Raw genomic sequence first — 144,179 nt, 5'->3', positions numbered from 1 at the left:
CATAATAATGCTCTATAATGTGAGGGGAGCTCAGTTGTATTTTTTATTTTTTTTTAAAGTTATCAGCTTATAAATCCTTTTTTATATATTATTATAATTATCATTATTATTATTATTATTATTAGGAATTATATTTTGGGGCTTTGAAAGTAATTAGTTGCTTCACATAAAGTTATGCGCTGAGCCCACTCCATACAATGTAGGTGCCACCTGTGTTACATAGCTGGTACTTGAGAGTAACTGATGATATTTATTTGCAGTTTAACCTTAAAAAATACCTGTCAATCGTGACATTTGAAAGGTTTTAAATGGAGATGAGCGATGTTCGAGGTTCGTCAATTTCATGTTTGAGTGATTTTGGGGGATGTTCGAGTCGTTCGACGAACTCGAACGATTTGCTAAAAGTTCGTCAGTTCGAGTTACGTTCGAGAGCGGTTCGATCACCAAAAGCGTGGCTTTTTACAGCTACGTGTGCAGGGAGCCATCGCTGGCAGCCTGCGGTAAGCTGGTAACCAAGGTAAATATTGAGTATCCAAGCAAAGCGATTTGCTTAGTAACCCAATGTTTACCCTGGCTACGTGTGCAAAAATCCCCGAAAGCCACACAGAAGCACTTCCTTGTGACTTCCGTCGGATGCCGCTGCAGTCTGTGTCCCGCTCCAGCTCCAGCCCCGCGGCTACCCGCTCAGCAGTGTCCGCAGCTGCCCGCAGTGTATGGTGTCTGCAGCTGCCCACACTGCAGTGTCAGCATATGCCTGCATTGCAGTGACAGCAGCCGCGGGGATGACAAGCGCTGCCGTCAGGAGGTTAGTGAAGTTCCTTACCTGCGGTGATGAAGTCCTACCCTCCCGACGTCAGTGCTGTCACTGTCCTCCATGGCCGCCGCTTGTCACATCTCCTCTCGCTGCCGACCCGAGACTGTTACTAGCGGTGACGTCACAGGCTCCCACAATACTTGGTTTTGAAGGCGGCGGTCATTTAACTCGGTGACAGCTCTGCTATCAGGAGTACAGCGATCATCGCAGGTAATGTACCTCGCTATCCTCCTGACAGCAGCACTTGTCATGCCCTGCAGTGACCTGGGTTGACCTATTGATGTTAGCTCAGGTCACTACATTGCTCTCCCAGCCAATATGGAACATTCTGTTCTTCATTGACTGGGACATTGACTATGGTATGCATCGTCATGGGACCTTGGATTACATCAGACTTGGATTTGTTTTTCTTTCTAATAAGTTGATGAAAGAGGGAATGTTTTGGGGAGTGTTTTTTCAAATAAAAATGTGTTTGTCGTCTATTTTTTTTTATTACTGACTGGGTTGGTGATGTCGGGTATCTGATAGACGCCTGACATTACGAACCCCAGGGCTTGATGGCAGGTGACATTACATATCTGGTATTAACCCCATATATTACTTCGTTTGCCACCGCACCAGGGCAACGGGTTGAGCTGGAGCAAAGCACCAGGATTAGCACATCTAATGGATGCGCCACTTCTGGGGCGACTGCGGCCTGCTATTTTTAGGCTGGGGAGAGTCCAAAAACCATGGACCTCCCTAGTCTGAGAATATCAGACCCCAGCTGTTGGCTTTACCTTGGCTGGTGATCCAATTTTGAGGGGACCCCCACGTGTTTTGTTTTTTTTAATCATGTATTTAATTTAAAATAACAGCGTAGGGTGCCCTCAGTTTTGGATTACCAGCCAAGGTGAAGCTGCGAGCTGTGGTCTGCAGGCTGCAGCCGTCTGCTTTACCCTAGCTGGCTATCAAAAATAGGGGGAACCCGACGTAATTTTTTTTTTTAAATGTATTTATTTTTTTGGCTAAATACAAGGCTAAGCACCCCTTAGTGCCACATGAAAGGCACCAAAAGGTGCAAAATTACAAAATGCAGGAGAGTGGGACATAATGTGTCTTTCTGCCATTATAATGACAGATAATTATGATATGAATTATGATAATGATATGAAGTGTACAAGCACAGGAAAATCACCAGAGCGCTCTACGCTGTGAAAAAGAGTAGAAAATGGCACTGGAGTGAACATGTGACCGCCTCATGTAGGTTGAAGCTATGGATCCTGGGTAAATTTATGTATTTTCCCTCCTTCAGTTTTTTTGTAGTACGCAAAGAAATGGAAGGCACACGGATGACAAACGGATGATATACGGACCGTATATGGAACGGAAACGGATGCCACACGGATGCATCCGTGCAAAAAACGGACCGTTTTTTTGTGAACTGCAAAAACTGATCGGTCGTGTGAATGTAGCCTTATTCTGATCTGCCGTTTATAAACAGCAGGCAGAAATAAGTGAATAGCACCCCCAGCGTCAGAAAATCTCCGAGTTTCAGGGGGTAGCTGAGATCCTGGAGATCATGATTCAGGCCGGTTTTTCTGGTCCCCGCTCACGTGATCACCGGTATATACCGTATACCCATGATCCCGTTACAGTAAATGACAGCTCCGGTAAAAAAATATTTATCTCCCATCTGGCATGAACAAACATGTCAGATGGGAGATAAATCTCCTCCCCGGTGTCGCCAAAATGCCCCCCCCGACACACTCCCGGAAATCCAAGATGGCCGCGCACACAGCAGCGCACCGGCCGCATTCACCCTACTCCTCTGATTTCTGTCGCATGTGCCATTACACATGCGACAGAAAACTCCTCCCCAGGCCCTGCCAGGTCACTCCCTATAACCCCACCGGTGTTCCCCGGTGTCCACGGTACCTGTGCAGCGTTGATCCCCCGTGGCCCCCTCCTTCACAATAGACGCTGCATAGTGGCCCTGCTGAACGACTACCAAACATGAGAGTCCGTTATATGCCACAAGAAAACATGTCTAAATAGCGAGCTCTGTTGTTTAATATTCATTCAGCTGGATAACTGTACTTAAAGGAGTATTCCATCTCCAAGATCCTATCCTCAATATATAGTAGGTGGAATAGCAATAATATCAGAAAATACTAATATTTGGAAATGTAGAATAGTTCTCCTGATTAGGCATGCCCTTACCTCATGAGCAGGGCATTGCAGCTTTGGTAGCAACAGTTACGACATGGACTCTGCTGCTGTGGACCCGGGGAGAGTGGGTGCAGATTCATTGTACCCACACTGCTCACATGGAGGGTCTGCACTCCTAGAAAATGGGGGATATGTTCCCTGAGCGTGTCCCCCCCATATTCTAGATGGTCCAGAGTCGTCGTGGGACCCCCTTATTTTTTTTTCCTTACAATAAATTGGTGAAAGAAGGAATGTTTTGGGGAGTGTTTTTTCAAATACATTTTCTTGTTATCTATTTTTTTGTTAGTACTGACAGTTTGTGATGTCGGGTATCTGATAGACGCTATGACATCACAAACTGCTGGGCTTGATGTCAGGTGACCTTACAGCTAGTATCAATCCCATTTATTACCCTGTTTGCCACTGCACCAGGGCACGGGATGAGTTGGGGTGAAGCGCCAGGATTGGCGCATCTAGTGGATGCGCCACTTCTGAGGCGCCTGCGGCCTGCTATTTGTAGGCTGTGAAGGGGCAATAACTATGAACCTTCCCACCCTGAGAATACCAGAACACAGCTGTCCGCTTTACCTTGGCTGGTGATCCAATTTGGGGGGGACCCTACTTTTTTTTTTTGTAATTATTTTTATTTATAAAATAATTATAAAAAAAGAGCCTGGGGTGACCTCCACATTGGATAACCAACCATGGTAAAGCTGCCAGCTGTGGTTTTCAGGCTACAGCAGTCTGCTTTATCCTACCTGGCTATCAAAAATGGGGGGACTCCACGTCATTTTTTTTATTAAACTATTTTTTTTAAATAAAAAAAATTAATGAGCTTCCCTGTATTTTGATTGCCAGCCAAGGTAACGCCAGACAGATGGGGGTGGCAACCCGTAGCTGTCTCATTTATCTGCGCTGAGAATCAAAAATACCGAGGAGCGCTACATCATTTTTTTTAATGATTTATTTTTACAGTACTGTGATGTCAGGCAATCAAGATACAGGGAAGCCCATTTTTTTTTAGTTATTTAAATAAATAATTAAAAAAAAAAATATATGGGCTCCCGCTGCATTTTTTGTATTGCTAGCTAAGGGTAATCCAAGCAGCTACTGGCTGCTAACCCCCACTGCTTGGTGTTACCTTCACTGGCAATGGAAAATCCAGGGAAGCATTTTTTATTTTTTTTGCCAAAAAACTAAAAAAACAAATGACATGAGCTTCACCATATTTTGTGTGCTAGCCAGGTACAGCAGGCAGGTATTGGCTGCCCCCAACCCCCAGCTGCCTATTTGTACCCGGCTGTGAACTAAAACTATAGGGAAGCCCTTTTTTTAATTTCATGAATTTCATGAAATAATTAAAAAAAAAAACCGACGTGTCCTTTGCCCCATTTTTGTGTCCAGCCAGGTACAACTAGGCAGCTGGAGATTGGAATCCGCAGCACAGGTTAGCCCGAGCTTTCTGGACCCTTCTGCTGCGAATTGCAGTCCGCAGCCGCCCCAGAAAATGGCGCTTTCCTAGAAGCGCCATCATCTGGCGCTGTATCCAACTCTTCCAGCAGCCCTGAAGCCGGGTGGCTTGCTGGGTAATAATGAGTTAATACTAGCTTTGTTTTACTAGCTAGTATTAAGCCAGAGATAAGCCAGGCAAGTTTGACCTGGCCATTAAGAATCTCCAATAAAGGGTTAAAAAAAAGACACTACACAAAGAAAAAATACTTTAATAAAATAAATACACAGACACATTAGAGACTCCATGTTTATTACTCCCTTTCATCCCTCCACGATCCATGGTCTTCTGTCTTCTTTCTCCTTCAACCCATGCAGCTCTGCTACATCAGACAGCACTGCATGGGAGGAAGAACGCTGCTGCTCCCATGCAGTCTATTCACTCAGCAAGTGAGCAGAAGCTGCGTGCTGTAAGCGGTGACATCACCGCTGACAGGCAGGTTACCATAGCAACGGTGCTCCGATCACGTGATTCCCGGTGCCGCTATTTACCGGCTGTGACAGCTAGTCCCTGCATGTGGGCTGACTTTGTAAAGAGCGCCCACATGCAGGAACGGGGAGTCGTCCATGTGCCACAGCATCTCACCGGTACACGGACATGCTTGGATGATCACCGCGTACCGGAGAGATGCATTGACAGGACCTAGCAATGACGTCTAGCCATGTGACCAGTCTGTAGCCAATGAGCTAATAGACATGTGACTGGTCACATGCTATTTTGATGTCACGATAGGTTCTATTATCAGTGCTGGTTACCGGGAGGACACAGCGATTATCGGAAGGAAAAGCAGCGAGAGACAGAGTGCAGGACGCGTCGCAGGGACCTGTAAGTGTTATGGCAATGTTTATTAACTGTATGTGTACATGTATAATGTGTTTTTATGTGTTTGGATTTGCCTCCCATTGTTTTCAATGGGGTTCGAGTGGTTCGTCGAACTCGAACGCTAGGGGGGTGGCTCATCTCTAGTTTTAATCCATCAGCCATCAATTCTGACAGTGCTAGACCCCAGAAGCAATTGCAAAATGTTGCTTGATTGCCCTGGCACCTACTGAAGACCCTTGTGCCTACCATGTTAGGACTTCTTTGATTCCTACTCTGTGACTGGACATAGGAGATTGTCATTTTCACAATATAGAGCAATACTATAATACTGCAATGTATTAAATAAGTGAACAAGTGATCACAGGTTCCATTCCTGTTAAGGGACTAATTCAAAGGATCAAAATAATTAAAAAATATTTTCGAAAATACAAAAAAGTAGGAAAGTTCTACATTTTTCACCACTACCAAACACACATACGATAAAACCACTCGAAAGTCCAGGAGAAAATGCACTTTTATTCAATATTATCGTATGAAACAGGTTCGGGGTAAGGGGTGGAAACAACACTCACAGAGACCACAAGAAATATCAACAGTGGGAAGGAAAAGGCAGCCATTTGAAGAAAAGATTGCATATATACTGTGTTCTGGTATTGCTTACACTTATATACCAGCAATATCTCAAGTTACAAAATAGTGCAAAGGATATGACCTGCTCATTTAAAAAGACTGGTCCTTAAAGGGAACCAATCACCAGGATTTTCGTATATAAGCTAAAGCCAGTGCTATACTGGCACTATCAGGCTGATTCTATACATGTTGTATAGACCTGCAGTGGTCAGCTCGGATGTTTAGGTTTTGAAATCCAAAAAAATAAAGTTTATAAAATTAGCTGTTTGTTGAGTGACAGCAGCAAAGGAACAGATAATATATTCATAGGTATCCCCTCCCCCTGGTAGAATTAGTTTGGCGCCCTGGACAAGCCAGGTCGTCACAGGTACTACAACAACACACCCCACACCCCGGTTAGGCACATCAGTCACACACAAATCCTTGTTGCCTCCCTCCAGGGGCTGATGTCCACACAAGGTGGGGTGGAGCCAGGCGGTTGGCCCCACCCACCGAGGAGTACACAGTCCTGGAGGCGGGAAAGGAAGTCAGTTAAGCTCGGGCAGAGCTAGAGAGTAGTTTTGGAGTAGTAAGAGTGAGGAGAAAAGTGGTAGTAGAGGAGCAGCCTGACCGTGTCCGGGTACGTGGCCCAGGCACATACAGCAAGGTTGGCAGACGGTGGTGACCGTCTGCAGGAGGGGCCGATCGACGCGGAACCGTAGGACCGGGGACGGGCGGTGGCCCGCCGGTACCGAACCGGGGAGCGAAGAGACGCCAGCACCATCCGGCAGGGCCTACGGACCCCGACCAGGCTTGGAGTCACCGTAAAACCGGTCAAATCCGTTAGCGACGGGAACCTCCGGGCTTTCCCAGCAGCAAAGACCCGATTGAAGGCAACCGCTCAACCGTGAAGGGAAATACAATCACCGCCAAGGCTACAATTCCCAGGGCCAGAGCCTGCGGGCAAAAGAAGCTCCCTCGGCATCTATCCACGCTGGGGAGCGGGTTACCGGTGGGAAGCCATTGGGGCCGAAACACACTACAGGTGCAGGGAAAGGCAGTCACCGCCAACCTACCGGGAGTGACCACCGCAGCTGGCTGCGGGACCCGTCCATCCAGCCGTTTGTTTTACCAGAGACTCCGTGTACGTTATTGGCTGAGTGAGTACCACCGTGCCGTCTGGAACCGCACTGCCCCCGCGACCCTGCACCTCACCAAACCCTGCCATCCACTCTCCAGTTACCCCTCACCAGGTCCCGGGACCACCCAAAAACCCCCCTACCCACGGAGGGGAGAGAAACATCTCGGCTGCTCCCTGTCATCGCTCCCGGGATCCCCGTCCAGAGCAGCGGTGGTGTCCCAACCTCACCACAAACCGTGGGTGGCAATGCAAGGTGAGATAGGAGCGCACCAATAGTCTAGAACGTACAAAACCAATGAAAAAGAGAGGGTGCTACCTGGTGCGGTAGAATGGAGGAGTACAACAGGGAAGAAGAAAAGCAACCGCACATGTATCAGATGCACACCAAGATGTAGAATAAAAAATTGCCTTTATTGTATACCAATATTAAAAACATTTAAAAGAACCAATTGAACAAGCCACCAGAGGTGGAGGCAAGAATACCCTGGGCAGGGAAAATCACAATAACAGTAATAGTCACATACATAAAAGCGACAATCAAAAAGAAAGTTATTGCTGTGGGGAAAATGTGCCAATATATAATACTGAATGCCTGACAATATTCAAAACAACCAGGGGTATAGGAGTAACCCTTATATGCAGTATTAAGGGGAGCGGAATTGAATATAATAATTCAAGCAACAAGGTCACAGAGGCATAAATTACATAAATGATGAAAAGATGCAATAGTCCAATATATTCATCGTAAATACATCAAAGAGAATATTAGCCTGAATAAGAAGTTCCCATATCAAGTAACCTCGTTCAGCTCCCTAGACCTGTATGTACGGGTACAGTACATGTGACCTATATATGTATTGAGGAATAGTACTGACCACGAACTGCACTAAAGTCCAGTTAGGAAATACAATACCCCAAGTGGTAAGTAGAAAAGGCACAGGATGGCACAAGGGGATGCCCAGGGCAGGCAGGCCGACGCGTGTCGCCGCCAAAGCGGCTTCCTCAGGGCAAGTGCGGCGGTATACAGAGAGTCGGCGTGTTAAATACATATGGTCATTAGTAAGAAATGCACAAACCTGTGCGGTCCGGAGCTCAAGAGCTGTGTGAGCGGGCAGCGCCATGTTGGCGCATGCGCGGTAGGGTACTACGGTGGAGCAGAGGGGACAAATGTGTGTAAACAGCAAACGCTGTTATCGTAGGTCAGTATCCACAATAGCGACAACAAGACATGGTCCCACCGGCAGCGGAGGGAGAGGGAACCAGGCAGCACATCGCGGTGGCACACAGAGATGGATGATGCACAAAGAGAGATAAGATATGTCAAATGACGATCTGAAGCATACGGCCACAAAATAGAGGTAGTTTGAATGTCATATTATAGACACAGAATCCCGTGCCAGAGTGGATATGGGCAAATTTATTGCATAGATCACAATAATAACAAGAAATGCAGAAATAATACATATATATAGACCCAGCGAGCATGCGTGTGCGTGCATGTGTGCACCCATGCACGCAAACGCATATAAAAACTGATCATGAGGAACAGTTATGCTCCCAGCGGCCGGGAATTAAACATATGATAAATAAGGACCGAATGTAATCGTCCTGGCGCAAAAGACCTTGGTATCACATAAGCATGCAGAAAGATATATATATATCGTGCCCAGATGTTCAGCGCTGAACATCGGCACAGATTTGCTCCAAAACGTACCTAGACGTGTACAATCGTGAGGGATCTCAAACTAACACGAAATTTCATACGAGCAAGGCCGAATGTATATAATATGTTCAGCACAATATAGAGGCACAGGATTGTATAAGAACAACGCTGAGGGTATGCATGCTATATGGCGACACAAAAGTGCGCCAGAGCAAAGCTCAATACTTCATAGTGGCATAAGATTATACCAGAGCAAAACCCGGTGCATGCAGCCATTGTGGTGACTTAGCAAAGGGCCGCACCAATATAGAGCCCAACAGGTGCAGTTGGCAAGTAAAATATAATACAGCAGGGTTCTATCGATGCAAAACCTATTGTATACATAATATATGATGGCACCATGTTATGCTGGAGCCGAGCCCAAAAAGTGCATATTGTGCCGTGGCGCAGGATTTTTGCTGGAAAAACAGAGCCAGTGTTCAAGAAACAGTATTAAAGTATTCTAGTGAATCTATGCTGTCGGAGCACATAATTGGAAGAGATCCAGAAGAGGGGAGTCCGTGAAGAAGAGCACAAGGCGAGGGGGTCAAGCGGCCGACGCGGGTCTCCAATTCGAAAAACTTGTCCTCCATAGCCAAAAATGCGAATCGGATGTAGTGATGCCAAACTTGGATATCCAAATCACATGAAGACTGCCAGATGAAGAGATCAAATCGGCCAACATGGTTCCCAAATGTCTCAGATATGTCCTCCAAAACCAGAAATGTGTAACAACTAGGGCGGATGTAATGACGCCATCGTATGATATCCATGTTGCATAGGAGCTACAAAAAGAGAAAATGGATGAATATCAAATTAGCCTAGAAATCCTGTGAATAACAGTTCCTCATTGAGCCCCGTAGGTGTTACCGAATGTAGGTTGTAGATCCAACGGGACTCATTTTGGAGAAGCCATCTGGAGCAAGAGCCACCTCTGGCATTACCAAAGTGTCTCTGTAGACCAACAACCCTGGCCCCACGTGGATTACCATGATGATTGGCCAAAAAATGTGAGGCCACGGAGGTGAGAGGTTTACCTTTTCGTGCATCAGACGCCGCCAAGTTAATGGTGGAAAAGTGCTTCTGAATTCGTTTTCGGAGCTCCTGTGAGGTCTGTCCTACATAAATCTTCTCGCAGGGGCAAACAATACAGTAGATTACATTCCTGGATTTACAATTAATGTAGGTCTTGAGACGGTGGCTCGTAGCATCCTGTGGATTACGGAAAGTATCACGTGTTACGTGCATGAATTAACATATGTTACATTCCCCACAGGGAAAAGAGCCCCTTAAGGTGATGCCCCGCTGCAATCTAGTAGAAGGTCTCGTGAAATGACTACGAGTCAGGACATCCCTCAGATTGGGTGCCCGACGGGCTGTCAGAAGAGGATGTGGGGCCACTACCAACGACGTCTGTGTATCAGAAGTGAGAATGGGCCAATGCTTTTGTAGAATTCCTCTCACCTTATGCCAGCTCGTATTATAGGTCGTAATGAATCTGGTGAATCTCTCCTGCGTCTTGGGCCGGATTAAGGATGACTGAGTCTCCATCTTCGCCCTTTGATGTGCCCGTGCAATGGTCTTCCGTGGGTAGCCGCGGTCCCTGAACCTACAAGTAAGCCCATGTGCCTGCTGGTTAAAATCTTCAATCTCACTACAGTTCCGCCTGACACGTAAAAATTGTCCCATAGGGATACCTGTCTTGATGTGATGTGGATGGAAACTCGAGTAGTGGAGGAGACTGTTGGTTGCTGTCGTCTTCCTGTATAAGTTCGTAGACAAACCTTGATCTTTGACGGATATAATCAGGTCCAAAAAGGTGACTGCTACTGACGAGATAGTGTGGGAAAGAAAGATATTCAAATTATTATTGTTCAGGTCCGAGATGAATGCTAAACATTCTGTTTCCGAACCTTCCCACACAAAAAGAATATCATCTATGTAGCGGTACCAATATGATACCCGCTCTTGGAAGACCTGAGATGGATACACAACAGTGGCCTCCCACCACCCTAAGAACAAATTAGCGAAAGAAGGTGCACACCGCGCCCCCATGGCGACTCCAGAGACCTGCTTATAGAAAGTCCGGTCAAACAAAAAATAATTGTGTTTGAGGACAAAATCCAAGAGGTCGGATAGAAAGGAGTCGTGCATTCGATCAGAGCCACATTGTTGGTCCAGAAAATACAGTACTGCCCTCATGCCCTCACTATGCCGGATATTAGTGTAGAGAGATTCTACGTCACAGGTCACTAGGAGGGCATGGGGTTTCAAAATAACATCCCTACATGCACGCACGCAGTGGGATGTATCCTGTATGAATGAAGGTAAGCTGGATACCAAGGGCTGAAGGAAAAAGTCCACATATGTACCAACCTTCTCACACAAACCACCAATGCTCGCCACAATGGGACGGCCAGGGGGCTTCTCAATCGACTTGTGCACCTTTGGGAGCATATAAAAGGTAGGAATCACTGGATCAGAGACCCACATGAATTCCTTCTCTTTATCAGAAATAATTCCCAGATTCCAAGCCGAGTGCAACAGTTGATGTAGTTTGGACGAGAAAGTGGTAGTTGGATCCGATGGTAACTTGACGTAGAAGGAGGGGTTATGTAGTTGCCTGAGAGCTTCATCCAGGTACATGGATGTGGGCCACAGTACCACATTCCCTCCTTTATCGGCTTCTTTAATAAGAAAGTTGTTGTTATTCTTCAATTTATGAATAGCTCGACCCTCCGCCACAGTTAAATTAGGAGTCTCGGACGTCTTGGATGGAAGTTTGGTGATGTCTGACTTCACCAGTTCAAAAAAGATTTTTACGGCTGGAACCAAGGAGAAGGAAGGTGTAGCAGTCGATTTATTACGATATGGAAATTGCTTCTTACCTTGTGCTTCTACATTTTCATCCAAAAGATCCAACAGATCCTGAAATACTTGGCGGTCCTCTGGTTCAAGTCCATCAATAATCTGTGGTTTGTTATAGATCACCTGGAAAGTGATGTTGCGACAAAAAAGATATAAATCTTTAACCAGGGAGAAATGGTCAAGTTGTGAGGTCGGAGAGAAGGTGAGACCCCTCTCCAAAACGGATATTTCCTGAGGTGAGAGTTCATATTGGGAAAGGTTGATGACCTGTAAAGAGTCACCTACCTGACTGGCAGCAGATGTAGTCAAGATGGCATCATCATTGGTCAAAAGCGGTACTTGGCATCCCTGGACGGAGGTTTGCGGTTCCCGTGCTTTGCCCTTCTGGCCGGATTTATTCTTGTGACCCCCTCGTCTGGTTCTCCGTCTGGGTCGCTGCTGGATAAAAAATCACTGGAACTGTTTCCAGGTGTGATAATGGAGCCAGCTTGGGGAATGTTTGGGGCCCTGTTGGATCTAACCCCTCTCTGATTACCCCTATGGCGCCATTTGAAAGCTGATCGACTATCAAAGTCGGTTTTGTCTCTATGAAATTTGCCGCATTTTTTCTCTATAATATCCTTTTCATACCGGTCCAGCTGTTCTTTTAATTTAGTTTGAAATGTGCCAACCTGCGCCTGATCCTCCAACCTACCAAGTTTGGTCTCCAAGTCCTTGATGTTAGTTTTTGTAGTGGAAAGCAGAGTCCTATCATGCTCCAAAAGCATGTTTATGATAATATTGGAGCACTTAAGGAGACCCTGTTCCCAAGTATCTTTAAAGGCCAAAGAAGGTTCCCAAGCTGGGAAAATATTAACCCTGAGTCCCCGTGGAACAATCCCAGCCCTGAGGTATTCCTCAAGGCTGCGAATGTTCCACCACAGGCGTATGCCCGTCTTGTGGGCCGATGTGAGATCAGAGGACAACAGGGAGAATTCGTCAGAAACCGGCGGGATAACACCATGAGAAAAAATACTGGCTGAGCGTGCCTGCCAAGAGGCCTCTCTAGAATCCCAGTCCATGTGGAGTATACCGGTGGGATCACACACGCCACGAAATACAACAAGGAGGAAGAGCACGGACCAAGATCTGTGCACAAGTAATGTAGATGAAAAAATATATATCAACTCAACATAGTGTATACATATGTTAAAGAAGAAGACCTGTGTCAAATAACACAGTGTGCAGCTCCAAAGAAAGTGCCTGCCACACCAAAAAGGGGGAGGGCACAAAACAAAGAGCAATGCAAGGTGAGATAGGAGCGCACCAATCCACTCTCCAGTTACCCCTCACCAGGTCCCGGGACCACCCAAAAACCCCCCTACCCACGGAGGGGAGAGAAACATCTCGGCAGCTCCCTGTCATCGCTCCCGGGATCCCCGTCCAGAGCAGCGGTGGTGTCCCAACCTCACCACAAACCGTGGGTGGCGTCACGAACCGACTTCCTAAACCCCAAAAACTACCCCCTTTCACTCACGGGCGAGGAGTGCCGCTCGAGTCCCCGGATCCGGCCCACCGCTCGAGCCACCGAGCAGCGAGCAGCAAGCAGCAGGCTGCAGCAGCGCCGGATCCGAGCGCCAGCGGGAGCGCAGCGGCTCCCTCCCCGCCGGCGACATTAGCATAAGTAATATACAATCGAATTCCTTTGTCTCTTGCAGGACCTGTGGTGAGGTCATACCCATGTGACCAGAAGGGGCGGGGCCTCAGCAAACAAAACTGGATACCAGTTCACATGGGTATGACCTCACACAGGTCCTGCAAGAGACAAAGGAATTTGATTGTATAATACTTATGCTAATTCTAACAGGGGGAGGGGATAACTATGAATATATTATCTGTTCCTTTGCTGCTGTCACTCAACAAACAGCTAATTTTATAAACTTTACTTTCTTGGATTTCAAAACATAAATATCTGAGCTGACCCCTACAGGTATGTATAGTATCAGCCTGATAGTGCCAGTATAGCACTGGCTTTAGCTTATATACGAAAATCCTGGTGATTGGTTCTTTTTAAGGACCAGTCCTTTTAAATGAGCAGGTCGTATAACAGATTGCTGACAGCTATAATTCTATGCCCCTCCACACAATTGGGTATTATCTACAACAGGGTCAAGTGCTCATTGTCCCTGCATCAACATGGCAGAAAATTAAGTCAAATTGAAGGTGCTTGCACAGTCTGATGATGCCAATCGTAGATCTTTGCCATACTAATTGATATTACATCCTAATAGGGAATATGGAAAATTGCTAGATGTTCATTCATTCATTTTGTTCCTTCCAGTAGTCTCTTTTCTGTATTACAATCTGGTGTTACAACATTGTACGTTGCATTAAGATAAAATTCATCAACTGCAATGTTCCACTATAGTCCTATCAAACATCAGAAACAGTGGAATTACAGCATTTAGCTATGGCTGTACTGCATGCCTAATATCGACTCTGCAGGACTGCAATATGTTAACTGAATGAGGATCATAACTAAATTAAAAAAGATTTGCAGCTTACTGGCAAGCCTGTGTTTAACATTGTTTACATAGTGCCATCTACTGTTCCTTAGGAAAAATGAAGTAAATGTAAAAAAACTATACAGAATTTTCCAAATGAAATTAAATAAATGCATAAAATGATACCTTAATTAACGTAAAAATAATGATCCTGTTAGGTTGAGTCTAGGTTGAAAGTATATATACCGTTATGCAAATTGTTTTACAGTGGATTCGAAGATGCAAGAATAAAATAGGGGCATAGACAATAACTAATTGAAAAAATACAGTTTACTGATTGAAATTGAAAAAAACATAGCAAAAATATACAAGACATCAGAAGATATACAACAAATCAAAATATATCATCTACAGCTATATGCAAGATAATCGATAGATAGGATATACTGGTGTATCAACAAGATATGGAACAATGAACATGTGTTATACTCAGCCTGCTATATTTTTACTTGGAATAGTATTTATTTTACAACAAACCCCAAATTTCATTCCATGACAGTAGACAGTTAAAGGGGGTGTCCAGAACCTAACTATAGATGACTTATTCACTGAATCGGTTATCAATAGTAGGTAGAGATGGTGCAAATTGATTCGCATGACCTGTTTCATCGACCACATTAGTAACCTGTGACCACCGGATGGGAGCTGCCTCTTACCTGACGACATCCCCACCTGCTGTTTTCATTAGTGAACCTAGTGTGATATCATAGTTACACTGTGACATGCATGTGATGACACACCAGGCCAACTAGTCAAAAGAAGAGCATTGGATGTTATTAGGTAGGAGGTGGTTCACATAGTTCCTGCCAAAAGGCCATATTCATGGTATAGGTTGCTGCGAATTGACTCACACCATCTCTAACATTAGAATATGCAGAAACATGTGTTCCAAGCGGCACACAATCCAAGGTGCATGTGTCCGAGGAAGGCATCCACAATATAACTTGAACAAAGGACCGGCACTCCAAATCTTTTTGAATTTATGAGAATTTATACCATATAAGCATACAGGCATAAATTTACGCCTGTATACTTATATGGAATAAATTCTCATAAATTCCAGAAGATTTGGATTGACGGTCTTTTGTTCAAGTAATATTAGGATATGTCATCAATCAGATCAGTGGGTGTCCAGTGAGAAAAACTCAACACTTTGAGAGACCAGGCAGACACAGGTCAAGAGACAGGCAGATCATGCTGTAGCTTCTAGAAAATGTATCTCACTCCAGTGCAGAACTCACAGTCACACAGCTTAGTAATGTTGTATATTATACTCCTGCTGGGGCTGTTTCTGCCGGTTTTCTGTATTTCTACAGGGAAAGAAGAGCAGAAATACATCTGCAAAGCTTTGGCATTTCAAAGAAAAAACACTGTCATGATGGTGACTCGCAATAGTCAAAAGTGCCATCCTACTCACTGTGGTCACTGCTATGCTCTTCCCAGCCTCGTTTTTTTTCTCTTTGAGCTGCCATCTGTAGACCTGCCACCTTTGCTGCATCCTCCTGCTGCTGGGGAGTTCCACATGGCTATTGGGAGGCACGGCCTGACTCTCCAAGAATGTAACCCCACGGTGTCCGGTAAAATTTAGGTCCCCTAAGCAATCCCCTTGCAGCATGGGCTTGATAAGGCTGGTCCACTTACTGCTCCTCACCTGTTCTAGTTTCTTGCTCAGTTTTCTGACAAGTTTCTAGTGTTGTTTCTCCTGTTACCATTCCAGCTTGTTTACACGTCCTGTCTGAGCTCTTTGCTCCTGATCCCAGCTTGTATTCTGTACTGCCTGCGCCAACCTTAAACCATCTGACTATGTCTCTGTCTAGCCCTCCTGTTCCTCCTATATCTGCATTGACCTGTCGGCCGGCTGTTGCAGTCCCGGGGACTGCCATGCGCCTGGTATCTGGTGTCTACCAGTAGCCCAACCTACCCTCATCACTAGAGTCTCTAGTGAAGACTTGGTAGATACTTAGTTATGCCCCTCCAGGTGTAAGCTTGTCAAGTGGTATACTGAGTCCACAATTACTAGCATTATATACACTTCATTTGATCTAAGACCATAGCCGGAACCAGACTAGTCTAGCTCCACCCTCGCCCTGCAATTCCCAGAATCATTGCAAGCTATTGACAGTTCTCTCCCTTGCGTGTACAGAGGGAGAGACCTGTCATTCACCTCTAGCAATGCTGGGATGAGCTAGCCAGATCTATACTGTATATATTATCTAAAAGGCTGGAGCATTTACCTGGCTACAATTGAGTAGCTAGGCTGTGGTTCATGCTGCCCGCAGTTTTGGGCAGCATGAATGGAATGATAAGTTCCCTTTAACTTTCTGCATAGTTTTTGCAGTTTCATCTACTCATCTGTTTTTTGTCTCGCAAAAACTGATAAACTTCTTATGTCACTATAGAATACTACAGCCCAATGCATCAAGGTGTTTTTTTCTCTCTCTCTCTCTCTCTCTCTCGTCCCGGATCCGGCGCCCCATTCATTTACATGGCCGCGGATTCCGGATCGGATCCGGACTTCGGTGGCAACCCGATCCGGATCCGCCGGACCCGGATTATGACCGATCCGCTCAACTCTACTCACCAACTGTATCAAAATGTACTCCACTTTTAGCGGCGCAAATAATACCAGAAATAGAGGCATGGGTAACTTAATTAATTAGGAACATATTTGTCCATAGGTGCCAATGTAACACCCTGGGGTAGAGGGGGTTTTACCCGACTCGTTGCTGGGCCGGGAGTGCAGATCCTCTGCGTTGTCATGGGCTGGCCTCGCCTGGTTTTGTGACCCCAAGGCGTACAGGAGGGAGGATGAGGATGATGGGGATAGTAGTAAGATGGATGTCATGACACCACCTGTGGTACGTGGCCAGAGAGTAGCCGCCGCTGCAGAATTCCTCACTGGGGCAGGAGTTATGACAGCCGGGATGGTGTCGCTCCCCACAGGCGGAGCGTGCCCCGGGTGGATGACGAGGTCCACGGGAGCGCCGATACGTGGGGCGCTGGCGCCGGCAAAGACAGAGACGACACAGGGGAGGCTGCGGTTCAAAGTTCATTTTACTCACGGTTCTTAAGATGCCTGGGAGGTGCTGCTCTCTGCCGCAATGGGCCTCAGCCAGTAAATCAGAAGCAAACACCGGTGTCTGTGGAGTGTGAGACCTCCTTTCCTTGCGCTTGGTTATGGATCCCCGTTGCTTGAAGCGGCTTGGGGATCCCAGTGTCTCTGCTAAGTGTCCTGTACCGTATGCAGGTGGCATGGATCCTCACCATGGGGCCTGGCTACAATCCCGACGCCGGATCCTATGTGTCACTGTGCTCCGGGAAAATGGGTGGTAGGTGATGGGACTTGAAATCCCCTTCCCCTACAAATTCTGGCAGACAACATAGAGTATAATCTGCCTTAGGGCTTCTGTACCATGTCAGCACTGGCACTGTGGGAACAGTTAGGCTCGACCTCCAGCTACCATGTTCTCTTCTGTGTCTCACTATCTCCACCAGCTGCCTCTTGCCCTTTTCCAGTCTGGCCGGTTCTAGCAGTAGAAGCTCTCAAGCAGCACGCTCTCCTGCGACAATGTTGTTTAGCGTCTCAGACTTTTCTGACTAGAAACTGGTTGTGTGTTTCACTCCCTCACTCAGTGCCCCCACCCTTGGGATGACTCTTAGTGGCTGGTGCTCGGGTAACCTGGAATTCCCCAGACTGTCTAGCTTCTTGTGTAAGTAAGAAAACAAACACCAATAGTTAACTCCTTCATCACCCGAGTCCAAGCATTGCACTTTAAGTCAGATACGATACCCTGTGGCGAATGAGCCTCAGGGGCGCCACACCATCATTTAGATTGGAGTACAAAATGTATAAAACACGTATCCTATGTGAACTGAGTAATGATGATTTTTACTTTGAGCTAGCCGATGGACTGAAAGTGAAATGCCCCTCTAAATAAAAACGGTAGATTCAGATTTTACCTTAGAATAGGTTAGATTAGGTTACGGTTATTAACCCTGAATTAAGATCAATTGTTTTCTTTTTCACTAAACTTGGATGTGCTGCCTCAGGTTTTTCATTGTTGTTTTGTTCTATAGGTCCCTGAACCAGGGATGGGTGGTCGGAGTAGAGGCTTTGCACTCTATTTAATTAATGCTGTAACTATAGCTTACCTTCTTAACCCTAGAATGCGCAACCATAGAAATCTACCATAGAAAACAAGTGACCTAGCAGGCCTGCGAGGCCCCAGGTATGCGTTCTAGGGTTAACATTGTATGTTGAGGACTGAAGTGCTTAGAATGGTTGTCTGTACTGGACAACCTCTCAGTAATAGCTCTCAGGTGCAGCAAAAAATGAACAAAGAACTATATACACTGTGTGCACAACTCCAAGCTGTATAATCTTAAATACTTATTGGATAAATCAAATCAAATTATGTGTATTTGTGTAATGAGGGATTGTGTGACCTAAGGATATCAACACCCTTTATCAAGCTATGCAGAATTATTAGGCCGCTTGTTTTCCAAAGGCAATATGGGTCAAAAAAGAGATTCAACAGACTCTGGTAAGACAAAAATTGTCAAAATTGTTATAGAGGGACGGTACAGTCTTGAAATTACAAAGATACTTTTGGCATGATAATAGAACTATCAAAGGCTTTCTTGTAAATAGTGAACAGGGTCACAAAAAGTGTTGTGAAAAAAAGATGAACAATAACTACCAAACATTTGAGAGCGATCAGGAACCCATCATCCTCCAGTGTTGCAATTTCCCTGGAGTACCCAAAAGTACAAGATGTTCAGTACTCAGACACCGCCAAGGTAAGGAAGGCTGAAATCTGACAACTACTGAACAAGACACAGAAGTTGAAAAATCATGACTGGGCAAAGAAATATCTGAAGACAGATTTATCAAGCTGTTATGGGCTGATGAGTGGGTGTGGTGGAGGGGGAGTAAGATCAGGGCTCAGACAGGAGTTAGTGTCATGCTGGGGGCTCGGACCTGATTACCATCAAATCTATCTCTGAGATAAGGGACAGCACAGTGACTCTAGTCTGTGGGCCAGCCTAGGGTCCATCATTACATACCTTGTGACACCCTGTGAAATTTACACCTACCACATATTGGGATAGTATCTTGGAGATGGGAATACCCCTTTAAGAAAATAGAAATTGATATATAAAAAAAGTTACTGAAAGGGTAAATATCCCACGTAGATTCATGAAACTGATTAAATGAGTCTGTTTTTAGTTAAATTGTTTTCCTTTTAGTTAGAGTATCGTTAGTCTTTAAAATGATTGTTTTAAATGCCCCTGTAACTCACTGTTTTCTAAATACAATTTTATTTATAAAAATTTGCAGATAGTGTCTTTTTCATTCAGATATCCAAACCCATTAAAGGACAGTTTTATCAACAGTAGAAAAAAGATTTATGTTTTACTGTCCATGGCAAGCAACCAGAATCCAGAATGTTATTTTTAGAGATTTCATATGCGGATAATGCTTACCGAAAACCGAGTATTATTACAGTACACAACAGGAAAAATGCTCAGGTTCCATGACATTACTGAAGCACAAGGCAGTATAGGAACTACATGACTACTTTGATTATTATGGACTGTTTTTTAGAAAAGAAGAAAAAGCGCAGCATGCAGAACGTTTTCTTAAATTCTAAAAACTAAAACTTTTCTTTCTTAAAACAGAACCCAGATGGATCCCATAATAATTGGGTATCTCTGCACCTCTGCTTTATTTGCATGAGTGCATGAGTAAGGTAATGATTTGCCCATGAATTCCTAATTTGTATAACTCTAAAGGGGGCTTTACATGCTACAACATCGCTAATGCGATGCCGTTGCGTGTGACACCTATGAGCAATTTTGCATCGTTGCAAAAACGTGCAAAATCGCTCATCGTTGACATGGGGGTCCATTCTCAAAAATCGTTACTGCAGCAGTAACGAAGTTGTTCCTCGTTCCTGCAGCAGCACACATCGCTCCGTGTGACATCGCAGGAACGAGGAACCTCTCCTTACCTGTCTCCCGGCCGCTATGCAGAAGGAAGGAGGTGGGCGGGATGTTACGTCCCGCTCATCTCCGCCCCTCCGCTTCTATTGGGCGGCGGTTCAGTGACGCAGCTGTGACGTCGCTGTGACGCTGAACGAACCGTCCCCCTTAGAAAGGAGGCGGTTCGCCGGTCACAGCGACGTCGCCGGGCAGGTAAGTAGTGTGACGGGTCTGGGCGATGTTGTGCGGCACGGGCAGCGATTTGCCCATGTCGCACAACAGATGGGGGCGGGTACCCACGCTAGCGATATCAGTACCGATATCGCAGCGTGTAAAGCGGCCTTAATTCTAACAAACATATAGAATGCACAAATGACAATGTGAGCGAAACCCTTCAAATCTAAATAAATTCTTTTGCCCCTATTTCCTCCCTAAAGCAAAAGAACACCTACACTGAGGTTAAATGACTTACATGCGACATGCAAATTTCCCCTTTTAGAATTTCCATTTATATTATTTGAAGCTAAGTCAAAAACAACCTTGATAAAATAAGAGACACACAGATTTACATATGTAATTTGCAACTAGAATTGGAAGTCAGCATTAATGTATTTCACATTTGTAATGGTGTACTATGACTAACCACTCTCGTAAAGTATGTGCACCGTCTAATGAACTGACACCTGTCTATAAAGATGAAGCCATAGAGAATTTCAAGTAATGAGATAACGCTGAACAAATCATATTAGTGTTTTGTTTGCCATTAAGTGAGACTGTATATATAATTTGCGGCTTGCTTTTTCCCTTCCCTGCTGCGGTTTACATTGTGATTTGCATAAAATCACATCAACCAGCCCCTGAGCTTTTACAGTCACTCTTTCCTATTCACTGTAACAACCCTGGCACCCGACCAGACAGTCAACTATATGGATTTTGAAACTGAGCAATGCATTCTAATATTTGTAGACACCTATCACATTGGCATTTTTATACTATAATTTTCACATCCAATTTCATTTTTTTTTAAACATCCATCCCTGTTACACAGACTTTATTTTTATGCTGACATTAAAATTCCATACATGCGTGCATCAATCCTAACACTGTTATTACCTACTATATAATTAGGCTTCTACTTAATTTCATTGAGAAAAAGATGGATACACATATTAACACCAAGTAAACACCAAGTAAAACTATCAATTTAAATCAATCTTTGTCTACAGGAGGTTTTATTTACATACTTAGAGGTTGGCCACTACTTAAACGTTGATGACCTATTTTTCGAATGTCACCAATTTCTGATTGGCCTGTGTCCGACACCCCGCACCGCCGCTGATCAGCTGTTCTCATTTCCGCCGGTGGCAGCAGGTAGCCGGAAATGTTCAGTTCTGCAGCTGCTCCATCTTCTGATAGTGGACGGCACATCAGCATCCTATTGGTTTGAATATTAGGCAGATACAAGTGCATCTCAATAAGTTAGAATATCATCAAAAAGCTAATTTATTTCAGTAATTCAATACAGAAAGGGAAATGCATATATTATATAGAGTCATTACAAACAGAGTGATATACTGTATTTCAAGTGTTTATTTCTGTTTAAGTTGATGAATATGCTTACAGCCAATGAAAACCCAAAAGTCATCATCTCAGACAATTAGAATAATTACCACAAAACACCTGCAAAGGCTTCCTAAGTGTTTAAAATGGTCCCTTAGTCTGGTTCTGTTGGCTACACAATCATGGGGAAGACTGCTGACTTGACAGATGTCCAGAAGGCAGTCCACACTGCACAAAGAGGGTAAGCCACAAAAGGTCATTGCTAAAGAAGCTGGCTGTTCACAGATTACTGTATCCAAGCATAATAATGGATAGTTGAGTGGAAGGAAAAAGTGTGGTAGAAAAAGGTGCACAAGCAACTGGGATAATGTCAGGGCCAGGTGTACGGGCAGGCCCAGGAGGTGGATCCACTGGACCGAACTCCTAGATGGTAGCAAAGAGTCCGGCAGCTGGAGCACTAGAAACAGCAGAGCAGTCCTTGCACACAGGTATAGCGGAGAAGTCCCTGGGACTACGGAGTTACGGGTGGTAGTCCGGGTGACGCAGCTCAGGTTCGGAAGCCGAGATGATGTCAGGCGGGGTCCGGAACCTTGGGAGCAAGAAGACGGGTCACCGCAGGGATCCGAGGTGGTGCGGACTGTCAGGATGGCAGATGGACAGCGTTCGGGTTTCAGGATACGGCAGACTGGATGGCGAAGCAGGCACGGCTCTACAAAGAGAGATAGGTGAGTACGAGCACAGTAACACCAGGAGACCTGACTCCTAGCTCAGGGAACACGAAGATCAGGCCCCGCCCCCTTGGACAATAACCCCCTTTATACCCCGTACCTGTCTAACCTCATTTCCTGTTAATGGGCGCTGGCCCTTTAAGAAAGGGTCAGTGACCGCGCGCGCGCCCTAATGCGCGTGCGCGCGGCCCGGGTGCCAGAAGCCAGGGAAGGAGGCTGAGAGGAGGACGCAGGGGAGCCGAGCAGGGCCTGGGAGGCCGTCGGGCGCCGGGATCGGCGGCCAGGAAGCCCAGGAAGGACGGGCACAAGGGACTGGGACGCGGGGAGCGTGGCAGGTGAGCCGGGGAGCGGGGCAGGGGACCCGGGAAGGGGAGCCGAGGACCCGGGGAGCGTGACAGTACCCCCCCCCACGCCCCCCTCCCCGCAACCGAGACATGAAGGCACGGATCAGAGGAGTGCCCACATTCTCCCTGGGTTCCCAGGATCTATCCTCAGGACCATACCCCTCCCAGTCCACCAGGAAGAACTGCCGGCCACGAACAGTCTTCATGGCCACGATATCTCTTACCGCGTAGATGTCGTCCTCAGCAATAGGAGGAGGAGCCGGGCTGGCAGCAGCGGAGAAGGGACCAAGGAACACCGGCTTGAGGAGAGAGACGTGGAAGGAGTTGGGTATTCTCATCGTGGCCGGAAGCTTCAGTTTGTAGGAGACCTCATTGATCTTGCTGAGGACCTTAAACGGCCCGATGTAGCGAGGACCCAGCTTGTAGGAAGGAATCTTCAGTCGGATGTACTGGGAAGCAAGCCAGACCAGGTCACCAGGAGAGAAACACGGAGGGTCTAGACGCCTTTTGTCAGCGTGTTTCTTCATCCGCTGGGAAGCGCGCCCAAGGGACGCCTTGACAGAGTCCCAAATGGTAGCGAAGTCACGGGCTACAGTATCAGCAGCAGGGACATCCGAAGAAGGGGATATAGGCAACGGGACGGAAGGCTGTAGTCCGTAAACGACATGGAAGGGAGATTTGGAGGACGACTCACTGACGTGGTGGTTATGGGAGAACTCAGCCCAAGGCAGAAGCGTGGACCAGTCGTCGTGATGGGCGTTGACATAGTGACGTAAGAAGGATGTCAAGATTTGATTGACCCTCTCCACTTGGCCATTAGACTGAGGATGGTAAGCGGAAGAAAAGTCCAGAGTCACTCCCAGATGTTTGCAGAGAGCCCTCCAGAAGCGGGAGGTGAACTGAGTTCCTCTGTCGGACACGATGTGGGAAGGAAAGCCATGTAAGCGAAAGATGTGTTGTATATAGGCTTCCGCGAGTTCCTGAGCAGAGGGCAGTCCGGGCATAGGGACGAAGTGAGCCATTTTGGAGAACCGATCCACCACGACCCATATGACTGTGTGTCCGGAGGATACTGGCAAGTCCGTAATAAAGTCCATCGCTATGTGTTGCCATGGAACTGAGGGTATCGGCAGAGGCAGAAGACGGCCATAGGGCAGGTGTTTGGGCGTCTTGTTCCTGGCACAAGAGGGGCAGGCAGAGACAAAGGCGGCAATGTCCGTGCGAAGGGATGGCCACCAGTAATGGCGTACAATCGCACCCCATGTTCTCTTCTGGCCTGCATGGCCGGCTGTTTTCGAGGCATGACCCCAGTGTAACACTTTTTCCCTGTCGGTCTCAGAGACATAGGTCTTCCCGGGTGGTATCTGGGCCAGAGTGACAGGAGCCACCGGAACAATCTTGTTAGGAGAGATGATAGGTTGGATAGTCTCTTCCTCCTGCTCCAGGGGCATGAGAGACCTAGACAAGGCATCAGCGCGTATATTCTTGTCCGCGGGTCGGAAATGAAGCTGGAAGTCAAACCTGGCAAAGAATAAGGACCACCTGGCTTGCCGTGGGTTCAGTCGCTGAGCGGACCGCAGGTATTCCAGGTTCTTGTGGTCCGTGTAGATAATCACGGGGTACACTGCTCCTTCCAGGAGGTAGCGCCACTCCTCCAGAGCCAGTTTGACCGCTAATAGCTCTCGGTCACCGATGGTGTAATTACGTTCAGGTGCTGAGAAGCTTTTAGAGAAGAAACCGCAAGTCACCATCTTCCCGGAGGAGGATTTTTGCATGAGCACTGCTCCGGCTCCTGAGGAGGAAGCATCCACCTCTAAGGTGAACTGGCGGTTTAACTCTGGTCGGTGGAGTACAGGAGAGGAGGCGAATGCTCGCTTCAGGGAGCAAAATGCGGCGTCGGCCGCAGGTGACCAGTCCTTTGGATTAGCCTCCTTTTTGGTCAGAGCGGAGAGAGGAGCAGTCAGGGCGGAGAAGTGAGGAATAAACTGGCGGTAGTAGTTGGCAAATCCCAGGAACCGTTGGATTGCCTTCAGTCCAGAAGGGGGAGGCCAGTTGAGAATGGCGGAGACCTTCTTGGGATCCATCTGCAGCCCAGTCCCCGAGATGATGTATCCCAGGAAAGGAAGAGAAGACTGCTCAAAGACGCACTTCTCATATTTGGCGTAGAGACGATTCTCTCTCAGTCTTTGTAGAACCAGCTTTACGTTCTCTCTGTGGGTCTGGAGGTCCGGAGAGAAAACAAGAATGTCATCCAGATAAACTACTACACATACGTAGAGGAGGTCCCGGAAAATGTCGTTCACCAGTTCTTGGAATACGGCAGGAGCGTTACACAGACCGAAGGGCATCACACAGTATTCATAGTGCCCATCGCGAGTATTAAACGCGGTCTTCCATTCGTCCCCAGAGCGGATACGAACTAGGTTGTAGGCACCCCGAAGATCCAGTTTGGTGAACACACGGGCTCCTCTGAGCCGATCGAACAGTTCGGGGATGAGCGGTAGGGGGTACTTGTTTTTTATAGTAATCTGATTCAAGCCCCGGTAGTCAATGCATGGGCGAAGGTCACCCTCTTTCTTCTTAACGAAGAAGAAGCCTGCTCCCGCAGGAGAGGAGGATCTCCGGATGAATCCCTTTGCCAGGCTTTCCATGATGTAGGTGGACATGGCCCTGGTTTCGGCTGGAGACAACGGATATATCCGTCCTCGAGGTGGTGTTGTTCCTGGGAGCAGGTCGATGGCGCAATCGTAGGGACGGTGTGGCGGAAGTACCTCAGACTCCTTCTTGTCAAAAACGTCCGTGAAGGACCAATAGGCCGAGGGCAGACCCGGTAGGTTCTCAGGAACCGGAGGTCGTCAGACTGGTTGTATAGACTTTAGACATCTCTCATGACAGGCAGAGCCCCAACGGGTGATTTCGCCAGTACCCCAGTTGACTGAGGGTTCGTGTGTTCGCAACCAAGGAAGTCCCAGCAGGACTTGGTGGGACATGTGTGGAAGGACGTAGAGAGCGATGTTCTCGGTGTGCAGAGCACCGATACGCAGTTCCACCGGCTTCGTGATCCAGGAGATGGTATCAGAGAGGGGTCTCCCATCCACCGAGGCAATCAGTAGGGGCTTCTCGAGTAGAGTAACAGGCAGCTGGTATTTGTCCACCGTGGCCTGCTGGATAAAATTGCCTGCTGCTCCGGAGTCGAGGTATGCCTCAGCCGTGAAGCGCGTCTCTCCTGTTGATACTTGTACCGTCCACATAACTGGGTCGGAGAGAGTCCCAGCACCTAGGGTGGCCTCTCCTACCAACCCTAGGCTTTGGAGTTTCCCGGCCTTTCCAGACAGGAGCGTAGGAGATGTGTGTCCCCTCCGCAGTAAAAGCAGAGGCCCTTGGCGAGCCGCTCTGCTCGACGTTGGTCAGACTGTCGTACTCGATCAACCTGCATGGGTTCGTGGACAGGAATCCCAGCTGTAGATGACTGTGGCACAGAGGACTTCTGTGGCGGAGAGGAGTGCCGTACCGCACGTCGCTCACGAACCAGCTCTTTGGAGCGCTCCTGAAAACGAATGTCCACTCGCGTGGCTAGGGCAATCAGGGCATCTAGGGTGGAGGGCATGTCACGACCCGCCAACTCATCTTTGATGCGACTTGACAGTCCTTCCCAGAAGGCGGCTGTCAGGGCCTCATTATTCCACCCGAGTTCAGAAGCCAAAGTGCGGAAACGGATGGCGTATTGGCCCACCGTCAGTGTTCCTTGACGTAGGCGGAGAAGTGATGAAGCAGACGCAGAGGCGCGTCCCGGCTCGTCAAAGGTACTGCGAAAGGCCTGCAGGAACTCTTGAAGATCCTTGGTCATGGGGTCCTCCTTCTCCCACAAGGGGTTCATCCACGCCAGTGCCTCGCCCTCCAGGTGAGACATTATAAAGGCGACCTTGGCTTGGTCGGAGGCGAACAGATGGGGCAGCTGCGTGAAGTGAAGGGAGCATTGGTTTATGAAGCCCCTGCAGGTCTTGGGATCTCCAGCATAACGAGGAGGTGACGCCAAACGGAGTCGGGAAGCATCCGACGCGGCTGCCACTGGTGCGGGAGCCGTGGATTGCCTAGTGGGAGACCTGGGTGCTGCAGGCGTCATTGATGCTTGTAATGTGTACAGGCGAGTGTCCACGGAGGTCATAAATTGCAGCATGCGGGTCTGGACTTCACGCTGGCGTTGGAGTTCCTCTTGCAGGGCCAATAGTGCTGCAGCGGGATCCATGGCCTGATCTTACTGTCAGGGCCAGGTGTACGGGCAGGCCCAGGAGGTGGATCCACTGGACCGAACTCCTAGATGGTAGCAAAGAGTCCGGCAGCTGGAGCACTAGAAACAGCAGAGCAGTCCTTGCACACAGGTATAGCGGAGAAGTCCCTGGGACTACGGAGTTACGGGTGGTAGTCCGGGTGACGCAGCTCAGGTTCGGAAGCCGAGATGATGTCAGGCGGGGTCCGGAACCTTGGGAGCAAGAAGACGGGTCACCGCAGGGATCCGAGGTGGTGCGGACTGTCAGGATGGCAGATGGACAGCGTTCGGGTTTCAGGATACGGCAGACTGGATGGCGAAGCAGGCACGGCTCTACAAAGAGAGATAGGTGAGTACGAGCACAGTAACACCAGGAGACCTGACTCCTAGCTCAGGGAACACGAAGATCAGGCCCCGCCCCCTTGGACAATAACCCCCTTTATACCCCGTACCTGTCTAACCTCATTTCCTGTTAATGGGCGCTGGCCCTTTAAGAAAGGGTCAGTGACCGCGCGCGCGCCCTAATGCGCGTGCGCGCGGCCCGGGTGCCAGAAGCCAGGGAAGGAGGCTGAGAGGAGGACGCAGGGGAGCCGAGCAGGGCCTGGGAGGCCGTCGGGCGCCGGGATCGGCGGCCAGGAAGCCCAGGAAGGACGGGCACAAGGGACTGGGACGCGGGGAGCGTGGCAGGTGAGCCGGGGAGCGGGGCAGGGGACCCGGGAAGGGGAGCCGAGGACCCGGGGAGCGTGACAGATAACCGCAGCCTTGATTGGATTGTTAAGAAAAGGCCATTCAAAAATTTGGGGGAGATTCACAAGGAGTGGACTGCTGCTGGAGTCAGTGCTTTAAGACCCACCACACATGGAAGTATCCAGGACATGGGCTACAAATGTCGCCTTCCTTGTGTCAAGCCACTCATGACCAATAGACAACGCCAGAAGTGTCTTACCTGGGACAAGGAAAAAAGAACTGAACTGTTGCTCAGTGGTCCAAGGTGTTGACTTGAGGTCTGGTGTGACGTTTCCACAATCAGTGATGGTTTGGGGAGCCATGTCATCTGCTGGTGTAGGTCCAGTGTGTTTTATCAAGACCAAAGTTAGTACAGCTGTCTACCAGGAAATTTTAGAGCACTTCATGGTTCCCTATGCCGACAAGCTTTTTGGAGATGGAAATTTCATTTTCCAGCAGGACTTGACACCTGTCCACACTACCAAAAGTACCAATAGCTGGTTTAATAACCACAGTATCACTGTGCTTGATTGGCCTGCAAACTTGCCTGTCCTAAAGTCCATGGAGAATGTATGGGGTATTGTCAAGAGGAAGATGAGAGACACCAGACCCAACAATGCAGACGAGCTGAAGTCTGCTATCAAAGCAACCTGGGCTTCCATAACACCTCAGCAGTACCACAGGCTGATCGCCTCCATGCCACGCCACATTGATGCAGTAATTCATGCGAAAGGAGCCCGAGCAAGTATTGAGTGCATTTACTGTACATACTTTTCAGAAGACCAACATTTCTGAGTTTAAATTATTTTTTCAGTTGGTCTTATAAAATATTCTAATTTTCTGAAATAATGACTTTTGGGTTTTCATTGGCTGTAAGCCATAATTATCAACACTAACATAAAGAAACACTTGAAATAGTAATGGCTCTATAAAATATATGCGTTTCCCTTTTTGCATTGAATTACTGAAATAAATTAACTTTTTGATTATGTTCTAATTTATTGAGATGCCCCTGTATGCAGTACCCAGCCACAGCCACTCTCAGATGATGGTGTAGCTCCGGAACTGAGTATTTCTGACTCTCTGCATGACTTATCCTAAAAATAGGACATCAATGTTTATGTAGTGGACAACCACTTTCATTAATGCATACCGTAATTACTGTGTGTTGGCTCCAATTAAAATCCAAACTAAAAATTAAAATTTTCAAGCAGGGGAGGTCACTGAGAACAAAGAGCCTTTCTGCAGAGCATCGGTCTGGGACTCCTCGCTTCATGCACTCCAGCTTATATCGACATATATTAAAGGGGTGGTTCACCCATATTTTTTATTGTCTAGTTCAATATTATATTGAGAAACAATATTTCTCTCAAATACCTTTATTGAATGTTCTCAGTGAGAGGAACAAAATTATAATCTTGTGATACCTTTTAATAGCTAACTAAAATAAAATAAAGTGATGTTAAAAAGCAAGATTTCGAGACATCTCAGGTCCCTTCATCATGCATGGTATGACAAAATATCTGAAGAAACACAAATATATGTGTGGCACCCCAGGGTTCAGTTGCCACAAATATACCTGTACGTGGGCAGGGAAGGATCTCCACATTAGGTAATCCCACATACAACATTTCCACTCCAAGCCTGGAGGGGGAGCTCTACAAGTTGAGTTCAGGTGAGGTCCCCTTTTAATCCAGGTTTGGAGGCGGAGTCAGAGAGACAGTTGACAGTTGGAGAAAAGGAGACTGTGCGAGCAGAGAGTGAGGGAAGACATCAAAATGGAGAGGGCTGTGCTTAGCTCGCACAAGTAACTGTGTGACCGCCTGAGGGATCAAGAGTGAGGCAAAAGAGGAGTGACCGGGGAGGTGGAGCCTGACCGGTTCATCCCCAAGGAACAGCGCTGATTATCGGACACCGGCGTCCGAGATTGTGAGGGATCTAATCTGCCCAGCAATAAAGACCGGGGGCCAGGAAGACTGCAGATCTCCTGGCCGCAGCAGCACCTGAAGGCAAAGCCACTACACAGAGCTTAGGGACCGTAGTGAGTACAGCAGTGCCCCTTAGAGAAGCTCCCGCCGCCTGCCATACAGGTGAAGACAGTGAGAGAGGGACAAGGTATAGCTACAGGCAGCCGAGTACCAAGGAGAAACATAGCGCAGCAGGGAGGCCACACAACTGACCTGGTGCAGAGATCCTGAACTGTTCCCAGATCACCAAAAACTAACATCAGAAACTGAACCCCTTTTTAACACCTGCAAGTAAAATCTGGTCAGAGTTAATGAATTGGTGTGACGCACTTTATTTCTTCATCTGAGGAGCCATAGGCTGCTGCACTAAAGTGACAGTTGAAAAGGCTGTGAGGAAAAACGGCTGCCATATATGTGTACTACTAAAACTGCCCTGGGGACCCCCCTTCACCTACGGGAAGCGTAAACAACTGGCTGCCTAACCATCACCCCAGAGGTCTGACCTGCAGCCCCAGTAACCATACTGGAACCGTAGGTGGCGTCACAAAATAATTTTATTTATTTATTTATTTTTTAAATTTTTTTTAATTTTTATTATTTATTGACTTTCAGCGACCACCAGGGCCACGGAACCGGGCACAGGCCCCCGTGACATAATCCCATTAACCAACACCCGGAACCGAGTACCACCCGGCCCTGGGGCGGGTCAGCTTTTGGCGTCACGAACAGGATCTGGACAAGGCCCAGTAACCCTGGGTAACGTGTGCCTTGAAAACTGTTTAATAATAACTGAACTTTGCCGCCATTTTGAGCATTTGAAAAACTAACTGCGCCACAGCGAGGATGGAGATGCAAGGCGATGCTGATGCCGCTGGAGCAGCTGCAGCACCTGAAGCTGTAGCCCCGATCATGCCGCTTGCTCTGCCGTATGTCCCGGGGGCGGCATGATTACCGCAATATGCTGGGGAGCCCAATACCCTAGCTGAATTTAGAGAAAAGATGTGCAATTTCCTGGATATATACTCTATGACTGACAAGCAAAAAGTGTCTGTTTTGCTGGGGCAACTGACGGGTGCAGCAGAGCGAGAGGTTAAATCCTGGCTGAATACAGATAAAAGGACAATAACCCAGATATTTGCTAATTTAAAAGCTGCTTTTGAAACTCGTACTGTAGCTGAGCTAAGAATGAGGTTTTACAACTGCAAACAAAGACCGCAGGATAGCATATGGGATTATGCATTGAACCTTCAGGAGGCGCTGCAGGCTGTAAAGCAGGTAGACCCTGAAAGTGCACGAGAGGAAGATAAAATGTTAATTGAACAATTTCTTGAGGGGCTACATTCACCAATTCATCAAACACAGCTGCGTCTATGGGTCATGGAGCATCCGAGTCTAGACTTTGTAACTCTGAAGAACCGGGCCATTAGAGCACTGCGAGTCCCTGTGACTACAAACCCCGCACCTCAACTGCGGCAAGCCATCACCTCTCCCTCAGAGGTGGCGTCCCTTTCCTTAACTCCAGCAGAAATCAATGGACAGGCTGTAATACCTGGTGCCTCTGATGACTTGCGTTCCCAGGTACAGCAGCTGACAGAAGATGTGGCCATGCTCCTAAAGGCCATGCAACTCCAGCAGAAACCACAGTCGTCGGAGAGGATCCAGTTGGCTGACAGCCCTGAGGACATCCCGTGGATGCGAGGAAGGAGGAACTCACCGCCCAGAGGAAGACCCAACGACCGCTACGACTCGTCAGGACAACCTATCTGCCGCCGTTGTAACGAGGCGGGCCACTTTGCCAGGTCATGTCCTTTAAACCAGCGACTCCTGGGGCAGCGGACCGGCCACCAGGAATAAAACAACCAGGCCCATCGAACTGGCGCGATAGATATGTGGGAGGACGACCATTCCTATCTATTGTGCTAGATGGCATTCCCACACTTGCTCTATTGGACACTGGCTCACAGGTGACGATGATCCCGCATATCCTTTACAAAAGATTTTGGGCCGATTCTGAGCTCACTCGCCCAGACCCAGACCTTACTATATATGCTGCTAATGGACAGCCGGTATCACAAGTAGGGTACAAGGAGGTGACGATAAAGGTGGGGAGGGAGGAACTAAAGGGCCAAGGACTTATTGTGGTGGATACTGATTGTCGTGAAAGAAATCCAACAATGATATTAGGTACTAATGTTGTTGAAAATTGTCTAGGAGAAGTTATTTTCTTGCTCCAGCAGGTTGCAGAAACTGCCAGCATCGGGCAGCAGAGGGTCCTACAGGAAAAAATCAAAGCCCTTCTGCAAAGACAACAGGTAGAGTTGTCTGGTGGAGAAATCGGCAGTGTACGGGTAAGCGACCCATTCCCCATTGTGTTACCCCCAAGAAGTGAAGTGATGATTTGGTGTCAGGCAGCTATAGGCCTCAGAGGGCAGGATTACCAGGCAATGGTAGAGCCCATGTACTCAGATAGTAGGCCCACAGTCCTGACAGCCAGGGAGATAGTTGATGTACGCAAAGGGAGGGTACCTGTACGAGTTTTAAACTGTGGAGAGGAAGAGGTCAAGCTACCCAGATATGCTACTGTTGCCAAGTTGTTCACTGTCAACAACAACTCAATTCAGGCAGTGGAACCCTTGACCCCGTCCAACCAGGCGGAGGACAACAGCTCCAAGGGACAGCTGGAGGACTGGTGTCAGAAGCTGCATGTCGGCACTGATTCCACCCCTTCTTACCAAAGGCACGGAGTTTATCGGGTGGTGAAGGAATATGAACGGGTCTTTAGTAAGCATCCATTAGACTTTGGGCGCATAAAAGGGGTTTAATTAGCAAAATACCAGGGGGACCCACAGTATCCACAGAGTAAATAGCTGGATCCAAGAAGAGCCAAATGGTCTGACCAAAAATAAGACCTAAAACGTAACTTTTAATGAGTACCAATTAAAAGAGCTAGACGCTCAAGGATATATTAAAAACCGTGAAGCGATGATATAACTCATGCTCTACAAAAGGGCATCAGATATAGCCCAGTACAAACCCTCATAAATAGGTCCTAATCACAATGGTATCATGTAAACCTGGTCCAAGTCCAGGAAGACCCCGGTAGGTACCTAGAGGATGTTTTGACAAAATTGAACCATACTCACCCCCACTACCCCTTACTATATTACTCCAACTTAAAGGAAAGAAGGAGGGGGGGGGAAAAGGTATGTTACAAATGCTGGAAAAAATACTGGCAGTGCAGATCAGATTAACATGGTGTTGTAGTTAGATCCCATATCAGAGGGAACCAAATGCTGATCACACAATACTAGCGGTACAGATCAGATTAACATGGTGCAATTAGATCCCATATCAGAGGGAACCAAATGCTGATCATACACAAGGATCAGAGTGCAAAACGTAATACGTCCAAAAATGGAACAATCTTACCCCGTCCTGTAGAAAAAGGGCGACTAAAGGTGTATCATGGCTCATGGGGAAGCTGTCAGCCAGCTATTTTAGATCCCTTAGAAATGCCATGAAAACATCACCTCCATAATGTTGAGAAACACTCACTCCCAACGCGTTTCATGGGGAACAATCATCAGGGGAGTTCAGGTGAAAGATTACTGGGTACTGTCCATTCACTTATCCTGCAGTATTGTCATGCCCAGTGTCACACAAGTATCCATATGTCCAGGTACAGATTCAAAAGGCACCTTTTGAATCTGTACCTGGACATATGGATACTTGTGTGACACTGGGCATGACAATACTGCAGGATAAGTGAATGGACAGTACCCAGTAATCTTTCACCTGAACTCCCCTGATGATTGTTCCCCATGAAACGCGTTGGGAGTGAGTGTTTCTCAACATTATGGAGGTGATGTTTTCATGGCATTTCTAAGGGATCTAAAATAGCTGGCTGACAGCTTCCCCATGAGCCATGATACACCTTTAGTCGCACTTTTTCTACAGGACGGGGTAAGATTGTTCCATTTTTGGACGTATTACGTTTTGCACTCTGATCCTTGTGTATGATCAGCATTTGGTTCCCTCTGATATGGGATCTAATTGCACCATGTTAATCTGATCTGTACCGCTAGTATTGTGTGATCAGCATTTGGTTCCCTCTGATATGGGATCTAACTACACCATGTTAATCTGATCTGCACTGCCAGTATTTTTTCCAGCATTTGTAACATACCTTTTCCCCCCCCCTCCTTCTTTCCTTTAAGTTGGAGTAATATAGTAAGGGGTAGTGGGGGTGAGTATGGTTCAATTTTGTCAAAACATCCTCTAGGTACCTACCGGGGTCTTCCTGGACTTGGACCAGGTTTACATGATACCATTGTGATTAGGACCTATTTATGAGGGTTTGTACTGGGCTATATCTGATGCCCTTTTGTAGAGCATGAGTTATATCATCGCTTCACGGTTTTTAATATATCCTTGAGCGTCTAGCTCTTTTAATTGGTACTCATTAAAAGTTACGTTTTAGGTCTTATTTTTGGTCAGACCATTTGGCGCATAAAAGGGGTACACCACCGCATACCCACGGGAGACCATCCACCTATAAAAGAGAGATACAGGCCTATACTACCAGCTCACAATCAGTGTGCTAATGATATGTTACGGGAAATGAAGGAAGCTGGGGTTATTAGAGATAGTTGTAGCCCCTGGTCAGCCCCACTTGTCCTGGTAAGAAAGAAAGATGGCACAATGAGGATGTGCGTTGACTATAGGCAGATAAACCGCATAACACACAAGGATGCTTACCCGTTGCCCTGCATTGAGGAATCACTTGCTGCACTGAAAGCTGCTAATTTCTTTTCCACCTTAGATCTTACCAGTGGGTATTGGCAGGTTTCCATGGCAGAAGAAGATCGAGAGAAGACCGCATTCACGGTGCCGATGGGTCTGTGTGAGTTCAACAGCATGCCGTTTGGACTCTGCAATGCACCCGGCACGTTCCAAAAGCTGATGGAGTGTTGCCTGGGGCACCGAAACTTCGAGACTGTACTGATATATCTTGATGACGTCATCGTGTATTCCAAGACGTATGAGGAACATCTAGAGCACCTGGCCGAGGTGTTTGAAGCATTGTCAAAGTTTGGTATGATACTAAAGCCTTCAAAATGCCATTTGCTGAAGCCGAAGGTTCAGTATCTTGGGCATGTGGTCAGTGCAGATGGTGTGGCACCAGACCCTGAAAAGGTCACTGCTATCAGAGACTAACAATAAGGATAACGTTTGGAACACCATTCTAAGTCTGAACTGGGTGCAAGAACCTAAAAAATCATCATCACTATGGGGAGATAAGGTATGCACACCAGTGACTATGTAAGGGGAATACATGGAATAGCAGAAACTGCTGTGTGAATAGTGACTTGAAAAATCCAATAGCTATATGTAAAGTGAAAATGTGAAAAATGGAATCTGCATTACTGCCATGAACATATGAATCAAGAGAAATTTAGCTACTGAATTGATCAATGCAATAGAGCCCCAACACTACGCCAAAGTATTTCTCTACGTTGGGGTCCCTAGCTTGTGTGTGTCCTCTCATGCAGTTAAAAAACTTACCGTGTATGGGAAGCTGAGACCCAGGCTATATATGCGTATGATATGGATTGGCAATAGGTGTGGTTGGGGAGGGTTCCCAAACGAAAAAATACTAACAATAAGGATAACGTTTGGAACACCATTCTAAGTCTGAACTGGGTGCAAGAACCTAAAAAAACATCATCACTATGGGGAGATAAGGTATGCACACCAGTGACTATGTAAGGGGAATACATGGAATAGCAGAAACTGCTGTGTGAATACTGACTTGAAAAATCCAATAGCTATATGTAAAGTGAAAATGTGAAAAATGGAATCTGCATTACTGCCATGAACATATGAATCAAGAGAAATTTAGCTATTGAATTGATCAATGCAATAGAGCCCCAACACTACGCCAAAGTATTTCTCTACGTTGGGGTCCCTAGCTTGTGTGTGTCCTCTCATGCAGTTAAAAAAACTTACCGTGTATGGGAAGCTGAGACCCAGGCTATATATGCGTATGATATGGATTGGCAATAGGTGTGGTTGGGGAGGGTTCCCAAATGAAAAAATACTAACAATAAGGATAACGTTTGGAACACCATTCTAAGTCTGAACTGGGTGCAAGAACCTAAAAAAACATCATCACTATGGGGAGATAAGGTATGCACACCAGTGACTATGTAAGGGGAATACATGGAATAGCAGAAACTGCTGTGTGAATACTGACTTGAAAAATCCAATAGCTATATGTAAAGTGAAAATGTGAAAAATGGAATCTGCATTACTGCCATGAACATATGAATCAAGAGAAATTTAGCTACTGAATTGATCAATGCAATAGAGCCCCAACACTACGCCAAAGTATTTCTCTACGTTGGGGTCCCTAGCTTGTGTGTGTCCTCTCATGCAGTTAAAAAACTTACCGTGTATGGGAAGCTGAGACCCAGGCTATATATGCGTATGATATGGATTGGCAATAGGTGTGGTTGGGGAGGGTTCCCAAACGAAAAAATACTAACAATAAGGATAACGTTTGGAACACCATTCTAAGTCTGAACTGGGTGCAAGAACCTAAAAAAACATCATCACTATGGGGAGATAAGGTATGCACACCAGTGACTATGTAAGGGGAATACATGGAATAGCAGAAACTGCTGTGTGAATACTGACTTGAAAAATCCAATAGCTATATGTAAAGTGAAAATGTGAAAAATGGAATCTGCATTACTGCCATGAACATATGAATCAAGAGAAATTTAGCTACTGAATTGATCAATGCAATAGAGCCCCAACACTACGCCAAAGTATTTCTCTACGTTGGGGTCCCTAGCTTGTGTGTGTCCTCTCATGCAGTTAAAAAACTTACCGTGTATGGGAAGCTGAGACCCAGGCTATATATGCGTATGATATGGATTGGCAATAGGTGTGGTTGGGGAGGGTTCCCAAACGAAAAAATACTAACAATAAGGATAACGTTTGGAACACCATTCTAAGTCTGCCTGGGTCTCAGCTTCCCATACACGGTAAGTTTTTTAACTGCATGAGAGGACACACACAAGCTAGGGACCCCAACGTAGAGAAATACTTTGGCGTAGTGTTGGGGCTCTATTGCATTGATCAATTCAGTAGCTAAATTTCTCTTGATTCATATGTTCATGGCAGTAATGCAGATTCCATTTTTCACATTTTCACTTTACATATAGCTATTGGATTTTTCAAGTCAGTATTCACACAGCAGTTTCTGCTATTCCATGTATTCCCCTTACATAGTCACTGGTGTGCATACCTTATCTCCCCATAGTGATGATGTTTTTTTAGGTTCTTGCACCCAGTTCAGACTTAGAATGGTGTTCCAAACGTTATCCTTATTGTTAGTATTTTTTCGTTTGGGAACCCTCCCCAACCACACCTATTGCCAATCCATATCATACGCATATATAGCCTGGGTCTCAGCTTCCCATACACGGTAAGTTTTTTAACTGCATGAGAGGACACACACAAGCTAGGGACCCCAACGTAGAGAGAAATACTTTGGCGTAGTGTTGGGGCTCTATTGCATTGATCAATTCAGTAGCTAAATTTCTCTTGATTCATATGTTCATGGCAGTAATGCAGATTCCATTTTTCACATTTTCACTTTACATATAGCTATTGGATTTTTCAAGTCAGTATTCACACAGCAGTTTCTGCTATTCCATGTATTCCCCTTACATAGTCACTGGTGTGCATACCTTATCTCCCCATAGTGATGATGTTTTTTTAGGTTCTTGCACCCAGTTCAGACTTAGAATGGTGTTCCAAACGTTATCCTTATTGTTAGTATTTTTTCGTTTGGGAACCCTCCCCAACCACACCTATTGCCAATCCATATCATACGCATATATAGCCTGGGTCTCAGCTTCCCATACACGGTAAGTTTTTTAACTGCATGAGAGGACACACACAAGCTAGGGACCCCAACGTAGAGAAATACTTTGGCGTAGTGTTGGGGCTCTATTGCATTGATCAATTCAGTAGCTAAATTTCTCTTGATTCATATGTTCATGGCAGTAATGCAGATTCCATTTTTCACATTTTCACTTTACATATAGCTATTGGATTTTTCAAGTCAGTATTCACACAGCAGTTTCTGCTATTCCATGTATTCCCCTTACATAGTCACTGGTGTGCATACCTTATCTCCCCATAGTGATGATGTTTTTTTAGGTTCTTGCACCCAGTTCAGACTTAGAATGGTGTTCCAAACGTTATCCTTATTGTTAGTATTTTTTCGTTTGGGAACCCTCCCCAACCACACCTATTGCCAATCCATATCATACGCATATATAGCCTGGGTCTCAGCTTCCCATACACGGTAAGTTTTTTAACTGCATGAGAGGACACACACAAGCTAGGGACCCCAACGTAGAGAAATACTTTGGCGTAGTGTTGGGGCTCTATTGCATTGATCAATTCAGTAGCTAAATTTCTCTTGATTCATATGTTCATGGCAGTAATGCAGATTCCATTTTTCACATTTTCACTTTACATATAGCTATTGGATTTTTCAAGTCAGTATTCACACAGCAGTTTCTGCTATTCCATGTATTCCCCTTACATAGTCACTGGTGTGCATACCTTATCTCCCCATAGTGATGATGTTTTTTTAGGTTCTTGCACCCAGTTCAGACTTAGAATGGTGTTCCAAACGTTATCCTTATTGTTAGTATTTTTTCGTTTGGGAACCCTCCCCAACCACACCTATTGCCAATCCATATCATACGCATATATAGCCTGGGTCTCAGCTTCCCATACACGGTAAGTTTTTTAACTGCATGAGAGGACACACACAAGCTAGGGACCCCAACGTAGAGAAATACTTTGGCGTAGTGTTGGGGCTCTATTGCATTGATCAATTCAGTAGCTAAATTTCTCTTGATTCATATGTTCATGGCAGTAATGCAGATTCCATTTTTCACATTTTCACTTTACATATAGTTATTGGATTTTTCAAGTCAGTATTCACACAGCAGTTTCTGCTATTCCATGTATTCCCCTTACATAGTCACTGGTGTGCATACCTTATCTCCCCATAGTGATGATGTTTTTTTAGGTTCTTGCACCCAGTTCAGACTTAGAATGGTGTTCCAAACGTTATCCTTATTGTTAGTATTTTTTCGTTTGGGAACCCTCCCCAACCACACCTATTGCCAATCCATATCATACGCATATATAGCCTGGGTCTCAGCTTCCCATACACGGTAAGTTTTTTAACTGCATGAGAGGACACACACAAGCTAGGGACCCCAACGTAGAGAAATACTTTGGCGTAGTGTTGGGGCTCTATTGCATTGATCAATTCAGTAGCTAAATTTCTCTTGATTCATATGTTCATGGCAGTAATGCAGATTCCATTTTTCACATTTTCACTTTACATATAGCTATTGGATTTTTCAAGTCAGTATTCACACAGCAGTTTCTGCTATTCCATGTATTCCCCTTACATAGTCACTGGTGTGCATACCTTATCTCCCCATAGTGATGATGTTTTTTTAGGTTCTTGCACCCAGTTCAGACTTAGAATGGTGTTCCAAACGTTATCCTTATTGTTAGTATTTTTTCGTTTGGGAACCCTCCCCAACCACACCTATTGCCAATCCATATCATACGCATATATAGCCTGGGTCTCAGCTTCCCATACACGGTAAGTTTTTTAACTGCATGCGAGGACACACACAAGCTAGGGACCCCAACGTAGAGAAATACTTTGGTGTAGTGTTGGGGCTCTATTGCATTGATCAATTCAGTAGCTAAATTTCTCTTGATTCATATGTTCATGGCAGTAATGCAGATTCCATTTTTCACATTTTCACTTTACATATAGCTATTGGATTTTTCAAGTCAGTATTCACACAGCAGTTTCTGCTATTCCATGTATTCCCCTTACATAGTCACTGGTGTGCATACCTTATCTCCCCATAGTGATGATGTTTTTTTAGGTTCTTGCACCCAGTTCAGACTTAGAATGGTGTTCCAAACGTTATCCTTATTGTTAGTATTTTTTCGTTTGGGAACCCTCCCCAACCACACCTATTGCCAATCCATATCATACGCATATATAGCCTGGGTCTCAGCTTCCCATACACGGTAAGTTTTTTAACTGCATGAGAGGACACACACAAGCTAGGGACCCCAACGTAGAGAAATACTTTGGCGTAGTGTTGGGGCTCTATTGCATTGATCAATTCAGTAGCTAAATTTCTCTTGATTCATATGTTCATGGCAGTAATGCAGATTCCATTTTTCACATTTTCACTTTACATATAGCTATTGGATTTTTCAAGTCAGTATTCACACAGCAGTTTCTGCTATTCCATGTATTCCCCTTACATAGTCACTGGTGTGCATACCTTATCTCCCCATAGTGATGATGTTTTTTTAGGTTCTTGCACCCAGTTCAGACTTAGAATGGTGTTCCAAACGTTATCCTTATTGTTAGTATTTTTTCGTTTGGGAACCCTCCCCAACCACACCTATTGCCAATCCATATCATACGCATATATAGCCTGGGTCTCAGCTTCCCATACACGGTAAGTTTTTTAACTGCATGAGAGGACACACACAAGCTAGGGACCCCAACGTAGAGAAATACTTTGGCGTAGTGTTGGGGCTCTATTGCATTGATCAATTCAGTAGCTAAATTTCTCTTGATTCATATGTTCATGGCAGTAATGCAGATTCCATTTTTCACATTTTCACTTTACATATAGCTATTGGATTTTTCAAGTCAGTATTCACACAGCAGTTTCTGCTATTCCATGTATTCCCCTTACATAGTCACTGGTGTGCATACCTTATCTCCCCATAGTGATGATGTTTTTTTAGGTTCTTGCACCCAGTTCAGACTTAGAATGGTGTTCCAAACGTTATCCTTATTGTTAGTATTTTTTCGTTTGGGAACCCTCCCCAACCACACCTATTGCCAATCCATATCATACGCATATATAGCCTGGGTCTCAGCTTCCCATACACGGTAAGTTTTTTAACTGCATGCGAGGACACACACAAGCTAGGGACCCCAACGTAGAGAAATACTTTGGTGTAGTGTTGGGGCTCTATTGCATTGATCAATTCAGTAGCTAAATTTCTCTTGATTCATATGTTCATGGCAGTAATGCAGATTCCATTTTTCACATTTTCACTTTACATATAGCTATTGGATTTTTCAAGTCAGTATTCACACAGCAGTTTCTGCTATTCCATGTATTCCCCTTACATAGTCACTGGTGTGCATACCTTATCTCCCCATAGTGATGATGTTTTTTTAGGTTCTTGCACCCAGTTCAGACTTAGAATGGTGTTCCAAACGTTATCCTTATTGTTAGTATTTTTTCGTTTGGGAACCCTCCCCAACCACACCTATTGCCAATCCATATCATACGCATATATAGCCTGGGTCTCAGCTTCCCATACACGGTAAGTTTTTTAACTGCATGAGAGGACACACACAAGCTAGGGACCCCAACGTAGAGAAATACTTTGGCGTAGTGTTGGGGCTCTATTGCATTGATCAATTCAGTAGCTAAATTTCTCTTGATTCATATGTTCATGGCAGTAATGCAGATTCCATTTTTCACATTTTCACTTTACATATAGCTATTGGATTTTTCAAGTCAGTATTCACACAGCAGTTTCTGCTATTCCATGTATTCCCCTTACATAGTCACTGGTGTGCATACCTTATCTCCCCATAGTGATGATGTTTTTTTAGGTTCTTGCACCCAGTTCAGACTTAGAATGGTGTTCCAAACGTTATCCTTATTGTTAGTATTTTTTCGTTTGGGAACCCTCCCCAACCACACCTATTGCCAATCCATATCATACGCATATATAGCCTGGGTCTCAGCTTCCCATACACGGTAAGTTTTTTAACTGCATGAGAGGACACACACAAGCTAGGGACCCCAACGTAGAGAAATACTTTGGCGTAGTGTTGGGGCTCTATTGCATTGATCAATTCAGTAGCTAAATTTCTCTTGATTCATATGTTCATGGCAGTAATGCAGATTCCATTTTTCACATTTTCACTTTACATATAGTTATTGGATTTTTCAAGTCAGTATTCACACAGCAGTTTCTGCTATTCCATGTATTCCCCTTACATAGTCACTGGTGTGCATACCTTATCTCCCCATAGTGATGATGTTTTTTTAGGTTCTTGCACCCAGTTCAGACTTAGAATGGTGTTCCAAACGTTATCCTTATTGTTAGTATTTTTTCGTTTGGGAACCCTCCCCAACCACACCTATTGCCAATCCATATCATACGCATATATAGCCTGGGTCTCAGCTTCCCATACACGGTAAGTTTTTTAACTGCATGCGAGGACACACACAAGCTAGGGACCCCAACGTAGAGAAATACTTTGGTGTAGTGTTGGGGCTCTATTGCATTGATCAATTCAGTAGCTAAATTTCTCTTGATTCATATGTTCATGGCAGTAATGCAGATTCCATTTTTCACATTTTCACTTTACATATAGCTATTGGATTTTTCAAGTCAGTATTCACACAGCAGTTTCTGCTATTCCATGTATTCCCCTTACATAGTCACTGGTGTGCATACCTTATCTCCCCATAGTGATGATGTTTTTTTAGGTTCTTGCACCCAGTTCAGACTTAGAATGGTGTTCCAAACGTTATCCTTATTGTTAGTATTTTTTCGTTTGGGAACCCTCCCCAACCACACCTATTGCCAATCCATATCATACGCATATATAGCCTGGGTCTCAGCTTCCCATACACGGTAAGTTTTTTAACTGCATGAGAGGACACACACAAGCTAGGGACCCCAACGTAGAGAAATACTTTGGTGTAGTGTTGGGGCTCTATTGCATTGATCAATTCAGTAGCTAAATTTCTCTTGATTCATATGTTCATGGCAGTAATGCAGATTCCATTTTTCACATTTTCACTTTACATATAGCTATTGGATTTTTCAAGTCAGTATTCACACAGCAGTTTCTGCTATTCCATGTATTCCCCTTACATAGTCACTGGTGTGCATACCTTATCTCCCCATAGTGATGATGTTTTTTTAGGTTCTTGCACCCAGTTCAGACTTAGAATGGTGTTCCAAACGTTATCCTTATTGTTAGTATTTTTTCGTTTGGGAACCCTCCCCAACCACACCTATTGCCAATCCATATCATACGCATATATAGCCTGGGTCTCAGCTTCCCATACACGGTAAGTTTTTTAACTGCATGCGAGGACACACACAAGCTAGGGACCCCAACGTAGAGAAATACTTTGGTGTAGTGTTGGGGCTCTATTGCATTGATCAATTCAGTAGCTAAATTTCTCTTGATTCATATGTTCATGGCAGTAATGCAGATTCCATTTTTCACATTTTCACTTTACATATAGCTATTGGATTTTTCAAGTCAGTATTCACACAGCAGTTTCTGCTATTCCATGTATTCCCCTTACATAGTCACTGGTGTGCATACCTTATCTCCCCATAGTGATGATGTTTTTTTAGGTTCTTGCACCCAGTTCAGACTTAGAATGGTGTTCCAAACGTTATCCTTATTGTTAGTATTTTTTCGTTTGGGAACCCTCCCCAACCACACCTATTGCCAATCCATATCATACGCATATATAGCCTGGGTCTCAGCTTCCCATACACGGTAAGTTTTTTAACTGCATGAGAGGACACACACAAGCTAGGGACCCCAACGTAGAGAAATACTTTGGCGTAGTGTTGGGGCTCTATTGCATTGATCAATTCAGTAGCTAAATTTCTCTTGATTCATATGTTCATGGCAGTAATGCAGATTCCATTTTTCACATTTTCACTTTACATATAGCTATTGGATTTTTCAAGTCAGTATTCACACAGCAGTTTCTGCTATTCCATGTATTCCCCTTACATAGTCACTGGTGTGCATACCTTATCTCCCCATAGTGATGATGTTTTTTTAGGTTCTTGCACCCAGTTCAGACTTAGAATGGTGTTCCAAACGTTATCCTTATTGTTAGTATTTTTTCGTTTGGGAACCCTCCCCAACCACACCTATTGCCAATCCATATCATACGCATATATAGCCTGGGTCTCAGCTTCCCATACACGGTAAGTTTTTTAACTGCATGAGAGGACACACACAAGCTAGGGACCCCAACGTAGAGAAATACTTTGGCGTAGTGTTGGGGCTCTATTGCATTGATCAATTCAGTAGCTAAATTTCTCTTGATTCATATGTTCATGGCAGTAATGCAGATTCCATTTTTCACATTTTCACTTTACATATAGCTATTGGATTTTTCAAGTCAGTATTCACACAGCAGTTTCTGCTATTCCATGTATTCCCCTTACATAGTCACTGGTGTGCATACCTTATCTCCCCATAGTGATGATGTTTTTTTAGGTTCTTGCACCCAGTTCAGACTTAGAATGGTGTTCCAAACGTTATCCTTATTGTTAGTATTTTTTCGTTTGGGAACCCTCCCCAACCACACCTATTGCCAATCCATATCATACGCATATATAGCCTGGGTCTCAGCTTCCCATACACGGTAAGTTTTTTAACTGCATGAGAGGACACACACAAGCTAGGGACCCCAACGTAGAGAAATACTTTGGCGTAGTGTTGGGGCTCTATTGCATTGATCAATTCAGTAGCTAAATTTCTCTTGATTCATATGTTCATGGCAGTAATGCAGATTCCATTTTTCACATTTTCACTTTACATATAGCTATTGGATTTTTCAAGTCAGTATTCACACAGCAGTTTCTGCTATTCCATGTATTCCCCTTACATAGTCACTGGTGTGCATACCTTATCTCCCCATAGTGATGATGTTTTTTTAGGTTCTTGCACCCAGTTCAGACTTAGAATGGTGTTCCAAACGTTATCCTTATTGTTAGTATTTTTTCGTTTGGGAACCCTCCCCAACCACACCTATTGCCAATCCATATCATACGCATATATAGCCTGGGTCTCAGCTTCCCATACACGGTAAGTTTTTTAACTGCATGCGAGGACACACACAAGCTAGGGACCCCAACGTAGAGAAATACTTTGGTGTAGTGTTGGGGCTCTATTGCATTGATCAATTCAGTAGCTAAATTTCTCTTGATTCATATGTTCATGGCAGTAATGCAGATTCCATTTTTCACATTTTCACTTTACATATAGCTATTGGATTTTTCAAGTCAGTATTCACACAGCAGTTTCTGCTATTCCATGTATTCCCCTTACATAGTCACTGGTGTGCATACCTTATCTCCCCATAGTGATGATGTTTTTTTAGGTTCTTGCACCCAGTTCAGACTTAGAATGGTGTTCCAAACGTTATCCTTATTGTTAGTATTTTTTCGTTTGGGAACCCTCCCCAACCACACCTATTGCCAATCCATATCATACGCATATATAGCCTGGGTCTCAGCTTCCCATACACGGTAAGTTTTTTAACTGCATGAGAGGACACACACAAGCTAGGGACCCCAACGTAGAGAAATACTTTGGTGTAGTGTTGGGGCTCTATTGCATTGATCAATTCAGTAGCTAAATTTCTCTTGATTCATATGTTCATGGCAGTAATGCAGATTCCATTTTTCACATTTTCACTTTACATATAGCTATTGGATTTTTCAAGTCAGTATTCACACAGCAGTTTCTGCTATTCCATGTATTCCCCTTACATAGTCACTGGTGTGCATACCTTATCTCCCCATAGTGATGATGTTTTTTTAGGTTCTTGCACCCAGTTCAGACTTAGAATGGTGTTCCAAACGTTATCCTTATTGTTAGTATTTTTTCGTTTGGGAACCCTCCCCAACCACACCTATTGCCAATCCATATCATACGCATATATAGCCTGGGTCTCAGCTTCCCATACACGGTAAGTTTTTTAACTGCATGAGAGGACACACACAAGCTAGGGACCCCAACGTAGAGAAATACTTTGGCGTAGTGTTGGGGCTCTATTGCATTGATCAATTCAGTAGCTAAATTTCTCTTGATTCATATGTTCATGGCAGTAATGCAGATTCCATTTTTCACATTTTCACTTTACATATAGCTATTGGATTTTTCAAGTCAGTATTCACACAGCAGTTTCTGCTATTCCATGTATTCCCCTTACATAGTCACTGGTGTGCATACCTTATCTCCCCATAGTGCTATCAGAGACTGGCCAAAGCCAACAACCGTCAAAGAGGTGCGTCAGTTCTTGGGGCTGGTAGGATACTACAGGAGGTTCATAAAGGACTTCACAAAAATAGCGGCGCCTTTGCAAGATCTCCTGGTAGGCCAGACCAAAAAGGGCAAGACTTCTAGCCCTCCGTTTGAATGGGGTGAGAAAGAAGAAGACTCCTTCAAGCACATGAAGTGGGCCCTGACCGGTGAGGAAATCCTGGCCTACCCTGATTATAATCTGCCATTCGTGCTGTACACTAGAGATGAGCGAACCGGTCGCGGTTCGGCTCGAGGTGGTTCGCCGAACAGAGGTGTCGTTCGAGTTCAGTTCGTCGAACGTTCGACGAACCGAACTCGAACCAATAGGCTATAATGGGAGGCAATCACAAACACATAAAAATGCATGATAAATGTACACAAACAGTTAATAAACATTGCCATAACACTTACCGGTCCCCGCGATCCCTCCTGCACTCTGTCTCCTGCCGCTATTCCATCCGATGATCGCTGAATCCGGTGACCAGCACTGCCAGCAGCGATGCAGGACCTATCGTGACGTCAAAATAGCCATGTGACCAGTCACGTGGCTATTATCTCATTGGCTACAGACTGGTCACATGACTATGACGCGTCATGTAGGACCTGCGAGTGCATCTCTCCGGTACACGGTCCACATTTGTGTATCGCCGTCTACCGGCGATATGCTCTAGCACACGGTCGACTCCCCGTTCCGTTAGGGACCGGCTGACACAGCCGGTCATTAACGGAGATCACCGTTGCCATAGCAACGCAGTTAGCGGTGACGTCACCGCTAACCGCGGCTCCGGGAGCACCGTTGCTATGGTAACGCGTCTGTCAGCGTTACCGCTGTTACCGCTAGCAGCACTGATCACTCACGGAGTGAAGGCTGCACGCTGCTTCCCGATTGTAGTGAGGATTGTAGTGAGGATGAGGTGCCCCAGCTCATCAAGTGATGGGCTGGGGCACCTCATCCTCACTACAATCGTCGCTACTACTACACTAGAGAGGATTGTAGTGAGGATGAGGTGCCCCAGCTCATCAAGTGATGGGCTGGGGCACCTCATCCTCACTACAATCGTCACTACTACTACACTAGTGAGGATTATAGTGAGGATGAGGTGCCCCAGCTCATCAAGTGATGGGCTGGGGCACCTCATCCTCACTACAATCCTCACTACAATCCTGAAGTGCAGTTTCTTCAAATTCATTTAAAGGCACTTGGAACGCTGAAATTGCTGCTTATAATTTAAGCCTCTATTAAAAACCTCTTATCAGCGCTGGTTTATTGGGGATTTATTGGGCTGACAGGGGGTAATAAAGATGGAGTCTCTAAAGTGTCTGTGTATTTATTTCTATTAAAGTATTTTTTCTCTGTGTGGTGTCTTTTTTTTAACCCTTTATTGGAGATTCTTAATGGCCCGGTCAAACATGCCTGACATTAAGAATCTCTGGCTTAATACTGGCTAGTAAAACAAAGCCAGTATTAACTCATGATTACCCAACAAGCCACCCGGCTCCAGGGCTGTTGGAAGAGTTGGATACAGCGCCAGATGATGGCGCTTCTATGAGAGTGCCATTTTCTGGGGCGGCTGCGGACTGAAATTCGCAGCAGAGGCGCCCAGAAACCTCGGGCTAACCTGTGCCGCGGATTCCAATCCCCAGCTGCCCAGTTGTACCTGGCTGGACACAAAAATGGGGCGAAGCCCACGTCATTTGTTTTTTAATTATTTCATGAAATAAGTGAAATAATTAAAAAAAACGGGCTTCCCTATATTTTTGGTTCCCAGCCGGGTACAAATAGGCAACTGGGGGTTGGAGGCAGCCCGTGGCTGCATGCTGTACCTGGCTAGCATACAAAAATATGGCGAAGCCCACGTCATTTTTTTGGTGGGCAAAAAACTTCTGCATACAGTCCTGGATGGAGTATGCTGAGCCTTGTAGTTCTGCAGCTGCTGTCTGCTCTTCTCTATACAGACAGATAGCAGCTGCAGAACTACAAGGCTCAGCATACTCCATCCAGGACTGTATGCAGGAGTTTTTTGCCCCCTGAAAAAATTATGTGGGCTTCGCCATATTTTTGTGTGCTAGCCAGGTACAGCAGGCAGGTACGGCTGCCCCCAACCCCCAGTTGCCTATTTGTACCCGGCTGGGAACCAAAAATAAAGGGAAGCCCTTTTTTTATTATTTCATGAATTTCATGAAATAATTAGAAAACAAATGACGTAGGCTTCGTCCCATTTTTGTGTCCAGCCAGGTACAACTAGGCAGCTGGGGATTGGAATCCGCAGCACAGGTTGGCCTGAGCTTTCTGGGCCCCACTGCTGCAAATTGCAGTCTGCAGCCGCCTCAGAAAATGGCACTTCCATAGAAGCACCATCTTCTGGCGCTGTATCCAACTCTTCCAGCACCTGCCTGCTATACCTGGCTAGCATACAAAAATATGGCGAAGCTCACGTCCTTTTTTTGTAGTTTTTTGGCAAAAAAAAAATAAAAAATGCTTCCCTGGATTTTCCATTGCCAGTGAAGGTAACACCAAGCAGTGGGGGTTAGCAGCCAGTAGCTGCTTGGATTACCCTTAGCTAGCAATACAAAAAATGCAGCGGGAGCCCATATATATTTTTTTTAATTATTTATTTAAATAACTAAAAACAAAATGGGCTTCCCTGTATTTTGATTGCTGGACATCACAGTGCTGTAAAAATAAATCTTTAAAAAAAAGAGGAAGCGCCCCGCGGTATTTTTGATTCTCAGCGCAGATAAAACAGACAGCTATGGGTTGCCACCCCCATCTGCCTGCCGTTACCTTGGTTGGCAATCAAAATACAGGGAAGCCCATTAATTTTTTCTATTTAAAAAATAGTTAAAAAAAAAAATGACGTTGGGTCCCCCCATTTTTGATAGCAGCTAGGGTAAAGCAGATGGCTGTAGCCTGAAAACCACAGCTGGCAGCTTTACCGTGGTTGGGGATCCAATGTGGAGGTCCCCTCAGGCTCTTTTTTATAATTATTTTATAAATATTAATAATTACACAATAAAAGTAGGGTCCCCCCCAAATTGGATCACCAGCCAAGGTAAAGCGGACAGCTGTGGTCTGGTATTTTCAGGGTGGGAAGGTCCTTAGTTATTGAGCCTTCACAGCCTAAAAATAGCAGGCCGCAGGCACCCCAGACGTGGCGCATCCACTAGATGCGCCAATCCTGGCGCTTCACCCCAGCTCATCCCGTGCCCTGGTGCAGTGGCAAACGGGGTAATAAATCGGGTTGATACTAGCTGTAAAGTCACCTGAGATCAAGCCCAGCAGTTTGTGATGTCATGGCATCTATTAGATACCCAACATCATAAACTGTCAGTACTAACAAAAAAAAAAAAAAATCGACAAAAGAAATTTATTTGAAAAAACAGTCCCCAAAACATTTCCTCTTTCACCAATTTATTGTAAGAAAAAAAATAAAGGGGTCCCACGACGACTCTGGACCGTCTAGAATATGGGGGGGAGACACTCAGGGAACGTATCCCCCATTTTCTAGGAGTGCGGACCCTTCATGTGAGGAGTGTGGGTGCAATGAATCTGCACTCACTCTCCCCGGGTCCACAGCAGCAGAGTCCATGTCGTAATGGTTGCTACCAAAGCTGCAATGCCCTTCTCATGAGGTAAGGGCATGCCTAATCAGGAGAACTACTGTAGAGGAAGCTCTGCTCACTGGTATATAGGTGCTCAGAGGTAATAATAGATAAAATTAGTGAGTAACCTCGGCACTCTAAATCTCCCAGACTAAGTCAGTAAGTCACAACGGATAGTAATGCAAAATCACTCTTTATTGGTCCGTATTAAGAAAAAAAAATTTTTCATAAGCATATATGTTTTTGTCCAAAACAAGTTACAAATGACGTTTTGGCCTGAGCCTTCGTCAGATTGGACTTATCTGCATGTAATCATGAAAATGGCAATAATCAGTATCACATAAGAGTGAGAGAACAATAACATAAACTCGAACAATGTAGAGGTACAATTGGGATGCAGCAAAAAAATTGCAACACAGCAAGAAATGAAACACATGATACAAATGTCATAATACAGTACAAGGACAATATAGTAATGACAAATATGGGGTCAGAGTAGGCTTAGACAGCTCTGGTACGAAAGAGATGTCAATCATAAAGTAACATGTGCAGTAGGTGTAGAGCTACACTATGCATGGCAGAGCTAATGGGTAGACCGACCATAGAAAAAGAACAGAGAAAAAGTGGAGAAAAAGTGGAGAAAAAAGTGGAGAAAAAATGTAGAAAAAGTGGAGAAAAAATGTAGAAAAAGTGGAGAAAAAGTGGAGAAAAAATGGAGAAAAAATGGAGAAAAAGTGAAGAAAAAGTGGAGAAAAAATGTAGAAAAACTGGAGAAAAAATGGAGAAAAAGTGGAGAAAAAGTGGAGAAAAAGTGGAGAAAAAGTGGAGAAGAAGTGGAGAAGTGGAGAAGAAGTGGAGAAGAAGTGGAGAAAAAATGGAGAAAAAGTGGAGAAAAAGTGGAGAAAAAGTGGAGAAGAAGTGGAGAAGAAGTGGAGAAGAAGTGGAGAAGAAGTGGAGAAGAAGTGGAGAAAAAATGGAGAAAAAGTGGAGAAAAAGTGGAGAAAAAGTGGAGAAGAAGTGGAGAAGAAGTGGAGAAGAAGTGGAGAAGAAGTGGAGAAGAAGTGGAGAAGAAGTGGAGAAAAATGGAGAAAAAGTGGAGAAAAAGTGGAGAAAAAAATGGAGACAAAATGGAGAAAAAGTGGAGAAAAAGTGGAGAAAAAGTGGAGAAAAAATGGAGAAAAAGTGGAGAAAAGGTGGAGAAAAAGTGGAGAAAAAGTGGAGAAAAAATGGAGAAAAAGTGGAGAAAAGGTGGAGAAAAAGTGGAGAAAAAATGGAGAAAAAGTGGAGAAAAAGTGGAGAAAAAGTGGAGAAGAAGTGGAGAAGTGGAGAAGAAGTGGAGAAGAAGTGGAGAAGAAGTGGAGAAGAAGTGGAGAAAAAATGGAGAAAAAGTGGAGAAAAATATGGAGAAAAAGTGGAGAAAAAGTGGAGAAAAAAATGGAGACAAAATGGAGAAAAAGTGGAGAAAAAGTGGAGAAAAAGTGGAGAAAAAATGTAGAAAAAGTGGAGAAAAGGTGGAGAAAAGGTGCAGAAAAAGTGGAGAAGTGGAGAAGAAGTGGAGAAGAATTGGAGAAGAAGTGTTTGTTCATGCCAGATGGGAGATAAATAATTTTTTACCGGCGCTGTCATTTACTGTAACGTGATCATCGGTGTACAGTGTATACCTGTGATCACGTGAGCGGGGACCGGAAAAACCGTCCTGAATCATGATCTCCAGGGTCTCAGCTAGCCCTGAAACTCCGGAGATTTTCTGACGCTGGGGGGCGCTATTCACTTATTTCTGCCTGCTGTTTATAAACGGCAGATCAGATTAAGGCTACATTAACACGACCGATCCATTTTTGCGGTCTGCAAAAAACAGTCCGTTTTTTTCACGGGTGCATCCGTGTGGCATCCGTTTCCGTTCCGTAGACGGTCCGTATGTCATCTGTTTGTCATCCGTGTGCCTTCCGTTTCTTTTGTGTACTGCAAAAAAACTGAAGGAGGGTAAATGCATAAATTTACCCAGGATCCATACCTTCATCCTACATGAGGCGGTCACATGTTCACTCCAGTGCCATTTTCTACTGCTTTTCACAGCGTAGAGCGCTCTTGTGATTTTCTTGTGCTTGTACACTTCATATCAGTCTTTTCTGTCATTATAATGGCAGAAAGACACATAATGTCCCACTCTCCTGCATTTTGTAATTTTGCACCCTTTTGTGCCTTTCATGTGGCACTAAGGGGTGCTTAGCTTTGTATTTAGCCAAAAAAATGAAAAAAAAAAATGACGTTCCCCCTAGTTTTGTAGCCAGCTAGGGTAAAGCAGACGGCTGCAGCCTGCAGACCACAGCTGGCAACCTCACCTTGGCTGGTAATCCAAAACTTTGGGCACCCCACGCTGTTATTTTAAATTAAATAAATAATTTAAAAAAAAAAAAACACGTAGGGGTCCCCCCAAAATTGGATCACCAGCCAAGGTAAAGCAGACAGCTGGGGTCTGATATTCTCAGACTAGGGAGGTCCATGGTTATTGGACTCTCCCCAGCCTAAAAATAGCAGGCCGCAGCCGCCCCAGAAGTGGCGCACCCATTAGATGCGCCAATCCTGGTGCTTCGCCCCAGCTCATCCCGCGCCCTGGTGCGGTGGCAAACGGGGTAATATATGGGGTTAATACCAGATGTGTAATGTCACCTGGCATCAAGCCCTGGGGTTGGTGAGGTCAGGCGTCTATCAGATACCCAACATCACCAACCCAGTCAGTAATAAAAAAAAATAGACGACAAACACATTTTTATTTGAAAAAAACACTCCCCAAAACATTCCCTCTTTAACCAATTTATTAGAAAGAAAAACAAATCCAGGTCTGGTGTAATCCAAGGGGTTGCCATGACGATCCACACTGTCCCAGTCAATGAAGAGCAGGATGTTCCCCATTGGCTGGGAGAGCAATGCAGTGACCTGAGCTAACATCAATGGGTCAGCCCAGGTCACTGCAGGGCATGACAAGTGCTGCTGTCAGCGAGGTACATTACCTGCGCTGATCTCCAGCACACTGACAGCACCTGTCACTGAGTTCAATGACCGCCGCCTTCACAGCCAAGTATCGCGAGAGGCCCGTGACGTCACCGCTAGTCAGTCTCGGGTCGGAAGCGAGAGAAGGTTATGTGACAAGCGGCGGCCATGGAGGACAGTGACAGCGCTGAGGTCGGGATGGCGGGACTTCATCACCGCAGGTAAGCCGAGCGGGGCCATGTGTGCAGTGTGTGTGTGTGTGTGTGTACGTGTGTACATGCCGCGGGCAGGAGGGGGCGGAGCGAGCTGAGCGGGGAAGTGTGGGTTTCCTGCACGTAACTAGGATAAACATCGGGTTACTAACCAAAGCGCTTTGCTTGGATACCCGATGTTTATCTTAGTTACCAGCTTCTGTCAGGCTGCCAGCGATGGCTCCTGCACACTGTAGCTGTAAAAAGCCCTGCTTTTTGCTGCTAGAACCGTTCTCGAACGTAGCTAGAACTATCGAGCTTTTGCAAAAAGCTCGAGTTCTAGTTCGATCTAGAACAGCCCCCAAAATCACTCGAACCTCGAACTGGAGAACCTCGAACCGCGAACCACGCTCAACTCTACTGTACACAGATGCCAGTAATGTGGGATTGGGAGCTGTGCTGTCGCAGGTGCAGAATGGCAAAGAACGTGTAATTGCCTTTGAAAGCAGGAAGCTCCGTCCTACTGAGAGAAACCCAGAAAACTACAGTTCGTTCAAGCTGGAATTCCTGGCCTTAGTCTGGGCCGTCACTGAACGGTTCAAGCACTACCTGGCGGCTGTGAAGTTTTTCCGTATTTACGGATAACAACTCGTTACTCACTTGGACTCCGCAAAACTAGGTGCACTAGAGCAGCGATGGATGGCCCGGTTGTCAAAGTATGACTTCACCATCAAATATCGGGCAGGCCGCAAAAACGCTAACGCTGATGCATTGTCGAGAATGCCCCATTTACCAGATGCAGGAGAAGACTCGGATGAGCTAGAAGAGATAGAGCTGCCAGGTTTTCACCGCAACAGTGCATCCCAGTGTAACCAAGGTGTTAAAGGCAAACGCCAAGAGGCCACGCTGAACCCGTTACCTTACCACGGGTGGGAGGAAACGCAAGACAGCGATCCGGCTGTATGCCTAGTTAAAGAGCTAATAATCCAACCAGAGTCAAGTCTTAGACCAGATGCCCCACCGGAAGCGCAGCACCTGTGGAAGGAAAAGAGCAGATTGTTCATCTACAGGGGTAGGCTATGCAGACATTACATCAACCCCCGAACCTATGAGAGGGTGTGGCAAATAGTGGTACCGAAGAGAGATGTTCAGATGGTGCTGGAGGCGTACAATGACGGAGCAGGACACTTCGGGTGGAAGAAGCTTGAGGTACTGTTACGCAATAGATTCTATTGGGTTGGCATGAGAACTACCATTGAGAACTGGTGAAGAAACTGTGGCCCATGTAACCTGAGAAGAAAGGATCGTGACAGTCAAAGAGCTCCATTACAACCAATTGTCACCAAGCAGCCGCTGGAACTTGTAGCTTTGGACCATGTGAAATTAACACCCAGTAGATCCGGTTATACATATGCCCTCACTATGGTGGACCACTATTCCCGGTTCCTGGTGGTAGTACCTGTAAAGGACTTGACAGCAAGAACTGCAGCGAGAACCTTTCAAGCCTACTTCTGCAGACCACATGGCTACCCGGAACAGGTGTTGACGGATCAAGGTTCTGCGTTCGAAGCTGAAGTGTTCCAGGAGTTTTGCAACCTGTATGGATGTAAGAAAATCCGAACCACACCGAATCACCCACAGACAAACGGCATGTGTGAGAAAATGAACCAGGTGGTTATAGACCTGTTGAAAACCTTGCCCTTGGAAGAAAGAAGCATGTGGCCAGAGAAGTTGCCTGATTTAGTGGACATGTACAACAACATCCCTGTGAGTTCCACCAATTGCACGCCAGCATACTTGATGAGCGAAAGACCCGGGAAGTTACCAGTTGACTTAGAAATGGGAATTGTTGTTCCTGAAACCAGTTCACCTTAAGCTGATTGGGACACTAAGCGCCAAGAGCAGTACAAAAAGGTACAGGAGTGCGTAGAAAGAAGCCTAGACCAAATTAGAGAAAGGCAAGAGAAAGATTATAACAAGAATGCACCAGCTGCTCCTTTAATACCTGGAGAGATGGTTCTAAAAAGAAAAAGAAAGACTCATAAGCTTGATGACCAGTGGGAAGCAGAACCATACACAGTATTGCCCTCTAAATTTGACAACAAGAAAATCTGCTTAATCAGCAAGGATAAGGGAAAAACGTCAGCGGCAGTTTCTAGAGACCACCTTAAAAAATGTCCTGAACAGTTGAAGCAAAAAGAAGTAATCCCCTGTATACCTCAACCTAAAGAGGAAAAGAAAGAGAAGATGATAAGAACAGTACTTGGTGATTTTCCTGAAAGTTGGCCTCAGTACAATGGAGCCATAATTATACCATTATTGACTGGCGCTCAACCAGTAAAAGTCCCAGAAAGACTGGAGGAACCGGTCAACGTTTCAGAAGAATTACCTGTCGCAGTAGAACCAGAGAACCCTGCTATTGGGGATCCTGCCAGTCCTATGGTAAGACTAAAGGCCCTGTCACACACAGAGATAAATCTTTGGCAGATCTGTGGTTGCAGTGAAATTGTGGACAATCAGTGCCAGGTTTGTGGCTGTGTACAAATGGAACAATATGTCCATGATTTCACTGCAACCACAGATCTGCCAAAGATTTATCTCTGTGTGTGACGGGGCCTTAAGACAACATTCACGCATACCAATATTGCGTAGATCCTCATGCAGACTAGTAGATAGTGCACGCATAGCACCAGCACTAGGTACCAGTACACTGCACCGACCAGTTGAGACACAGGCATTACGTAGGTCTAGCCGTAGCAACTTTGGTCACCCCCCCATCCCGTTATATAGAAGAATATTAAATAGAAAGTGTAGTAGTTAGTAAAATGTAAAAATATTTTATTTATTTGTTTATTACAACTAAGTAAATTTGTAACCGTCAAGCGTGTTGAGCCTGCAGGACTTTTTGCATGAACTTTTGCATCTTCTTGAACTAGTCGAGTTCAGGTGAGGTCCCCTTTTAATCCAGGTTTGGAGGCGGAGTCAGAGAGACAGTTGACAGTTGGAGAAAAGGAGACTGTGCGAGCAGAGAGTGAGGGAAGACATCAAAATGGAGAGGGCAGTGCTTAGCTCGCACAAGTAACTGTGTGACCGCCTGAGGGATCAAGAGTGAGGCAAAAGAGGAGTGACCGGGGAGGTGGAGCCTGACCGGTTCATCCCCAAGGAACAGCGCTGATTATCGGACACCGGCGTCCGAGATTGTGAGGGATCTAATCTGCCCAGCAATAAAGACCGGGGGCCAGAGAGACTGCAGATCTCCTGGCCGCAGCAGCACCTGAAGGCAAAGCCGCTACACAGAGCTTAGGGACCGCAGTGAGTACAGCAGTGCCCCTTAGAGAAGCTCCCGCCGCCTGCCATACAGGTGAAGACAGTGAGAGAGGGACAAGGTATAGCTACAGGCAGCCTAGTACCAAGGAGAAACATAGCGCAGCAGGGAGGCCACACAACTGACCTGGTGCAGAGATCCTGAACTGTTCCCAGATCACCAAAAACTGTAACATCAGAAACTGAACCCCTTTTTAACACCTGCAAGTAAAATCTGGTCAGAGTTAATGAATTGGTGTGACACACTTTATTTCTTCATCTGAGGAGCCATAGGCTGCTGCACTAAAGTGACAGTTGAAAAGGCTGTGAGGAAAAATGGCCGCCATATATGTGTACTACTAAAACTGCCCTGGGGACCCCGCTTCACCTACGGGAAGCGTAAACAACTGGATGCCTAACCATCACCCCAGAGGTCTGACCTGCACCCCCAGTAACCATACTGGAACCGTAGGTGGCGTCACAAAATAATTTTATTTATTTATTTATTTTTTTATTTTTTTAATTTATTTTTAATTTTTATTATTTATTGACTTTCAGCGACCACCAGGGCCACGGAACCGGGCACAGGCCCCCGTGACATAATCCCATTAACCAACACCCGGAACCGAGTACCCCATGGCCCTGGGGCGGGTCATATGCACACACAGAGCAGAGGGATGGCATAATAAAAGACATTTAACCCTTTCACGACCGGCCGATTTTTCGCTTTCCGTTTTTTTTTTTCGCCATTCTTTTTCTGAGAGACGTAACTTTTTTATTTTTCAGTCAATATGGTCATGTGAGGGCTCATTTTTTGCGGAACGAGCTGTACTTTTAAATGAAACCATCAGTTTTACCATATTGTGTACTAGAAAATGGCAAAAAAATTCCAAATGCTGAAAAATTGCAAAAAAAGTGCGATAGCACTATGGTTTTTGAGATATTTTATTCACTGTGTTCACTATATGGTAAAACTGATGTGTGGGTGTGATGCCTCAGGTCAGTGCGAGTTCGTAGACACCAAACATGTATAGGTTTACTTTTATATAAGGGGTTAAAAAAAAATCGGAAGTTTGTCCGAAAAAAGTGGCGCACGTTTTACGCCATATTCCGTGACCCGTAGCGTTCTCATTTTTCGGGATCTTAGGCTCAATGACGGCTTATTTTTTGCGTATCGAGCTGACGTTTTTAACGGTACAATTTTTGCGCAGATGCTACGTTTTGATCGCCTCTTATTGCATTTTGCGCAAAAGTTGTGGCGACAAAAAAACGTCGTTTTGGCGTTTGGAATTTTTTTGCCGCTACGCCGTTTACTGATCAGATTAATTGATTTTATATTTTGATAGATCGGGCGTTTCTGAACGCGGCGATACCAAATGTGTGTATATTTTTTATTTTTTTAACCCTTTAATTTTTAATGGGGCGAATGGGGGGTGATTTGAACTTTTAGGTTTTTTTGTTTTTTTTTAATTTTTTAAAACTTATTTTTTTACTTTTTTTTTTTATTTTACTAGTCCCCCTTGGGGGCTATTGCGATCAGCATTCCGATCGCTCTGCAGTATCTGCTGATCACAGCTGGAAGGCTGTAAACAGCAGATACGCTGTCTTTCTCTTTTGCTGTGCCCCGGGCACAGCGAAAGTGAAACCAATTCATGTGTAGTACAGGAGTCATCACATGACCCTGTACTACCATGACAACTATCGGGAGTCACGTGATCGCGTCACGTGACTTCCGGTTTCGGCGGTAAGTAAAACTTTACCGCGATTGCGCTTATAATGGCGCTGTCATGTATTGACAGCGCCATTATAAGGGGTTAATCGGCACGAGCAGATAACGATTCTGCTCGTGCCTAGCAGGCACACATCTCAGCTGTGAAAATCAGCTGAGATGTGTGCCGATCGCGGCATGCTGCCGCCGGAGGACCGCGGGCAGTAAGATTATGTCATTTAGGACGTAATTTTACGGCCCGCGGTCGTTAAGGGGTTAAATAAACAAACACTGAGCTTAGAAAGTGAATCCTTATTTAGCTTTGATTAGTGGAGTGAGAGTTTTATTGTCTCAATATCCATGTAGGATCAGAGGTCTAGTGAGTCTCTGGAATAAACTCCTCAGATTTTGTAATGGGCCATAAATCTTCCTGACAGGATGAGTCCTGTGTCCACAGAGTTTACAGGTAACCACAGAGTTTACAGGTAAAATATATCTTTGTACCATGTTAGCGAGTAGAGATAAAAAAAAGTTTGTTTAAAAAAACTGAGAGTCCTCAGTAGTTGATACCTTTTAATGGCGAACTGAAAAGATGGTAATAACTAGAACTAGACAATAAAAAATATGGGTGAACCACCCTTTTAAATTACTTGGCACACACATTGACCCTATTAAACCAAATCAGTTATAGTTCTCATTTATTATAGTCATGCATTGCTGGTGTGTTTTTCTAAATATCAAGGATTTCACAGAAGAAAAAATAGCAGCTAAATGAAGTAAATGTACTGTACAGACCAAAAGTTTGGACACACCTTCTCATTCAAAGAGTTTTCTTTATTTTCATGACTTTGAAAATTGTAGATTCACATTGAATGCATCAAAACTATGAATTAAAACATGTGGAATGAAATACTTAAAAAAGTGTGAAACAACTGAAAATATGTCTTATATTCAAGGTTCTTCAAAGTAGCCACCTTTTGCTTTCATTACTACTTTGTACACTCTTGGCATTCTCTTGATGAGCTTCAAGAGGTAGTAACCGGAAATAGTTTTCCAACAGTCTTGAAGGAGTTCCCAGACATGTTTAGAGCTTGTTGGCCCTTTTGCCTACACTCTGCGGTCCAGCTCAACCCAAACCATCTCGATTGGGTTCCGGTCTGGTGACTGTGGAGACCAGGTCATCTGGCGTAGCACCCCATCACTCTCCTTGTTAGTCAAATAGCCCTTACACAGCCTGAAGGTGGGTTTGGGGTCATTGTCCTGTTGAAAAATAAATGATGATCCAACTAAACGCAAACAGGATGGAATAGCATGCCGCGGCAAGATGCTGTAGCAGGCATGCTGGTTCTGTAGGCTTTTAATTTTGAATAAATCCCCAACAGTGTCACCAGCAAAGCACCCCCACACCATCACACCTCATCCTCCATGCTTCACGGTGGTAACCAGGTAAGTAGAGTCCATCCGTTCACCTTTTCATCAAAGACATGGTGGTTGGATCCAAAGATCTCAAATTTGGACTCATCAGACCAAAGCACAGATTTCCACTGGTCTAATGTCCATTCCTTGTGTTCTTTAGCCCAAACAAGTCTCTTCTGCTTGTTGCCTGTCCTTAGCAGTGGTTTCCTAGCAGGTATTTTACCATGAAGGCCTACTGCACAAAGTCTCCTCTTAACAGTTGATATAGAGATGAAAAGGTGTGTCCAAACCTTTGGTCTGTACTATACATAATTGCAGAGATAGTGAATATAGTCCTCAGATAAATAGTATACAATGCATACATTTATCCCATATTTGTGTTCTTCCTGTAAGATTTTTTTTTTGTATTTGCAATTAAAGAAGTTGGGCAGTTACCAAAATTGATTTTTTTTTTCTCATAAATCTTGCTACTATGGGCCTCTCCACACATCTATTAAGTTATTTCAGCAATATTACCTTTTATCATGCTCTAGCTGCACATCCTCATTGCTGGCTACTTCCACTGAACCTTCACGTTTGCCGTGTCTTCACATGTTGTGCTGTGTCACTGTCTGGGCGCACTAACCAGAGACTTTGCTCTTTCCCTGTGATGCGGTGAGTCGTAACCAATGTCTCGGAGATCGTGCATTTAGGCATTCTGGGGCTGGACCGGACAGCCCCAGTTTAGGGGTTCGCCCCCGGTTACTCCTCCAGGGGAGTTCGATGCATGGTCCGGTGGAGCCTCCCCCGATCACTCTCGCACTCCTTTCCTGTTTAAGGATTATCAATAAAACTTGAGTATTGCTCACCATCTACGCTCTTCCGTGTCCTACTTGTGGTCAACTACCGCAGATCCGCTGCGGTCTAGTGGGTTCACATGTCCACGCTCACCGCACTGCGGCGAGCATAATAGGTACACAGCTCACCTCCCTGGTATACAGCTCTCCCCCAAGGGTATACAACTCCCCTCCCCCCAATGGTATACAGCTGTTCTTCACCTCAAAGGGTATGCAGCTCCCCCCAAGGGTATATTTAGCATCCCATGGGACCTGGGGGAATACTCGTCACTTGGCCGGTGAATGGTCAGGGGATGTCAGGTTTTTGACCCCGAGGTGTCCATGGAAGGGGGAATGGATGGGATGATGGTGGTAGTAGTGGATGAGAATGATTGTCTCGTGACGCCACCTGCATTACATGGAGACGGATTAGCTGCCTAAGCTGTCGCTGTCCTCCGGGGTGGATGGTTGTAGAAGCAAGGATGGTTCTGCTCCCCACAGGTGGAGCGGGCCCCGGGGAGGATGATGAGGGGACTAGTGGTGACCGTTGGTGCTGAAGAGTGGGGCGATGGCGACAACAATCAAAAGGCTGAGTCAGCTACTGAGGTTCCAAGTCTTTTACTCACTGTCTTTAGATTGCCCGGAAGGTACTGGTCACCGCCGTGGTGGGCTCTAGCCAAGCCCGGTTAAGTTAGAGGTAGCCACCGGTATTTGATAGTGTCCTTTCCAAGAGATGCCCCTCCAGGAGTGAGGAACCCAGGCTAAGCTTCCCGCTTCAAGCCTCAGGTCCCATGAAAGAAGAGAAGAAAGTGGTGTTGTGTCGCCAGAACTGTAGTCCCAACTTGACTGTCGATTGTGTGTGGTTGCTCCTACTTCTACTCCAAGTGGTGCCCGCCCTCCAGGTGGTTGTCTTAGTGACCGGGAAAGTCCCATGCCTCGTGATGGCCACCCCCAGCCTGCCCTAGTCTAGCTTCCCAGTGAGAAGTCACCTAAGCTGTATGTAAGGTGCAATGTGGAAAAACCGGTGATTAACCCCCTCTGTTATTATTCGGTAACCGTGGAAGATTACAAAATACTCCCATTGGTGAAAAAACACCAAGAAAACAGGAGTAGTTGGAACCTCTGCTGACCACAATCCCGTAACTATCAGACCACACTAGAAGTAGTCGTGGAGCGTTCCTATAAACCTAGACGCCTCGTCACAGCCTAAGAAACTAGCTATGCCTCACAGAGAGAAATCAGGAAATCTATCTTGCCTCAGTGAAGTCCCCAAAGAAGTAGATAGCTCCCCACATATAAAGATTATGTTGATGTAGGAAAACAAAATACACAGATAGGAAAAATAGATTTAGCAAAGGCGAGGCACAGCTAACTTGATACAAAGAAAAGGAAAGGAAATTGATTTTGGTCAGTGCAAAATCCCTATAGAAAAATACCAAACTCCTGATAGTAAAAATTGCCCTTTAGGTCGAACGACCTCACCCCCACTATATCAGGTACTCCTGTAAATAATGGGAGAACAAAATACAAAAAACCACACAAAAATTCAGAAGAGCAAATAATCAAGTTAAACAGGGAGAAAATCCCTTTTCCTGCAGGAGAGCTAGCAAAGGGGGAAACCCCATGCTCACAACACAAAAGAAACCAAACTTCACCTGCAAGAAAACAGATACAAAGCAAAACAAGGGAAACAACCACCCTAAGGTGTAAATGAGGAAACAAGGAAAAAACTGAGAACTTATCTGCAGAAGTCTTGCTCAGGGAAACAGGGACAAACAGAACTCCAAGCCAGGAACAGAGACTGAGGAATATACAATTATAACCGGTGCCAGAAAGGCAAAAAGTGCTCTCCTATATAGACCAGACTTGTCTGCAATAGGACTTCCCTAATTCCCAATTAAAGCCAACACCTATCTGAGTCACAGGCTCAGATTCAGCTCCACTACCATTCCTGGCCACCAGAGGGAACTTCAAAACAGCTCCCACACAGATGACATTCACAACAGTACCCCTCCCTTGAGGAGGGGTCACCGAACCCTCACCAGAGCCACCGGGTCTGTCAGGATGGGCATGGTGGAAGGCACAAACCAATTTGTCAGCATGAATGTCAGAAGCAAAGACCCAAGAATTGTCCTCCTGACCATAACCTTTCCACTTAACAAGATACTGGAATTTTCGCCTATCAAGACAAACTACTGGCTCAACATGTTTCTTCAACAAAGATTTATGAAAAACATTGGGAATACTGAACGACTCAGGAAGAGCCAAACGAAAAAATGCTTGGAGGTACTTGGATCTCTTTGAGACAAAAATTGCACCTGCTCCAATCTCTGAAGCATCTATCTCCACTTGAAATGGAAGAGAAACAGGTTGCTGCAGGCCCAAATTAGTGAGCCCAAAAGGCATCACTGGGTACTCAAAATGCCCCTCAGGTGTATTAAAGGCCGTCTTCCATTCATCTCCCTCCTTAATGTGAATGAGATTGTTCGCTCCCCTAAGATCAAGTTTCGTAAACCACTTAGCTCCCGTTACTCTAGAAAACAGGTCTAACATCAAGGGCAATGGATACTGATATTTAATAGTGATTTTGTTAAGGCGACGATAATCAATACAAGGTCTCAACGACCCATTCTTTTTGGACACAAAGAAAAAAACGACACCCATGGGTGACGAGGATGGTCGAATATGACCTTTCTCCAATGACTCCTTAATATACTGTAGGTTCTCAAAGAATCATGTTCGGGAACAGACAGATTGAAGATCCATCCCTTAGGAAACGTGCAACCTGGCACCACGTCAATAGCACAATCACACTCCCTGGGGGGGGAGGGGGCAAAGAACCAGAACCAGTCTCATTAAAAACATCAAGAAAATCTGACAAATATTCAGGTACATCATGCGGCGGGGGGTAAATAGACATCACAGAAAGATCATTATGCACACATTGACAACCTCAACTAACCACAGACAAGGATCTCCAATCAAGAACTCGATTATGGGTTTGCAACCAAGGGAATCCCAGCATCAAAACATCATGCAGGCCGTGCAATACTAAAAATTTACAATCCTGCTGATGAGCTGGGGAAACCTTCATAGTTACCTGGGTCCAAAACTGGGGTCTATTTTTAGCTAGGGGAGTAACATCAATGCCCCTCAAAGGAATGGGAGTCTGTAAAGGTATCATAAAAAAACACAATTCTTAGCAAAACCAAAATCCATCAGGTTCAGAGCGGCCCCTGAATCAAGAAAGCTCATAGCTGAAAATGAGGATAAGGAGCAAATCAAAGAGACAAACAAAAGAAATTTAGGTTGCACAGTACCCACAGTAAATGAATGAGCAAATTTTTTTTCTCGTTTAGGGCAGACAGAAATAGTGTAAGCCGCGTCACTACAATAGAAACACAACTTATTTTTGCATCTAAACCCCTGCCGCTGAGCACTAGAAAAAACCCTATCACACTGCATAGGCTCTGAAAACTGTTCCGCAAGTAATACATCAGCACGCATCGTTTTGCGCTCGCGTAACCGCCTATCAATCTGAATGGCTAAAGTCATAGAGGCATCGAGACCAGAAGGAGTAGGAAATCCCACCATAACATCCTTCACTGCATCTGCGATACCCTTACGAAAAAGTGCCGCAAGAGCATCATCATTCCACTTGGTAAGGACCGCCCACTTTCTGAATTTCTGACAAAAATCTTCAGCGGAATCCTGACCCTGGATCAAAGCCAACAAGGCTTTCTCTGCTTGATCAATAACATTGGGTTCATCATACAACAATCCCAGGGCCTGAAAAAAAGAATCCACAGTAGCAAGAATCGGATCATCAGGAGCCAATGAAAAACCCAAGTCCTGATGGTCACCGCGCAACAAGGAGATGACAATGCTAACCTGCTGCACGGGACTCCCTGAGGACTTAGGCTTTAAGGTAAAAAACTATTTTCAATTATTTTTAAAGTTCAAAAATTTAGACCTATCCCCCGAAAACAATTCAGGAACAGGAATTTTAGGTTCTAAAACAGGATTCTGTCTAAGATACGCTGAAATTGCCTGGACCTCAGAGAGATGCTCAACACACTCATCCAATTGTTCTGCATCCATGTCAACAAAAAAATCTTCCACGGTACCCAAAGAAAAAGAGGAAAAATATAAAGATTACGGTGCTGTAACAAAACACAATACACAGATAGGAAAAATAGATTTAGCAAAGGCGAGGCACAACTAACTTGATACAAAGAAAAGGAAAGGAAACTGATTGTGGTCAGTGAAAAATCACTATAGAAAAATACCAAACTCCTGATAGTAAAAATGGCCCTGGAGGTCGAACGACCTCACCCCCACTATATCAGGTACTCCTGTAAATAATGGGAGAACAAAATACCAAAAAAAGATACAAAAATACAGAAGAGCAAATAATCAAGTTAAACAGGGAGAAAATCCCTTTTCCTGCTGGAGAGCTAGCAAAAGGGGAACCCCCATGCTCACAACAAAAAAGAAACCAAACTTCACCTGCAAGTAAACAGATACAAAGCAAAACAAGGAAAACAACCACCCTAATGTGTAAACCAGGAAGTAAGGAAAAAACTGAGAACTTATCTGCAGAAGTCTTGCTCAGGGAAACAGGGACAAACAGAACTCCAAGCCAGGAACAGAGACTGAGGAATATACAATTATAACCGGTGTCAGCAAGGCAAAAAGTGCTCTCCTATATAAACCAGACTTGTCTGCAATAGGACTTCCCTAATTCCCAATTAAAGCCAACACCTGTCTGAGTCACAGGCTCAGATTCAGCTCCACTACCATTCCTGGCCACCAGAGGGAACTTCAAAACAGCACCCACACAGATGACATTCACAACACCCCTCCTTACCCGAGATGAATACTGCACCTTAAGGCTTTGTGCGCACTAGAACTGTGAAGTTTCTCAAGAAAATTTCTTGAGAAACTTCTGGGAGTGGAAGATTTCCGGACCTCCGGAAAAAATCCGCACCAAACCCGCGGTAAATCTGCATGCGGATTTGCTGCAGATTAGCTGCGAATTTGCCGCGATTTTCCTGCAGGTTGTTCCCTGCGGATTTTGCAGGCAATACTGCCGAAATCCGCAGGGTACCTGCGGAAAATAATTGACATGCTCCTTTTCTCAAGAAATTTTCTCAAGAAATTCTTCTCAAGGAAATTTCTTGAGAAAAATCCGCAGCGTGAGCACAGCTATTTTTTTTTCACATAGGATTTGCTGGGAAATTTCTGCACAAAGATTGCAGACATTTCTCTAGAAATTTCCGCGGCAAATCCGCGGGTAAATCCGCGGGTAAAACACACTAGTGCGCACATAGCCTTAATGAGGTGCAGAACCCTGTGGCGACTGAAGCCTCAGCAGCGCCACATATACAGCGCCCCGATCTGTATACAGCAGGGGGTGTAAGGGTTAATCACTGTGGTACTACACTGCAGAGTTGAATATTGGCGGGTTTCCCAGCGGGTTGGGGGTGTAAGGGTTATTTGGGAGAATACGGATGCAATTAAATGTACGATTAGATTACCTTAGTTGATATGGTTGAATTACGTGGAAAGGAAGTTGATAATTGTCGACTGGCAACATGAATCCCAATGATACACGGAAAGCAAGACATTGTAATAGTGGTGACAGTGGAACGAAAACATGACGTGAAAAATGCTGGGAGTTGCAATTTTGCAGTATGCGCCCTTTGTCTGTCATTGGCTGAATCAGCTCAGCTTGAGATGTGTGAGTGTGCTGTACACAACAGGATTTGTCTCTTTGATTACAGGACCTGTGATGATGTCACATGTAGGGGAGGAGTCAGGGGTCACATGATCAGTTCCTCAGTGTATGCAGGACTCTGCTGTGCTGGTTGTCATGGTGCTGAATGAAGTGAAGAGTTTTGTGGGGTCAGGAGGGATTTAGAGTGTGGATGTAGCAGAGTTGTGTGTGTAATGTAGGGGGGCGGAGCCGCGTGTTTAATGTGTGGGGGGGTCGGAGCCACATGTGGAAATGGAAGAGGGGCGGAGCCGCGTGTAGTAAAGGCCGGGGCGCGGAGCCGCGTGTGGTAATGGCCGGGGTGCAGGATTAGCGAGTAACCTCAAGTAATCACAATGGCTCTTATATGTATATAGATACATATATATACAGAATTTATAATTGGCCAGCGCAACATGTGAAAAAATAAATATTAAAAAAAAAATGACGTGGGGTCCCCATATATTTTTTTTATAACAAGCGCAGGTAAAGGTGCTGTCCTATCTGCGTATAAAATATATTTTTTTATAACAAGCGCAGGTAAAGGTTCTGTCACATCTGCATAAAAAATATACTTGTAGCTCCGTTGTTGCTCCTGAAGTGTGTCGGAGTCAGATGCGAGTGCTTTTCGGTCCCCTCGCCTAGTCTCCTTGTGTTGTCAGTGTGATCACTTTTTTGAACATTTTTTGCTTGTTTATTAGAACAAACCTGCACTATTTAGTTAAGTTTATATATATAAAAAAAGCATTTTTAATGGCGCAAAAAAAATAATATTTCATGCTTTATTTTAAATTTTATCACCTTCTTGTAATATGTTTTAAAATTAGCAGCATCATATAATAATCTTAGCCAACATATTGTAGTAATGTCCTCATCTGTGTGCCCTGTAGTAATGTCCCCTGTTATGATTCAGGGACCGAGGAGGATCAAAAAATGCAGAATCCCAAATAGTAACAGAGAGGCTGGAACCTTAACGGATTGCAGAACTAATCCTGACACACAACTAGAAATAGCCGTGGGACGAGCCTACGATGACCTAGTCGTCTCGACACAGCTGGAGAACTAAATATTCTCACAGATAAAAATATGAGAAAGCTAATCTGCCTCGGAGCAGTCCCCAAAGATAGCTAGTTAGCCCCCCACATGTAAAGGCTATGGTGATATAGAAAAACACAATACAAAGCCAGAAAAGACAGATTCAGCAAAGGTGAGGCTCAAACTACCTTTATAGAAAAGGATAGGAAGGAGCACTGTCTGCAACCGTAAAAAAACCCTAATAAATACCAGCACTTCTGATATGGAAAAATCCTGAGGTCACACAACCTCTCCCCCCACTGAATCAGCACTCAAATGTTACTGGAATCCAAAAACACTAATACAGATGAGGGACTGAATTAATACCAAGCATGACAAACACAATACCTTGCACAATTATGGAGCTAAGTATACAGACACTCCCAGCAGGGAATGATCCTCTTCCACCAAGAACGCCACACAGACAAAATAGGAATCAAGCATTAGTAATAAAGCAGAAAAAAACAATAAGCAAGTGGAAAACAAACAGCAGAGGTACAAAGACCACTTATCTGAGAGGAGTTCTGGTTGTGAACAGGGCTGGTTACAGAATGTCCTTAACACACAAAAGACCATTGCGCACCGGCAAGAAACAAGAGAAAACTACTCAGTTATATAGTCCCAATCTGACCCTGATTGCCAGTCCTCTGCAGGTGTGAGACTTTCATTCCACAAATCAACTGTACCGCCAGCACTGATCACAAGAGGGAGTCCCAAATTGGAAAACGTACTCATAACAGTCCTCCATCTTTGTGGTATTGCACCCAGTAGTATTGTGCCCATCCTTGTAATATTGTGCCCTGTAGTATTGTGCTCATCCTTGTAATATTTTGCCCAGTAGTATTCTGCTCATCCTTGTGGTATTGTGCCCATACTTGTGGTATTGTGCCCAGTAATATTGTACCCATCCTTGTAGTATTGTGCTCATCCTTGTGTAGTGCAGTATTGTGTCCTGCAGTATTGTGTCCTGCAGTACTGTCCTCATCCTTGTGGTATTGTGGCCATCCTTTAGTAATACGCAAAAAAAAAAAAAATTCTCCTCACCTTTCTTCCGTTCCCTGTGTGTCCACGATCCATGTTTGCAGTGTTTTGAATGCAGCATGTTTCAGCTGATTCCAAAACGCTGTGATGCACAGTACAAGCATAGTGGATGGGATTTCTAAAATACCCATGCCCACTGTGCATGTGTGGCCCACAGTGAAAACTGACCTTCGGTACAGCTTGCAGAGGCCGCAGCATGTGAATCTATGCTGCGGAGTCGCATGCCCTCCCTAGAGAGAACACAGCGAGGAGACCGCAGCACCCCGAATCCTGATTGCGGGCACTGGCAGTTGCAGTCTCCTAAGGAGGAGACTTGCGGCCCCGCAGGTCAGGACCCCCCGCGTCCAGGGCTGCAGCAGGTCCTGATCGTGAGCACATACCTGCATGTTGCAGCCCATGACGATCGCAGCTCTATGCTCAGGGTAATGTCTACCGCCGGCTAATCAATGCAAGGAGGTGATGTCATACAGCGACGTCACTACCTTGCATCTGATTGGCGGGCAGCAACCATTGATATAGTGCAGACAGCTCCTCTGCATTGCACCGCAAACGATTCAATTGTAGTAAAGTACTGCTGGCGCCGGCCCTGGGCATACAGCTGCAATCATCACGGGGTCTGCAGGCCGCGTGTTTGACACCTTTGGGCTAGATAGTGTGCAACACATATATAATGTCTCACTCCCTGCACATTATACACTTGCACCCATTGCATTTCATGTGACACTAAAGGGTGTTTAGCCTTGTTTTTAGCCCCAAATGTAATATTTTCCGCCATAAAACGACATGGTGTTCCCCCTATTTTTGGTAGCCAGCTAAGGTGAAGCTGACAGTGGCTGGCAGCTTCACCTTGGCTGGTAATCCAAAACAGAGGGCACCCCACGCTGTTATTTTATTTCAAATGAAATAATTTAAAACAAAATGTGGGGTCCCCCCCAAATTGGATTACCAGCCAAGGTAAAGCAGACAGCTATAGTCTGGTATTCTCAAGCTGGGGAGGCCCATGGTTATTGGATTAGATGTGCCAATCCGAGCACTTCACTCAGCTCTTCCCGTTGCTCTGGTGCGGTAGCAAATAGGGTAATAAATGGGGTCGATGTCAGCCGTGAATTGCTAGCTGATATCAAGCCCTGGCATTAATAATGAAGAGGGATCTATCAGATAACCCCCATTACTGATCCAGTAGTTAAACAAAAAAAAATTATTTGGACAAACACCCTTCCCAACTACACCAATGTTCACCAATTTATTACAATTTTTAAAAAAAATAAATAAATGTCTGACGCAGTCCATAGCGAGATCCCACGACAATTCGCAAAAGCTAACCTGAAAGACATCAAAAGAGAAAATTATTACAGAAATAAAGATAAGACACCTTAATTCACCAAATTTATTCGCCTGCAAAATCCCTAATCCGGGTCCGGCATAAGTCAATAAGGGGGTCCCTTGATGATCCCATACTCACTATCCCAGTCGATGAAGAACAGAACTTTCCCCATTGGCTGGGAGAGCTGCACAGCTCTGTTCCCTATGTTGCTCTGCGTTCCCCTGATCTGCGTCCCCTGCGCTGCTCTGGTTTGTGTTAGCCTGCGCTGCTGTGCTCTGTGTTCCCCTGCACTGCGTTTCCCTGCTCTGCATCCCTCTGCAATGGTCTGCGCCTCCCCCGCACTGTTCTCTGCTCATGTACACTGCTCTGCACACCTGCACTGCTCATCTATACTGCTCTGCCTCTCCCGCATTGCTCTCTGCTCATCTACACTGCTCATGTACACTGCTCTGCACACACATTGCTCTCTGCCCATGTACACTGCTCTGCAACACCCACACTGAACTCTGCTCATGTACACTGCTCTGCACACCCACATTGCTCTCTGCTCATGTACACTTCTCTGCAAACCCACACTGCTCTCTGCTCACCCGCACTGCTCTCTTCTCACCCGCACTGCTTTCTGCTGATGTACACTGCTCTGCACACACATTGCTCTCTGCTCATGTACACGGGTCTGCACACCCGCACTGCTCTCTGCTCATGTACACACATTGCTCTCTGCTCATGTACACTGCTCTGCTCACACACACTGCTCTCTGCCCATGTACACTGCTCTGCACACACACACTGCTCTCTGCCCATGTACACTACTCTCTGCCCATGTACACTGCTCTGCAACACCCACACTGAACTCTGCTCATGTACACTGCTCTGCACACCCACATTGCTCTCTGCTCATGTACACTTCTCTGCACACCCACACTGCTCTCTGCTCACCCGAACTACTCTCTGCTGATGTACACTGCTCTGCACACACATTGCTCTCTGCTCATATACACGGGTCTGCACACCCGCACTGCTCTCTGCTCATGTACATGGCTCTGCACACACACACTGCTCTCTGCTCACCTACACTGCTCTGTACACACACACTGTTCTCTGCTTAGCTACACTGCTCTGCGCACACACACTGCATTCTGCTCACCTGCACTGCTTTGCGCACACACTGCGCTCTGCTCACCCACACTGCTCTGTGCTCATACACTGCATTCTGTTCACCTGCATTGCTCTGCAGAGAGACACTACTCTCTGATTACCCCCACCCCCAATGCGATAACATACTTACCCGACATGACTCCTCCTCCTTTCGCTCCTGATGCCGGCCCGCACCGCACACAGCTGCAGGATGGGTAAGTGAACCCTCCACCTCGATGCTGGGCTGTGATGTGCGGTTAAACCCTGCCCACAGCTCAGTCAATCATGATGAGTGGCTGCTGCAACTGCTGATGTAATGTCAACTTTTAGAGCCCGGAAGTTGACGTGACACTAGCGGAAGCCAGCGGCCACAGCACTTAGGGGTCATGTGACCGCCACTGAGTGAGCAAGATAGCCCGCTCAGTGCCAGAACTGAAAATAAAAGGGAATTAAAAAGAGACTTGTAAAAGGGATTTGAATTGATAGTGAAAAATTAAAAAATGGGTGAACTCCACCCCTTTAATTCCCTAGTCTCATAGTATTAAAATTTTAACTGCAACTAGGAATCTATCAATTATGGTTTATTTTTGGCCCATTTCTTAGCCTTACCTCTGTTTTACAGTTAATTCTAGGAATCTGTGAATAAATAGGCTCAAACAAGTGAATATAAAGATAGATAGATAGATAGATGGATAGTCACACCTTTGACCACACGCCTAGTATAATGCACCATCATGCCCACTGCGGTCACTTTTTCATAGCAGTAATGCCTGTCTATATTCCCATATTCATTGTTCCACATATCTTAGCACTACAGAGTGCAAATGTTTCCTTTTATTACTAGATTTACAGTGCAAGCACGCTGAGTTCTAAGGAGTTCACCCACTGGCAATTTTTTAATTACATGTTGAGGGTGGCAGCTAGTTACATGCAGAACAGAAGTACCAGAAATACTTTTTCTGTACAGCTTATTTTTAACAACATTATTAGAGATGTCACCCTTGAGAAAAACATCAAGGAATTGTGTCACAGATGCCAAGTAAACTACCGTGAGCTTCAAATTAAGTTTATTATTATTATTCAGGTATGCAGAGATATTAGGCACATGCTGGAGGCTATTCAAATTACTCCAAATGAATATCAAATCATCTATATATTTGCCATACCATATGATGAATCTAGATAAGGTTTTGGTAGGCAGATATAAGGCAGTCTCCTCCCACCTTGCTATGTAAAGGTTGACCAGGGATGGAGAGAATTGCACCCATGAGAGAGCCTAGAGTCTGAACAAAATATACGTTGTTACAGAAAAATAAATTAACAACAATGTTCACTAACTGACTCTAAAGGGTGCTTTACACGCTGCGACATCGCTAACGATATATCGTCGGAGTCACGTCGTTAGTGACGCACATCCGGCGCCGTTAGCGACATCGCAGCGTGTGAGACCAATGAGTGATGATCAACGAGCGCAAAAACGGGAAAAATCGATGCTTGTTGACACGTCGTTCATTTCCTTAATATCGTTGCTGCTGCAGGTACGATGTTGTTCATCGTTCCTGCGGCAGCACACATCACTATGTGTGACACCACAGGAACGACGAACATCTCCTTACCTGCGTCCACCGACAATGAGGAAGGAAGGAGGTGGGCGGCATGTTCCGGCCACTCATCTCCGCCCCTCCTCTTCTATTGGATGGTTGTCGTGTGACGTCGCTGTGACGCCGCACGAACCGTCCGCTTAGAAAGGAGGTGGATCGCCGGCCAGAGCGACGTCGCAGGGAAGGTAAGTCCGTGTGATGGGTGTAAGCGATGTTGTGCGCCACGGGCAGCGATATGCCCGTGCCGCACAAACAACGGGGGCGAGTTCGCTCGCTAGCGATATCGGTACCAATATCGCAGCGTGTCCTTAAGTAATGGGGGATATAGCATCAGCTATAAAACATGTTCAATATTCTGATAGAAGACTAGAAAAAAGATACATAGAATTTTCCAAAACAAAACAAATATTATTTATTAAATCCAAACTAAAAATGTGCGATAAAATAAAAAAGCAAAGGATCAGCAAGGGTCCTAACGACTCATAAATACAGGGTATATAATAAATATAGCATATATGATAATTCATAATATAAATTATACCCAACAGGTCACATCCAATGCATTAATATATATAGAACAAATCTCTGTGTATGACACAAAAACAATTTTTTGAAAAAGTGCAATAAGTTAAGTGCAGAATCATAGCTGACTGGTATAAAGTGCAATGCTTATCAGTAATTCAGAAAATATATAGAGAATGGAAACAGTCAGCAAGTAGTATAACATAAGTCTACACTAAATAAGGTGCATGTGTGATTCAAAAAAGTATACGAGAATGAAGACAACCAGCAGATAATATGGTATATGTCCTCACTATCTGTAGCTATGTAAAGTGCACAGTATCAGAAGTAATATTAACCATATAAGCCATAGCAGTAATAAATACAAGGCGCATACATGTAGCTATATAAAGTGCATAGTTATAAAGATAATATTCCTCATATAGGACATAATAACAATAAATATAGAATATATGTGCAGAAAAGATTAGTTTCCGGTATGGAAAGGATATCAAGGTTAAACCACACTATCAGATCATTTTAATGACCTTTTAGACGAGAGTATGTGACGACCCGCACCCCGACACGCGTTTCACTCCCACTTCTTCAGGAGTGAAATATATTATATATTGAGCTATGTATTTTGGATCATAATAGTTTTTACTTATCTCCTTGGGTCATATTAGTTTTACATTGGGAATTTACTAACATTTATTTACAATTAATCTTAATATATGTTTTTTTAAGCACTGTTTATGTATTTATACACATTTATATATTTTCAGTATATTTCATGTAATACTCTTCACTGTATCATAGTTTGGATATGCATTTATTGCTCAATACATAATAATGAGATTTAATTGCTGAACAATTCTTAAAATTTAATGGGGTTTGTAATTGTAATCAAATATATTTTTCCTTATTATGAGCTTTAACCATCTAATTAGTTTCATACATTTCATTCCCCCTTTTTTCATGCCTTTTCTATATCTCAGTCAACTGTTAAATAATGTTTTCTCTTTGTATACATGTCAATATGTAAAGGTTTAAATCTTCTGCCTTAATTTGTTGTACACTGCACCATTTTAATCATTGCTGAATTCCACCAATGTTTACTTTAAATCCTGACTTGGACGACAACACAATGTCATGGTTAAGATTTTTTTTTTTGCTGAAAATGAGTGGATCGTTGTCTAGTCCTCTGTTTCACATGTTTTTATGGTTTGTGCCTATTTTTAACTTTCCAATAAAGGTGATGATTTCAAATAATTATATATATATATATATATATATATATATTCTCTGCAAATGCTGGATATTGGTCTACATTTGCCCTATTATTACCCAAAAGCCAGGTTCGAAGTTTCTGTGCACCGCACCCTAATCATGGATATTACCTCATGTCTGGTGAGCTGATATATACTTTTTCTCTTGTCACGCATGAAAAAGCCTACTTACGATTTGCCAGGTCCCATGCTGAAAAAATAGAGACTGCTTGGACGCCATTCTCTGGAATGATGAGACCAAGGTAAATATTTTTTGAAACTGAGGACTTCAAAACTGTATGACGTCGTAAGGCTATGTGTCCACGGGAGAATGTAGCTGCGGATTTTTCTGCATCAAAATCCGCAGCTTTCCCGCAAAATCCGCACCTTTTCAAAGGTGCAGATTTGCCGCGGATTTACCGCGGAATTGCCGCGGATTTTGGTGCGGATTTTTATTTTTTTTTTTCCCAATTTTAAAGCCAAAATCCGGATGAAAATCCACAACAATAATTGACATGTTGCAGATTTTTCCGGATCAAAATCCGCACGAAATCCGCTGCGGAAAAATCCGCAGCGTGGGCACAGCATTTCCAAAATGCCATAGAAATGGCTGGGAAGTGCCTGAGCTGCAGATTTTTGGGAAATCCGTGGCTTTTCCACGAGAAATCCGCGGCAAAATCCGCGCATTTTCCGCAGCGTGGGCACATAGCCTAAAGGTGAGGAGTTCAAAGAAAAATGGATAGTGTTTACATGGTGGTGGCAGTGTCTTTTATGTGGAACCTCATGTGAACGTGATTCAGTAGTCAAGTATGTCTTCTGACCTGAATTCAATTAAACACTTTAGGGGAATTCTGAAGAGATAATTAGAGTATCACTCTCCATCCAGCATCCAAGCTCTATAGAGGTCACTTTTGAAGAATGGAAATAGATATATCAATATGTCAACAACTTGTTGATTCCACGCCTAGAACTCTTGGTGCTTATCATTGCTCGACTCCGGGGCTTAAGCCGGTGACCTCTGATTGAATAGTTGGTTTCCCTCTGTCTTGGATCACAGCCCGTTTTGTCTCTGTTATATTGCTGTTTGTTCTCTTGTCTTTGCTTTCCTTTTATTTCTATTCGGGTGTTTTCACTTCCTCGTTTTGTTTGCCTTAACTCATCTTGGGATGGGCTATTAATACTCACATTGTACATGCCCTCATTGGTGGCCATATTCCGGATGGATGGATGTTTGGAGTCCCAGCTCTTCAGTTAAGGATTATCTTTCTGAATTATTTCTATTCATTTTCCCTGCAGTTTGTTTGTGAGTTTCCTTTCCCAGCATTTTTCCCATTCTGTTCTGTTTTGTGTTACACTTAATTTGAGGGTGCAGTTAAGGACACTCAGGATCTGCTGATGTTGACAGGGGACACTATTGCGTAATCTTAGTGTACCAACTTCTACAATCATAGTAATAGAAAAATAACTCCGGCACTCAAAACGGGACAACAAGAGAAAGTAGAATCCAGATGTTTTTTGCTCAGTATTAATATTTATTCTTATTTTGATTATTGCTCAAAAAATTATGTCCATAAGTGATAATGGTGTTAATAGACAGTATCAACGTTTCAACAGAATCTGTCTTTTTCAAAAGACTGTCAGTAAAGACAAGTGAAATGCAGAGAAAAAACAAATGAACACGTAAATGACTCGTTGAAAACAAAAGCACTATGTCCAGGGATCAAAAGAATAGGTGAAACACCTTCTGAATTACAAAACCAGAAGAAACATCCAGAATATGACATTACTGGTTGATGCAGATGCTATGCAAATGGTAAACAGAAGAGGAAGTAAGGGGGTGGCAGCACCAGAAGTGGTGTATACAAAAGGGGGGTTAGTATATACTTCAAAGAAATCTGACAATACAAAGTGTCTCTATGTGTATCCTGGGATAAGTAACCTGATGCGGTATGATGAAGCAGGAAAATAGGTATACCTTTGCAGGATATGTGCTAAAGGAGATACAAAGTCCCTCCAGGACCACGTCTGACTGTGATTAAAGGCAAACAAGAAAACATGCCCAGAGTGATCTCCACTGCTTTGTATGTACTACAAGATGAAAACTCGCACTTGCTCCTATACAGCAGTCACCTGCTCCTTTGCATTGCCATCTACCAGGTGGATTTTTGTCCTCATTTCCTCATGTCCCTTCAATGTGCAGTTTGCAGTCCTGCAGGCTAAGGCCACTGCCTGCCTCCTAGCCAAGGTGTGCGGGCTACAACCCTCACACCTGTCAGTTTCCGCTGCAAACCTGTCACCACAGGCCTGCTGCACTCTATTCCTCTCAACTCCAACTCACTAACTACTAGCAACTCAACTGACTACTTCCTGCCTCAGGCCCTCTGGACTCCTTGGTGGGCATGGCCAACTGCCTGGCTCCGCCCCCTGGTGTGACCATTAAACTCTGAGGGAGGTGACTAGGTTTTAATGTGGTTGGCTGCTGTTACCTTTTTAGGGGACAGGTGTTATGCGGGGCCTATCTGTGACTACCTGGCTTCACGTACCCGCACAGCCGCAGCAATCTCCTCCATCTCGGCTGCCCACCGGTCCATCAGGAACCGCACCTGGGTCTGCAGCCGATGACACATTAGCGCCGTCCGGACTTCCACCCACGCCGCTGTCCCAGGCGTGGGCTCCGGTGCTGCGGGCTTGCGGGACGGGTCAGCATGCTGTTTGCTCGGGGTCTGGGAACCAGAAGTGTGGCAGGGTCCTGGAGTCCCTGCCCTTTATCAACTCGGTCACATGGCACGACAGCTTCACCCGCCCCCCTTGGTCTTTTCGCGGCCTTCCCTTTTCCAGCCGGACAGCTTCGCTTTGCGACCGCTCACTTTCTCTGCAAGGCCGCATTCTCTGGGGGCGGGGCTTCCACTTTTGCGCCCTTTCTATGAGGAAGAAGACTCTGGCGGGAATCTTTGCGCCAAAAGATGGCGGATTCTGAAAAATTTCAACGGGTCACCGCTGACTTCAACTACAAGGCGCACTTCACTAGGTAAGTGAATGGATTCAATCCTGTTTGTGACGCCAGAAGATTCGATGTGTACCGCCCCGTGCTCGGCTGCGGCCGAGCCGCTCGGATCTGGGCTCGTTTGGTGGGTGGCTCGAGTGCCTCCGGACCCAGGGGTCACGTCGCTCTGCAAGGGGGGTTGCTGGCGATCTCGATGGGGGGTGGTTAGGTAGGTGTACGGCCGGAGCCGTGTTTGAGTTCGTGACGCCACCCACGGGACGTGGTGAAAGTGTAGACACTACCGCTGCAGTTACGGGGGTACCTGGGGGAGATGGTCATGCAGCAAGATGTTAACCCCTCCGTGGGCAAGGGTGGAGGCCTCGGGACCTGTTTGGGGAGAGTAGTGGCTGGGCGATGCAGGGCGGCGCGCGGCCGGATGGCACTGTTGTACTCACGATTATTGACACACACAAGTCTCAGGTAAATAAAGTTGATGGTGGTCGGTGCCCGCAGCCGGCTGGGTCGGGTCTCCCACCCGGGTTGGTGGTCTTGGCCTTTCTCCTGCACCGTGTTGTGTTTGTGTAGACTGCCTGTGCTTCAGCAACGGGAGTCCGCTCACCGGCTATGTATGTGTCGGTGGAGTCCGTTTGCCCGCAGACACTGGCCCGTGGGATCTCTCTGCCTGTGCGGTGGCTTTCTATCCCCCTCGGTGGGCTGTTGCCTTCAGTCGGGACTTGGGATGGGAATGGACCTAAAGTCCAGACCTCAATCAGTGAATTCGACGTGGTCCAGTGGCTTCTGGGCCTCGTTCCGGGTCTGAGTACACCCCTGGTGCTCCGGTTTTCAGTCGGTTCCCCGGTTCCGTACCGGCGAGCCACTACCCTGTCCCGGTCCCTTACGGTTCCACCTGGCCGTCTTCCCGACTCCTGCAGGCTAAGGCCACCACCTGCCTCCTAGCCAAGGTGTGCGGGCTATGACCCTCCCACCTGTCAGTTTCCGCTGCAGACCTGTCACCACAGGACTGCTGCACTCTACTCCTCTCAACTCCAACTCACTAACTACTAGCAACTCAACTGACTACTTACTGCCTCAGGCCCTCTGGACTCCTTGGTGGGCATGGCCAACTGCCTGGCTCCGTCCCCTGGTGTGACCATTAAGCTCTGAGGGAGGTGACTAGGTCTTAATGTGGTTGGCTGCTGTTACCTTTTTAGGGGACAGGTTTTATGCGGGGCCTATCTGTGACTACCTGGCTAGTCCAGGGCGTCACACTGTGGCTCGGAAAGCCGCACCGCAGGTCAGTTTTTGCTGTGGAAGAAAACAAGCATTGTGGTCACGGGATTTCTAGAAATCCACTGTGATTTTACTGTACATTGCAGCGTTTTGAACGCAGCTGAAGCATGCTGTGACCAAAGTGCTGTGAAAACTGATTTTGGGCACGTACCCTGAAATTCCTTAATACTTGACTTCTGTCATTTCCAATCTAACTGCAGCAGCCATTATGCTGCACTTGATTTTAAGATAAAAGCTTACGTTTGATAGAATTCATTCTTTTATTAATAAATATTCTCATTGTTATTTTTTTTATGAAACAGTAGTTACATTATATATATCTGATTCTTCAAATACATTCATCTTGAGATCAGTAGAATGTGACCTAAGGCTCTGTTCACACTAGAAAAGGGATTTTTCTCAAGAAATTTCTTGAGTCGGAAAGATTAGCACACTTGCTATCAAAAAACGCACCAATACCGCATGCGTTTTTACTGCGGTTTTGTGTGTTTTTACCACGGTTTTGTGCGTTTTTATGCGTTTTTTCTGCAGGTTGGTCCCTGCGATTTTTTTTTACCATTATCTATGGCAAAAAATGCAGGTACCTGCAGAAAGGAAGTGACATGCGCATTCTTTTTCTCAAGAAATTCTGCAGAAAGAATGTTCTTGAGAAAAAAACGCAGTGTGCGCACAGCTATTTTTTTTTCCATAGGTTTTGCTGGGGAATGTCTGCAGAAAGGTTACAACCACTTTCTTGAGAAATTTCTGCAGCAAAAACGAAAAAACTGCGGGTAAAACCGCAGTGTGTGAACAAGGCCTTAGACAGAATGTGAGTGACTTGATCTACAGTACATTCTGTTATGACTTATAATGGTGTAGACTCACTGGACTCCTCCAGGGGGAGACAAAGACCAAGCAAACACCAAGAGAACCTAGTTAAGTAGTGAAAATGAAAGAAGCATATACTGCACTGGATTCATCTCTTTTTAAAAGCTAATTTAAAAGATATCTGCTTTTTATACATTAAATCTAACAGTTAATGTATTGTATTTGATGAATGTAAGCACTATTTATAGGGGTAATGTGATTACTGTTTATTTGAGCATTGTATGGTAACATTTAGGTACTGTATGTACTGTACTGCTACCTGTCACCTGATCAAAAGTGATCATTTTATGTGCTTATTTTATTCCTTCTGCTTATTCCTTTTTTAAAAAAAAAAACCCAGCCATATGGTTCCACATATAGGGGCCTTTTTATTTAGTGCTACCTTTTATGGTCTTTACCAAAGGGTTAGGGCGGCTTTGCACACTACGACATCGCAGGTGCAATGTCGGTGGGGTCAAATCGAAAGTGACGCACATCCGGCGTCACTTGCGATGTCGTAGTGTGTAAATCCTAGATGATACGATGAATGAGCGCAAAAGCGTCGTTATCGTATCATCGGTGCAGGCTCCGACATTTCCATAATGCCGGTGCAGCGACAGGTACGATGTTGTTCCTCGTTCCTGTAGCAGCACACATCGCTGTGTGTGAAGCCGCAGGAGCGAGGAACATCTCCTTACCTGCCGCCAGCGGCTATACGGAAGGAAGGAGGTGGGCGGGATGTTTACATCCTGCTCATCTCCGCCCCTCCGCCGCCATTGGCCGCCTGCCGTGTGACGTCGCTATGACGCCACACGACTCGCCCCCTTAGGAAGGAGGCGGGTCGCCGGCCAGAGCGACGGTCGCAGGGCAGGTAAGTGCATGTGAAGCTGGTGTAGCGATAATTATCGCTACACCAGCTATCACAAGATATCGTACCTGCGACAGGGACGGGGACTATCGCGTGTGACATCGCAGCATCGGCTTGCGATGTCGCAACGTGCAAAGGCCGCCTTAGTGCTCACAGGCTAAATTTAGCCTTGTGCCCACAGGCACTTTTTTCTAGCGTTTTTCCTTGCTTTTTTTTAATCAATGAAAGCAAGGAAAAATCATCCCAGAAAAGTCTTTGAGAATCATGACTTTCTGTGCACATGTTGCTTCTTTTTCTGTTGCTTTTTTTGTTACTGAAAAAAGAAGCAAAATGTCGATTGTTTCTGCGTTTTTCCTGCATTTTTCTCCAATTCACGTCAATGGAATCAGTGAAAAACACAGGAAAAACGCATGTGTAAAGCCTACGTTGCTTTTTTTGTGCTTTTTTATGTGCTTTTTTACGTCATTGCAATAGAGATCCTGATCGGCAAAAATCGGAAAATATCATACAATCTTTGGCTGGATAGGGATCAGACATCCGATCATTTACCACAAAAAATCTTGCCAAGGATAAGTACATTTTGTGAAAAGTAAAAAAATGAAGGCAAATACCATCCTCTCCCTGTCCATCACAGCTATGTCAAGTATTGGCATGGCTGTGATTGGGCACTGACGAAAAAAATATAAGGAAGAAAAAGGGCTAAAGCAGTACATAATTACAGTCAATTATTACTTCCGGGACAATTATCTCTAATGAATAGTCACTGCTTTCCCCGCCCACTGTCGTATCTGATTGGCTGCAGTCAGACCCCGCACCTGGACAGTGTCTGTTGATTGATTGGAATAAATTGGCGTAGGGTACCCCCCTATATTGATAAGCTGGCTAAAGTCTGCAGCCCCCAGCCGTGCTGTGTATTAAAATAAGTGGAACCACATGCTGCTTTTTTTTTTTAAAAAAAAAAATAATTAAATAAATAATTTAAAAAAAAAAAACAAAAAAAAAAACCCACCATGCAGTTCCCCCTCCCCCCACCCCAATTTTCATACCCAGCCATGATAAAGCCCGACAGGTGGGGGCTGGTAATCTCAGCCTGGGGAGTCCCATGGTTGTTGGGACCCCTCAGTCTCAGAATAGCAACCTGCAGCCACCCGGGATTGTCGCATCCATTAGATGTGACAAGCCCGGCGCTTTGCCAGGCTCTTCCCAATTTCCCTGGTGCGGTGGCAATTGGGGTAATATAAGAAGTTAATAACAGCCCACAGCTATCACTAAGCTCTAGGTTAGTGATGTCAGGTGTCTATGACACCCCCCTATCACTAATCTGTAAGTGGAAGTAAATAACCATAGACACCAGAAACATCCTTTATTTGAAATAAAAGAAAAAGAAGCACCCTCTTTCACCACTTTATTAACCCCAAAACACCCTTGAAGGTCCGACATAATCCACACAAGGTCCCACGATGATTCCAGCAATGCTACATCTGAAATTACAGCACACGATCATGGAACATGACCGAACGCTGTAACTGCAGGCAGAGAGTGAGCTACCATTATTGGTGACTTCACTCAGGTTAGTGACGGTCACAGCTGGACGTTCATGTGTGACCATAGGCAGGGCTGTATTTGACCTTCATGCTGCCCTAGGCACTTTAAATGGTCGCGCCCCTTACTGACAACGTAAAACTATGATTTTGTGCACATGACATCTATTGAAGACGCTACTCTGTAACGCGTTTGAAAAAGTGCTAAACCCTATAACAATGATGATGATCAGCACTTGCTGCACACACATTCAGTTTTATTTAGCTTATTTTAACAGCTTCAGGTTTTCAAAGACACTAAGTGGTTAAAAAGGGTAACTTTTCATGCTGTTGCCACCAAGAAGTTGCAGACTAGCACTTAATACAATTTCAAGTTGAAAAAGATGCCAGTGTTTCCTAACCTGTCACAGATGTGTAAAAGCCATGGTGCGCACATAGCTTAACCGTTCACATTCCCTTCAGATAGTAGTTACTGTGCTCGTATACAGACTAAAGTTGTCAGAACCCAGAGATAGACAGGATCGGCCGACAGTCTGATTGTCAGAGGAGAGAGGACCCAGCAGGTCCAATTTTGGACTGTGGATCCTTTTTTCTCTAAGAGGTGAGCCACTACCAGAGATGTCTAGTAGTGTCTGTCTCATAGAGAACACAAGAGCAGTCAACAAAATGAGCGCTCCTGTGTGTGGGAGAGTCAGGGAGATAACTGCCAGTTGAATGATGGGACAGCTCTCTATAGTATATGGGAGAGTCAGGGAGACAGCTGCTAGCCGAATGATGGGACACCTGTCTATACTGTATGGGAGAGTCAGGGAGTTAGCTGCCAGCCGAATGATGAGACAGCTGTCTACAGTGTATGGGAGAATCGGGGAGATAGCTGCCAGCCAAATGATGGGACACCTGTCTTTAGTGTATGGGAGAGTCAGGGACACAGTTGCCAGCTGAATGATGGGACACCTGTCTATAGTGTATATGGGATAGTCAGGGAGACAGCTGCCAGACAAATAATGGGACACCTGTCTATAGTGTATGGGGGAGTCAGCGAGACAGCTGCCAGCCAAAAGATGGGACACCTGTCTATAGTGTATGGGAGAGTCAGGCAGGATAACTGCCAGCCGAAAGGTGGGACACATGTCTATAGTGTATGGGAGAGTCAGGGAAATAGCTGCCAGCCGAATGATGGGACAACTGTCTCTAGCGTATGGGGCTTTAGTCAAATACTTGTTTGGCAGATGTATGGCCTCATTGAGACAGATATTTATTTAGCCAGAACCAACCTTAAATCACGATAACATCACCAGAACCACCATCTGTACACAACAACATCTCCAGAACCAACCTCAAACCACTACTACATCACCAGAACCACCATCTGCACACTGCTACATCACCAGTACCACCCTTGTTACATGACTGCATCACCAGAACCAAGATCAAATAACTACTACTTCAGCAGAACTAAAGCCAGCCCAACATAAAATTGTCTGGCATGAAACTACAGCTCCTAGTATGTCTGTAACAATGGTAAGGAGACACCAGGAGTTGTTACCAGCCACCATCAGACTGCGGGCCATACAGAAACCACAGTACTGAGGGTGCAGGCAGTAGCACTATTAAACATTTAAAAAAAAATCTTCATTTTTGGGAGATATCTTCTGTGTTTTAGGTCCATTAATTCTGAGCACATTGATGTGGGTCAGGGTCCTGAGACCCCGTAAATTGCTCAAAAGACCCCTTAGAAGTGCACGGCTCAGGAGACAGGACTATGACTTTCACCTGCATCCGCTCTGTGCTGTGTGTGCTCTTCTAAAAGACTTTTCAGCTGTGGTTGGGGGTCTCCAGACCAGATTCCCCACCAATTAAGAAATAACGTCTGGAACACCAATTCTGAGTCTGAACTGGGTGCAAAAACCTAAAAAATCTACACTATATGGAGAGAAGGTATGCACACCAGTGACAATGTAAGGGGAATATATGAAAAGCAGAAACTGCTGTGAGAATACTGACATGAATAATTCAATAGCTATATGTAAGAATGAAAATATGAAAATGAAATCTGCATTACTGCCATGAACATATGAATAAAGAGAAATTTAGCTACTGAATTGATCAAAGAAACAGAGCCCCAACACTACGCCAAAGTATTTCTCTACGTTGGGGTCCCTAGCTAGTGTGTGTCCTCTCATGCAGTTAAAAAACTTACCGTGTTTTTTAACTGCATGAGAGGACACACACTAGCTAGGAACCCCAACGTAGAGAAATACTTTGGAGTAGTGTTGGGGCTCTGTTGTATTGATCAATTCAATAGCTAAATTTCTCTTGATTCATATGTTCATGGCAGTAATGCAGATTCCATTTTCATACTTTCACTCTTACATATAGCTATTGGATTTTTCATGTCAGTATTCACACAGCAGTTTCTGCTTTTCATATATTCCCCTTACATAATCACTGGTGTGCAGATTCCCCACCAATCTGCTCAGAATTATTGGGCATAAAACAAAAAATTCTCCCAAAAGTTTAGTTACTCTTTGAGGTGCATTTACAATGCTGCTAATTATCGGACACCGATTAATGATCTATCTAAACCGGCTGTCAGATAACCTGATGCACAAGCAAAATGTTCGTTTGTCGGGTGAAATGATTTTCCTATTTACATAAATAAACATTTATATAAGGGTCAATTCCTCTACAAAAATCACAAACAGTTTAGCTTATGTGACGCCCTGGGCAAGCCAGGGGTCACAGGTCAACACACCACCACACCCTACATCCCAGTTAGGAACACCTAAGCTACCAAAATCCTTGTTGCCTTCCTCCAGGGGCTGATGTTCACACCAGGGGGTGGGCCAGGCGATTGGCTCCGCCCACCGAGGAGTACACAGCTCTGGAGGCGGGAAGAACCAGCAGTCTAGCTAGGGGAGTGAAGGAGTAAACAACAGAGTCTAAGTGAAGTGAAAGTGAAGTGGTAGTGGAGCAAAGAAGAAAGGAGTTAAAGTGAGCGTAGAAAGACCTGAAGTTAGTCCAGCTAAGTGCAGGACAGGTCAGCAAGGTCAGCAACAGCGGTAATCGTCTGGAGGGGGACTGCTCGGAGGTTGCTGGAAGGACCGCGGTCGAGTAGTGGCCCGGCGGTCTGGAGCAGTGTACAAAGGACAGTCAGCACCAGGGCAGGGGCCTCTCGGACCCCGGCAAGGCTAGGAGTCGCCATAATTTGCCGAATCCGTCAGTGAAGGGGACGTCGATCCCCCAACAACCAAGTCCCGATTGAAGACAACCGTCCAACCATTAGTGAGGAACACCGCCACCGCCAGGGCACCAGCTCCTCAGGGCCAGCGTCTGCGGGCAAAGTAGGGCTCCTCCGGCCCATATCCAAGCCGGGGAGCGGGTTACCGGTGGGAACCCATCGCTACCAACTTAGAAACATCAGGTGCAGGTCAGAGGGACATCACCGTTACCTGCTGGGAGAGCAAGTGCAGCCGTCCGTGGGAACCGTCTTTCCAGCCGTGTGGTTTACCGTAAAACTGTGTCAACGTCTTAGGCTGAGTGAGTACCACAGTGCCGCAAGGCACAGCGCTGCCCCCGCGTCCCTGCGCCTACCAGGCCCTGCACCCTTCCACACCATCACTGGGCCCCGGGATCACCAACCCCTACCCACGGAGGGGCAACGCAACACCTGGCTGCTCCGCATCACCACTCCCGGGATCCCCGTATTGAGCAGCGGTGGTGCTACAAATCACCACAACCGTGGGTGGCGTCACGGACAATCTCCCCAACAAAATCCCATTTTCACTCACGGGCGAGGAGTGCCGCTCGAGAACCCCCGGGATCCGGCCCACCGCTCGAGCCACCACTGAGCAGCAGCAGCCGGACCCGAGCAGAGGGGTGAGCGCGGTGCCGGCACCCTCCTCCCCGCCCGTGACACTTATAAGGGGTTGTCTGGTCTAGAATGACAAGTCTGCAGTCCGTCTATGTGTCCCTCTATGACTGCAGACCTGTGAATCCTCCCAGCGCACTCATGGTGATCAAGTATGCGATATGCAGACTCCTGGTCAGAACTCGTCTAGTGGGTACGGCCCCGTTTAATGCACTTGTATTGAGGAGGCGTCTCCTAGACGGGTTCTAGCTTGGACTCTGCATATCGCATACTTGACTGCCGTTCCCGGCGCAGACACCAGAGAATCCTTGTAGCGCACAGTTAGTACACTGGGAGGATTCACAAATCTGCACTTACACAGAGTGACTGCAGACTTGTCATTCTAGACTGTACAACCTCTTTAATATTTGCTTCAAAATCTGTTTTTTAAAATGCAAATGAAGGTGCTTCGGTGCATCCTTGTTGTGACCTATGCCTTGGTGCACTCTTATATTTGCATATGAAAGCCAGTCCCTTGTGTTGATTGACAGCGCTCACTTAGTAAGAGCGGTAAAATCAGACATGCAAGCTGATATTAGACAGCAGTCACTTTTACTAATGGAGCGCTGTCAATAAAAACAAAAGAATTTATAAAAATGCAAACATGAGAGTGTAACGGTGCACAAAACAAAGACCACCCCAACGGTGCACCAAAGCAAAGACCACCCCAACGGTGCACCAAAGCAAAAACCACACCAACAGTGCACCAAGGCAAAGACCTCACCAATGGTGCACCGACAAAGGCCACACCAATGGTGCACCGGCAGAAAGACCACACCAATGGTGCACCAACACAAAGACCACACCAATGGTGTACCAAAGCGCCCTCATTTGCATATTAAATAAAAGTAGATTTTCTACAACTATTAAAGGGATTAGATCAACAAATCTCCATGATACCATTATAACCATGATTGCGGTCAAAGTGCCATCCCAGGTTCGCATGCCACAAGCATAAACTCCATATGAACATATGAAAAACAGGAGAAAAAGAAGTATATTATGCAGATATTTTTATTTTCAGAAAAGAGGGGGAAAAAGGGGTTCAGGTGAATACACATATAAAAAGTTAGGTGTTTAAAAACATACAAAAGGAAGGACTGGGTGTGAGCATACGATGCACATATTGCACATAGTTGTAGTTATATAGATAATAAAAATGGGTACAGTCTTATCATAAATGGATAAATGTAGGTTACATTGATATTATAAGTAATGTAGGCAAGACTATTATATTAAAGTGACCAGTGCACATAACTCAAATATGTCACAAAGAAAAATAAACAGTAAACTGCCTACATCCCAATAGATGATTTAAAGTGTCAAATGCATAAATGACCCGAAAACACGGGACATTGTAGTTACCATTTAGCACAGGAACCCACCAATAAAGTGCAGATGTGCAGATGTCAGTACCAGAGGCCCAAACAACCAGATCCCAGGATGGAAAATTCCCCCCAGCCCACCAACATGTGTTTCGCCGTGAGGGAGTCTGTGCGTCCCGTTAGCAGCTTCATCAGGGAGCTGATTCGTCCATGATGAAGCTGCTAACGGGACGCACAAACTCCCAGAAGGCGAAACACGTGTTGGTGGCCTGGGGGGAATTTTCCATCCTGGGATCTGGTTGTTTGGGCCTCTGGCACTGACATCTGCACTTCATTGGTGGGTACCTGTGCTAAATGGTAACTATAATATCCCGTGTTTTCGGATCATTTATGCATTTGACACTTTAAATCATCTATCGGGATGTAGGCAGTTTACTGTTTATTTTTCTTTGAGACATATTTGAGTTATGTGCACTGGTCACTTTAATATAATATTCTTGCCTACATTCCTTATATCATCAATGTAACCTAAATTTATCCATTTATGATAAGACTGTACCCATTTTTATTATCTATATAACCACAACTATGTGCAATACGTGCATCGTATGGTCATACCCAGTCCTTCCTTTTGTATGTTTTTAAACACCTAACTTTTTATATGTGTATTCACCTGAACCCCTTTTTCCCCCTCTTTTTTGAAAATAAAAATATCTGTACAATATACTTCTTTTTCTCCTGTTTTTAAAATATTAAAGGGAACCTGTCAACAGATATGTCCCCTATAAGCTGCGGCCACTACAAGTGGGCTCTTATATACAGCATTCTAACATGCTGTATACAAGAGCCCAGGCCGCTGTGTAGAACATAGAAATCACTTTATAATACTTATTTAAAGGGCGGTGCGGTGCAGAGAGGTCGGATAGGTGTCTCTGCTCTCCGGTACCTCCTCATTCAGCCATCTTTGTCCTCCTTCTTCTGAAGCATGGATGCATGACGTGTCCTACGTCATCCACACTAGTCGGCATTGTGGTCCTGTGCAGACGCACTTTGACCTGCCCTGAGTAGGGCAGATCAAAGTATTGTAGTGCGCCTGCGCAGGACCTCAATGCCAGCTAGTGTGGATAACATAGCACGCGTCATGCACCAAGGTTTCAGAAGAAGGAGGACAAAGATGGCCGAAAGAGGAGGCGTCGTTACCGGAGAACAGAGACACCCATTCGACCAGTCTGCACCGCACCGCCCTTTAGGTGAGTATTATAAGGTAATTTTTATGTTCTATGTCGCGGGCGGAGGAGGGGACGCTGCACTCTCCCACCGCTCGGGTCCGGCTGCCGCTGCTGCTGCGGCTGCTGCTGCTCGGTGGTGGCTCGTGCAGTGGGCCGGATCCCGGGGACTCGAGCGGCGTTCCTCGCCCGTGAGTGAAAAGGGGATTTTGATTGTGGGGGTTTTGATTATTGTCCGTGACGCCACCCACGGTTGTGGTGATATTGGTGACACCACCGCTGCTCTAGACGGGGATCCCGGGAGCGGTGACAGGGAGCAGCTTTGTTGTTAATTCTCCCCTCCGTGGGTAGGGGGTTGGTTGTCCCGGGGCCCGGTGATGGGGTAGGGATGGATGGCAGGTGGGTTACAGGGCCTGATGAGGTGCAGGGTCGCAGGGGCAGCGCTGTGCCGCACGGCACGGTGGTACTCACTCAGCCAATGATGAGGACACAGTTCTCGGTAAAACACACGGCTGGATGGACGGTCCCACAGACGGCTGCGGTGTTGTTTCTCCCGCCAGGTTGATGGTGACTGCCTTTTCCTGCACCTATGTACGGTTGATGGTTCCAATGGGTTCCCACCGGTAACCCGCTCCCCGGCTTGGATATGGGACGGAGGAGCCCCTTTTGCCCGCAGGCGCTGGCCCTGAGAAACGATTGCCTTGGTGGTGGTGGTGTCTCTCTCACTTGGTTGGACTGTTGCCTTCTGTCGGGGCTTGGCTGTTTGGAAACCCAGGAGGTTCCCTTCACTAACGAATTTGGCAAATTCACGGTGACTCCTAGCCTTGCCGGGGTCCGTAAGCCCCTGCCAGATGGTGCTGACTTCTCTTTGTGTACCGGTCCGGTACCGCCGGGCCACCGCCCGTCCACGGTCCTTACGGTAGACTCCAATCGGTCACTCCTGCAGACGGTCACCACCGTCTGCCAACCTTGCTGCTCCATCCGGGCCACACACCCGGACTCACTTCAGATTGCTCGACTGCTCCTTTACTTCCTCACTCCTGTAACTCCTGAACTAATCTGTCTGTTTTCCCGCCTCCAAGACTGTGAACTCCTAGGTGGGCGGGACCAACCGCCTGGCCCACCCCCTGGTGTGATCATCAGCCCCTGGAGGAAGGCAACAAGGGTTTTGTGTCTGACTTCGGTGTGCCTGCTGGGAGTGTGGGGTGTGTTGGTGTTGTTCTCTGTGGCCCCTGGCTTGTCCAGGGCGCCACATTTACACAGTGGCCTGGGCTCTTATATACAGCATGTTAGAATGCTGTATACAGTATAAGAGCCCACTTGTGGTAGCTGTAGCTTATAGTCACCAAATCTGGTGACAGGTTCCCTTTAAAGAAGCACTCCGGTCATTTTTTCCCCTAAACCTGTGTAAATGTTAGTGTAGTGTAAGGTCTGTGATAATTAACTCACTGATCGCTGTTCTCATGTACCCGACTCCATGATGACTTCACATCCACAGCTCGTCTCTGCAGACTTCCCTCTTCTCCGGTCTTCTGCAGCACATCTCACCATGGTGCCCTGAAAAATAACAATAAAAAAGGATAAGTTATGCTCAGCTGCTATAGTCCTGGTGCTCGGGAGAAAAATAGCCAATTAAGAAAGTAGTCCCGGCACACAGTGCAAGAAAAATAGGAACAGTCCAGGTATGGTATGCTTGAACAAATTTTATTTTTCACCAATCAAACGGTACTGCCCGACGTTTCGGCTCATGCAAGAGCCTTCACCAGAGACAGAAAAGTACTAGGACATGCATGGTATGGGAGAGAAAACAAACAAAAAAAAAAAATTACAATTACATGATGACATAGCATCAAGAGAAAACAAAGAAAGCAAATCATAATCTGTATGGGAATATGAGGACAAAGGGAGAGGAGAGGAGTGTCGTGATGTGGAGTGTGGAGCAAAAGGATATATGACCGCTAGAGATATAAGTGGGAGATACGGAATGAATATCGAAAGAAGAAATAAGAAAAGGGGAAGGAAACCACAGAGAAGAATGGAACAAGAGGGAGATAAAGAGTAGAGGAAAAAGGGAAGAGAAGGAAAACGAGGAAAAATCAGAGTAATCGGAAGGCAATAATTCATTGGGGACATACCCGTGGTAATTGGATATAGGGAAAGATCTTATAGGTACATCAGGGCCTAAAGATGGAAGTAAAATCTAAGAGAAAGAAGGGGAAAAACATTAAGGATATATACTGAATGGTATAAAGTGAAGGTAGAGAAAAGGGGAGAGTAAGCCCACAGTGATGGGGCCATGAATAACTTACTAGGGAGTCGGCATAGGGAATACTTGATGAGAAAGTATCGTTGCTACATATGAAGTAGACAAGGAGAGCACCTAGTGTAGAGACATATGAATTAATGTAGGAGGAATAAGTAGGAAAAACAAGGGTGATAAAGAGAAGTAGGGATAATGATTACATACCAGTGAAAGGCTATCATGCAGTGTGAAGGGGCTCACACGGAAGGCATGAGGTATAAAATGAATGCTCCTGAATGAAAAAGAGTGTTGTTGTAGCTGTTCTGTTTTGTCACAAGTCAGCTTATGGGATCACCAGTGAGGTCTTCTCAATTAGGCCTCTTCAGACCTAATCAAGATCGAGCGCTCGGAGAAAAAGACCAGCATCCATGTGGGCATGATCAATTTTCTGTTTATTTAACCAAAGTACACTTTATTTATACCATTTACAGATCAATGTGATATTGCAAATAAGGCTTCTAAGCTGGACTTTACAAGTTGCTCATATGACCTTTAAGTTTTAGCAAAGCAAAAATGTAGAGTCATGCATATGAGATAAGAAGAAGATAAGAAGAACATTTAGAGACAAAATAATCCTTGAGCCTGTCTCTTATTCCGAAGGCTCCATAATGACTATGAACTACCACCAGATATACTTACTAATAACAATAAAATATCTTTAATGAAGAAATATAGAAACTATTAACCCTTCTATATCAATCCACCTTTCTGCAAATGCCCTCTCAGTGTCCCTGAACCTTGTTAACAGGCCACACGTCTCCTGGCAAGTCAGAATGGGCTCTCAAGTGGTAGCAAGAAGGCTCAATCAGCATTCACTCTCACCTGCTACACTTGTAGGGCGTATTGGGAAGGGTTAAAAACCTCTCTCACCCAATAGACCAGATGACTAAAGCAGGAAGGACCAGGTGTGATAGTCCTCTCACCTGCTAGACCACCTCCATGTAAGTGGGAAGGCCACACGGCTCTCTAACCCACTTAGACCTGATGTGCAGTTGGCTACTCCATGCTGGTCCTTTACAGAGTATTCCAGCAACGAACGTAAGAGTTAAACCAAAACAATTAACAGAGCTGACTTCTCACAGAGGGCAGAAAATCGCGCAGCTGTTCACTTGACCCCTCCCAAAAGAATGTCAGTAGCGCACAGTTTGTTTAGCAAGAGTGTTATCTCGTCCGGATTCAGCTTCCCAAAACACAATCCTAATACCCACTGGTATAATACACAATCCCTGCAGAAAATTGAGACTACTTATATACCTTCACAGCACTAATATTCTATTTTACTATAAAACCTTCATCCCCATTTTGAGGGGAAGAAACACACAATATCTCACTATAAGGACAGATCCCAGGACCACTTGTCCTATTCATTCATTGATTCCAGAAGCATATGTAACAATACACCTTCCAAGGATCAGTTAACCTCACATGCAAATAAAATTATCTAAACCGCTCTTGACACTGATGGGAAAAAAAATACATATGTCAGGTATCCACTCAAATACTCTATATGGCTATGCCCTGTGATATTTCATAACCGGAACATCTTTTCACAGTCCACAGTATGACCTATAACCATTAGACTTATACATACATATTATTTCACCAAGTCTCTTATCTCAATTACTTGTCACTTTGTTATTCAGAGGCTTCTCATCAATATACAACAACCTATTGCCTCCCTACTTTATCTAGGCATTAGTATGGAACCACTTATGAACACATATCCCTAGACCAGTGTATTGCCCATCAAAAATGCAAAGATGGCCAAAGCAAAACACAAAACACAGCAACACAGCAAATGCAATTATACAGAGACTGTCCCAAATTCCGTGCTATGCAATCTATGCAATCAGTTAATGGACGGACAACAGATTATCTTATTACTCTATATTTCAACTCTCATTCAGACATGCATGAAAAAACAATACTCACTGGTGATGCCAGAGTTCTTGAACCGTGTGTACAGCCTTACCCAGAATATTCGGGAAATCAGAGAGAGTGAAATAAAGTGTAAGAATAAAGCTTCTCACCTTGCTGCAGCTGAAATTTCACTGTCTCAAGAGTCCCCAAAACTTCTTCCGAATAGGCTGGTTGGCCACGGCTCCACGTTGGGCACCAAAAACTGTTGTAGCTGTTCTGTTTTGTCACAAGTCAGCTTATGGGATCACCAGTGAGGTCTTCTCAATTAGGCCTCTTCAGACCTAATCAAGATCGAGCGCTCGGAGAAAAAGACCAGCATCCATGTGGGCATGATCAATTTTCTGTTTATTTAACCAAAGTACACTTTATTTATACCATTTACAGATCAATGTGATATTGCAAATAAGGCTTCTAAGCTGGACTTTACAAGTTGCTCATATGACCTTTAAGTTTTAGCAAAGCAAAAATGTAGAGTCATGCATATGAGATAAGAAGAAGATAAGAAGAACATTTAGAGACAAAATAATCCTTGAGCCTGTCTCTTATTCCGAAGGCTCCATAATGACTATGAACTACCACCAGATATACTTACTAATAACAATAAAATATCTTTAATGAAGAAATATAGAAACTATTAACCCTTCTATATCAGTGTTAATAAAGGATAATGTGGTGGAGAGGTATAGAAGGTATAGAAGGGTATAAAGTGAAAAGTACATACCAATGAGACACTAGAGTATGTGTAATAAAGTTACTGATCATACGTAGTATGGTAAATGAGTCGCCAAAGGTGAAGTCAGTGGTACTAAAGGAAGAGAATAAACATGAGTGAGAGGGTATGTGGGTAACACTAGGGAAAAGGGAGGATAGGAACATACCTATTAGTAATAGGATAAAGATGAGAGCACCAAGGGAATACCTGCAATGTCATCAAGATATAAAGTAAGTCAAATGGGAGAGTCAGAAAAAGAACCATAATGAAGCAGCAGAGGAGGAACGTCTTACCTATAGCGGCATAGTGAAATGTCAGTATGTGGAGGGAGCCCAGGGACTATGAGGAGGGTGAGCCTCTATATACTGGCTTGTGAACATCCATTGGTGGCGTAGGAATCAACGCTTCCGGGTGTGGGGATGGCCTGTGGGTGTGCGCGTGACGCGCAGCCCCCGCCGCGCCTCCCTGTGGGCGGAACGTAGGCGGGCGGTACGAGCCAGACACACACACAGGAGAGGAGGTGGTGACATGCGGGCGTGCACGTGACGAGCGGCACCCACCGCGCACCCCAGTGGGCGGGACATCAGCGGGCGGCGCGCGCCAGGCACACACACACAGTGTCATGCGTGTCAGAGGAGATGACATGTAGGCGTGCGCGTATCGCGCGGCCGCCGCTGCGCCCCCCAGTGGGCGGGACATAGGCGGGTGACGCATGCCAGGCATATTATATCATGGTTTCATACCATAATGATGTTTCCTAGATTTCCCTTGTTGATATAAATTCATTTGAGATATTAAATATGTTAGCACCTATATAGCATACTACTCACATATTTCTATGTATGTGTTTCTAATCTATGTTTCTATTTGATATTTTCCATCTTTTTCTAGATGTCTTAGAACACCCTTTACATGCCCCATAGAGTGCACTCAGGCCGTCTTCCCCTACAGCACGCTCCACAGCTGCCTATATGTCTCACCAAGGACTCCCCTTCTGCAAGGAGTAGCTTTGTGTATCTATGTTCACCTCTGGTTCATCTTCACAGCGCATGCGTCCGTTCCGCACCGCCCATCTGCGCTCCAGTCACTGGAGGGCAGAGAGGGTGCTGTGCAATGCGCATGCGCAGGCACGTCACGTCCTCATCTTCTGTGATTACTTATGATTCATACCACACTGTGGGTGTGTTACGGTTGCTGCGAGCACTGGAGACTATGTCCAGATTTCTTGCTACTGCACATGTGCGAGTGCTGGAGACTAAGTCCAGATTTCTTGCTACTGCACATGTGCGAGCGCTGGAGACTAAGTCCAGATTTCTTGCTACTGCACATGTGCGAGTGCTGGAGACTAAGTCCAGATTTCTTGCTACTGCACATGTGCGAGCGCTGGAGACTAAGTCCTATCTTGGAGCCATTGCACATGTGCGGGTGACATCATCGCTGACACGAGGTCACATGTCTCTGACACCTTCTATGCCGATTGGTCGCTGGTCATGTGCTTGTGATGCCTTGCTCGGTGATAGGCCAGCATGACGTCACTCCTGTCGTTCTGGCAGCGGATTGGCTCTGGTGTCCTCCATCTTGGATGAGGCACAGAGTCTATATAAGACCCTGACACACACCGCATGGCGCTCAGTCCTCTTGGTTCATGCATAAGAGTAGACGCTCTGTGCGCGTTCCTCTAGGCATTCCTCTGTCTATGCTAGGTGAGCGCTACCGGCAGGGTAGCGTTCTTATACCTTACAGCATCGGCTGCTGTCCGTATCCTTACCTCTTAGGGGAGCGGACATAGGCAGGTGCCTGAGGCACATGGTCTGGCTGAGCCTTGTGGTTCGACTCGTAGGTGGACGTTGCCGCTAGGGTAACGTTCCTTATACTGCGTCTGGCAGTTGTTCGTATCCTCGCACACTAGGGGAGCGAACAGAGGTAGGAGCTTTGTGCGGCTTACGCTGCTGTTCGTCTCTTTTGCACCACTAGAAGAGCGGACCTAGGCAGGTGCCATATCTAGTGGTTCGTGTCCTCGCACACTAGTGGAGCGAACGCAGATAGGAGCTTTGTGCGGCTTACGCTGCTGTTCGTCTCTTTTGCACCACTAGAAGAGCGGACCTAGGTAGGTGCCATTTCGCACACATTGCCTTTGTCTCTGTGATTAACAGAGATCATTCCACACACCCTCCAAGTAAGGGAGGAATTGCTTTACTTACTTATTATATCCTTCTGTGAGTTAACAGAGGTATTGCACTCTGCCATAGTCTGCAGCAGAGTCTTTGCACGGTGGACCCTGACTGTCTGATACTCCTTTAAGTTATTATCAGACAGCCCCCCGTAACAGGGTGTGTGCCTTGCGCGTGTCACCCGCCTATGTCCCGCCCACTGGGGGGCACGGCGGCGGCCGCGCCTCACGCGCTCGCCTACATGTCATCTCCTCTGACACGCATCACACTGTGTGTGTGCCTGGCGTGCGCCGCCCGCCGATGTCCCGCCCACTGGGGGGCGCGGCGGCTGCCGCGCGTCACGCGCATGCCCGCATGTAACCACCTCCTCTCCTGTGTGTGTGTGTGTGTGTGTGTCTGGCGTGCACCGCCCGCCTACGTTCCACCCACAGGGAGGCGTGGCAGGGGCTCCGCGTCACGCGCACACCCACAGGCCATCCCTACACCCGGAAGCGGTGATTCCCATGCCACCAATGGATGTTCACAAGCCAGTATATAGAGGCTCACCCTCCTCATAGTCCCTGGGCTCCCTCCACATACTGACATTTCACTATGCCGCTATAGGTAAGACGTTCCTCCTCTGCTGCTTCATTATGGTTCTTTTTCTGACTCTCCCATTTGACTTACTTTATATCTTGATGACATTGCAGGTATTCCCTTGGTGCTCTCACCTTTATCCTATTACTAATAGGTATGTTCCTATCCTCCCTTTTCCCTAGTGTTACCCACATACCCTCTCACTCATGTTTATTCTCTTCCTTTAGTACCACTGACTTCACCTTTGGCGACTCATTTACCATACTACGTATGATCAGTAACTTTATTACACATACTCTAGTGTCTCATTGGTATGTACTTTTCACTTTATACCCTTCTATACCTTCTATACCTCTCCACCACATTATCCTTTATTAACACTCTTTTTCATTCAGCAGCATTCATTTTCTACCCCATGCCTTCCGTGTGAGCCCCTTCACACTGCATGATAGCCTTTCACTGGTATGTATCCATTATCCCTACTCCTCTTTATCACCCTTGTTTTTCCTACTTATTCCTCCTACATTAATTCATATGTCTCTACACTAGGTGCTCTCCTTGTCTACTTCATATGTAGCAACGATACTTTCTCATCAAGTATTCCCTATGCCGACTCCCTAGTAAGTTATTCATGGCCCCATCACTGTGGGCTTACTCTCCCCTTTTCTCTACCTTCACTTTATACCATTCAGTATATATCCTTAATGTTTTTCCCCTTCTTTCTCTTAGATTTTACTTCCATCTTTAGGCCCTGATGTACCTATAAGATCTTTCCCTATATCCAATTACCACGGGTATGTCCCCAATGAATTATTGCCTTCCGATTACTCTGATTTTTCCTCGTTTTCCTTCTCTTCCCTTTTTCCTCTACTCTTTATCTCCCTCTTGTTCCCTTCTTCTCTATGGTTTCCTTCCCCTTTTCTTATTTCGATATTCTTTCCATATCTCCCACTTATATCTCTAGCGGTCATATATCCTTTTGCTCCACATCACAACACTCCTCTCCTCTCCGTTTGTCCTCATATTCCCATACAGGTTGTGATTTGCTTTCCTTGTTTTCTCTTGATGCCATGTCATGATGTAATTGTAAAAAAATTGTTTGTTTGTTTTCTCTCCCATACCATGCATGTCCTAGTACTTTTCTGTCCCTGGTGAAGGCTCTTGCATGAGCCGAAACGTCGGGCAGTACCGTTTGATTGGTGAAAAATAAAATTTGTTCAAGCATACCATACCTGGACTGTTCCTATTTTTCTTGCACTGTGTGCCGGGACTACTTTCTTAACTGAAAAATAACAATGTCATTATAATGTTCCCGAATAACAATAACCACAAATGCTGTGCTATAAATAAGCCCTATGCTGTGGACTAAAAAAAATAACTGCTCCTCACTGTGCTTCCCGCAAAAGAATATTACTCATCACAATCCCTCTTAACATACATGGCCTCCACACTATGTTCTCCTATACAATATTCCCACCACACCGTCCCCCACTTATATACTATGACCGCCACACTGCACCCTAATAAACTAAAACGCCACACTGTCCTCCCTTATAAATTATATCCACTATACCTTCCTCAATTATAATATATGATCTGTACATTGTCCTCACATCATGCTGCCCCCTCCTCACAATGTCCCATGCATGCTGCCCCTCTCCATATGGGGCTCTCACACTGACGGTCTCCATACTGAGCCTCCCATGCTGCCCCTTCTTAATGCGCTCCAAATGCTGCCTGCCCCTTTTCCATAATGACACCTCCGTGCTGCCACACTCCTCATACAGAGACCACAACATGCTACTTCATACCTAATGCTAAGACCCACACACACACACACACACACACACACACACACACACTATCTCACGTTTCATACTGAGTCTCCTATATTGCTCCACTCCATACTGAGCCCACCCATGCTGCCCCCTTTCCATACTGAGCCCTCACACTGCCCTTGTTAATACTAAACCCCCATGCTACCCTTTTTCCATAATGAACTCCCAATGCTTCCCCCTCTCCATACTTAGTGAGTTGATACACACGTCACTTCTGGGATGGTGCACAAGTAGGGTCTAAAACCGTCTCAAGTAGATGAGAAACATGGCACTCAAGATCAATGTGAATAGTGTTTTTTATTGGGAAGAACTTGTAGGACCAGCACAAGCACAGCATTACCACATAGACAGTGGTGGAAACCACATCATACCCAGCTACGTCACTCGATTGCTGCTATACTTCTGAGGACCCTCTGCACGCACACTGATGAAGGTCTTTTGACCGAAACATCTGTGCTTGTGCTGGTCTTACAAGTTCTTCACAATAAAAAGCACTGTTCACATTGATCTTGAGTGCCAAGTTATTACATCTACCCCTCTCCATACTGAGACTCCTCAACATACTGAGTCAATACACTTTTCCCCATCGATTTTGTCCCTTGCACTATCCCTCACTCTGTAAGCCCCTCTAAATCAAACCACCTATCTACAGCATTAGGCCCTTTAACCCCTTCTACAGCAATACACCCCACTCTACAGCAATAGACTCCCTATCCCCCCATCTACAGCAATAGCCCCCCTAAAACCCCCCATCTACAGCAATAGGCCCCCCTAAACCCTCCCATCTACAGCAATTGGCTCCCTAAACCCCCCTCTACAGCAATAGGCTCCCTAAACCCCCCTCTACAGCAATAGGCTCCCTAAACCCCCCTCTACAGCAATAGGCTCCCTAAACCCCCACTACAGCAATAGGCCTCCTACACCTCCCTCTACAGCAATAGGCTCCTTAAACCCCCCTCTACAGCAATAGGCCTCCTACACCTCCCTCTACAGCAATAGGCTCCTTAAACCCCCCTCTACAACAATAGGCTCCCTAAACCCCCACTACAGCAATAGGCCTCCTACACCTCCCTCTACAGCAATAGGCTCCCTAAACCCCCCTCTACAGAAATAGGCCCCCTAAACCCACCACCTACAGCAATAAGCCCCCTAAATCCACCTCCTACAGCAATAGGCCCCCTAAACCCCCCTCCTACAGCAATAGGCCCCCTAACTCTAAAGGGTACTTTACACGCTGCGATATCGCTAACGATTTATCGTCGGGGTCACGGTGTTTGTGACGCACATCCGGCTTCATTAGCGGCATCGCAGCATGTAACACGTTCGAGCGACCTTAAACGATTGCTAAAGAGACAAAAATCGTTGGTTTTGGAGAGGTCGTCCAAACACCAAAAATCCTTGTCTCGTACGTAGCGATGTTGTTCCTCGTTCCTGCGGCATCACACATCCCTATGTGTGACACCGCAGGAGCGACAAACATCTCTTTACCTGCCTCCACCGGCAATGCGGAAGGAAGGAGGTGGGCGGGATGTTACGTCCCGCTCATCTCCGCCCCTCCGTTTCTATTGGCCGGCCGCTTAGTGACGCCGCAGTGACGTCGCTATGACGCCGAACGCACGTCCCCCTTGAGGGAGGGATTGTTCGGCGGTCACAGCGACGTTGCTGACAAGGTATGTTCGTGTGATGCTGCCGTAGCGATAATGTTCGCTACGGTAGCGATCACCACATATCGCTGGAACGACGGGACGGGTGCTATCGCGCTCGACATCGCTAGCAATGTCGCAGCGTGTAAAGTACCCCTAAGACTATACTAATAGCCCCAGCCCCCATAACCACTTTTTAGAGCAGGGGTCTCAAATGCAGCTGGGGGAATGGGCCGCACATAGAAAATAAATTGAAAATTGAGAGGGGCCGCATTCTTTGCAGGACAAAGTGACATTTTTAATGATTCCATGTTTTTTTTTTCTATACACCGTTGGATCACTATTGTGAACATTTTTTGCTTGATTGTAACAAACCTGCACTTTATTGTTTCGTTAAGTATATATATATATATATATATATATATATATATATATATATATATATATAATTTTTAATGGCAAAGGAGTCATGCTTTATTTTGAATTTTTTTTAGATTTCATCCCCCCCTAATATTGTTTTACAGTTAGCAGCATCATACAGGCATCATAGCCAATATCTTGTAGTAATATCCCCCATCCTGTAGTAATGTCCCCCTTGTGTCCTGTATAATATGAACATCCTTGTGTCCTGTAGTTATGTCCCCCATACTGTAGAAATGTCCCCATCCTTGTGCCCTGCAGTAATGTCCCTCATCCTTGTCTTCTGTAGTAATGTCCCCATCTTATCCCCTGTAGTAGTGTCTCCCATCTTTATGCCCTGTAGTAATGTCCCCATTCTTGTGCCCTGTAGTATTGTGCTCATCCTTGTGCCCTGTAATATTCTTCCCATCCTTGTAGCATTGTCTATCCTTGTGCCTTGTAGTACTGTGCCCATCCTTGTAGTATTGTGTTCATCCTCATGCCCATCCTTGTAGTATTCTGCCCAGTAGTATTGTGCCCATCCTTGTAGTATTGTGCCCATCCTTGTAGTATTGTGCCCATCCTTGTAGTATTGTGCCTAGTAGTATTGTGCCCATCCTTGTAGTATTGTGCCCATCCATGTAATATTATGCCCATCCTTCTAGTATTGTGCCCATCCTTCTAGTATTGTGTCCATTCTTGTGCCCTCATTCTCATCCCCTATTATGCCACTCTTTACAAACACCCAAAAAAAAATTCTCACCTTTCCTCTCGTTCCCTCAGGGCTGCGTGCTGATCAGTGTTTGCAGCATTTTGGAGTCAGCATGTTTCAGTTGCGTCCAGAGCGCTGGGTTGTACAGTACAAGTACAGTGGATGGGATTTCTAGAAATCCCATCCACTGTGCGTGTGCGGCCCGCAGCAAGCCCTGACCTGCGATGCGGCTTTCAGGGTCGCAAGTGTCCTCTGTACTGAGAATACAGCGAGGAGCATGCAGCGACCCAAACCTTGATAGAGGGTATGAGCAGCTGCGGTCTCCTGCATTCTCCTGCAGGGGAGACTCGCGTCCAGGACACAGCGGGTCCTGATCGTGGGCACATAGGTGACATCATACAACAACATCAACTCCTTGCATCTGATTGGCCACGTCATCCATTAGTGTAGTGCAGACAGCTCCTCTGCGTGGCACCGCAAATGATTCAACTGTACTGTGCCTGCCGGCGTCGGCTCCCGGCATACAGCTGCGATCGTCACAGGGTCTGCGGGCCGTAAAAAGCAGCCTCAGAGGCCTCATGCGGTTTTCTGGCCACGTGTTTGAGACCTCTGTTCTATAGCCTCTGCCTGCCCTTCCCCCCCCAATCTCCAGTCTATAGCCTTTGGCTGCCCCTTCCCCGCAATCTCCAGACTATAGCCTCTGCCTGCCCTTCCCCCGCAATATCCAGTCTATAGCCTCTGGCTGCCCCTTCCCCGCAATCTCCAGACTATAGCCTCTGCCTGCCCCTTCCCTGCAATCCCCCAGACTATAGCCTCTGCCTGCTCCTCCCCCGCAATCCCCAGACTATAGCCTCTGCCTGCATATCCCCCACAATGCTTACGTTAAAGCCTCTGCCTGCCCCTCCCCCACCATACTCACGTTATAGCCTCTGCCTGCCCCTCCCCAACAATGCTCACATTATAGCCTCTGCCTGCCCCTCCCCCACAGTGCTCACGTTATAGCCTCTGCCTGCCTCTCCCCCACAATGCTCACGTTATAGCCTCTGCATGCCTCTCCCCCACAATACTCACGTTATAGCCTCTGTCTGCCCCTCCCCCACAAATCTCACATTATCGCCTCTGCCTGCCCCTCCCCCACAAACCTCACATTATACCCTCTGCCTGCCCCTCCCCCACAAACCTCACGTTATAGCCTCTGCCTGCCCCTCCCCCACAATCCCCCAGACTATAGCCTCTGCCTGCCCCTCCCCCACAAACCTCACATTATAGCTTCTGCCTGCCCCTCCCCCACAATGCTAACGTTATAGCCTCTGCCTACCTCTCCCCCACAATGCTCACGTTATAGCCTCTGCCTTCCCCTCCCCCACAAACCTCACATTATAGCCTCTGCTTGCCCCTCCCCTGCAATGCTCACGCTATAGCCTCTGCCTGCCCTTCCTCCATAAACCTAACATTATAGCCTCTGCCTGCCCCTCCCCTACAAACCTCACGTTATAGCCTCTGCCTGCCCCTCCCCTACAAACCTCACGTTATAGCCCCAGCCTGCCCCTCCCCCACAATCCCCCAGACTATAGCCTCTGCCTGCTCCTCCCCCGCAATCCCCAGACTATAGCCTCTGCCTGCCCCTTCCTCGCAATGCTCACGTTATAGCCTCTGCCCCTCCGCTACAAACCCACGTTATAGCCACTGACTGCCCCTCCCCCACAATGCTCACGTTATAGCCTCTGCCTGCCCCTCCCCCACACACCTCACATTATAGCCTCAGCCTGCCCTCCCCGACAAACCTCACATTATTGCCTCTACCTGCCCTTCCCCCACAATGCTCACTTTACAGTATTAGGAACACCCGCACCTTCCCTATGAATCTTCAGCTCTGCGAGCGATTACCTGCTCCTGTGCCCGCCGCCCTCCTCCTCTTGCTGCTGCTCCTCATCCTGTGTCTGTTGTCCTCCTCCTCCTGCTGCTGGCTCCGGTGAGTGTTCTCTCCTCCATCGTGGAATCTGCAGCATTGGACGCCACAGCACGGAGCTGATTGGTGCGCCTCTGACCCGGGAAGTGCATGCGCCAACACGTCCGGGGTCAATCAGCTCCCTGTGCCCGGCACCTGCAGTTTTTCTATATTCGTGTCTTAAAGATACAGATACAGATACATGGAGATGCGCCTCTCCACCTCCCCCCTACGAAAACACAGCGGATTTAATAGACTGTCTAATGGAGGGGAGGGGATGTAAAAAAAAAAAATATTTATTTTTTTTTTGCTGCCAGGAAGTGCCGCCCCCCGCAGTGCGCCTCCCAAGGCACCGGACCATGGGTGCCTAGTGGAAAATACGGCCCTGACCGTAGGTAACCTGAAGGACGTCACAAGGTGAATCACGTTCATGCCGGCGGATCACCGGAGTTTCCTGCATATCCACAGGCATGAATTTGATTCACCTTGTGACGTCACCGGGTTTCCCTGTACCTATGCCTCAAGGTCTTTACCCCGGGACATTGCTGGAGGGAAATCCAGTGACGTAGTTGCCTTGGTCTGTGATGAAATCCATAGTTCAGTAAGCTTGGGTCATCATGGTGATGATCCAGGGTTACTGTGGCAGCAATCAGGCTCCCGTGATCACTTTCCAGGAACCCGATCACCAGGGAGTGGTAAGAGATCCCTCTCCCTGCCTTCTGACTGCTGCAATGGGCACTGCTCCGAGCAGAGAGAGCTGGTTCCCAACTGTAACATCAGCTGGAGACAAGGCGGAGAGTGCAGGAGTAAAGCGCCTGGACTCTCGTGGTCTTCATGACTACAAACTGCACAAAAAAGCATGAAATAAAGAAAAAATCCTGAAAAAAAAGCATGTAAAAACACAAACGCATGAAAAAAGCACAATTTGTTCAGCAGCATTTTTCCTGCCAAGACATGCTTTTTTGTGTGCTGAAAGAAAAGTGGAGCACCCCACGGGGTCTAGGGGAATACTCGTCACCGGGCCAGTGAGGGTCAGGGGATTGTCATGGGTGGCCCTGCCCAGCTTCATGACCCCGAGTTGTCCACGAAGGGATGGATGTGGATAAGGATGGTGGGATGATGAAGATAAAGCGTTAGTAGTTGTCTCGTGATGCCACCTGTGGTGTGCGGCCAGGGATTAGCCGACACTGCGGGTGCTGTCCTCTGGGGCAGATGGTGTCGCAGCTGGGATGGTTCCGCTCCCCACAGGTAGAGCTAGGCCCCAGGGAGGATAATAGGGGTGGTAGCGATCGTTGGCGCTAGAGCGCGGGGCGACAGCGGCAGCAATGAAGGTCTGACTCAGTAGCTGTGGTTCAAGTTTTTTTACTCACTGTCCAGTTGTCACCCTTAGAGTGCTGGTCTTTACCGTGATAGGCCACAGGCGATCCTGGATAATTCGGAGGTCACCGCCAGTCACCGACTGTGTGTCCTTTCTGGTCTGGGTCCCTCCAATCCCGTGGACAGAATATAGAACTGGCTGTGGGTGTTTCTTGCACTTTCCGCAGACCCTGGAATCCCTGGTAGCTGTGTAGAGCTCGGGCTGAGCTACCTGCTCCAAGCCGCTTCTTGTAGTGCTCCAGAAGTGTGAGGAAGAAAATGCCTGGACTGAGGTCCTAACAAATAAGGAATAACGTTTGGAACTCCATTCTATGTCTGAACTGGGTGCAAAAACCTATTGCCAATCCACATGATACGTATATATAGCCTGGGTCTCAGCTTCCCATACACGGTAAGTTTTTAACTGCATGAGAGGACACACACAAGCTAGGGACCCCAACGTAGAGAAATACTTTGGCGTAGTGTTGGGGCTCTATTGCATTGATCAATTCAGTAGCTAAATTTCTCTTTGTTCATATGTTCATGGCAGTAATGCAGGTTCCATTTTTCACATTTCATTCTCACATATAGCTATTGAATTTTTCATGTCAGTATTCACACAGCAGTTTCTGCTATTACATGTATTCCCCTTGCATAGTCACTGGTGTGCATACCTTATCTCCATATATTGGACTGAGGTCCTGACTGTGCTCCTTATCCCAAGCTGCGTCTGGGGTAAACTGCCTAAGAGAGAAGATGCTCCTTCCTTTTCCCCAAGTGGTGCCCACCCCCGAGGTGGTAGTCCTAGTGACCGGGAAAGTCCAATGCCTCGTGATGGCTACCCCTGTCAACCCTAGGCCAATCCCAGTGGGAAGGCCCCTGTGTGTGGTTTGTGAATGTGGTGAACACCAGCAATTAACCTCTTCCTTACCCGAGATGAGTACTGCACCTTAAGTGAGATGCAGTACCCTGTGGCGACTGAAGCCTCGGGTGCCACATTCCCCCACAGCAAATTGCAGCACTCTCGGGTTGAAATAAAATAACAATGGAGCACCGCAGTTTTGTTATGCAGAAAAAGAACATGTAAACATTTTTCCCTTTATGGGAGGCATTCTAACTCAAATATTTCAAATCGGCAGAGTAATCAATTGCAACATTTAAACAGCAATTCTTGGCATAAAGAAATATTTACTCTTTTTTGGCTGCTGGTGGTATCAGAGGGCTGGTCTCAGCCCCCTGGCTCTGGGTACTCATGGGACATCCTCTGGCAAAATGTCCAGCCTGCTTACAACAGCGACAAATCGGTATTAGGATGTCCATGGTTTCAGGAGCGTGTTTCTCCTCAGGAGCTGCTCTGGAGCGCCTTTCTGGTAAAACACTCTGGCTGGATCGCAATTACCCCAGTCTTTCCTCCATCGCGGGGCTCCAAGAGTTTATATTGCCAACACTGGACTCCCCATTATTTAGGTGGCCAATCCCAAACAGTTACACAGATTTCCCTAAGAAATCCTTGTTCGGGATCCATGGACAAACACTAAGTATCCAGTACAGACTGCAAACTTTACAGTTCGGGTTCGCCCATCACTATTTGTAATCCATGCTCTGTTACCTACCAATATCTTTCCCTACTGTAACATTGAATATATTTATGATGATTAAGAAGATTATTTAAAAGTTTATTAATATAAAAGTGTTGATTTTATAGTATTGTGTTAATATATTTTTTTAAATGGATTAATAGCACTATAACCCTTTCAATAGAACTTGATAAGTGGTAAACCTTCAATCCAGATTCTGTAACCTAACTGTAATCCTTTGTTTGCAACATCCCACTGTATTATTTGTTTTCCATCATCATGACAACGTTACTACTACTAGAGATTACAAAATGGGACCTCCTGCAGAACATTCTTGCATCTGCAGAAGATTATGCCATTTATAAGCGATATTTAGTAACATCTTGTTTACTTCTTTTATTTGTACAATATTATATGAAGGTGTGTTAAAAGAAATACATACCAGATGAGCGCAGAGATATGCAACATTTTGACTTCTAAACAGGTTGTCCCACTTTAAAAGAAAGATTTGGGTGTTTATTTGCTATAAATACAAGATTCTGTTTAGATTCTGATAACAGTTTTAGTAGCCTCTTTAATGGAGGCTTCAGCAAAGTAGAGGGAAGGCTGTATTATCCGCATCCTACAGTTATAAAGCCACACGGATCCAGGTGTGTTGCTGTGGCTGCTATACCTCTGACTGCTTTGAAACTTATCAAGAGGCGCTTGTAGAGGAGCTACCCATGTACCAATATCCTTCAGCTGGACATCCCTCTTCACTAAGGACCCCTTTTCATTAGCCAACACTGTCTCTGCACTTTTCACAAGTTTTGTTTACCTCCAAGGTGTCCCCTCTAGTGCCTAAGATGTTTCTGCTTTGGAGATCTAAGGCCCTGTGCGCACAGTGCAATTTTTTTTTTCTTCACCAAAAAACACACCCTCTGGCAGTTTTGGTGCATTTTTTTCCATGCGTTTTTTCATTATATTCAATGGAAAAATGCAGGGAAAAATGCAAAAAAAATTGACATGCTGCATGTTTCTGAACCCAAAACTGCAGACAAAAAAGAAGCAACGTGCTCACAGAATTTCTTAATTCTCATAGACTTTGCTGGGGAAGGAAATGCATGCAGTTTAGGGCAACAAACTGCACTCAAAACTGCATCAAAAGCGCATCAAAACTGCACTGTGCGCATAGGGCCTTAGTCGGCATCCTTTGCCCAGTCTACTCATCTTCTTTACATGTTCTCTCTCTTCTTCTTCCCTGATGACCCCTGTCACTGTCATGACTGGCTGGGTCTCCCCAGCCTAATAATACCAGCCCCAGCATTTTTAACCATCAGGCGATTCACATAATTGTACAACATTAGGCTGAGTGAATTAAAAATGTTCATTTTTTCCAATAAAATGTTGCTTTGGCTTTTAATTTTCAAAAGAGGCCATTGGTGAAAAAAACAGTAACATTTTTTTATGCTGTTTGGAGGCTCAGTGCTAAGCTCAAAAAGTAAGGAGCGCCATATTGGAATGCAGATTTTGATGATATGGCTTGTAGATGCCATGTCACATTTTCAGAGCCCCTGACATGACAGAAAAGCAAACCCTCCTCATAAGTGACAGCACTTTACAAACAACATCCCTCAATAAAGTTATCTAGCGGTGCAATGAGCATGTTGATGTACCGCCCCGCGCTTGGCCGCAGCCGAGCCGCTTGGATCTGGGCTCGTTGGTGGGTGGCTCGAGCGCCTCCGGACCCGGGGTCATGTCGCTCTGAAAGGGGATGCTGGTGCTTTTTCGGTCAGGGGTTAGGTAGGTGCACGGCCGGAGCTGCGCTTGAGTTCGTGACGTCACCCACGGGATGTGGTGAAGGTGTAGACACCACCGCTGCAGTTACGGGGCACCTGGGGAAGATGGTAGTGCAGCAAGATGTTAACCCCTCCGTGGGCAGGCATGATGGCTCCGGGGCCCCTTGGGGAGAACTGGGCGGTGCAGGGCGATGTGCGCGGCCAGAGGGCACTGTTGTACTCACTGTTATTGACACACACAAGTCACTGGTAAACCAAGTTGATGGTGGTCGGTGCCCGCAGCCGGCTGCGGTCGGGTCCCCCACCCGGATGGTGGTCTCTGCCTTTCTCCTGCACCGTGTTTTGTAGATGTAGACTGCCTGCGCTTCAGCGACGGGAGTCCGCTCCCCAGCTTTGTGTATGTCAGGAGTGCCCGTTTGCCCGCACACGCTGGCCCGTGAGAGCTCTCTGCCTGTGCGGTGGCTTTCTGTCCTCCTCGGTGGGCTGTTGTCTTCAGTCGGGACTTGAGTGGGAAAGGACCTATAGTCCAGACCACAATCAGTGAATTAACTCAGTCCAGTGGATTCTGGACCTCATTTCAGGGTCTGAGTACTCCCCTTTGTGCTCCGGTTTCCGAGTCGGTTCCCCGGGTCGGTACCGGCGGGCCACTACCCTGTCCCGGTCTACCACGGTTCCACCGAGCCGTCTTCCCGGCTCCTGCAGGCTGAGGCCACCGCTTGCCTCCTAGCCAAGGTGTTCAGGCTACGACCCTCACACCTGACAGTCAGCTGCAGGCCTGTCACACAGGTCTGCCTCCACTTTTCTTCACCTCCAAAACTAATCTGCTTGTGTTTCCTGCCTCAGGCCCTCTAAACTCCGCGGTGGGCATCTACCGCCTGGCTCCACCCTATGGTGTGTCCATCAAGCACTGAGGGAGGTGACTAGGGTTTAATGTGGTTGGCTGATGACTCTTTTTTGGGGGACAGGTATAATGCGGGGGTCTACCTGTGACTACCTGGCTAGTCCAGGGCGTCACATTGACACCACATGTGTCTCAAAATTTTAGACCATTGAGAGGTGAAAAAAATAATTATGTCTTTAAAACTAAAATTTACAATTTTAAAAGGGCTGATAAGAAAAAATGGACCCCATAATTTGTTGCACAGTTTCTCCTCAGTGCGCCAATACTGACAATACATATAATTATAATTACGTTTCAGGCAAAGTTGAAAGTTCAGAAGGGAAAAAGCGTCATATTACAGTGCAGATTTTGCTGTTAAGGCCGTTTTATACACAGCCACATCGCTAGCGATGTCGTTAGAGATCGCACCTGCCCCCGTCATTTGTGCGTCACGGGCAAATCGCTGCCCGTGGAGAACAGCTTGGACGCGTCATACGTACTTACCTTCCTAACGACGTCGCTGTGGTCGGCGAACAAACTCTTTTCTAAGGGGGAGGTTCGTGCGGCATCACAGCAACAACACACAGCGGGCCACCAATAGAAGCGGAGGGGCGGAGATCAGCCGCATTAACGTCACGCCCACTTCATTGCCGGAGGATGCAGGAACGCTATTGTTCGTCGTTCCCGGGGTGTCACACATAGCGATGTGTGCTATCTCAGCAACAACGAACAACCTGCGTACCAAACGAGCAACGATATTTGAGAAATGAACAACGTTTCAACAATCAACGATTTTGGTAAATATTTGGATCGTTAGCGGTCGCTCGTAAGTATCACACGCAACGACGTCGCTAACAAGGCCGGATGTGCATCACGAATTCCGTGACCCCAGCGATATCTCGTTAGCGATGTCGTTGCGTGTAACGGGGCCTTTATGGTTTGCAGCTGCCATGTCATATTGGTAGAGTCCCTGAGGTTACCGGACAGCAGGATCCTTTCCATAAGTGACCCCATTTTACAAACCTCTCAATGAATTCATCTAGGGGTGCAGTGGTCATATTGACACCAAACGTGTGACAAAATTTTATCATTAGCTGGTGAAGAAAAAATAATTACATTCTTTACCACAGAAACTTTGTTTTAGGCCTAAAACACACATCCGTGAAAACCACGTCTGTGTAAAATGGGCCGTTTTTCGGGTCCGTTTTCCGTTTTTTAGGTCCGTTTTTATGGTATGTGTGGCCTGCGTATGTATCCCGTATGCTAGCCATATGTGCGTGTGAAATGTGCGTGTGAAACTTAACTGACATGTGTTTGTGTTATCTGTGTGGAATGTCCGTGTGTGATGCAAAATGTCGTTTACTACATGTCGGCAGACAGCAGACAGAGTAGCGCGATGAGAATGAACTCGGGTGAACTTCACCCGACTTCATTGTCATGCCGCGGCTCTGTCTGTGTGCCGCGTACAGATTAGCGGTCACCTGTGAAGGATTCACCGGTGACCGCTAATCCCCCGAGTGACTGAAGTGTCCCCCCCTCTCTCATACTCACTGATCTCCGAACACCGGCGCTGCACGGCGTTCACACTGCTCCGGCAGCTTTTCCTAATTTGAAAAAGCCGGCCGCTCATTAAACAATCTCGTATTCCCTGCTTTCCCCGCACCTATGATTGGTTGCAGTGAGACACGCCCCCCCGCTGAGTGACAGTTGTCTCACTGCACCCAATCACAGCAGCCGGTGGGCGTGTGACTATGGAGTAGAGAAATAAATAATTAAAAAAAACGGAGTGCGGTTCCCCCCAAATTTAATACCAGCCAGATAAAGCCATACGGCTGAAGGCTGGTATTCTCAGGATGAGGAGCCCCAGGTTATGGGGAGCCCCCCAGCCTAACAATATCAGTCAGCAGCCGCCCAGAATGGCCGCATACATTAGATGCGACTGTTCTGGGACAGTACCCGGCTCTTCCCGATTTGTCCTGGTGTGTTGGCAAATCGGGGTAATAAGGAGTTATTGGCAGCCCATAGCTGCCACTAAATCCTAGATTAATCATGTCAGGCGTCTCCCCGAGATACCTTCCATGATTGATCTGTAAATTACAGTAAATAAACACACACAACTGAAAAATCCTTTATTAGAAATAAAAAACACAAACACATTCCCTGGTTCACCAATTTAATCAGCCCCAAAAAGCCCTCCATGTCCGGCGGAATCCAGGATAGTCCAGCGTCGCTTCCAGCTCTGCTGCATGGAGGTGACCGGAGCAGCAGAAGACACATCCGTTCCTGTCACCTCCACGCAGCAAATGAAGACAGCCGCGTGATCAGCTGAGCTGTCACTGAGGTTACCTGGATCCAGCGGTGGATGCAGCGGAGGCCGCGGGTAACCTCAGTGACAGCTCAGCTGATCGCGCTACTCACCTCAGTTGCTGCGTGGAGCTGACCGGAGCGGCGGTGAGTAGCACGATCAGCTGAGCTGTCACTGAGGTTACCCGCGGCCACCTTTTTACATGGGGAAATGAATGAAAATGGCATGCAAATATATCATACAACTTCTGCTGAATGTGGCAATACCCCATATGTGGCAATACAGCAAGGGAAGGAGCACTATTTGACTTTTGGAGCACAGATTTTCCTAAAATAGTTTGCAGACTCCATATAGAGAGCCCCTAAGTGACAGAAGAGTAGAATCTCCCCTCAAGTAACCCCATTCTGAAAATTACACCCCTCTGGAAAGTTGACTCCATGGGTGTTTTCCAGAAACAAGCAGCAATATTGCTGAGTGAAAATTGCATATCTGTCCTTGTAGATCCCAGTACATTGTAGTTCCCAGTACATTGTAGTGCCCAGTTCATTGTAGTGCCCAGTTCATTGTAGTGCCCAGTTCATTGTAGTGCCCAGTACATTGTGCCCAGCTTGTGCTTCTTTAGACACACAGCCCGTAAATAAAGCAGGCTCTTCTCACTAAAGTAATTGCCAAATATGTGGATGCTAATTGTGATTTAGACACACTGTAGGGCTCAGTAAGGGGATGGTCACTTGGATTTTAGAGTGCTTATTTTGTAGGATTTCTTTTTTTTTTGGGGGGGGGGGGGCATAGTACTTTCCAGAGCCTTTGTTAATTGTAAGCCTGATTTTCCCATTAATAAATCATGGAACTGATTGGTGACTTATTTCTTTCTTTCTTTTTTTTGTGGAATGAGTTGAGGCTTATATTGGGAACATTTTACCTCACATTTTGGATCACATCGGGGTTTACATCTAATCTCTGATTGACATTATTCCGATGAATCCCCTGACGGATCCATTCACTATAATGACACAGGCAGAGTTATTCTGGACTCCGTTTGGCCTCTGTTCGGTGGTGTCCGTCTTTTCAGAAATGCAGAAAACTGTGGCTGACAGCACATTTATACACGCTTAAAAAGATGGACACTACTGCATCACAGGCCAGAGACAATCCAGAGTAACTCCATCTGCCTTATTGTAGGGAATCTTTTGTCGGGGGTTCCACCTGATTCATGTATTTCACAGACATAAAAACCCAACATGTTGGCAAATGATAAATCATGTCTAACCAATATGTTGGGTTTCTATGAAGAGGTAAGTGCCAACCAGGATATTGGTAATGCAGCTGATGCGATTTATTTAAACTTTGCAAAGGCATTTGATACTGTACTCCATAACTGCCTTATACTGAAGCTTCAGAAGCAATTGTTTTTAATCTCTTTATTAATGACCTTGTGGATGAGATTGAGAGTGAAGTATTAGTTTTTGCTGACGACACCAAACTATGCAAGATATTAAAAACTGACCTGGATAGTACAATATTACAAAATGATCTGCATAAGATGTCAGAATGGGCAGATACTTGGCAAATGAGATTTAATGTTGATTAATGTAGATACAGGTAAAATATATCTTTGTACCGTGTTAGCCAGTAGAGATAAAAAATTGTTTAAAAGAACTGAAGTCCTCAGTGATTGATACCTTTTAATGAATGTAGAGTAATGCACATAGGACGGGGTAATCCTATAGCTGCATATACATTAAATGGAAGTAAACTCAGGACTACAGAACAGAAAGACTTGGGTCATGCATTGTAATGCATTACACCTGTATTAAACTAACAGAGCACTTTTTAGACCATGCTCTTGTCATGGTATGACAGGCCATCGTAGTTGACAAATCAGGAGGTAATTTTTTGACCTCCTGATGTCATTGCAACCATCAGGCTCCCGGAATCAGGTGACGATCAGGTAAAGGAGGGAGCTCACTCCCTCTCTCAACCTTCTAAATGCTGTGCCCGCTGTTGATTGCGGCATTTAGAGGGTTAAACACTGGCCTTGACTGTGACAGCCGGAGTTTGGATATCAGTTAAGCCGAGCTCCCAGCATCAAACATACTTGCACAGCTCCTGTGGCCGCATGATCACTAGGACAAACAGGTACGTGCAACATAGGACGTACTGGTATGCTGAGAAGGGTTTAACAGATACTCTCTGTGACTGCAGACTTGTGACTCTTCATATTGCGTACACTGCACTCTGTGGGGACTCATAAAAAGTGACTGCAAACTTCTAGTGTAAGACCTCTTTAAGGACGATGACATCCTCAACCATCTTCATCTTTCCTGTGAGTTCTCATTTGTGAAAAAATAAGTAGAGAAACTTGTAATCCGGTTTCTGGATTCAAACTGATGCCACCTAATTTTTTTTACATTAAATTTGTTATTTAATAACGAACTATATTGCTAGCTCCATTATTCAGAAGACTACTCCATGCCACTATTCTAAATTTGATGACTTTAGAAAACGTAAGGGATGTCATCTATGTTCATCAATGACAGAAGGGTGGTTTTAGCAGGCTGACCCCGATTGTTTCCAAGGAGGGGCTGCTGGCTGGAGGCGTAAACTAGAGAGATCTAGCTAGCCAGGCCAGAAACAGGAGTGACAAGATATGAACAGGAATTTAATGTAGTTAGGGGAATCTGAGGTCAGATACCAGGTAACTGACCAGAACCTAGTCGAACAAGCCAAAGTTGGAACATGGGTTATAAAAGAATAAAAGAAGGTCAAGGTACAAGTTGGGTCAATCACAAGTAAACACCAGAGAGCCAGTGAAGCTGCCAGGCACAATATTTGGCAACTGATGCAGGAAGCTGTGAGTTTATATAGGCTGTGGCACTGTCCCATGCACCACAATAGGGAGATAATTACACCTGCTGGGCAGCAAAACACCCATTAGCCTGGCTGAGCGAAACCACGGGTCTTAGCATAATCACTGTCTGGACAGCGACTGCACTACTGGTTACTATATCCCCTCTAGTTCCAAAGCAACGAATACGGTGGTGCCTGGTGACCAAATTAGATGTAGCTGAAGCACATTTGGTAAATGTGACAGCTGGGGCTGCAAGGGAGGGGGCAGAGAACTTTAAAAAGCAAATTTAATGTATACAAATGAAGTGACTCCAGTTTTGATCTATGAAATCTGATGACAGTTCCCTTTTAGAAAATAAATATACAATCCACACAAGACATTTCAGTGGAATTCTCCTAAGTTACATGGAAATAAATTTAAAACTCTGCATTTTCATTCTATATTTTATCGCATATTTCAGTATTTCATGCCTTATTCAAAAGCAGTCTGTGAAACTGTACCCTATCATTGTGTTTGAATATATTGATTTATGCTTCTTGTGGTTTCCTGTTAACCTATGAACATGTTTATGGCTGGAGGTGAACCACAATCTATTGCTTGTTCACTTACCCAAGCTATACGAAGCAGGTTTAACATATGATTGCATAAGATGTAAACTTAGAAAAGGGAAGTTTGCCAAAGTGCAAGAAGTTTCATACATTAATTTTATCAGAAATTGACAACTGTTCTATTGCACAAAGTTAAATGCAATACCGAACAAAATGAGTAAACTAAACTTAGCAAATAAACACAAGATCAAAGAAACAAAAGCCTCTCTTTAAAAAAAAATAAAAATAAAAAATTGAAAGGGTTAAAGAAAAATCATCTATGAATTTGGAAAAATACATATGTAAAGTAGCTAGACCAGATTATAGGTGAAGACTTCTCCACAATAAGCACTGCTAGGACGAAAAATCAAACGACATCAGTGCTACTTAAAAATAAAGTTAAAAAGTTCACAATATAAAAATATAAATACAGTGAGTATGAGGCAGTGTGCAGAACAGTAAGTCAAGCCCCATTATAAACTTCAAAGCCCCTCAAGTGGTCTTGGTCATACATGTTGCAGAAGTCCACACAAATAAAATAATTTGCCCTGATAGTATCCACCATTATAGACTGAGATATAAAATGATGGGATTGAATAACAGTAGGAATTCTTCTAAAAGGGTTGTCCAATACTCGGAAAACGCCTTTTCATTCCCCATGTTTGTCCCTGGTAAAATGAAAAAGCTTATACTCACCGCTGGTGCTGACACCATTTCAATGGTGTTGGCACTCATGTTCGAGGCTCACATGAGTGTAAGTCACCTGAGCCAGCGCCCAATCACTTTCCCTGACTTCGTACGCGTACGTAATCAACAGGAAGTGAGCAGTCAAATATACAACCCCTTTAAGAGTCAGTGAGACTCATTAAGCAGTGGCAGCATCCATTGTATGGTGGATTTGTCTGTATATTGTGGCTTCCGTTATCAATGGAAGCCACAATGTCATTTTCAACATAGCTTTACGCACTGGGGCCTCCAGTATGTAGATGTTGTGAGTACCTGATAGAGGAACACCCCTCTATTATTAAAGACATGAACCACCAAATGAGGATAGCATCTATAGGATAACTACCTTACAAGTATTAAAGGGATTTCCATTTTTATCTGTCATACTGTAATGGAGATGAATGGAGATGTGGGGGTAAGAGCTAGAGCCACCATTCATTTTTCCCAGAAAACGATAATGGTATCTAGAATCACAGATGTTCCCAAGTATTTAATCTTTAAGCTGTGTGTGACATGCAGGACACCGTTCTTTGGGGCTTATCGGTAAAGTGCATGACTCTTTGTCTATAGGACATTCAACCAACAAAATGATGAAGACAAGATTATAATCAGATAACATCTGTTTTCTTAATAAGGTTATATTAGAGCCTTATAATCCATCATCTGTACATTCCCTGGCATTAACTAGTGCAATTCAATTTCCTATATTTTTCAGTATTTGGACATAAAACCAGTAACTTCCCATTATTTCCTTTGCATTAGCTTTGAGAGACTTCCCCTCCCATACAATGATGACCGATTTTTAGTACTATATATACTTTATAGACGGCAACGGTTTATTTGTAATATTTCATCCTATGTATTTCAGTCTCTAATGTCCATAGATTTTTACCAGTACATTACCATAGATACATTTTTATGTTTGATGCTTTTTATTTCCAATATATAATATTCTTTGCTCATTTCTTTATGACTTATCAGATGAGTTTTACATCATTTTAAATGACTGAAAGTGTTGAATTGCTGGAGTGACAGGGTGTAGTCTACTTCCTTTTAACTATAACATCTCAGGGGAAATGCTATTGTGTGCTGTTGTAATAGTTTCATTGTGATAATTAAAGTTTGTATTTACATCTTTAAGAAAGTCACCAAAGTATTATATTGTATATAGCAAAGAAATTGAATTTTAATGTGAGATTTCATTTCAAAGCAAAGTTGAAAAGTCTGAAAGTGAATAAAATAGCAATCCACAGAGAACCTCCAAGAATGATAATAATTATACTAATCCATTCACTGGATACACACACTGCAAAATTGTGTAGATATTGTTTTGACTGTCCCATTCATCTGAATGGGGCCAAGGGAAATGCATGCATATGGTGCAGAAACAACCCTATTCACATGTATGGAATTGAATTTCACTGGCAAAATATTCTGCACAGGTCAATTAGCACTTAACAGTGCATGAGACACAAAGTAGAGTCATCTGAACCTGCCAATATGTGCAGAAGCAACCAACAGACTACTTATATGAAAGGGGGTCTCCCTATGTTCTCCGAACACGATATTGAAGGAGAAAAGGTTCAGGCAGTTAGAATTTTAATGCCCGACCCTGGATATTCTAGACATTAGCCAATGCCAAAACTCCCTGGCAGAGCTATCTAATATGTATGGGGGACTTTATTCTCTTCTTGAAGTCTTACTTTAAGATTAGACTCCTTCCTTGATATGTATGCATGAAACATGCCATATATTTGAGGCCCAGAAGCTATAAATCTATCACATTCACAGATGTATACTCTGGCTCTCACAACATCATCAGGACGTTACTGTGTATACACCGTCCCCGGAATGACAGTGCCTGCTCCAGATGTTGCCCAGGGGACAGGTCACAAGGAAGAGTGACCTGTCACTCACTGGCAGGAGGCTGGTACCGGGTGGAGAATGAGCCTAAAGAAGCTGGAGAGCTGTAAGTGCAGACCAAGATTGTGTACTTGTGAGCTTATTTGCATAAGAATTTGCTCATGAATTACAAGACGACAAAGACATGGATTTTTAAAATAATATTATGAAAGTAATCATCATTGCAAGTACATTAATCTGATAATGTTATTTTTGAATCAAAAAACATTCTTACAGGCTCACTTTAAAAGGAAGGATTTTATACTTCAAACTAATAGCATATATTCAGATGATTTTATGCTGACTAAAGCCACACCTTGATTGTGGCATTGCGTTTTGCAGTTTCTGCAAAATTCAGTGTTGAAATCATACAGAAATGTGAGGCAAGTTTTTTTGGGATGGGACATTTCACTTGACACTCTCTGGCCTCCTTCCCTATTCCCCCGCCTGCTGCCTGCCTCCTGTGCCTAACTGACAAGTCACTCTTGTTTCAGTGACCTGCTTTCCCTTACCAACATCAGTGCCTTGGGGAGCATGCACAGTAAGGTTCTCATGAAGTCTCTAGACACATTGTAATGAACTTCACATGTGCCGCCCCTGAAACAAAAGTGACCTGTCAGTCATGACAAGGACCCCTCTATTCAAACAGTCCAATAGCTCATCATAATACACAGTTCCACCTGCTCTGGATGTGGACCCCATTACCTCTTGGGCCCATAAGTGGTTGCACTAATGGTGTGTACGCCCCTTCCTCATGACAGATTCCTGTTAAAGCCATAGTGCTAAAAAAATCCTGTCAGAACATATGTGAGTGTTAAAGGGAAGGTTTAGATGCAATGAGAAAATGAAGTTATATCCTTTCTGTAGCCAATTTCTGCTAGTCGTCCAGTTGGTGCTACAAAAATGAATATTCATGGCTATACCCAATACAAGGGCTGTAAATACTGATCCTTGAGTAACATCCTGCTCAGTGTGATGACAGCGCCCACAGTGTGACTGTTTGTGGTCATGGCACAACCCAGATGTCTGAAACCATGCGCCATGCAGGGAGGTTATAACTTATTTTTTTCCCTGTATCTAAATGTTCCATTCAAATCCACATCTGTTTGGAAAGATATCTATCTGTAGTTTAGTACTATGGCTTTAGATAAGTTCCGTACTTTCTCAAGAAATTCTCCCTTTAAAAAATAAATTTCCAGACATATACATTACAGATTCTGTACACTTCAGTGACATTTTGCTATATGTCTGGCATGCTTATGCTTGGATAACTGTGTTTGGTTAATATTGAGACTTGTAAGCTGCTAGTAACCCATAAAAAAAAAATTGAAGCACCACAGCAGCATTTTTTTTCCAGTGGTGAAGTGGTACTTTAAATGTATGTCCCTGCCCCCGGTTTTATACTCACCCCACAGCACCATCTGGTGATTGTAACTTCGGAGTGGCCGCAAGTCAGAAGATACATCACAATCTCTCAATAAAATTCAATACAAAGAGAGTCTCAAAGAGATGCATTGATTTGTGACCTCTGGCACGCTCCATGAAACCTTGGAGCTGCTGGTAGGTCACAAATTGCCAGAGACCAACCTAAGCAACGCTGAAACACATGAAGACGGCGGCAGTTGAGTACAAAACGGGGAAGGGGACTTAGGGGTACTTTGCACGTTGTGACATCGCTAGCATCGGCTAGGGATGCCAAGCGCGATAGTACCTGCCCCCGTCGCACATGCGATATCTTGTGATAGCTGCCGTAGTGAACATTATCGCTACGGCAGCTTCACACGCACTTACCTGCCCTGCAACGTCGCTCTGGCCGTCGACCCGCCTCCTTCCTAAGGGGGCGGGTCGTGCAGCATCACAACGACATCACACGGCAGGCGGCCTATAGAAGCGGAGGGGCGAAGATGAGCGGGACGTAAACATCCCGCCCACCTCCTTCGTTCCGCATAGCCGGTGGAGGCAGGTAAGGAGATGTTCCTCGCTCCTGCGGCTTCACACACAGCGATCTGTGCTGCCGCAGGAACGAGGAACAACATTGTATCTCCTATTGGTGCAACATTATGAAAATGACCGACGCTACACAGATCACCGATTTTCGACGCTTTTGCGTTCGTTTATCGGCGCATCTAGGCTTTACACATTTCGACGTTGTTACCATCACCGGATGTGCGTCACTTTCGATTTGACCCTGACGATATCGCAGTAGCGATGTCGCAGCGTGCAAAGTACTCCTTACATTTAAAGCACCACTCCAGCAGTGCAAGAAAAAAAAATACTGGGGCTTTAATAAGGTTATTTTAACTTCTTAAATGGGTAAAAGAGCTAAACGCTTATGTGGCGCCCCTGAGGCGCCAGTCGCCACAGAGTATTGCACCTTATTTAAGGTGCGATATTTGCCTCGGGTAATGAGGGGGTTAATCACTGGTGATCTACATTCACACTTTACATACAGCTTAGGAGCATTCTCACCACGGGGGATGGCTCAGGGTAGATAGGGGGGTGGCTATCACGAGACATGGAACTTCCCCGGTCACTGCAACGAGCCACCTGGGGGGCGGATTCCACTTGTGGTAGAAGTAGGAGCAAACTCACACAATCTTCAGTCAGTCTACCCAGGACACCAGTTCTGGGATGCGACACCATCACCACTTTCCTCTCCTCTCTTCACGGGGCCTGCGGCTTGGAGCAGAGCGCTCAGCCCAGGTTCTTCATGGCTGGTAGGGCAACTCTGAAAAAGGACTTTCGTCTTTTAAACACCGGTGACTGCTTCTAACTTATCCGAGGTCGACTGGGCACATCACAGTGAGTGACCAGTACTACCCGGGCAAGCGGCACAAAGAGTGAGTAAAGAGACCTGGAACCACAGCATTTGACTAAGACTCTTATTACCGGTGCCGCCACCCCACGCCTTGGTGCCAAAGGCCATCGCCATCACTACTCCCCTCATCATCCTTCCCAGGGCCTGCTCCGCCTGTGGGGAGTGATACCATCTTTGGCTGCTATTACCATCTGCCATGGAGAACAGCGACAGCAGCAGCGGCTAATCTCTGGCTGCATACCACAGGTGGCATCACGACAATCATCCTATTACAACCCCCATCATCCTCCCTCATTATTGGTGTACACCTTGGGGCACGAAGCTGGGCAGGCCACCGTGACATCCCAGACCACCACACCAGCTCGGTGACGAGTAAAGCAGGTATGAGACCTGGACTACCCCCCAGGGTGCTACATTTTGGCATCACGAAAAGGATCTCGTGCCCAGGCCAAAAACCTGGATACTGTGCGCCTTACTGGACTGTGTTTAACATTTTTTGCTTAAAAAGAACAGTGCCATTAGTAATTTTGCGCAGGAAAATAAGGGGCGTGTCGTTGTGGGCGGTTTCCATAAAGAGCGCGAAAGCGTGAGTGGAGCCCAAAAAAAGTGCAAAAACGAGCCCCACTGCCAGTAGTTGACAGGAAACTTGAGACTGGCAGAGACATGTCCGGGGAGGAAAGAGACCAAACCATCCCTGTTGCTGGACCTACAGCATTGACCCCAGCTCCGGTGCTGCCATTTACTATGCCATATCTTCCCGGGGCAACGTGGCTCCCCCAGTATTCCGGGAAGGCATATACTCTGTCTGATTTCAAGGAAAGACTTTACAGTTTATTCCGGGTGTACCTTTTGACGGAGGACGAGAAGGCCAGTGTCACTATTGGTCAATTCACCGGGGCAGCCCGACATGAAGTCAAATCTTGGCCAGAGACTGATAAGAGTGGCAAAGGACATTTTGACAAAACTCAAGGAAACCTTTGATACTCGAACAGCAGCTGAGATAAAAATGCAGTTCTATTGATGTAAGCAAAAGGTACAAGAAAGTATTCGGGACTATGCTTTAAATCTTCAGGAGGCAAGGAGAGTAGTTCAGCAGATGGAACCAGAGCAGGTGAAAGATGAGAATCGCCTGCTGACTGATCAATTCATCGAGGGGCTTCTGTCCGATGCCCACTGGACCCAGAGGCACATTGTATCTATGTAAAGCCCTGATCTCACCTTTGCAGAGTTCAAAGACCAGGCTATCCGAGCACTGCGCGAACCAGATCACGGCAGTGTTGTGCTAAAGCAATCGGGATTACAACCAACTACATCAGTGCGAGTGGGAGCTAAGGAACAGACTGCAGATGGAAACTCCAGTGATGAACGGCGGCTCCACATGTTGGAACTGATTAAAGGTATGGCTACTTTAACCAAAGCAGTGCAATCCAAGCAGGGGACTCTGCCACCTGTAACCATTGAACTGGCTTCTAGTGCTGATGATCTCCCCTGGCTGCAATGCGGGAGAGCCCCATTGCCACAAGTTCCTGATCATTATGATGCTGATGGGCATCCGTTCTGCTGGTGCTGCAATAAAGTTGGACACTTTGCCTGTGGGTATACATTGAATGCCCAGAGCCAGGGGGTTGGGACCAGCCCTCTAGCACCACCAGCAGCCAAGCAAGAGTAACTGATTTTCTTTCCCATATGCAAATGCTAATATTAATTGCATGATGATACTGCTGACCGGTAACTGCTGAAAATGTTTGAAACTGTTTACTAATGGTGCCTCCCATAAAGGGAAGAATGTTACTTGTTAGATTGCATATTGAAAAAATTGTAGTGTACTAAGTTTGTTTAGTTTCAGCCCGGGAGTGGTGCCATTTGCTTTGGGGGAATGTGGCGCCCCTGAGGCTCCAGTCGCCACAGAGTATTGCACCTTATTTAAGGTGCGATATTTGCCTCAGGTAAGGAGGGGGTTAGTCATCGGTGTTCCACATTCACACTTTACATACCGCTTAGGAGCATTCTCACAAGGGGGGATGGCTCAGGGTAGATAGGGGAGTGGCCATCATGAGGCATGGGACTTCCCCATCACTGAAGCCAGCCACCTGGGGGGCGGGTTCAACTTGGGGTAGAAGTAGGAGCAAACTCACACAATCTTCAGTCAGTCTACCCGGGACACCAGTTCTGAGACACGATCATCACCATCACCACTTTCTTCTCTTCACGGAGCGCTCAGCCCACGTTCCTCACAGCTGGAAGGGCAACTCTGGAAAAGGACTTTCTTCTTTCAAACATCGGTGACTGCTTCTAACTTATCCGTGGTCGAAGGGGCACATTACAGCGGGTGACAAGTACTACCCGAGCGAGCGGCACAAACAGTGAGTAAAGACACCTGGAACTGCAGCATTTGTCTCAGATTATTATTAACGGAGCCGACGCCCCGCGCCTCGGCGCCAAAGGCCATCACTACTCCCCTTACCATCCTTCCCGGGGCTCGCTCCACCTGTGGGGAGCGATACCATCTTCAGCTTCCCGTACACGGTAAGTTTTTTAACTGCATGAGAGGACACACACAAGCTAGGGACCCCAACGTAGAGAAATACTTTGGCATAGTGTTGGGGCTCTGTTGCATTGATCAATTCAATAGCTAAATTTCTCTTTATTCATATGTTCATGGCAGTAATGCAGATTCCATTTTTCATACTTTCACTCTTACATATAACTATTGGATTTTTCATGTCAGTATTCACACAGCAGTTTCTGCTTTTCATATATTCCCCTTACATAGTCACTGGTGTGCAGATCAGCAGCACGACCATGCCACTAGAATAAAAGGTCAATTTTCTGTAACACACCTCCCCGAGTAAGCTGGAAATTGGATGGCACTAGGCACAGTTTCATCCTGAAGAAGGAAGATTGGACAACCCCTTTATGTATACTTTTTAAAATGGAAATATAGAATATGATTTTACTGTTGATATCTAAAGAAAATAAAGGAACAATTAAACTTTTCTTTGCCAATTAATTTGTTTAGCCCAATAGCTGAGATTCCTACACTCTCCGACAGAAGTTCTGTCGCTTATCCATGTTATGTAAATAAAAGCTTATAACGGGACTTTAAATTTATCCATTGGTTTTATAAATTACTCTTTTGAAAGCTGAAACCCTCCCAAAATTTGGTTTAGGTTATGAAAATAAAGTTGCTGCAAAGCTGAAATATTGATCATTTAATGAATATAGAAAAGTCAGATTTTGGCAAGACAAAAGTTTTGTCGCCTTGTCATATAATGCACCCAATCCTAGTTTACATCCTCACCTGCACTCACTAAATAATCGCTTAATTAGTGGGTGTGTATAAAAAGAAACCCAGCACCCCAGACTTTCACTTGAACTGCAACTTGAGCTCTGACAACATGCCAAAGATCCACCCTGCGACCAAAGCCTTGATTACCAAGAGGCTGAAGACCAGATCCACTGCAGAGGTGGCTGGCACCTTTAATGTGTCTCAGCGTCAAGTACAAAGAATTAAAAAAATATTTGAAGAGACTGGAAATGTTTTTGACAAGCCCAGGTCCGGCAGACCCCACAAGACAACTGCTCAAGAGGAACATTTGTTGGTTAGAAAATCCAAAGCTAGCCCCTCTTCCACTGCAGCAGAGCTCCAACAGACGAGGTCACCTCAAGTCCCTGTGTTAACTAGAACAGTTTGTAGGATTCGGTCTCGAAATGGCCTCAATGGTCAAATCAGTGCCCAGAAGCCAGCACTAAACAAAAGGCAATTAAAAGTCCCACAGCCTGCTAAACAGATGGAAGCTGGAAAAGTGGCAGAAGGTGGATTTCTCTGATGAATCTTCAGTTGAATTACACCACAGCCACTGCAAATACTGCAGGAGACCTACTGGACCCCGTATGGATCCAAAATACACCCAGAAAACAGTTAAGGCCCCGTCACATGTGATGATCATGAGCGATCACACCCACCCCCATTATTTGTGCGTTACGGGCAATTCGTTGTCCGTGGCACACAATGTTGTTAATCCCTGTCACACGTACTTACCTCCCTAACGATGTCGCTGTGGGCGGCGAACATCCTCTTTCTGAAGAGGGAGGGATGTTTGGCGTCACAGAGATGTCACACAGCGGCCGCCCAATAGAAGCGGAGGGGCGGAGATGAGCGGGACGTAACATCCCACCCACCTCCTTCATTGCCGGCGGGATGCAGGTAAGCTGTGTTCGTCATTCCCGAGGTGTCACACGTAGCGATGTGTGCTGCCTCAGGAACGACGAACAACCGGCGCACAGAAGGAGGAACAACTGTTATGATCCGTAACCATGGAAGATTACAATAGATCATTGGCAAAAAGGTGACAAGAGCATTGGCAACTAATCTGGCCGCCATCCCCTTAATAACCATCAACACTAGAAGTAGCTGAGGGGTGAACTAACATCCTATGCACCGCGGACCCAGCCGGAGAACTAGCTATCCTAAAGGAAGGAAAGATAAATAACTCTCTGCCTCAGAAATAGACCGCAAAGGTATAGCAAGCCCCCCACATTCAAAGACTACGATGATATAGGAAAACACAATACACAGATGGATGATAGGATTAGCAAAGGTGGGGCCCCATTGACTAAATAGGAAAGGATAGGAAAGGGGCTGATGGTGGCCAGAGAAAAACCCTACAAAAATCCAAATACCTGATAGTACAAAAAGTCCTCAGATCGCACGATCTGAACTCCGTCCTATATCAGGTGCTCTTGTCAAACCAATGAACAGAAAACAGGAACAATTACAAATTCAAGAAGCAACAAGAACATGGACTTATAGGAGCAAAACTCCAAACATAGCTGCAGGGAGCTTCCCAGCAAAGCAACAGAGAGGCTAGATTCCTGCATGCAAATAAACTGACAATAACCACAGAAAATGACAAACCCAGATAAGAACAAAACAGCATAAGAAAAAACCAAGCACTTATCTGGGGAAGATGTGGTCTGGAGCAAGATGAGAAAGCTGGTAAACTAAAGAACAAATGACAACCAGCTCAGACTGCCAGTAGACCAAGGTTTAAATAGGCAGTGAGTTAGCAATGGAAACGCCCATTGCTCCAGCACACCTCACCTGGTCTCTGTCCAAACCATTCCTGGCCACAAGAGGGAGCCTCACAGCAGCAAAAACATAACTGCCATTCACAACAAGCGACATTATGAAATGAACGACATGTCAACAAGCAACGATAAGGTGAGTATTTTTGCGCGTTAAGTCGTTCGGAGGTGTCACATGCTACAACATCTCTAATGATGCCGGATGTGCGTCATAAATTCCGTGACCCCGGCAATATATCGTTAGATATATCGTAGCGTGTGACCGGGCCTTTAAGTTTGGTGGTGGAAAGATCATGGTCTGGGGTTACATTCTGTATGGGGGTGTGCGAAACATTTGCAAGGTGGAAGGAAATATCAATAGCCTAAAATATCAAGAAGTATTAGCTACCTCTTACATTCCCAATCATAAAAGGGGTCAAATTCTGCAGCAGGATGGTGCTCCATCTCATACATCCATTTCTACAGCAAAGTTCCTCCTGGCAAAGAAGATCAAGGTGCTCAAGGACTGACCAGCCCAGTCACCAGACATGAACATCATTGAGCATGTTTGGGGTAGGATGAAAGAGGAAGCTTGGAAGACAAACGCAAAGAAACTAAATGAACTCTGGGAGGCATGTAAGACTGTATTCTTTGCTATTCCTGATGACTTCATCAATAAATTGTATGAATCATTGTTGAACCGCATGGATGCAGTCCTTCAAGCTCATGGAAATCACACAAAATATTAAATATGGCTCTAATAGCACCGCAACTTCATTCACCAATGTTATGCAACATATCTTTGTATTAGAAGTTAATTATTTGTTTGAATTTCACATTACTTTCTGTGAGCGACAAAACGTTTGTCTTGCCAAAATCTGACCTTTCTGTGTTCATTAAATGATCAATATTTCAGCTCTGCAGCAACTTTATTTTCATAGCCTAAACCAAATTTGGGAGGGTTTCAACTTTCAAAAGATTAATTTATAAAACCAATGAATGAATTTAAAGTCGGTATAAGCTGGTATTTACATAACATGGATAAGCGACAGAACTTCTGTCAGGGACTGTAGAAGCCTTCCCATCGGCATCAGCCACATACACAGGACATTACTACTGTTGAGCGAGTATGCTTGTCACTACTCGGTACTCGCACGAGTATCACTGTACTCAGGCTACTCGGCGGGGACCGAGTAATCTCGCGATACTCGTGCTGTACTCGTGGACTTCATCCCTGCATGTTGGCGCTCTTTTGAGAGCCAGCTCTCATGCAGGGATTGGCTGGCAGACCACTGCAATGCCACAGCCCTGTTAGTTGTGGAATTGCAGTGATTGGCCGGCCTGCACAGCATGACCGAGCCTTTATACCGGCGGGCGCGCTGTGCTCTGCACACAGCCATCCAGACAGTCAGTGCAGGGAGAGTGTTGCTGCTTCAGGGAAAGGTTTGCGGCCCTTTATAGTTATTTCCGTAGCAGGGCTGCAAACAGTGTGACCAGAAGTCCTTCTCAGGACTATTGTAGTTGTATACAGGCAGGCAGGGTATAGCCAGGTCAGAGTACAGGAGCAGAGTCCTTCTCAGGACTATTGTTGCTGTATAAAGGCAGGGCAGGCAGGGTATAGCCAGGTCGGAATACAGGCTAGTGACCAGAAGAGTCCTTCTCAGGACTATTGTAGCTGTATACAGGCAGGCAGGCAGGCAGGGTATATAGCCATTCCTAGTAGTGACCGTATACCAGCCTTCATCATATCTGGGGCTGGTGTACACAGTCTAAAACAGTCCTGATAGTGTCAGACTTCTCAGTAATTGTCGCTCCTAAAAAGCTGTTAGGTTCTTAGTGCGTCCGTGCTTGCATTTAAAAACCGCACGTATGTGCCTGTCGGTGGCAGCGTACAGGTGCACGTTTTGCACAAACTAGTATATAACGCACAAGTTTAGTGAATAATACACGTCAGTCAGCAGTGTCTGATAGTGTCAAACTTCTCAGTAATTGTCGCTCCTAAAAACCTGTAAGGTTCTTAGTGCGTCCGTGCTTGCATTTAAAAACCGCACGTGTGTGCCTGTCGGTGGCAGCGTACAGGTGCACGTTTTGCACAAACTAGTATATGACGCACAAGTCTAGTGAATAATACACGTCAGTCAGCAGTGTCTGATAGTGTCAAACTTCTCAGTAATTGTCGCTCCTAAAAACCTGTTAGGTTCTTAGTGCGTCCGTGCGTGCATTTAAAAACCGCACGTGTGTGCCTGTCGGTGGCAGCGTACAGGAGCACTTGTGTGCGTTTTGCACAAACTTGGATATAACGCACAAGTCTAGTGAATACACGTCAGCACAGCATTGCAAAATGCGCAAGGGCGTTGGCAACGAACAAGGAAGTGGACGTGATGGTGGTGCAGGCAGAGACCGAGGTCGTGTGCAAGCTCTAATTTCGCAACAACAAAGGGCCACATCTACTCGCTCGCACGTCCTGTCCCAAATTCTTGGGGACCGCAGCAGTACACCGCTCTTGAACCAAGACCAGTGTCAACAGGTTGTTAGTTGGATAGCGGATAATGCTTCCAGTCAGATTGGCACCACCACAAACACTCTGTCTTCCACACGGTCAAGTGTCAGTAGCCGTGATACTGCACCGCACATTTCAGAGCCTGATCCTCCTTCCTACCACCAGGCTGAGTACACGTCTGCGGACATTACTGATCCCACACTTGGACACTCGGAAGAGCTGTTCACATTTCCATTCGCACATTCTGGCCTCTCACCAGCTCCTGTTGAAGTGGGTCATGAGGAGATCGTATGTACAGATGGCCAAATATTTGAGCAGCCACGTTCTCACGAAGTTGGCAATGTGTCTCAACAAGGGATGGACGATGATGAGACACAATTGTCAGGAAGTCAGGAGGAGGAGCAGGGTGCAGAAGAGGAAGACGACGTGGTGGATGATCCAGTAACTGACCCAACCTGGCAGGAGGATATGCAGAGCGAGGACAGCAGTGCACAGGGGGAGGGAGGCGTAGCATCCCAACAGGCAGTAAGAAGCAGGGTGGTGGCCCCAGGCAGAAGTCAGGCAACCGTTCCCCGGAACAACAACACGACACAAGGTGCCTGTACAAATGTTAGGTCTTCCCGAGTCTGGCAGTTTTTTAAGTTGGCTCCAGATGATTCTAAAAAGGCCATTTGCAACACCTGCCATGCCAGCATCAGCAGGGGTACCAAAACTAGCAGCCTGACCACCACCAGCATGATCAGGCACATGTCAGCCAAGCACCCGACTTTGTGGGATGTACAACAGAGTCGAGGAGCAGTGCTTGCTAATGTCACTGCTACGTCTTCGCTTGTTGTGCATGCGAGCCAATCCCCTGTCCATGCTGCCTGCGAACAAGTCTCCTCCGGCCCTGCACCTGCAGTTGCCTATGCAGAAATAACACCATCATCAAGCACGTCCTTGTCCCAGCGCAGCGTTCAGTTATCCATTCAGCAAACCTTTGAACGCAGGCGCAAATACACTGCCAACGCCCCACATGCCACAGTTCTAAATGCTAACATTTCGCGACTGCTTGCGCTGGAAATGTTGCCTTTTAGGCTGGTGGAGACAGAAGCATTCCGCGACCTGATGGCGACAGCTGTCCCACGTTACTCGGTCCCCAGCCACCACTATTTCTCCCGGTGTGCCGTCCCCGCATTGCATAACCACGTGTCACAAAACATCACACGTGCCCTGAACAACGCTGTTTCAGCCAAAGTCCACCTAACCACAGACACGTGGACAAGTGCTTGTGGGCAAGGCTGCTACATCTCGTTGACGGCACACTGGGTTATGTCACGCTCCCCGGGTCCCCTGTCCAGCTCCCCGGCTCCCCTGCCACGCTCCCCGGCTTCCCTGGCTCGCTCCCCGGCTCCTCTGTCCGGCGTCCCCCGCTCCACAGCCTCCAGGCCTCCTCACCTAGGATCCCCAGGCGTCCCGGTCCCCGCTCCCAGCGTCCGCTGTCAGCTTCGCTCCAGCCCGGCTCCCCTGCCTCCTGTTCGCCGCTCCCTGCCCTGGCTTCTGGCACCCAGGCCTCGCGCATGCACATTAGGGCGCGCGCGCGGTCATTGACCCTTTCTTAAAGGGCCAGCGTCTACAGACAGGATATTGAACACACAGGTACAGGGTATAAAGGGGTTTAATGTCCAAGTGGGCGGGGCCTGTTCTTCGTGTTTCCTAAGCTAGGAGTCAGGTCTCCTTGTCTCTGTGATATACTCACCTCTCTCTCTTCTAGAGCCGCTCCTGCCTCGCCATCCGGTCCTGCCGATTCCCGAACCCCGCACGCTGACTATCTGCCATCCCGTCAGTCCGTACCATCTTTGATCCCTGTGGTGACCCGTCCTCTCGCTCCATCAGTTCCGGACTCTGCCTGACATCATCTTGGCCTCCGAACCTGAGCTCCGTCACCCGGACTACCATCTGTGACTCCGTGGTCCCAGGGACTTCTACATTCCACTATTTTGCACGGACTATCCTGCTACCTGTAGTGCTCCGGCTACCGGACCCCTTGCCTTCAGTGAGGTGTTCGGCCCAGTGGATCCACCTCCTGGGTCTGCCCGTCCACCTGGCCCTAACAGGTTAATATTGTGGAAGCTGGGACCCAGTCTGAGCAAGGGACGGAACACATCCTTCCCACACCAAGGTTTGCAGGCCCTACCTCAGTCAGGGTTTCACCCACACTCTACAGCTCCGGCATGTCATGCTCCTCAGCCTCCTCCTCCTCCTGCGCATCCTCATCCACTTTACCCTCCACACCAGTCCCAAGCTGGAAGCACTGCAGCACTGCCTCGGTGAAGCGGCAACAGGCTGTGCTGAAGCTAATCTGCATAGGTGACAAACCCCACAATGCAGAAGAGGTGTGGACAGCTCTGAAACAGCAGGCAGATCACTGGCTCACACCTCTGAACCTAAAGCCAGGAAAGGTCGTGTGTGACAATGGCCGGAACCTGGTGGCGGCTTTGAGGCGAGGCCAGCTAACACATGTTCCATGCTTGGCCCATGTGCTCAACCTCGTGGTTCAGCGGTTTCTAAAGTCATACCCAGAGCTGTCTGATCTGCTGGTAAAAGTTCGCCGCCTGTCTGCACATTTTCGAAAGTCACCTACTGCTTCAGCCGGCCTTGCCGGCTTTCAGCGCCGTTTGCATCTTCCGGCTCACAGACTGGTGTGTGATGTCCCCACGCGTTGGAATTCAACTCTGCACATGTTGGTCAGGATATGTGAGCAGAAGAGGGCAGTTGTTGAGTACCTGCATCACCTAAGCCGTCGGGAAATGGGTCAAACTCCACACATAACACCTGAGGAGTAGAGATGGATGTCCGACCTATGTACCATCCTCCAAAACTTTGAGGACTCCACCAAGATGGTGAGTGGTGATGACACCATTATTAGCGTCACCATACCGCTTCTCTGCCTTCTAAAACGGTCTCTGCTCAAAAACAAACATGATGCATTGCAGGCGGAGCGCGATGAGTTGCAGCAAGAAACAGTAGTGGGTGTGGGTGATAACACACAGCCCAGCCTCGTCTCATCACAACATGCAGTGGAGGACTATGATGAGGAGGAGGATGAAGACATGGAGCAACTCTCCGGCCAAATTGAGGATATGACATGCACACCAGTGATATCCTCGGTTCAGCGTGGCTGGCCAGAGGACAGGGTAGATGAGGAGGAGGAGGAGGAGGAGGACAGCATGTTCAGTCATCGTGTTGGTCAGGATACTGAAGTACTGGCTGTTAAGAGTCTGGCGCACATGGCTGACTTTATGGTAAGCTGCCTGTCTCGTGACCCTCGCGTTAAGAACATCTTGGCCGACAATCATTACTGGTTGGTAACACTGTTAGACCCACGCTACAAGGAGAACTTTATGTCTCTTATTCCCGAGGCGGAGAGGTCAGCCAAAATGCAGCAGTTCCGGAAGGCCATAGTCACGGCATTCCCATCACAAAACGCTAGCGGCATAGGTCAGGAATCAGTGGACAACCAAGGCGTACAGCCGAGAGGGGCACAACTCCAATCCGCCAGAGGTAGGGGAACAGTCTTTAAGATGTGGGACAGTTTTCTCAGCCCCTCACGTATCACAGCCCCTGACGTGCGGGGTAGTGCCACAAGAAATCCTAAGTTTGCCCAGATGCTCAAGGAGTACCTTGCAGATCGAACAACTGTACTCCGACATTCCTCTGTGCCTTACAATTATTGGGTATCCAAGCTGGACACGTGGCATGAATTGGCTCTCTACGCCTTGGAAGTCCTGGCCTGCCCTGCCGCTAGCGTTTTGTCAGAGCGTGTTTTTAGTGCCGCAGGTGGAATCATTACAGATAAACGCACCCGCCTGTCAACTGAAAATGCTGACAGGCTGACTCTGATCAAGATGAACAAGGGTTGTATTGGGCCAGACTTCACCACACCACTAGCAAATGAGAGCGGAATTTAAAGTTTGTAACGGGAATTTGCCATGTACCTCCACTCACCCATGGGTACACACTTCTGGACTTTGGATAATCGCTGGACTGCTCCTCCTTCTCCTCATGCGCCACCATGATGACCGTTACAATAGTTAGGCCGTTGTTTCAGGTATACCCCCAGTGGTAAATTTTTTCGCCCATTCTTTCAGAATGGACATTACAACGACAGGAGACCCGCTCCTTTGCAATGGGAATGGGAACAATGTTTTGAGGCCCTCATGCACGTCTCTATCCAGGGACAATGTGGAGCCTCCCAATTTTTGGCTGCCCTGCCAAAGGGCTATACTACAATAGACCCACTTCCTTACAATGGGCACTTCAGGTTTACAGGCCCTCATGCACGTCTCTATCCAGGGACAATGTGGAGCCTCCCAATTTTTGGCTGCCCTGCCAAAGGGCTATACTACCATAGACCCACTTCCTTACAATGGGCACTTCAGGTTTACAGGCCATCATGCACGTCTCTATCCAGGGACAATGTGGAGCCTCCCAATTTTTGGCTGCCCTGCCAAAGGGCTTTACTACAATAGACCCACTTCCTTACAATGGGCACTTCAGGTTTACAGGCCATCATGCACGTCTCTATCCAGGGACAATGTGGAGCCTCCCAATTTTTGGCTGCCCTGCCAAAGGGCTATACTACAATAGACCCACTTCCTTACAATGGGCACTTCAGGTTTACAGGCCCTCATGCACGTCTCTATCCAGGGACAATGTGGAGCCTCCCAATTTTTGGCTGCCCTGCCAAAGGGCTATACTACAATAGACCCACTTCCTTACAATGGGCACTTCAGGTTTACAGGCCCTCATGCACATCTCTACCCAGGGACAATGTGGAGCCTCCCAATTTTTGGCTGCCCTGCCAAAGGGCTATACTACAATAGACCCACTTCCTTACAATAGGGACTTCAGGTTTACAGGCCATCATGCACGTCTCTATCCAGGGACAATGTGGAGCCTCCCAATTTTTGGCTGCCCTGCCAAAGGGCTTTACTACAATAGACCCACTTCCTTACAATGGGCACTTCAGGTTTACAGGCCATCATGCACGTCTCTATCCAGGGACAATGTGGAGCCTCCCAATTTTTGGCTGCCCTGCCAAAGGGCTATACTACAATAGACCCACTTCCTTACAATGGGCACTTCAGGTTTACAGGCCCTCATGCACATCTCTACCCAGGGACAATGTGGAGCCTCCCAATTTTTGGCTGCCCTGCCAAAGGGCTATACTACAATAGACCCACTTCCTTACAATGGGCACTTCAGGTTTACAGGCCCTCATGCACGTCTCTATCCAGGGACAATGTGGAGCCTCCCAATTTTTGGCTGCCCTGCCAAAGGACTATACTACAATAGACCCACTTCCTTACAATGGGCACTTCAGGTTTACGGGCCATCATGCACGTCTGTATGCAGGGGCATTGGTGAACCTCCCAATTTTGGACTTCCCTGGCAAAGGAAAATACTACAAAGACTCACTTCCTCAAAATGGGCACATTAGACTCAAGAGGCCTTCATGTACGTCTCTTCTCAGGGACATCGGAGTGCCACACAATGTTTTCACGTAAAATCTTTCATGTAATCTCAAAAAGTAACATACACCAGCTCTATCTCACTATTGGATATGTGCCCTTAACATTTCCGCCATGAAAATTCATTTTGGTGTCATTTTGGAAGGTTTTCTGGCGAGTCTGTAAAAATGGCATAAAACTCGGATAAAATTGTTCACAGCTGTGACTTTTGAGTGATAAATGCTTCAAGGGGTCTTCCCCATGCTGTTGCCATGTCATTTGAGCACTCTTCTGAGACTTTTGTGACATTTTTAGGGTTTCTACATGCTGCCGGGGGGTCATTTCATAAAAATACTCGGGTCTCCCATAGGATAACATTGGGCTCGGTGCTCGGGCCGAGTACACGAGTATCTTGGGATGCTCGGCCCGAGCCTCGAGCACCCGAGCTTTTTAGTACTCGCTCATCACTAGACATTACTAACAAATCAATAACGGTGAAGTGCTTTATGTGTCACTATGGCAAGTTAGTATCCTCAGTGAGACCTAGCAGTCTGTGTGTAATGCAGTCCATTTTAGACTATTTCTTCTTGCATATGTACCTACATTTAGAAATATTTTCATGTGATACTGTAGTTTGAGAATGATAGTGTCACACTGTACTAGGAAGATACTGAAGTTACCAGCAATGTAACTTCGGAGAGCAGTTAGCAGGCGAACCAGCAGAGGGTAGCAGAGTAGTCAACACACCGAGTCAGCAGCAAGAGATCAAGACAGTTAACAGGGAAATGTAAATCGTGGTTTGCCAAGGTTCAGAAGTCGAGATGTCACGCATATAACAGAAGGGAGAGACGGGGGCCAGAGTCAGGAATGTGGATACAGGTCAGATGCCTGGAAGTCAAAGTACAGACAAGGGAAGAGGGCAAGCAGGTCGGAACTGGGATAAGACAGACAGGGATGAATAGTAAGGAACTGAGATGGGAGAATGAAGAAAGGGAGACATGAGTCAGAACTAAGTAGCAGGGGGGCAGGACAGGTCATGGAACTCACCGGAGCCAGAAACACACACTGCGGAGCATAGAATATCACTGGCGCTGAACTGGAGGTGCATCGTAAATATATAGTATCCCGGGAGCCGGAACGAGGCAGGGAGGAATTAACCCCTGACATGACCAGACCGGAGCTGGGGGAAACCACAGCAGTGGAAGCTGGCCTGGATCATGACAGGTAGCAGACTAGTGTAAGAGAGTGGCTCTAGGGTCGTGTGCCCCATGAAGAAATTAACCATCTTATTATGAATTGTGATATATTGTAGTGTTGTTAATGTAAGGTACAATGTAAAGGGTATAAGATGGATAATATATATGTGGTCCGCAGTACTAAAACCAGCCATAAGAGATCATTGTCTCCTTGTTCTTATGGTTAGATTTCCCTGTGGGCTGTAGGATCCTGTGTTCAGGCATGACAGAGTTAAAATGCTAGCAAACCAAGAAGGGGAAGCAATGCTAGAGTTCATGGAAGAGTAGTTCCTGTTTTAGGCAGGGCAGTTGGGGAGTGGAAGCAAAAGAGAGAAGATTTGTAGAGAAGGCTATTGAGTAGACCAGGCTCAGGGTGCAGAGTTAGCTCTCCAGAGGCAGAATTTTAGGCAGTAGAAGGCACTCCTATAAGGCAAGCTTAGGAAAAGTGCGGCAACAGTGCTGAACAACCAAAAAGGGGACTTTAGTGAAGAAGGGATGCCCAGCAGAAGGACATTGGCCCCTGATAAGTAGTAAAGTTACAGTAACGCACCTATACCCGTATGGCTTTATATCTATAGGATGCGGATAATCCACCCTTCCTTCTACTTTCCTGAAGCCTCTCTTGAAGAGTATAAGAATCCATCTGTAACTCTCACTGAAGAGTTGGTTAATTGTAAAGAGGAAAATGGAGAATTTATGTTTTGTTAGTCCATGTGTGTGTTTACCCGAATATACAAGAGATATTGTTCTTAAAGGTAAGGTGTTGCATTTCTTTATTTTTGTATTGATAATAGTGATTATGGAATCAAGTATTTTTAATACAAAATTAAACTCAAACTCACTGTTTAGTTAGTTTTTATTTAATTCTATTTTTACTGAAATACCGTGGGCTGCCGTCTTGGGTCTGCTGTGTGTAACGACAGTTACTCACCTCATTTATGGCAGCCCTCTGTGCATTGACTCTGATTGTCAGGCTGCAACCCTATTTTCAAACACAGGAGAGCTCCCTTCTGTGACCTGCACACCTCCCTCACAGCAGAGGGAGGAGATCACCGCCATCTTTGTGGAGCTCACAGTGTATGCTGTGTGCTGCACTTTCCCCCTGTCACCCGATGGGATGTGTGAGTTCCGGTGTCGGGCAGCAGTGATTGCACCATAACTGAACCTGGCATGCTGCTCCCCTCCCCTGCTGCTCACCACCTCCCCTCCACTCACCACCCCCCCTCCACTGCCGCTCACAACCCCCCCTCTGCCGCCACTCACAACCCCCCTACCCCTCCACTCACCACCACCCCTCTGCTCACAATCCCCCTGTGCTGCCGCTCACCCACCCTCCCCATGTGTGCTCACCTCAGACCTCCACGCTGATAGGAGGAACAGACACTAGGCTGACAGGACAGGCTGCTGGGGGCACAGGTATGAAGCGAGTGCAAGCAGCTGGAAGCGGGGATCGCGGCATGACATCTGTAGTGCAGTGCCGCGCTCAGGCTGCAGATCACCCTTCCTCGCAACATGTCACCTCGGACCTCCGATCCCGGCCGGCAGCACAGTATACGGGGGTGCGGGATACAGTGCAAGATACAGTGCGGTTCGAGACACAGTGCAGGAAACAGTTCGGCGTGGGATATAGTGCAGGATATAGTGTGGCACGGGATACAGTGCGGTGTGGGATACAGTGCGGCTCAAGATACAGTGTGGCACGGGATACAGTGCGACGTAGGATACAGTACGGTGTGGGGAACAGTGTGGTGCAGGATACAGTGAGGCGTAGGATACAGTGTGGCACGTGATACAGTACAGGAAACTGCGGCACAGAATACAGTGCGGTGCGGGATACAGTGCAGGATACAGTGTGGCGCAGGAAACAGTGGGGCACTATGCCAGTTGTCCTTAGTGACACTTTAGAGATTAGGATCACTTTGCAGTCACCAACAAAATGGCTCCGCACTGTGTCCCTAAACTTCATTCTCTCTTATCCTTTTGGAAACAGCCAGATTGGGAGGGGGAAGTGTGACATCACACACAGGAGAGCAGATTCCACCCACTTTTACTGCAGTTGTAATGTGAGCTAGTTCTACAGTAGCTCTACAGTAGGATTTCAGCAGCTGCTCACCCAGGTGGAAAACATGAAACTTTAAACTTTTTATATATTTTCCTCAATTAAAAACAAATAATAACATTTAAACAGAACATTAAAACATTAATACTTTATATTTTTTCAGTTATTGATTTTTTTTTTAATGACACCTTCCCTTTAAGCCTTGGACTGTTTTCTTTATTACGGGTATGAAGAAAGATGGTACTGCACAATGTGCAATCCTGGAGGAGGTGAAGGCCCCGGATTCAGAGGTACTATGCCACAACTCCACACTTCTGTTCTCTCCACTATTTTCTTTATTCGCGGTTGCCTCTTCTTGCAAACATGGAAGCGGTTTCTAGAATGTTACAGGTAAATGTGTTGCTTCAATATGTTTCTGCTTTTAATAAATTTAAGAGCCGCATGGCACAATGGAAATATTAAATATAGAGTAGGACCCGCCTATTGAGATTTGCCGTGACGTGGCAGGGGTGGCTCAAAAAATTGATCAATTGTTTGCTAAACGTCTCATTTTATATTATAGTATAGTTGGAATAATTTGTGAATTTACACTTTTAATTGTTTGCATGCCATTCTCAAGCAGTGCTGGCTCCCCCCCCCCCCCTTTCTGTTGTTTATTCCACTATTTTCTGTAGTGTGCCCCGTCACAGAAAACGCAATGCACCCTGGGTACATTTACTCTACCAATATCATGGTTACATACTGTATAAATCTCACCACAAATGATTATGGTTATAAACTTTCTCCCTAACTTTACTCTGGGTCCTGTTATTTTTTAAGGAATACCCTAACCTTAGTATAATTCAATTACATGTAGCTGTGCATTGTCAACCTCTGTTGCTTGACTTACAAAAGTTATTTTTATTTATTATTAGTATTATTAGTAGTAGTAGTAGTATTTAACCAATCCATTAAAACTTAGGAGGTAAAATGCCATAGATATATGCTTAACACTGGTTTTGTAAAGCTGCGACACTTTCTTATCCAACTACAATACTTCTGCTGCTCCTACAGCGCATCTACTTTTTCCCCTTCTTTTCTTTATCACGCCTCCTTTTCCACTAACCCTTATTAAAAATACAACCCTGACTAAATGGCCAGTGCTGCTGTTATTGGTTGTACACTTTGGAATTAAAGGGAAGGTGTCACAGTTTTTTAGTTTTTGTATTAATAATACTGATTATGGAATCAATTATTTTGAATACAAAATTAAATTATTGTTTATTTAGATTTGATTTAATTCTATTTTTACTCAAACACTGGGGGCTGCCATCTTGAATTTGCTATGTGTAACGACAGTTACTCACCTCCAATATGACAGCCACTGTGTATAAAGGCTGATAGTTGGGCTCCAACCTTATCTTTTACATTGTGACTGCTCCCTGCTGTGATCTGCACACGCCCCCTAGACTGTCAAGATCACTGCTTTGGGAGTTGACCACCGCCATCTCTGTGGAGCCCACAGTGTATGCTCTCTGCACTTTCCCCCTGTCACCCACTCTGTGCTCAGCGCTAGTCAAGCTGTGACAGGAGGAGTTGACAAGACACCAGGCTCACAGGAGGAGGTGCAGCGAGTGGAGGTGCGGGATGAGGCGAGTACCAGTTTTGATCCTACCTTAACTGATCCTAGTGTGCTGTGGAAGTTGCACTGCGATCACCGCCCCCCATCACATACATGAGAGCAGATTCCACCCACTTTTACTGCAGTTGTGAGCTAGTTCTACAGTAGTTCTACAGTAAGGTTTCATCCGCTGCTCCCCCTAGTGTTTAGGAGTGGAAAATATCGAACTTTTAAAATAATTTTGTAATATTTTTCTCAATTAAAAACAAATAATATTTAAAGAAAACATTAATACTTTACATTTTTTCAGTTATTGAAATTGTTTTTTTATGACACCTTTGTTTTAAGTCCCATACCAAGGTGCACCCTTTATTGGTTATAAAGGCAGGCATTATAAAGAGCAGCACTAGCTCTTTTTGTGCCCATCATTTAACGTTAAATCGCCTTACAAAGTTAAACATATCAATCATGAGTGGACGGGCAACAAGATAATTTTTTCCTCATTTCTTGTATTTGCCAATTATCCCATAAGCCCCTCATGTATAAATAATTACATTTCTATAGCAAAACTGTGGCTTTTTATTTGGATGGCAGTAACCAGCAGCCCTGTATTCCTGCAGTGCTTTACCCAAGGTCTGGAGCAATGAGTTTATAGTGTTAAGAAATAAAAATAAAGTGGTAGTGAAAACTATCCCATCCTACACTGTTTAAAACCACAGGCATATTCCAACATGCAGAGCCAAGTAGGACAATTTCCTGACTAGCGATTGTCCTAATTTTTCCTAATTCCAGTCAACTATTATTTTCTGCTGGATACAGGGTCAGAAAGTTTACTTCAACCATTGTTTCCATTTATTTTCCTATTTATAGTAGCAATTTTAACAAGCCAAAGACAGTTTTACCAACAAAACACAGTGTGCTGTCATAGGGAACAGTGTCCCAAAATATGTCCATGCACCATTCTGGATAAATCCGTGGTCTAGTTGTTTGTTATTCTCCGAGGTCATTGTATTATGAAATCTTTCTAAGTATCAATTGGTAAGCACAGATCAGCATGGTGCTTGTTTCTGTAGCCTGGCGAGGATGTTATTGACTTACAGCAATATCAACTGATAGAATTCAGCTTAAAGGAGCACTCCGAGCTAATTTGTTTCTTGGGGTTTTTTGGTTCCTTTTTTCCTTTGTATGCAATCATGTCTGTATGTGTAATGATCTCAGCAACATATTCAACAGTCGATGTCTTCTGCCATTTTCAACGACGCTCCGGTCTGCTTTGGCATCACGTGACCACATTTGTGTACTGTCAAATCACACAATGTTTTGTTTGTAGAGCGGAGATCTCTTTTTGAGTTTTCTCATTCTAAGGGCACAGTCAGACAGCTGTATAACTTGGATGATGATAGCATCGCATTGCATGGCCCAGGCCGGTGACTCTCCTGACCCAAGTATGAGAGCTGCATAGAAATGCACGCTGTCACGTTCAGATCAGGAGAGCCGCCGGCCAGTCCTAGCATTTTCAGTGATTCTGGTGCGTATGCTACTGGTATTATACGTACCAGAATCACGAACATATGCAGACCCATTAAATTCTGGGTCTGCGCACACATCAGTGATTTTCAACTGACCATGTTTCCATGTGGCACACACGCTTGTCCATGTGTTGCGCACGGAGACAAGTCCTTTTTTCTCTGGCATCACTGATGTCACACGGACCACACAGTGGTGTGTAACTTGTACCAGAAAAACACGTACATTTAAAATTAAAAGTTTTTTAAGCTCGCCCGTCTCCAGTGATGCTGTCTTCAGCCACTGCTATCTCTGCTTCCAGGTCGACTAATTATGCTCATGCATATGCACTGCACAGCTGACCCAGAAGTACTGTAGCTGCAGAGGGGAGACAGCGGTGGCCGGAGACAGCAGAACTGGAGATATCAGCACCATGGTCAGCAGCGGCGTGGACTGATGAGTATAGAAGTTCCTGATCTCCGTGTACTATCATGGATAGCACACGGCGATCACGTGTGCTAAAACCATAGCACACAGAGGGACATATGCATCTTTAACATGTCAGTGAAAAACGTGTGTGTTTTTGTTCACATGTGAAAGAGGCTTTATACAGCTACGTGACTGCACACTACATCTATCACTGAGAATGAGACTGGAGAGAATCAAATTGAAATATTGACCTCTGATCCACACAGAAGGGACTTGGCAGGTTAAAATTGCACTCTTGTAAAGAATTAGGGCGGCTTTGCACACTACGACATCGCAGGTGCAATGTCGGTGGGGTCAAATCGAATGTGACGCACATCCAGCGCCACTTGCGATGTCGTAGTGTGTAAATCCTAGATGATACGATGAACGAGCGAAAAAGCGTCGTTATCGTATCATCGGTGCAGGCTCTGACATTTCCATAATGCCGGTGCCACGACAGGTATGATGTTGTTCCTCGTTCCTGCGGCAGCACACATCGCTGTGTGTGAAGCCGCAAGAGCGAGGAACATCTCCTTACCTGCCGCCGGCCACAATGCGGAAGGAAGTAGGTGGGCGGGATGTTTACATCCTGCTCATCTCCGCCGCTATTGGCCGCCTGCCGTGTGACATCGCTATGACGCCGCACGACCCGCCCCTTAGGAAGGAGGCGGGTCGCCGGCCAGAGCGACGGTTGCAGGGCAGGTGAGTGCATGTGAAGCTGGCGTAGCGATAATTTTCGCTACGCCAGCTATCACAAGATATCGTACCTGCGACGGGGGCGGGGACTATCGCGTGCGACATCGCAGCATCGGCTTGCGATGTCGCAACGTGCAAAGCCCGCCTTAGATCCTCGAAACAACCATTTCAGATTTCATTTACATTAACCCTATTCCAGTCCAGTCAATTTTCCATTTTTGCGCTATTTTTTTTCTCCCCCTCCCCTTTCTTTCACGAGCCATAACGGTTTAGTTTTTCTGTTAACATAGATGTATGAGGACTTACTTTTTGTCGGACAATATGTAGTTTTCATTGCCAGAATCCAATTTACCATTCAATGCACTGGAAAACAATTCCAAGTTTGATGAAATCGTATAAAAAAACAATTCTATTATTTTTGGATTATGTTTTTATAATATTTATTATGAAATCACAGAAATGAGCCACAAAGTACAAAAGTGCAAAGTGTCGGTGCATGTTCACACTGCGACCATTTAACAGACAAAACCAGAGGCAAAACAAAATTAACTTACACCCAGGATGTTACCTCAATTTGTATAATATAAAAACAATTTTATTGAAATTCATTAAAACATTCAACATTCCACCTGTGAAAAAACAAAATTAGCAAACAACCTGTTGTAAGTAAATAAATAGTAATGTAAATGAAAATAAAATACTATTTTAACCAAAAAAAAAATGTAAAAGGCCATTCCACTGCGACAAAATATACCCAATCAGAATGGTGCTACCTGTAATATTAAACCTCTGTATGTGTCAACAGACCTCAATATAGATGGGGCAGAGCAGGACACAGGCCCGGTCTTGCTCATTTCTTTGGCTTCACTTTAGTTTCTTGTACTTTATACATACAGGGGCGTGGTTCGCTCTTTTTGGGCTGTGCATTTGGTCAATATAGCTTTCCATAGGCAGGTGTCTGAACAGTTGGGTCTGTGGGTCACAGGGTAAGGCCGGTGTCACACTTGCGAGTGACTCGTATCTCACCTCCTGGCATGTCCGCACACTCTCCACAGGAGTGGGTCGGCTGCATGTATTTCTATGCGGCTGAGACGCTCGTGTCCGGAGAGTATGCATCATTATAATAATAATTATCTATATATATAATTGCCTTATTCTGTCTGTCTGTCTGTCTGTCTGTCTGTCTATCTGTCTGTCTGTCATGCTCCGAAATTGTGTCCTTACGGTGACACAAAGCTGATTGGCCGCTGGGCTCGCCATGGCCCCGCCCCCCCACACGGATTGGCCTCTCGCCCCGGCTCTCTGCAGGCCCCGCCCCCCTCACGCAATGCACGCTCGCTCTGGCCGCCCAACTGACACGGGGCTCCGATTCCCAGGTGAGTACACACACATCAGATCACACTCACTCTCACACTCACTCTCACACACACCTCACACATCACAACATGCTGGGATATCGCTTGCTTCTACACCGGCTCCGTCAGGATCCCGGCAGCGCCAGACATAACCTTGCGATGCTGGGATCTTAACGGAGGCCGTGAAAGCTGGTAACCATTATACACATCGGGTAACTAAGGTCCCTTAGTTACCCGATGTGTATCATAGTTACCAGTGTACACCGGCTCACACTCACTCTCATACACACCTCACACACACATCACATCGCATCCACACATCAAGGTCCTGCAGCTGCGGAACATACATAACATAACAGCACACACATAACAGCACACACATACACACAAATCAGATCACACTCACACATACCTCACACATCACATCGCATCCAAATACTCACAACATCCTGGGATATCGCTTGCTTCTCGGCGGCGATATTGTGCTGTTGTGAGCTTCCAGGACCTGACGGAGGATCACATGGCCAGAAGCATGTGATATCCCCGGATGTTGTGAGTATCAGCGCGTATGTGCAATATCGTCAGTGTCTGTGTGTGTGAGTGTATGCGATCGGGTGTGTGTGAGTGGATGCGATCGGTTGTGTGTGTGAGTGGATGCGATCGGTTGTGTGTGTGAGTGGATGCGATCGGTTGTGTGTGTGAGTGGATGCGATCGGTTGTGTGGGTGAGTGGATGCGATCGGTTGTGTGGGTGAGTGGATGCGATCGGTTGTGTGGGTGAGTGGATGCGATCGGGTGTGGGTAAGTGTCGGCAGAGGAGCACGGCGTGCTGGAGGAGGCTGGGAGCAGAGAGGCTGATCTTGGGGAAGGCTGGGAGGGGGAGGCTGATGCTGAGGGAGGCTGGAAGGAGAGAGGCTGAGCAAACGTGCTCCATCCGCCATACTGCGCACTCCCCATCGTGCTGCATCCCCCATGCTGCGCACTCCCAAACGTGCTCCATCCGCCATGCTGCGCACTCCCCATCGTGCTCTATCCGCCATGCTGCACACTCCCAAACGTGCTCCATCCGCCATGCTGTGCACTCCCAAACGTGCTCCATCCGCCATACTGCGCACTCCCCATCGTGCTCTATCCACCATGCTGCACACTCCCAAACGTGCTCCATCCCCCATGCTGCGCACTCCCAAACGTGCTTCATCCGCCATGCTGCGCACTCCCCATCGTGCTCTATCCACCATGCTGCACACTCCCAAAAGTGCTCCATCCGCCATGCTGCGCACTCCCAAACGTGCTCCATCCGCCATGCTGCGCACCCCCCATCATGCTCCATCCGCCATGCTGCGCACTCCCAAACGTGCTCCATCCGCCATGCTGCGCACTCCCAAACGTGCTCCATCCACCATGCTGCGCACTCCCAAACGTGGTCCATCCGCCATGCTGCGCACTCCCAAACGTGGTCCATCCGCCATGCTGCGCACTCCCAAACGTGGTCCATCCGCCATGCTGCGCACTCCCAAACGTGCTCCATCCGCCATACTGCGCACTCCCAAACGTGCTCCATCCGCCATACTGCGCACTCCCAAACGTGCTCCATCCGCCATACTGCGCACTCCCCATCGTGCACCATCCGGCATGCTGCGCACTCCCAAACGTGCTCCATCCGTCATGCTGCGCACTCCCAAACGTGCTCCATCCGTCATGCTGCGCACTCCCAAACGTGCTCCATCCGCCATGCTGCGCACTCCCAAACGTGCTCCATCCGCCATGCTGCGCACCCCCCATCATGCTCCATCCGCTTGGGAGTGCGCAGCATGCCGGATGGTGCACGATGGGGAGTGCGCAGTATGGCGGATGGAGCACGTTTGGGAGTGCGCAGTATGGCGGATGGAGCACGTTTGGGAGTGCGCAGCATGGCGGATGGACCACGTTTGGGAGTGCGCAGCATGGCGGATGGACCACGTTTGGGAGTGCGCAGCATGGCGGATGGACCACGTTTGGGAGTGCGCAGCATGGCGGATGGAGCACGTTTGGGAGTGCGCAGCATGGCGGATGGAGCACGTTTGGGAGTGCGCAGCATGGCGGATGGAGCATGATGGGGGGTGCGCAGCATGGCGGATGGAGCACGTTTGGGAGTGCGCAGCATGGCGGATGGAGCACTTTTGGGAGTGTGCAGCATGGTGGATAGAGCACGATGGGGAGTGCGCAGCATGGCGGATGAAGCACGTTTGGGAGTGCGCAGCATGGGGGATGGAGCACGTTTGGGAGTGTGCAGCATGGCGGATAGAGCACGATGGGGAGTGCGCAGTATGGCGGATGGAGCACGTTTGGGAGTGCGCAGCATGGCGGATGGAGCACGTTTGGGAGTGTGCAGCATGGTGGATAGAGCACGATGGGGAGTGCGCAGCATGGCGGATGGAGCACGTTTGGGAGTGCGCAGCATGGGGGATGCAGCACGATGGGGAGTGCGCAGTATGGCGGATGGAGCACGTTTGCTCAGCCTCTCTCCTTCCAGCCTCCCTCAGCATCAGCCTCCCCCTCCCAGCCTTCCCCAAGATCAGCCTCTCTGCTCCCAGCCTCCTCCAGCACGCCGTGCTCCTCTGCCGACACTTACCCACACCCGATCGCATCCACTCACCCACACAACCGATCGCATCCACTCACCCACACAACCGATCGCATCCACTCACCCACACAACCGATCGCATCCACTCACACACACAACCGATCGCATCCACTCACACACACAACCGATCGCATCCACTCACACACACAACCAATCGCATCCACTCACACACACCCGATCGCATACACTCACACACACAGACACTGACGATATTGCACATACGCGCTGATACTCACAACATCCGGGGATATCACATGCTTCTGGCCATGTGATCCTCCGTCAGGTCCTGGAAGCTCACAACAGCACAATATCGCCGCCGAGAAGCAAGCGATATCCCAGGATGTTGTGAGTATTTGGATGCGATGTGATGTGTGAGGTATGTGTGAGTGTGATCTGATTTGTGTGTATGTGTGTGCTGTTATGTGTGTGCTGTTATGTTATGTATGTTCCGCAGCTGCAGGACCTTGATGTGTGGATGCGATGTGATGTGTGTGTGAGGTGTGTATGAGAGTGAGTGTGAGCCGGTGAACACTGGTAACTATGATACACATCGGGTAACTAAGGGACCTTAGTTACCCGATGTGTATAATGGTTACCAGCTTTCACGGCCTCCGTTAAGATCCCAGCATCGCAAGGTTATGTCTGGCGCTGCCGGGATCCTGACGGAGCCGGTGTAGAAGCAAGCGATATCCCAGCATGTTGTGATGTGTGAGGTGTGTGTGAGAGTGAGTGTGAGAGTGAGTGTGATCTGATGTGTGTGTACTCACCTGGGAATCGGAGCCCCGTGTCAGTTGGGCGGCCAGAGCGAGCGTGCATTGCGTGAGGGGGGCGGGGCC

The sequence above is a fragment of the Anomaloglossus baeobatrachus genome, chromosome 2 (assembly GCF_048569485.1).
Source record: "Anomaloglossus baeobatrachus isolate aAnoBae1 chromosome 2, aAnoBae1.hap1, whole genome shotgun sequence".
Taxonomy (NCBI): Eukaryota; Metazoa; Chordata; class Amphibia; order Anura; family Aromobatidae; genus Anomaloglossus; species Anomaloglossus baeobatrachus.
The sequence above is the reverse complement of the archived record's forward strand: the minus strand, read 5'-3'. Positions refer to the sequence as shown.